This window comes from Rissa tridactyla, chromosome 8, assembly GCF_028500815.1.
Source record: "Rissa tridactyla isolate bRisTri1 chromosome 8, bRisTri1.patW.cur.20221130, whole genome shotgun sequence".
In the NCBI taxonomy this organism is placed as follows: domain Eukaryota; kingdom Metazoa; phylum Chordata; class Aves; order Charadriiformes; family Laridae; genus Rissa; species Rissa tridactyla.
This window is the reverse complement of record NC_071473.1, coordinates 31,256,996-31,377,938: the sequence shown is the minus strand read 5'-3', so window position 1 is coordinate 31,377,938 and position 120,943 is coordinate 31,256,996. Positions and strand designations below refer to the sequence as shown.

At 41.1% G+C, this 120,943-nt stretch overlaps 1 protein-coding gene across 4 annotated transcripts; it reads right to left on the bottom strand.

Moving 5' to 3' along the window:
- Positions 1-22,552: 22,552 nt before the first annotated feature.
- On the bottom strand, positions 22,553-120,478 carry NR5A2 (nuclear receptor subfamily 5 group A member 2). 4 transcript variants are annotated; one of them, XM_054211426.1, is made up of 8 exons: positions 120,176-120,478; positions 109,499-109,636; positions 106,893-107,011; positions 105,481-105,622; positions 102,089-102,735; positions 65,961-66,080; positions 52,727-52,874; positions 22,553-25,846 (listed from the first exon to the last, which is right to left on the bottom strand). In XM_054211426.1, exons 1-8 carry the CDS (start codon positions 120,237-120,239, stop codon positions 25,599-25,601), a joined length of 1,626 nt encoding a protein of 541 aa, XP_054067401.1. In that variant the 5' UTR covers positions 120,240-120,478; the 3' UTR covers positions 22,553-25,598. The 4 variants fall into 4 exon arrangements, with proteins under 4 accessions (XP_054067401.1, XP_054067404.1, XP_054067402.1 ...); XM_054211429.1 differs by lacking the exon at positions 120,176-120,478 and adding an exon at positions 110,329-110,644; XM_054211427.1 differs by lacking the exon at positions 109,499-109,636.
- Positions 120,479-120,943: the final 465 nt, after the last annotated feature.

Sequence of the window (120,943 nt, the reverse complement as noted above, 5' to 3'; positions counted from 1 at the left end):
CAAAACAAGCTATGTTCACAGCTTTGTTTTAAAATATCGTAGGCATGCTTTTTATTAAGGACCTGACTTTACTAGCCTGTTTTTTGTAATTCTCATGTGCTTTGATTATTTGATAAAGGCTAATTTTGTCAGGTTGCTTTGCCTTTGTTTAGTTTCTTTCTTTTTCTTTTCTTTTTTTTTTTTTTCCAGAATTCTTAACCTTTCCATACTTTCAGTGTATTTTTAAATTATTGCAAAAATTCCCCTTCCTTCTCCTGTGGCTAGCAGGAAGCCAGCAGGATACCAATACTGCTTACTCACGGAAATTAAAAACAAAACAAAAGGTAAGAAAAATAAAGAAATAGAACAAACAAGAGACACTGTCTTTTCTGTTAAAGCTTGATGTGTTGTGCATTGGTTATTCGATATACTGGAGCTTAAAGTATTGAAACTTCCCTGGGAGAGTTTCTGCTGAAGTTGCCTTCTAGTTATTTCAGTGTCTGCAATTGAAATAGGGTGTTGAACTAGTAGTCCTGTTTGAGTGCTCATAAAATGGATAAAAAAGCAGTAAGCCAGCAACAGTAAGTTTGCAGCCTAGAGTCCATATTCAAGGTGCGATAGTTTATAGACAGGCAGTCTACTTATTAATTTATTTCTCTCGTACCCCGGCAGGCGCCGGTGTTATGGGACTCGCCAGGCAGGTGCAGGTGATGTCAGGTTGTCTGGACGTGTGTTCATCAATACCCTCAACATGTGAGGTCTCTCTCGCTCTCCTGTCAAGTCTTTCCTGAGATTCTTGGACTGTCCTGCACTCCCGCTCCCAAGCAGAGCTGCAGTGCACGCCAGGGGAGCACTTTCCTTTGAGTGGACCAGCCCAGACAAGGGCACCAACAACTCCTTGTTACTCTGCTGGTGCTGTTAAAAATGACCCTGGTAAAAAAGAAATGGGGAAAGTATGCTTCCATCTTCTTTTCTCTTTCTCCTGGCGATGCTGGTGATACAATGTGTGATGAAATTGCCTATTTCCCCTTGAATCAAAATATAGTTCCTTAGGGTGTCTACTTGAAACATTTTTGATGCAATTACTTTATTTGCATTTATGGAACTTGTAACCCATCCTCCCTTCAAAAAAACATTGATTCCAAGTTCTTAGTGTCATATTTTCCTTTTACATATCGTTTATTTTCTTAAATCTTAGAATATGGTAAGTTCATCGGCACCATGGACATATGATCGGAGACTCCAATTCAACATCTTCACTCTAGACTCTCGGATAAATAGACTTCTCCATTTGCCACTGACACGTGTGTGAAGAACAGCTCATAACATGATTGAACTCCATTGATTTTTCATAAAAGTTTAATAAGATGATACAGGTCAAAAGCTTTGCAAAATTTGCAATAAATTCCTGTGGTGATCTGAACGAGACTTAGTGGGGAGAGCTGACACCAGAGGAATTTAAATACACGTTGAATTATATGGTGGGTAACGAGGACTTGAAACTTTTTCGTTAATCATTTTGAACCTTGGATTTCAGGTGATGAGATTTATAACATTGCATGGCTCTCCTTCTTTATGTTTTGTTTTTCCTTGTGTGCCTAATTTTCAGGTGACTTGCACATAACAACTCCTTTAGCAGACAGCAGATTTCAGAAAAATACTCGAATCACTCCCTCCGAAAAGAAAGCCTCAGATTTACACGCAAGTAAATTGTTTCCTTTTTTTGCCCATTTTCCCCTGAAATAGTTGACGGACGTTGCACGAATGCATTCAAATCAGGTGAGACTCCAGCTGTGCTGCAGTTTTTAACCAAGTCCAGGGCACAACTGTCTAATAAATTCCCTGACCCAGTTACAGTACAAGTTAGATGGCATGTAAAAATTGGCTGGGCAAACTGCAGAATCAGTGGTGAATCAGTGGTAAATCAATTACAGATGTCCTCTGGAACTTACAATACAGAAAACACCTCTGCAGATAGCCTTGGCAGCTCCTCCAAGAGCTGGGAGGTTTTCCCCAGGCCTTGTCCCCTCCTCTATGCTAGTCTGGGAGCCCTGGTCACTGGTGAGAGAAGCCTCGTGGGGAACATTGCTGCTGCCGTGCTTATGGCTGCAGGCTGGGGTCGCGGGCTGAAGGCTGGTCAGGTTGGTCTGAGGAGCCGTCCCTCAGGACATGAATTTTTCATGAGCAGCAAAACCTTTTTATGGCTTTACTTTGTTCCCTGAGATTGCGGGCTGCAGAGGAACAGGATATTTATTATATACACGGCCACCATTCCCACTGAAGAGGGGCTGCCTCTAGGGTGGGCACAGCTCCCTTCTGGGGGCTGCACAACCGAACCTTGCAACAGCGTCGTGTAGGTGCAGGTCCTGAGGACATCCAGCGACAATGGGAGCTGTGCCTGGGAAGTCTTTGCCTGGCTGTCCCTTTACAACAGCAGGAGGCATGTTCTTCTTGCCTCCCGTGCTTAGTACTTGGCTCTTCCCAGTGCTGGCAGGTGCGTCGCCTGCTGTTGCTCTCCACACTGAACTCCGGAACGTGGTGCAGCTCTGCTCAGGTGGAGGGAGCAGCACAAGGATTCAAAACCTGGTTTGGTCCCTGACCCTGCCACTGAAGTGCCCCAGGACCGCTGCATTACCTCCCACCTTTAAAGACTTACACAGCCTTGGGTGGGCTTTGGGCTAGGAGTGCCATCAGCTAACATGAGGATTTCATTAAATTGCAGTCTTGCCTGTAGTGTGACAGTGGTTCCATACAGCTTTTCAGGAAAAAAGCACTAGGGATAGAATTTAATGCAAGTAAAGTGCCATGTTTGATCTAATCCTTAGCATTGTCAAATGATGTTTTAGATATTGGATATGGTAAAATTCATCTTATCATTACCTGGTGTTTTTTTGTCACGTGTACTATATAGATAACTTCACAAAAAGGTGTAGAATTTTCTTTTGAATTCAAAATCACAAAATATAGTTTATGGGGAACACTAATGAGTTTTGGGCACAGGTTTTGTGGCCTGGGGCAGTATCATATTAAAGATAGCTGAGAAGGCCAACTTTCATACGGATCTAACACTGAAAAATTAGCTTTATGCTCCCTTGCTAGCTGGGCTGTTTGAGAGAGGAGAATTCAGTGCATAAATCTAAAACCCCCTGGAAAACATTCTTTATAGCTCCAATAAAGTCCTCTAGCTAGTTCAGTGCTTGCTGTTGACACCAAAGACACCTGAATATTCCTTAATGTACTGAAATGTCGCAGAGGGTCACCAGTAAGAATTGCGCATTTTCTGGTATGGCACACAGTTTTCAAAGGTTCCTCTCTATTATCATCTTCAGTGCTGTCCTGTGGATGGAAAAACAGGCAATTCTCTATTTGCTTTATGTGCTGCCTCGGTGCAACAGCTATGTCCCAGAGTGATGCACTAGAAGAGTCAAGTACAAACCCCAGACTGGCAAGAGGATTCTGCGGGAGCTATAAGTACGCTCTTCTCCAGAGGTTATTTCTGCTCTCACTCTTGGTGTGCAGAACTTATTTCTGTGCTTGGGTTAATGCTTAGGTTTTCTTTGTATGTCATCTTTTATTCTAAAAACTAAATTGAAATCCTTCTGTTCACCTATGAAATTTGTGGGTCTTTATACTGTACAATATTTTATAATGGGGGGGCAATTATTTTTGAATTGTAGTTATTCAGGTGAAATGGTTATTTTCTCTGTAACCTTTCATGTCAGTACGTTCAGAAAGAAGGTCCAGCGGTGGTTTTCGTGCTGGTATTTTATAGTTAGTGTCTTATAATGAAAATAAATTTTCATAAAATTCTAATTTATCCAGAATGTTGTGTCAGACTCTAGATCTTTGCACAATATCTGTTGCTACTAAGGCATTGTAATTTGTTACTACTTCAGCATCTGATCTGTTCTACATTTCCTTCACGCAGATGTATCTTGATGATGTTTCCATTAGTATTTATTCTGCTAGCAAGTATTTGTGTAAGGGTTAGGACCTGAAGCGGGTTTCAGAAGTCATTGCCCTGGAGAGGCAATGCCATACTTTTGCCATGTTAGCAAGCCAAGGTTGCATCTTCTGAGCTGGGTGTGGACCTAGGAAAGGGTTATGGCAACTCTGTTGCCCACTGGTGAGTGGACAGCAGGGGCCTCCTGCCTTCGTTCCAGATCTGCTCTCAGGTGCAGCTGGAAGGGCAGGGTCCTATGGATCACCTAGCTCTACAATGCGTGTTGAATGCTGAGGATGAAGCTACTGGACAAGGTAGGAGATGAAAATAGTTTATTTTCCATTTCTGTTCTGCACTCCCAAAATTACCCTGTAGCCTTCCCCAAAGTCGCCCAGGTTGGATAGGTTTTGTTCCCCCCCTTCCCCATATCTATAAAGTAAGGATTCACTTAGGTGAAATATTCCTGGGACCTACAGGGGAAAGGGACTGTATATATGCAAAGAACTGCTGCTTTTTTTTTTCCCCAGGTATGTGATACGGCAGTTGATTTTATACATGAGCAAAGTTATTCTTATGAGGTCTTTCCCACCCGTTTTAAACTTGAGCACCCTGGTTTGTTTTCTTGGCTACATTTTCTCATGAATCTTTTGCTCTGCTAATGTGTGTTATTTTTTTCCTTCTCTGCAAAAATTTGTGATTTTCAAATGTGTATGAGTAGCATTTATCCCCCCCCCAGTAATGTTATGACTACTTATGTTTTATGCTTCTGAAGGATTCAGCACTGTGGGAAAAGATAGAATGCTATGTACCAAAGAAATAGAAGAATATTAATGTATTCAAATGAAGGGAAATAAAAATTGAATCCAGACTCGCCTGTAAATTATTAGAATGTGTACAAGTGTAATTTAATAGAGAGTAACTTAACTGTAGCTTAGTAATGATGTACTTTATCCTGCATGCGAACAATAAGAAATGTGGTTTTTCTTCAGAAATAGAGTTGATGTGTTAGGCAGGGAAAACAGTGTCTCTTACAGGTTACATTAGACCACTGGAAAATATTAATGTAGGGAATCTTAGAGATAAGATCAGAAAAAACAAGTCGGCATTCATAAAATTGGCTTATTTATGTATAAATGGATTTCTTTATAGGGGTTGAGTGTTTTTGTCTTCAGCCAGGCTCGTCCAAGGGATGAGCTCTGAGATGGGGACGCAGTTAACTCCAAACACTCAGGAAACTGTAAGCACTGATTTCTGTCAGAGGCCTCTGCATTATCTGCTTGTTTCCGCTTTGTCTTCTCTGCCCTCCCTGCATTGTCCCTCTTGCTTTCCCTCTCCTTTCTTGGCAGTTCTTGCTCCCCTTGTGTTATCTCAGGTCTGCCCACCTGCCCATGGAGGTGGACCCTAATGCCAGCACGTTGGCACTGATTTCCACAAGACTGTCTGAAGGTAGAGGCACTTCAGAAGCCACCGAGTTGAGGACTGCCAACACCAGCAACACTGGGCTCTTACCATTTTCACAGCATTGTTGTGACCCAACTTAACTTCCACTGCCCTGAGCAGGGACAAAGGACACCCAGAGAGGCTGCAAGAGATCCCATCACCAGCAGCACCTACCACACAGGTAGTGGGAAGGACCAGAGAGAGCGGTGGAGCGGCAGTGGCCTGTGTGCTGAACCCAGCCACGTCTCAACAGCGGAGGCTACAGGAGCATGGAGAAGGAGGGCGAAACGAGCCTAGAGTTTATGGGGAGCAGTACATATGTAGAAATAGGCCATGTCTTCTCTGGTGGGAGAAACGTGCTGCCTTGGACGTGCCACAGTGTTGAGCGGGTGGGAGGAAGGTCCCTGAGGAGGTGCCTTGGCTCAGGCCTGGGGATGCTCGTGGGAACTTCAGCCAAGTGCTTTAAAATGAAACGTGTCCTTGTTTCCTGCCTTGGAAGAGCTGTGCCCTTAGGAAACGGGCAACTTGTGTCTGAGCTAGCTTCTCTGGTGCCAGAAAAGGAGGAGCCCGGTGAGTGTGGGACTGAGGAAAGGGAATGCAGCTGAAGGCTTTGCATGTGTTACTATTGTTTTCTGCAATAATTAAAGCACCTGCATAATTGTGTTTGAAGTGCTTTAAGTGAAATTGATGAATAATTTATGAATAAATAATAGGAGGAAAGATTTACATTTTGGCCATAAAAATAATTTTGGATTAAGCTTTTAAACGTTCACCTTTGTATATTAGGCTCTGTAGTCTCAAAGAACAACCAAGCAGCTTTCGTTATTTTTTATTTCCCGTTTACCATGTAATTTGCATGGTCAGTTTTTTGTCAGGGTCTGGGACACTAGCCTGGGGAGCAACGGGCACCTTTCCCTGTTCAGCCCCTCTGCTTCCCTTCTGCCACCAGTTGTGGAGCCTGGGAGACCTGTGCTCCTGGGCTTCTGCTGCACTGCCCCCCGTGGCAGCCCTGATGCCTCCCATGGTCCATTAGGAGAGAGGGAGGAAAAAAGGATTTGTTGGTGCCTCAAAACAGAGGCAAACAAATACCAAAATACCTGAAAGCTCATAAGACCTTACCTGAAAGAAGGAGCTTCAGATACAACGTTCACCATTACTGATGCTTCTAAGAACTCCCCGTCCATGCTCTGGTTTCTGCTTTCACTTATGGTAGAGGAGTAACAGCAGTGGAGAATCACGGGTCTGAAATTTTCCATTGGCGATGTTGCTTGGGTTTAGTTTTTCTGAAAGATTTTTGAGGATTTTTTTTTTCTTATCGCTCTGTGTTACGGGTTCCCCCCCCCTTTTTTTTTTTCTTTTCTGTTTGTTTCCAGATGATAATTTTGTTTTCTCCTTTCTGTCTTTATTTTGCTGCAGGTACTTTGTTTTAACTTTTGTACTTTCTCTTCTATAATGCTCCAGGGTGTATTCTGGGTTTGACCTTTGAACTTTTGCAAAATATCCTGTCCCAAAACACGCTTGCAGGACTAACCTGATTTAATTTGTAGACATACAGACTCATTGGTCAGACTGTTTTTGGCCTGGTTTTGGCAATCATGCAAGAAAACATCTAAAGGAGACCTACATATTCTGTGTGAACAGTGGAATGCAACTCTTTTATATCACAGGAATTAAAGAGTGATTTATTTGTACAGACATTGCCTGTATTGCCAGGTGATTGGTATCATTGTCTGCACTGGCTAAATTGTATCATAACATCGTGGAAAGGTGTGTGATGCAAATGATCAGTTAAAGCTTTTCTTAAAAGGAATTGAAACCAGGTGGAAGACCTCTCTTTTTAAGGCAGTTTTTTTCCCTGTCTTTCTGCAGATAACCTCTATTAGTAATTTAACATATAGCTCACCAGTATGGTCTATGTTCTATGTTGCGGTCATGAAACAAGTAACTAAAAGATTAAATTTTCATTTCTTTAAGGTTCTCCATAGATTGCCAGAAGAGGAGAGAGACCAGTGGATAGTGTGTGGTGCATGAATAACATGATGGGTATGCTTCTCGCTCTTTTGGTGTGTTTTTTCATACGTCACTGCAAATGTGAGCAGACTGTTTAAAAGTAGGGAATTTTTTGACATAAATTCCATCTCTTCTCCAACAACCCCTTGTGAGGAAGGCTGTCTTTAAGAAACGCTTCCTTTTACTGAGCCTTTTCTGGCTGTTTTAAGGAGGGGCTGGTTGTGTGCGGCATTCTGGTGTGACTGCAGCGTGGCTGATCAGTTCTCCTCCCCCTGGCGCCCTGCTCAGGGGCTCAGGGCAGAACGCAGGTGCACACCAGCACTCCCCTCCTCCCCGACCATGTCTTCCCCGGCACAATAACCCATGCTGTGGATTAGGCTGTATTAGGTGGTGGACTGTGAAATAGCTTCTTGGGAATATTGATATTTATGAGTGGATAACTACAGTCTTCTCTCCCTAGTGAACACTGTTATTTCTGAGAAATTAAAAAAAAAACCAACAACAACAACCCAAACTCATATAATGTAAATAAGTTGAAAAAACCCACAAAACTTATATTGAGAGCCTTCTGGCTGTTGCTATGTTTTGGAGTAATACATTGTCCAAGATACGGCACTGCTATGATGTATTAAACTAATATATCATAAGAGTGTCATAGCTTTGATGATGTATTAATGTAATACATCGTTAAGGTGCCATTGCTCTTATGATGCATTACTCAAAACATTACCAACTGGTTGGTTTAACACACAAGCATCTGTGTGTATGAGGTAGTATTTCTATACCTAGAAGTACAGTGAAACTTAAAAAGATCTTGCGTGTGCAAGAACAAGTTAGGAAGATCTGAAAACCAAGGGCTTCTGAAGAGGGAGCTGAGCTGGCTGGGACCAGAACTGAGGTTGCAGCCGCATACTTGCAAAATCTCTGTCTGAAAGATGGACAGAAAACACGGGGAGGGGAGGAGAAACTGCCTTCATTGGAACAAACAGCAAGTTTTCATTCCCTTTCAAAAAGTAACCTGATATGTGCTATAATACATGAACGAGTTCAGCGTTTTTCCAAAATATCTTGACATGATTTGTTTTCCAGGTTACTTTTTGCAATTTGCTTTACACCTTGCAATTTGCTATTGTATTTTCTGGGAAAATTAGACTGAACAGGTTTTATGCAGACGTTTATGCAGCCTTGGCTTTTATTTGTTAATTTTTTGGTGCGTATGTAAGCCATACATTTCTGGTTTAAGAAAGGAAAGTAGTGTAGGTTCTGGTAAGCAGTGACCATCTTTCAACAAGGTTTGTTTTTACCACTTTTCCAGACATATCCAGTTTTAGACAAGCTTCGGAGAAGTATTCTGAAGCAAACTGAACCCCTACCCCCTTACTCTGAACTGGATATCAAACTTGAAAAAAAGATATTACAAAACATGTTAAATACTGATAAAGATGATGTTAAATGCTCATCTTGTTTTCTAACAAAAAGACTTTTGGTGTTATATGTGCATTTGTCCTTATGAACTTTGTATTTCTTGCTTCTTTAAATGCACTGTAATGCAGTAGATGTTATGGATGTTATTGACTGCATGTATGTCCTTGTCTATGGGTGTTTAATCTAATTAATCTCTTTTTTGCCATTCACAGAGCTGGGTGCAAGGCTTGCCCATTATTGATATGGTTTTTCCTCTACCATGTTTAGAAATAGAAGGATACATAGAATCATAGAATTGCTGAGGTTGGAAGGGACCTTTAAGATCATCAAGTCCAACCATTAACCTACTCTGACAAAAACCACTTCTAAACCATGTCCCTAAGTACCACACCTACCCGTTTTTTAAACACCTCCAGGGATGGTGAATCCACCACCTCCCTGGGCAGCCTATACCAATGTTTAATAACCCTTTCAGTGAAAAAATGTTTCCTAATATCCAATCTAAACCTCCCCTGACATAACTTGAACCCGTTTCCCCTCGTCCTATCACTTGTCACCAGGGAGAAGAGGTCAGCCCCCATCTCTCTCCAACCTCCTTTCAGGTAGTTGTAGAGGGTGATAAGGTCTCCCCTCAGCCTCCTCTTCTCCAGGCTAAACAACCCCAGCTCCCTCAGTCGTTCTTCATAAGGTTTGTCCTCCAGACCCCTCACCAGCTTTGTAGCCCTTCTCTGGACACGCTCCAACACCTCAATGTCCTTCTTGTAGCGAGGGGCCCAAAACTGAACGCAGTACTCGAGGTGGGGCCTCACCAGTGCTGAGTACAGGGGGATGATCACTTCCCTAGTCTGGCTCACCACACTGTTCCTGATACAGGCCAGGATGCTGTTGGCCTTCTTGGCCACCTGGGCACATTGCTGGCTCATATTCGGCTGGCTGTCAACCAACACCCCCAGGTCCTTTTCTGCCGGGCAGCTTTTGAGCCACTCCGCCCCAATCCTGTAGCGCTGCATGGGGTTGTTGTGACCCAAGTGCAGGACCCGGCACTTGGCCTTGTCGAACCTCATACCATTGGTCTCAGCCCATCGGTCCAGCCTGTCCAGGTCCCTCTGCAGAGCTAACCTACCCTCAAGCAGATCAACACACCCGCCTAGTTCAGTGTCATCTGCGAACTTACTGAGGGTGCATTCGATCCCTTCATCCAGATCATTGATAAAGATATTAAAGAGAACCGGCCCCAGCACCGAGCCCTGGGGGACACCACTAGTGACTGGACACCAACTGGATTTAACTCCATTTACCACCACTCTCTGGGCATGGCCATCCAGACAGTTTTTTACCCAGTGAAGAGTACACCTGTCCAGGCCATGAGCAGCCAGTTTCTCCAGGAGAATGCTGTGGGAAACAGTGTCAAAAGCTTTGCAAAAATCCAGGTAGACAACATCCACAGCCTTTCCCTCATCCACTAAGTGGGTCACCTTATCATAGAAGGATATTAGGTTTGATAGGCATGACCTGCCCTTCACAAACCCATGCTGACTGGGCCTGATCACCCTGTTCTGCTGCATGTGCCGTGTAATGGCACTGAGGAGGATCTGTTCCATGACCTTTCCAGGCACCGAGGTCAGACTGACTGGCCTGTAGTTCCCTGGATCCTCCTTCCGGCCCTTCTTGTGGATGGGTGTCACATTTGCCAACCTCCAGTCAGCTGGGACCTCCCCGGTTGTCCAGGACTGCTCGTAAATGATGCAAAGTGGCCTGGCGAGCACTTCCACCAGCTCCTTCAGTACCCTTGGGTGGATCCCATCCGGCCCCATAGATTTGTGCACCTCCAGGTGCTGAAGCAGGTCCCTCACCATTTCCCTTTGGATTACAGGGGCTTCATTCTGCTCCCCATCCCTGTCTTCTAGCTCAGGGGTCTGGGTACTCAGAGGCAGATGAAAATGCAGAGGCAGATGAAAGTACCATTCTTTGCTGAACCCATTGAGAGGGAAGTTCGGGAATGTTTCCAGGTACTGAAAAACAACTTTTCCAGTATAAATTGCTCTTTTGTTCTTTATGATGAGAGGCATAAAGTATCCAGTAGAAAAAGCTGCTCTTCTCAGGCTTCACCCCTAACAGTATTTGCGTAACTTTACTCACTTTTTACATCACAGTATCTTGCCCACTAGATGGCATTGACATTTTTAGTGTAAGAGGGGAGGAGACAGAGGATGCTCAAACCTCCTCCCTTCAATGGCCTCTATCTTCCTTCCTGCCATTCAAAAAGCCCAACCAGATGAGAAAATCCTTCAGTACCCAGAGTTAAGACCATACCAAGTGCTGAATTTTCAGGAGGTCTTCACCGATTACCACACAGTCACTGCAGAAATGTTGACCCAGCCTACATGGCAGATTGCTGTTACTGGACAGTTTTCAATTGACTGTGCACAGTCCGACAGCTGAGATTGCACCTGCAGCCACCCCAGACATAACCCGTGGAAGGCACTGATGCATGGACTTGCCAGCTAATGCGTTATAATGCATTCGCGGTGCTTAGCAGACTACTTTTTGCCTTGGGTTTTTTTGGTATTCTGATAATCTCTGTAATAGTTATTGCCATGGTTAAGTTCTCCTGATCCTGTCACCGCTCTTGCTTATAATTACTAGAAATTAAAGAGAGTTGGGGTTGTTGAGACTGGAGAAGAGAAGGCTCCAAGGAGACCTTATAGAGGCCTCCCAGTACCTGAAGGGGGCCTACAGGAAAGGTGGGGAGGGACTCTTTATCAGGGAGTGTAGTGAAAGGACGCGAGGGGTAACGGTTTTAAACTGGAATAGAGTAGGTTTAGACTGGATATTAGGAAGAAATTCTTTACTGTGGGGGTGGTGAGACACTGGAACAGGTTGCCCAGAGAATTTATAGATGCCCCATCCCTGGAAGTGTTCAAGGCCAGGCTGGATGGGGCTTTGAGAAGCCTGGTCTAGTGGGAGGTGTCCCTGCCCATGACAGGGGGGTTGGAACTAGATGATCTTTAAGATCCCTTCCAACTCTAACCATTCTATGAAATTACGATGTTAGTGGGTATTCCAGGCATCTCTCGTAATAAGAAGCAGTTATAGTTGGCATTACCAGCCAGGGATGTTAAAACAGGTCTACGTATATAGGTTTACATCCTTTTCAGGCCAACAGAACAGTGTTTTTCAGCATGAAAGCTGATATTAGAATGTCATGTTGCTGTCCTTTAACAGTGCTGGTATGACTTCTCTTCGCATAACATTTTTGTTATTTATTTATGACAGCCTAGATAAAGAGCTTGAAGAAAATCTTGGGAAGCTGGTTGTGAGAAGTAATATCTCTGGAAAAAAATATGATGAGGAAAGTTATATTTAAGATATACTTCTAATTTTTTTTCATCCGTCACTCTTTTGATATTTTTGAAATTGGGATTCCAGTGGTGTGCTGCAGCCTCAGGACTAGGACTGTGCACTGGCCAGTATATGGGCCTCACACCCTCCTCCCTGAAGCAGAAAGGGAATTTATATTTAGGCTGCATAGTAGCAGAAACACAGTCTTGTTTGTATTTAGTTTGGGGAAAAATAGGCATTTTCTGCTAACCTGTGCAATACTGGAGGAGCATTTTGTTGGGTGAAAGTCCTAGGAGAGGCTTTTGCTGTTGGGTTTCTCACAGTTACTGATACAGAAGTGAGAGAAAAACCACACACAAGCAAACCTCAAATGTTTTCCAATGTTTTTTTCAGTCATGGTGGCTTCTGTGTGTCGTCTTGTCTCTGATGGCAACTCAAGTAGTGCAGCAGCGGTAGCTGTGATAGATCACAGGCAATTCCACTGTTTGGCATATTGAGTGAGAAGAAGCAGTTCCTAGACCTAGCGGATGTTGCCTTGCTAGTTTCTGCGTGCCTGGGAGGGTCTGCTGCTGTGCCTGTTGTTTCTGTTTCAGAACTTGATGTCGACTGATATCAAGTGACTGCCTCTGGGGCCGAGATGGCAGCCTGCATGATGTGGGAACTCATCATATCCTCACTGATGCCCTAGACCTTCTTTAAAGGCCCCTTCTACGATAATAAAAGTTTGCTTCCACTGACTGATCCTGTTTCTTTTGGGATGTCTGTATAAAAAAGGGCTGTGAAAGCCATTTGTACTTGGTGATACAGCAGGATGAGATCGGTAGTAGAAACTCAATCCCCTTCTTCCAGAAAGGTGCTGATTAAAATGTCCTTGGTGGGTTCCCCCCCTTATATTTGCATTATTTATAGAATTTACATATCATAAGTAGCAAATGAATTGTTTAAGAGACAATGCTTGTGTTCCTCCAATATGGCAGTGTATATTTTATACAAGTAGCTGTAGTCTTTAAGTGGGGAGTCATTTATAACCTGCTATTAGAGGCAATTATTTTAATGACAGTTTAGTGACATGACACCGGAGTTGGAGCATGGGTAAGTAGATTCTCAGAAAACCGTGTTTTTTTGTTTTGTGTTTATCTAGTTTTCACTGATTAAAATTAAGGCAGGAGGAAGCATAAGAATGAACGTAGCAGAGCCTGAAAAACAGAGAAGGCAACAAAGCAACTGAACTGTTTCATGTGGGTAATAGTAGAGAAGTATGAGAGCAGTGCCATCTCTTGTTTGCTATTCCTTTATTAAGCATTAAACTTTTTCAAATGCATGTTGTGGGAGTAGCTAGGTACTCAGTCAGGTCAGGGCTTCATCATGCAGGTGGTAAACATACTGCTTCCTGCACAATGGATGAAATTTGATAGTTTTATTTGTTTGTTTGCTGTTTGATTTTGTTTTTTTTTTTAATAATAGAAATAATATGAGTGATATTATTGGAGAGCGGTACCTCCGAGTTGTAGATATGCTGTATTTCAACCTCTCTGAACACAAAACCATTCAATATTAAGGCAAGGTGATAGAAAAACTCATAGAAATGGTTTGACATCATTGCATGTTGCTTCTTCACTCTTAATGTACTTACGTTATATGCTGCATCAGCCAGAGCTGGCGTAGGAACACGCCGATCTCAATGTTTGATATTCACTATTTTGAAGAAGAAAAAAAAATATAAATTGAGCTGTAAGAGCTATGCTCTGTTGCTTTACCCTTTACTAAATTATGTGCTACCGGTCACAGGTCGATCCAGTCCATATGGGTATATTTGAAATGTCAAGTGTCCCTCTGAAACTGAGATTCCTACCCGAGGGAGCCACGAACATGAAGCACATGGGGACCTTCCCTGGGAGTTCTGCTCTTTGCTCTGTCACCCACAGCTTAGTTCATCAGGAAACCATTGGTAGTGTCGAAGAAGAAAGGAGAGTTGTTCTTACCTGCAGTTGAACGAGGAGGTCCAAAGCAGAATTTTCTTAGGGATATATTTCCAGATTAGTCTCCTTTCTCCAAGGAAAACTGCAAGTTGTGTTCCAGGACCCTGTCTCTTCTACTACAGCTGGATTTAATTACTACATTGTCAACACATTTGCTTTAATATTGTAAAACAGTCCGTTACCTTTCACTCTGGTTTCACAGGCTTAATGTTTCTGAAACGTTTGCTGTGTGGTGACTTCCTTCCCACCCAGGGCTCTCGGCTGCAGCTGGGCACGGTCACACTGCGCTCGCTGTCCCGACCAGTGCTGGAGAGGGACGGCCAGGTGGTCTCCTGAGGGGACGTTCAAGAGCAGAGGAGGTGAGGCAGGGGGAAGAGGCTGGTGGCCTCTGTGACTACTTACTTGGAGATATACGTGTAGTGATGAAGTAGCTAGTCAGCAACTGCCCTGGGGCTTGCACATTGGGCAGCTAATACCAAATTTTCTAGTGCTAGCCATGGTCCATTTAAAGCACGAAAATCAAACGAAAGTGATGTTGTTGGCCACTGAGTTAGGCCTGGGGTAGGCTTGAGGGTCTGGGGAATGAATGGGACGAAAGTTGGAGGAAGAGCGAGAAGCACAAACTTCTGGTAACTTTATAGGGGATATTGTCTCACTTTTGGAAAGAGATTGTGTAACTGGTATGTATCAATGGATTCATCTGGCTCCACTGCAAAGTTGCAGTGGATTTGAAGAGTGAATTCTTAAAAATCAGTGAAACTCTCAGCACTTCTATTGATGCAATGAATGATGCAAGGTCCCGGCAAGTTTTGTAACATAAATTTATTGATGTCAATGCTGGTTGTATGTGCAAATGACCTAAGTATTGTTGCAGCTTTGACAGTGGCAGCGTGTGGTCTTCCTGAAAATGTCTTATTATGTGTATTACTAGAAACTGCAGTGTATCCCTCTTTAAAAAGAGAGGCTGGTCTTGGAAATCAAAAGAGCTCATTTTTTTATCTATTAGCTTCACAAGGAGTTCCTTGTAACTATAACCACTGACCCAATGAGCCAAGTACTTCCATCAAATGTTTCACTTAATGATGTCTTTTATTACAGTTCAGCGACCCAATAGACTGAGTATCCGCATGGTGAGCTAAATGCCTCCGAAAGCTCAGCAGTAAAACTTTCTGCGCATCGAATGCTGTGAAAATGTTCTCCCGTGACTCAAGCAGGCTTTTTTTTTTAGTGTAGCTTAGAAGAAATTACACAGTGGCAAAACAAATTGGGAGAATCAGTGGCCACAAAGCTACACGTAATAATTAAAAGATCAGCGTGCTCAAGAGAGATCTTTCATAGTGTGTCGATATCACCAATCACATCTGTGCTCAGAACTTCAACAGCAAATGCAGAATGAGACCCATTCTTAAAGTAACTGCTAAGTTTTATATTTGGAGGTCATTGTTCTTTCAAATACTGTTCCACCAGGGCTGTTTTCTTTTTTTCTTTCTCACTTTTTTTTTTTGTTTGTTTGACTCCATGCAATCTTTCTCCCTCCGAGCTCTTGCAGAAAAAACAGACTCTTGGATTGATTAGCAGGTGTAGTTTACATTTTGCAGTGCATTACACTGACCAGAAACCAAATAAACTGCGTTATGTAAACTTATATAAGATCATAAACTTTTGTGCGATAACGTGAATTGACTACTCTGAGCCATTTTCAGCTTGCTTTGCTCTAATTGGAATGAATTACTTTGCATTTCTGTTGTGGCCTTGCATGGCTTCTCGTAAAGCCTTGCCTTTTAATTTTTCCATTCTAACTTATCTGTGGAACAGGTCTGCTCTTAACAGCTCAGCCTGTAAAAGGAGGAAGATTTCCATCAGCAAAGTCTCGTTGGTTGTACCTATCATACATGTGCCATGTAAGTGCTGCTCATAAACCAACCTGGGCTGGGTCACAGGGATCCTTTTGTGGTTTCCGAGGGTGCCCATGGGAAAAAGGCATGGCAAAGGTCTAAACCTCAAGATTTTATTTCTGGGGAAGTTCAGATCTTTAAGATCAGTTTTCTAATGCGAGCTCAGTTTCTTGGAAAAGGCGCCTCTTAGTTTTACGTTAATAAAAGATGTGTATTTGGCTTAATGTCAGAAATAGGAATTCAGAGAGTTTGAAAATCCTTTGAAGACCATTACAGCTGTAATTGGTGTGTTCTGTCTTGGGTGGAGAATTTGAAAGGTTTATTTCAAGAATACACACTCTTAAGGGCAGGAACTGTTACTCATCTGTGTTTGGAAAGCAGCACCAGCACAATCTGGATAACAATAATACTACAGAAGGCTGAAAGAACAATTAAAGAGTGGAAATAATGACCTAAGGGAGGAACACTTAGCACGCCGATGACTGCACATCATGCATTTGGGGAAGTCAGAGGGGAGAGAGAGACCAAGAGAGTTTTTAGAGAGGCTAACATTCTCAGAAGAAAAGTGTTGAAATCTCTGCTTACGTTTGATTGAAATGATATCAAATAACTTGAAGAAAAATCCTTTGAAAAGGAAAGAGGGAATTTGTCCTCATTTGTGTTTCCTCCCGGGAGAGCTTGCCTTGTTCTTTGGTTCTTTCTCTTTCTTTCCTCAGTACCTCGGGACAGGGGGAGTCTGTGAGTAAAACACCACCCCTAAAGTCCGGCTCCATTTGTGAACGCCAGGAGATGTGCACAAAAGCAGCCTTCTGCCTGGTAAATCCAGCCTCCCAAGGCTGCCCCTCCGGAGCAGCCGGGTGCTCCCCAGGCAGCCAGGCTCCCTCCGGAGCGGATACGCCAGCAGCGCCTCACGTCCTGATGGCACTTACCAACTATTTCTCGTGCTTCGTACAGGTTTTGAATGTTATTGTGACAAATGACCATGTTTCTGGGACAGCGTAGGATGTAGGTCGGCCTTGGCTGTGTGTTACAGGTGAGAAGATTGAGGCAGCGCATCCTGGGGATTTTCCAGGATTACAGGAGTTTGTTACTGGAGAGAATTAGAGATTCCCAGATTGTCTGCTCTGGATCTCCAGGAGTCATCTCTCATACAAGCTGTACTACAGAACTGAGCCTCAGCTCGTAACTAACAGATCTATCAGAGTACAACAGATTTTTTTTCTTTTCTCTTTTTTAAAAAAAGAAGAAACTGGGGTGAGACTTTTTGCTCTTTTATCTATCTTCTGGAACACGTCACGTATGTCTGTACGTACATTTTTTTTTTTTCTAAAATAATCTTTTAAATGACAAACAAATTATAATTTTCTTCCTGGCTACATTAGTTTGTATTGTATTACATATGGCTTTCATGAGAAGGCATTAAAACAAAGCAGAACAACTACAAAGTAACTACCAGGAAGAAAACAGGGTTTTTCTAGTGTCCTTGGCCTCAATTTTATCACCCTAAAGTGATCACTTCCTTTCTGGAGCTTTTTTTTCTTGTTTTGTATATATTATTTCTGTGTGTAGTTTTTCACATGAAATCAACGTCCAAACAGTGCCAAAATGTAAATTTAATGAATTAGGTGAGAGGTAAGTCGGGGTGAAGCTTTATAGCATCAGCACAGTGATCCTTTAACAAACCAATTACAGTCTAAATATTTGAAAATATCTGTTATTAAAATCCTGCTATTTTCTTCGTAACTCCCACACTCTACAAATGGTCAATGATTCTGGATTATTAATTACTTCCAAGTATATAAATGGGGGACCATAGTCCTAGAGCAGCAGGTAATGTCACTGAATCTACCTCCTCTGCCTCTTCCCAGGCTGGCAGCCCCCGGCAGCGATGCGCTGTACCGTCACCCAGGGAGCAGTGGGGCTGCGCAGTGCTCCATGGCAGCCAGTGCCCCTCTTGCCTCCTTGGAGTTGTTGCTCCATCCTGAACAAAACATTACCCAGACGCTGCTGGTGCTGCTCCGCCAGACTTCCCCAGGACCCTGGCACGCCAGGTGAGGCACTGGCAACTTTTTCTGACGCTAAGGAAAGGTGTCTCAAATCTGTCACCTTAGAAAGTACAGGGGGGTTTTTTTAGTTTTCTTTTTTCCCTACAGGATGCCCATGGGGTTGTGTCAAAGTTTTATACGTAAAAAAAAAAAAAAGCAAAGGAGAAAGAGAAGAAAAAAAAAAAAAAAAGAAAAATTTTGTTCCCTTTACTCTTTTTGGCCAAGGCGGTTTTCTTAGTTATGTTGAATATTGCTAAGCGTGTTGTTGGAGCAAAAAGTCTGCCTTAAAATAATTTAATCCTAGCCCTCATGCCGCTCACTGTTTAGATTCTGCTATTAATATTTATGTGCCGTTCTTGAACTGAAATTCTTGGATGTTTCCTATTTTCCCTCCGAAAACAATGTTTGGTAAGAACTGTTGATTATTTAGGTCTGTAGAGCTGGTCGTTGTAAGCCAGGACATCGCAGGCTGCCTGGTGACCTTGTCTTGCTTTTGGCTGGGGTTTCTCCAGCCTGGCCTGAGCAGGTCCCGCAGTCGCTTTCCTGTTTTGACATCGGTGGTCACTTTGCTGCTTTGAAACATGCAGACAATATTGTGTCCTTGACCTTTTCCCCCTCCCCAACATATAGGTAACTCTCCTGAAAATCTTGACGCACTGGGTAAAGTTGACTTGTGAGTTTTCTTTGTGATACAAAGAGAAGGAAAATTAAAGCAGAAACGCGTAGCATGGATTGTGGTGTGGCAATCCGAGTGGTACGGAAGGAGTGGAAAGGCAGCAAGAGGCTCATGTGAAGAACGAGGGCTGTCGCTGGGGGGAGGTTGGGGAGGATCAGCTGAGTTTTCAGCAATGTAGGTGGGCAGAGAAGGGAGACTAATATAAAGAAAGAAACAAAAACCATGAGATGCCCCCCTGGCCCACCTTCTCAGGGTCAGCCTCCCTCAGCTTCAGCGTCAGGTTCTGTATCCAAAGGCATGCAGGACGTGGGGGGAGGCTGCAACTGCAAATCCAAGTGTGGGACTCACAGGAAGGTCGTCGTAGGAAGAGCAGGACATTGCTGTAGAATATTTCGACTGAATCTGCTAAGTGAAAAAACCATTTGACATAGTTTGTGAGGCAGCTATACTGTTTGATTTTTAAATAAAAACATACTCCAATAATAAGCTTCCGTTTTCACAGCATGAGTTGAATGAATTGATTAAACATATTCAATCAATTATTCCATGCCATGCTTTTTATCTGAAATTTATATACATTGTAAAATAAAACTATGCTTATTAAATTAAAATTAAAAATAATATTACTTACTGTGGCAGGTCCCTAAAATACATAAATGATAATTTATTCAGGCTTTGTTAATACTTCAAAGCAATGGTAATAATACAGCATATTTTATTTAGGTTTTTTTCCTTTAGATTAAAAGTGAATCAAGATAAAATATTTATGAAATATAAATATCCTCGTGTCTCCTCCATGTCCATGTGCTTCCTTTTTATTTTATTTTCTTTTGGAGCTCTTCCTCCCCCGTTATCTCTTTTGCTTTCTACAGTATTTTATGGACTGATCATAATAGATGTTTACAATACTCCATATTTCTTGCTGCGGAATTCAAACGCAGGCAGTCCTGCAGACCTTCTCTTAACACGCAGCTGTAACGTGCTGCTTTGCTATAGGAAGCAAAACGCTTTGAAGAACTTCCCTTCCTTGGTACATGTAGGTTGAGATGAAGTTGTGAAGAGCAGGACAGACCCAGTGATGTAGTGTGGGGTATAAAAGCCATGGTATCAATTAGAAAGGCCTGCCTCGCTTTTCTGTTGCTCTGCACCAACACGCTTCTGCTTACGTAAGTGGAAGGTCACCGCTGCGAAACAGGGCTTGAGCCGCGCGGATGACCGAAGCTCGGTGTGCCCTGGGGAGCGGTGACCGTGAAATAGTTCATACAGGAACAGAAGCAATGGGTGTTTGAATGGGCCTGAGGAATTCCCACAGGTGGCATGTGGCGTGTGTGCACGCCTCTGTAGGCACCCAGCAGCTACTGAGTGGCCACCAGCAGTTTCTGTTGTACAGACAGTGACTCGTTTGGGATCCTGCCCACAAACACACTTTATTCCCTCTGATGCAGAGTCCCTGCTGTACTATATAATTGCAACTGACAGCCTGGATTGGTAGTATCCAGCAAACGTCCGGCAGTGTCGGTCGCAGGGTGACTGGGGTGAATGCCGCGCAGGGAGGCTCTTGCTCTGTGGAGGTTTTGGTTTGCAGTAGCACGATAAACAATTGGTGTTACTGGAAGCGTCCTAACATCCGGCACCTCAAACCCAGAGTCATTTCCCCCCGTTACAGGGAATTCACCGATGCTGAAGCGTAGGAAGAGCAAGATGTGAGTGGACAAAATTGTGACTCCAGCACTAGGTTTTTCTGCTGTTTGTTTCACCCTGTGTTTTATTACCAGCTAATGTTAAAACCTATGGTCCTTACCGAGGCAGGGCACCAGTGGTCTGAGCAGGACACTGCAGATGCATCAGGAGACGGCATCAGGAGTCTGCATTCCACCACCACCTCTCTTTACCTTGCATCTGAATTATCCACTTGGGTGTGCACAGGGCATACATGGCAGAAACTGCCATAAGACTGATTAGTTAATTGAGGACTAAAGGAAATTACTGTGGGTAGGAAATAAGGGTCAGGGCCTTCTTGGGGCAATGGTGAAAACTCACCTGGTATTGCAAGTCCAAGCTTGCGATCCCAGACTTCAGGACTGTCAATAAATTGGAGAGGGTTTTGTTCTGCAGAGGAGCAAAAATAAGGGGTTTGGAAAGTTATATTTGCTGAAGGGAAGTTTTATCTTGTCCCACTGATGTGTGTTGGACCAGACTTTACCTATCAAGTAGCTTCTAGTGTTGCTCTCTTTAGCTCAGGTCCACTAACATCAGGGCAGGCATGTCTGCGCCCCACCTGAGCGTCGGGCCCTCTTCTGCCTTTATAATTTTAGCAAAGGTTTTTCATATTGTTGGCAAATAGCCTTAGAAAATGAATTGTTTCTCTACAGGCTTACATGCAACGGAAATTGCTGGACTGGCACAGAAGTATTTGGGCTCATGCCAGCATCACAGGGTTATATAGCTCTAGGATCTGATGCCCCTAAAAATTTATCTGTAATTTTCTAAGCTTCCCAATAATTTAATGCTCTTGTCTGCCATTCCAAATTCCAGATTCCAGAGTGCAGCAGATGCACCTATATAGAATTTCCCTGGAAAACAGTAGCAACTATATTGGAGAAGGTAGAAATATTATTGGAACTTTTGTGATGTATCTAGACCATGGCCTTCAAATTAGGGGTTAATGAAAAGTGTTATTCAGTATTCCAGGAAATTGTCAAGATCACTAAGTATTGTACTGACTTGACCTATGTTACATTGAACTCACTCTTTCCATGTTTCTAATAAAAACATACAGCAGATTGTTCCAGAAACAGTGTCAAACTCAGGTAAAAATAAATCCCCTCATAATTGAAACGCGTGGTGTATATACTAAATATATCGCCCAGAAATATATAACTTGTAAGGAAAACTATCTAAAATGTATCAACCCTGAAGTCTCCCCTGGGTCTTATGCAAAATCATAGCTTTCAGTTAGGATTCCTAAAAGTTATAATAATCCTTGCCCACTTGTAAGCCACCTAATCCTATCTGGTTTACTCTGTTTTTATCGCAACGCTGAACCGGCTTTGTTTCACTGAAGCGCTGGATTTGTAAATAACTAATTATAGCCCTGTTTTTTCCCCTTGAAGCATTAAGATTTGGCACCTGAGAGAACAGCCCCTTTCCAACTACCAGCCAGGGCAGGGGAGGCGGTGGACTCGGCCTCAGAACAGTAGGGTACTGCAGACACGCTCTCTTGGACCACTTCCCCTCCTGCTCCCGAAATGGCAATCAGATGAGCCAGAGGGCAACTTTAGGAAAATATTTTTCTCTAGTAGCAGTAACATCTGCCTCCTTGGCAGCCTCCGCTGGCAGTTGTGTTGGAAGCTGTGGGTTTGCCCCTGGCCCTGCTGCGTATTTACATTGCTGAGAGGTTATCCTGAGCCCTGCTGGATCCTGTTACCTGATTTTCTTTTGTTCTGTCATTTTCCCCCTCTGATGCTTTGGCTGCTTAACTCTTTGTGGGTGACATGCAAAGCGAAAATTGTGTGCAGTACGAGATGAAATGTAATAATTTGTAAGCACTAATTGGTAAATTCCTTTTTGATTAGAGACTCAGAGTATCTGATCTGTTTAGCTGTATTTCTTTTGTTTCAGCCTAGGCAACTTCACCATCGCTGCCTGAGCTTTTGAAGGTGCCACTCTCCCCATCTGCGTCTTCCGCTCTGCATCAAATTCTCTCTGGCGCTCTCATTCCTCTTGCGTTTTACCCTCCTCTTCCGAGTAATGGATTTTTGCCTGGTGCTTCATTTCAGTGGAATGATGTTACCATAAAGACAATTATAAAGTAATCATCATGGGCATATCAATATTTATTGAAATACTGAAAAAAAAAAATAATAATTCCATTGGCGATGAGAAACTCCGGGCAAGAACTGACATGACAATATGTATTTCACCGATACAGTAAGAGAACTTCAACTTCAACAAGTAACTCACTGCACATTCTAAGAGTTGCATGGATTTAAATCCAAGGCAGCTGCAGAACATCTGTTATACAAATAGTCAGACTTTACAGATTGTCTGTTTACAAACACAGAACAACTATAATAAACCAGCCAAAGCCAAACCCTTTGAATTTTAGTCTGCTTTTACTAATATGTCCTGTAATCAATAAGGCAGTCAGAAGTAAATGTCTGGTTACAAAGTAGTTAACAATTAACATGAGGGCGAGGTTGGTGATTTTTTTTTATTTTATTTATTTGTTCATGTACTTTGGGCAATCTGGTAGGATTCTTGGAACCACAGATGTGGGCAAATATATGTTAGTTTATCTGAAATTGTTTCCATTATACTATATGAAAAATTCTTCTTTTCTCCTACAACCTTATTTTAATTCTTTTGTCCTGTATATAGATGCAGTTAGCAACATTTTTTTTAAGCTTTTTTCTTTATTATTCAGTGAGATTCACTGAAGCTTTTCAACAGGCAAAAAAAAAAAAAAAAGAGAAAACACAGAATGCAAACACTTGAACTATGCTTTGTTTTTCTTTTAAGGAAGGAAGGAATGACCATACTTATCTTGTACACATAGGTGTACGTACTTCACGGCCACCGGCAATTGCCACCTGCATCCTACTTTCTGTTAATTTAGTTTGCTTGAGGGAGAATGCTCTTATTTAAATGACGCTTGCGCGTCTGCTGTGTGGGCTGACTGAGGGAGCTGTGCTTTGTTTGCTTTTGGTCCGTACGACAGTACGCGTGTTCTGTGATAGAAGACAGGCATCTAGGAGTCGCAGACACCAGGCTTTGCTGTGTTTGTACCCTATGCATGGACAGAATGTTAGAGCTGATTAATACAGGCGATTAAAATAGTGTGCTTTGTACTAATGCAGATGTAATAACTGATGTCTTTGGTATACAATGCATGAATGGTTGGAAAAAAATACGAGAAATGCATCTTTTCAAGTTCACATGAAACAGAAAAAGCTATAACTCACATAATTTACAATAGATTTAAATAAACTGCATTTAGGATTATGAAGATTTACAGACATTTAATCAAGTGAATGATTTTAATTTGTAAAGACCCTTGTGTGTCCCTGAACTATGTTCCACTAACTTGAAGACATGCTACGGTAAACACATATATTTGGCTTCTTCATTCTGGCTATGTCTTATATAAAGATGAAACCAAAGAACAATAAATTAGCATCATAATTGTCTACAGTGAAAACTATCATATACAATATAAATAAACTATTCAAAAGCCAGCAATCTTCATGAAAAAAATTAAAAGATTAGGATTTTATACAGTTTCTACAAGTGATTGTGCAGCCGATAATCTCAAAAATTAAAGTCAAAATGAAATACCCCTATTGATTTTAGTGTCTCACGACATACAGTAATTAAGTACTGGTAAAATAATTACCAATTTAAAAGAAATAATAAGGAAATCACTGCTCTGCAATTTTATCACAGTTTTTTCCCCACAGGACCTAAAGAATGTAAACACTATGTTTTCGTTAATGTTAGAGATTAATACTTTATTTTAAACGTATGTTGATCCACACCTGCACAGTTACCTTTAAGGATAATGAAATAAGGCAAGACTTATAACTGTGGCACTACATGTTAATACTGATATCTTCATTTGGAAAGAGAGAATTGTTTGTTCTTCTCTAATATTTGTTCTGCAGCAGACTTTGGCCTACATAGACACAGCAGTATCACTCTTCTTTCTTTGCGTAAAAGACATGCATTACCTAACTTTAAAAAGTTTCATTAGATATTGGATGTTTGAGTTGAAATTTAGTTTCTTAATTACTGGTATTTTTAAAGATCATTTCTTAATAAGCTCCATGGCATCATCAGCTCATATGATTCATTTGTCTCTTCTTGCATCCCTAAATGCATATTTTTTTTTTTAAAGTTTTTTAGTTTTTTCACATCAGTATTTGGTGTTGTAGAAAATATTTTTTTTTTATGTGTGTCAAAGAAGCTATCGTTTGTGATGGCTAAAATATCTCCATTTCCTTTATTTGGCAATGGCCGTGAATACATAGCAGAACCACATTTTAGCCACCGCAGTAGTTAAGTATATAGTTGAACTGGCTAATTTGTTTTGGAATATTTATCTTAGCTATTTAATAGCTACCCCATAACAGTAGTAGAAGAGGGATACTGCCTGACAGAGCAACATGAACACGTGACAAAACAAACTTCAGAACGTAGTAAGGATGCCAAGCTAACTGGATCACAGACTTCGTGTTGGCGATTTGCAGGCCTGAGAGACGGACAGTCACAGGCAGCCTCCCAGGATCTGGTGGCGATACTACATAGCACGTGGCCTACGCCAGCTCTCTCTCACAGATTGTTGAATGGATGCCACATCATTTATCACAGAAGAAGTAAGTGTTGGGTCCTTGGAAGAATGACAGAAGATGCTATAGATGCAGTTTTGCATCTATTATAACTGTTTTAGAAGTCCTGCTGTAAAGTGAAGGAATTTAGTGCACTCAAATTCCCCACTATCTTAGCTCAATCACACGGATCAGTTTGGTTTTTTTTTTTTTCCTCCTAAGTTTCTTCATATTGGCAATCAGCAGAGTTAAATATACAAGAATCATTCTGTCCTTTTCATGTTGACATTGGTGACAGTATCCACTTGGTAAGTTGACTTCAATCCAGTATAAAGTCCTATATAGATTCCTTTGGGGATGTGTAGCATATGATTCACAGTTTGCAATACAAATACCCTGATACATCACTTATTTACTATTAGTATTTGATTATTATACCATTTTGCAAAGTCTTAAAACCACATTTTAATTAGTGTTGCTTGGAGCAGTTCAGAATATTTTTTTTTTCCTTGAAAGCAGAAGCTCTAATGGGTATAATTTATGCTCTCTTTGCATGCAGCATTTCAATGAGAAGGTTATTACACGGCACATCCCCGTTCAGGTGTTTGTAGTAGAGGTATTCTTCGGCCTGCATACTGATGGCCCGGATTTCTGGTAGTCGCAGGAGAAGCTGCCCAAATTTGTCTGTTTGCTGTGGGTAATTACACATTGTGTAGTCCAGCAGAGCAGCATTCACTTGTTCCTGAACACCTTCCACAAGCTGGAAGTTCTCAAGATTTTTGACATCTGAATGATAATAAAAAAAAAAAAATAACAATTCAGTTGCATTTTAATTCCTGTTTACGAAGGCAGTGTTTCACTAAATGGATGTATTTTTTTTCCTCCTGACAAAAGCATACTTTACAAGCTGCTGAATATTCAGTGAACCCTTTTGCCAACTTTCCTGGGAAAATGATCACAAAAGAGCTTTAGTGGAGTGTCTTGTTGAAATTCTGCATATACCTCAAATCAATTAGACACCAATGGAGTCTGAGCAAGGTCAGCTCTTTTCATAGCTTACAAAAAGAAAGGTTGAGGATTCCTAAAGTAGAAGACCATAATATATTGCTAGCAAATGAGTCCCAAGAGGAAGCCCTATCTTTAACCTAGTATGTTACACAATTCATATAATTCTGTATTAATTTTTCTGACCCAAGGTGAAATCTGTGTCCAGGGTATGATGTAGTTAATTCTAATAAAAAGTGACAGGGTTCTTGTTTCTGTTTGACATTTTCTAAATGATTCTGAAAGCCTTTGACTTGTCTAGCCTATGTTAATGAACCATCTGGTACACTCCAGTGACTGCCAAAATAATCTTCCCTACTAGAAACTCTCTAAAATATATATTTCACTGGCTAATGATCTTTATAAAATGAAATCATTGTCCTTTGGGTGGAATACCAGATAAGAATGGTGCCCTTTAACCTGAATATGGTTTCTGAAATCCAACACCGATTTTTTTTTTTTTTTTTGGTATTGGACAACAGGGGCATTTACATCAGTAAGGCAGGTACAGTTTGTTCACTCTGCCTCTGTTTGACTACCTTCTGTTCCTATACCGCAAGTTCGAGCTCTGCAAATGCTGGTCAGAGATAAATGCCAGTATATTAACTCCTCATTATTTGCTTCCCTGTGTAAAAGTTACTCTGATGGTGTCTTCTTTCGACGTGTCTGGAGAATGCAGAAGTTATTCTAAAGCTTGCAAATTAGGGTGCTGCTATAGTGCAGAAAGAGTGAAGTGATCAAAGTGCTCTTGCTGGGAGAACTTGTTTTGGTTGGTGTTTGATCACTTATACCATCAGTAGAGTTCTGTCACACAGTTTCTTGTACTGCTGAAGCACGCCGTTACTGAGCATAACTATGCTGCTAATTCACTTTCAACAAATGCTCTTCTATGGGTGTTCTTGGAGCACAGGAGATGGGGAATTTGGCGGAATTTGGCAGATTTTGGTTCATTGTAAATGCCAGCCTTTGATGGGAGGGGAAATGAGTGTTTTCCTTTGCAAAACAGGAACACACGTTGGTCCCCCAATCCATCAGCAGCCTGGGAGGCTGTGTAAATTGGGTCTCACTGTACTTTTTCCTAGAACTACTTTCAATAGAGCAAATGTTAGTTCCTGCACATAACTGTGTGCTGGAATATGAAAGAAACGGTTGGGGGAGGCAAATATTTTCTTCAGGACAAGAGGATAGGAGGGATGCCAAGGACCTCAATGGCAGGCCAGGGCAGCGCATTGCCTCCAGGGCCTGAGTCCCTGGCTTTGAGCAGGAGCCTCTGGAGCGTGCTGGCTGTCACCCGCGCTTCAGCTCTGCTCTGGCGTGAGCTGGGGTGTTGCCTGCTGCGGTCGTCACTGCCTGCCTCCTTCCTCTCCCAGTTTCACTGTGAAAATGAAGCAAGTGACTCCCGGATTTGTGCTGCTTGTTTGGGAACTCGGGACACGACCTCCATCTGAATTTTGCTAGCTGGCTTAAGGAACGCGTTAGCAATGCTTAAATTGTGACAGCTGTCCAATAAGAATTGTCTGAACTTTGCCTTAGCCAGAGTGAGGAGAACTGGAAACTTCAAAGGTGCTATGCCTGGTCCCTTAGCTATTCAAACTCAAAGTCTTTTTGTCAGTGTCTCTGGAGATCTTTGGATAATCATGTTTTCATGTATTACACTGGACGCTTTCTCACACAAAATATAACTGTTTATTATTTTACATACCTGCATAAAACTCCTGAGGTATTTTGTAGCTAGTGTAACCTGGTTTAAAAATTGGGTGTTCTAAGCATATTTTTATAAAGTTAAGAAAGGAACAGTATCACCTACCATGTTTATTCTAAATAGGTCGCTTTCAGATGCAAAACACAATCAAGAATGAATTGTTAGAACATAAGAAATTCACACAGAAAACAGGGACCATGCTGGAGATTAAACTGTGTTAAACAGCAAGATAAAATGTATAATGATTTCAGAAGCAGTACTTTGAACTTCTTTTCCCTGTTAAGAATAACTTTAAACATCAGGAAGTTTTAGAAACTGTTAGCTGATTCAACCCCCTTTGAATTCAAAGGGCATCTTTCTCTTGCTCTCTGTCTGTTTTGAATCATACCGTGAGATTACATTGTGCTGACTTCTTGGAAAAACAGGTTCATTCTCATTTTTGTTCTCTGTCTAAGTGTTACTGCAGGTAATATATATTTATTGGCAGCATCACAAAATCAATTTTTGCAAAGATCAGGAAGAAACAAAATCTGAGAATTGCAACTTTTTTGTGTTTTCCTGCAGAAGTGGAGAATTCAGTATATGTTTCATAGAGATGCATTCTGTCCTCTGATCTGATGTATTGATCTCATACTGCAAGCCAAAAGGAGGCATCATGTTTTATCTACATTATGCCCGTGTACAGGATCGGTGGCTTCTGGCAGTGGGTGTCCCTGTGTGTTGTACAGGTGTCCCTGCACGCTCGTCAGCTACGTGGCCTGCCTGAATTGCATGGAAGTTGCAGAACTACAGGGGAAGAAGGTCTGTGTGGTGGGTTTTTTTCTCATCTCAGTGGACAGTTCTTTAAATACTCCTGTGTGGCAACATAAGCACTGAAGTCAGATGTAAAAACAACTCCAGTTAACACTAACAGTAAACAAAAAGTAGTTCTCGGGCTTCTATACCACATCCAGCCTGAGGAAATGCTTTTAATATATTTCCTCTGCACAAATTCTTGACATTTGTGGTGAGACTCAGTGCTTGTAAACAACATGTTATTAGTTAACCAGTGAAAATTTGTAGAATTTTCCTGACTGTTTCTATACTGAATCAGGTACTTGTAGTCCAAATGATTACAGTTTAGGGCATCACTACACAATTAATCTGTGTGTAGATCTCTCTATGACTGCAGTCATAATAGTGGGGATGTAGAGGCAACCTGATGACCAGGTATGTATTTTGGTGTGAGTCTTCATGAAGCAACCAAGATTTTTGGATATGATTTTTGGATACATTAACAATAAGTGCTGCAGTGAAGCAAATGAAACAAACTGAAGAGAGAGAGAAAGTAAATCAAATGGTATGTGCTGAGAGCGCTGTGTAAAGCTCTATTGTCACTTCTCAAGCTCTTCTATGATATTTTGTAGATTGCTAAAAAAGAAGTTTGCCAAACACATAGTTGCAATGTAAATTACGTAGTTATTTTTGAGAGAGAATCACAAACTCTAGCTCTAATAAAGATGAATAACAACAAAGGAAAGCATGTGAATATTAAGCTATTTCCAGTAGCTCCAAGTTCTGCAGGTAGAACAAGAAATGCTACGTATTTTTTACTTCTGGTACTTAGCATTTAGCTGATAGTGATACAAATGTTATTAAATAGTAACTTTGGTTTGTAAGTAGATGGTTTTCCTGTGCTTTGTGTTTGGTTTTGTTCCTGGTATTTACTATATAACTCTGGCTAAAGGTACGTGATTTAGTATTCCAAGTATTTCCTTTTTGATAAAAATCCTTTGAATGCTAATGAGTTAACTTGGAGAAACATCAGGCAATGCTGGTGTAGGTCTGCTGAAGGCAGTGGTGTGAAATGAGTGTGAAATCTGCTGTGATGGGTACCGCACAGCACTCTTCTACGCTTTCATGTAATTCTTCATTCCTGTCTGCTTTTTAGAATTGGAGTGTCTCCTATCAATCTTTACATCAGTTAGTAACAATTTAAAGTACACATGTTTAAGCTTAATGCAAGAAATCATTTTCCAAGGTTTAGACGCTTGTAAATTAAATGAGTAGGAGTAGGGCCCCCCCTCCCACCCACACACCCTTTAAATCCTAGCAGCTAGAAAAAGTGTTTTGTGTTGCTACAGTAAGTATCAGTCTCTTATCTCTTCTACTTTATTCACTCAGGGACTAATTACCAACTTTTTACATGAAACAGCCTTACTGTGAGCTCACAGTGGGGCGCACATCTTTTTCTATCCTTATTGGAAAGTAAACCCTTAGGTCTTCTGGAATATATTATATGTTTTACAAGAAATAGCAATTGCTTTTCTGTCAAACAAAGAATTTTTGTTCTCTATAGCTTACTTTTGACGATTAAGACAAAAACAGTATTATAGCGTGTCAGGATCTGCTCTGCAGTCCCAGTAAAGATCTGCCAGTATTCCCAGAAATCCCCCCCATTTTGATTATTTTCTGTATCTGCTATAAAGCTGTGCATTAAGCTGAAACTGCATACAACATTCAGCCTGAGGAGAACACTTTTGCATATTTTCCCCAAAAATGGGTCTGGTCTTTAGAGGGGGAAAATATTTAGGTTTCAGAGAGATTTTCTCCCTCTCATATTCCAGACATGAAATACTGAAGATTTGGTGGTCTACTAATCTGTAGAGAGCTTCCCTTGGTCTGGGAATTTTGAAAAGAAAAATGAAAGAGAATGAGAGATTTAAATTTGAAAAATAGTAACTCCTTAGGAACAGCGTAAATATTGCCCAAAGAAAGACGGTTGAATTTGACTGCTCATGTCTTTTATCAGATGCTCTTTCTACATGAAGCGACGAAGAGAGGTGGGCACAGACAGCTCGGCTGCCTCTCTGTATTTTGCACCGTTGCAAGTCCTGGTGCTGTGAGGACGAAATAAGGTTGTGTTTAGGCTTCTCCGTGGGGGGAAACTTCTCACTTTCACAAGTCTGGAAACAGTCTTGCAGATACCCCAGGCAATAGGACTCAATACCAGCCCAGGTATAAAGTCCCTTAAGGGCTTTATTGAAACCCAACTGGCCCCAAAGCTTAGCAGCTCTTTGGAATGGCTTTCAAATATGTAGGTAAAATATGACGTCTTCCAACCTCTAGTGATGGTATTTTGGCCAAGATGGCCTTCAGGCTCACCCTCCAGGAGGTTTGTCTGTTCTTTCCAGCCAGCCCGCTTGGCCTAACAAGCAGCATTGCCTCTGCTTAGAAACACGCTGTTTTATCAGGGAAAGATACAACGAGGCTCCTCAGCCCAAAGTCGAGGTTCCTGTCAGGGGCTTTGCTGTGAGGCCAATTCCCATTTGACCTTGATGATGGGATATGTTAATTCTGGTGGAGGTTTTTCCGCCAGAGTAGTTCAAAGAAGGGGGATTACCCAGGATGGAGGTGACGTTACCAAACCTTCCTCTCTTTAAACACAGCTTTTTCCTAATTTTTTTTGCCCGCTCTCTGCTAGCCCTGCAAACCCTGCGGGTTACAGGACTTAAAACACAGGTAGATTTTTGACATGTGATAAAAAATTTTTCAAGGGCAAGAGTAGTAATGGTTGATAAAGTGCCAATCTCTGAAAATTACCCACAATTCTCCTCCATTGAAACTAATGGCAACAGCAGTGGTTCCATATAACACATCTGTCATGAAGGCAGATGTATGCCCTTCCTATAGCTAAGCCGTCTTGACAGACAAAATGCTATAATGAAGGAAGATTTATGCTAAAGATAAGTTCCTTACTGCAAAATTCCTCTCAATTTTATTACAGAAGGGTTGTGCTGAATATTATTTACTTAGACGTCATGGGAAACAATTTTTGATAGGTGTATTTGTTAATCAGCGGTAAGGCACTCTATTTAGCACTTTCCAAACCCAGGAAAACCTTTACATTATAACGAGAAAAACCACTTCTCTTTTCTTAAGACTCCCTGGTCCAAACTGGATGTGTAGAAAACTTTTCCTGTCTTTAGAAGCACTTTTTTTGGCAGTGGTTAAGCTATTTATAACAGTGCAATGATCGATCTCTGACTGTTTATTAGGGTCATAAAGTAATTTTCATTTTCAGTTGAATATTACATCAGATAATGGGCACATTGTTTTGGAAATCTTGATTAAATTCTTCTATAGCAATGTAGTTCATTCACACCTAAGTATTGGGCAAAATGATATATGTTTTTAAAGTGAGAATAAGATGCTGATGAGAGAACAAGCTGTAATTCTTAATCTGAATACTATTTCATCTCCTCGGTATTCAATCTTGATGGACCTTTCGTTTGTTTCAGAACAACTCATACGCAACTAAAACATATTTTGCTGTTGTTTTAGAGTGGTAGACTTTCTACTGTTATTTAAAATATTCTATTCCAAAAAGACTGCAAAATGATAGATTCTTACTGACAATATCAGCTCCTGATATCTATTAACAACTGTGCTTATTGACTTCGGTGAAGAATTTTATAATTGTTTTTGCTGCTGTTAACTCTGCAGTGGAAAGGGAGACATGGGGAAGTAAGCTGGATCCCCCTCCTTGCGTGACTGTGAAATTATATTACTAAATTTCAGTTGTTTCCCAGTAAAGACAAAGGGCAAAGCCTAATTTGATTTCCTGAACGTTTATGACTGGTGTAATTACTGAGTCATCACTCGGGAGCATAAAACAGCTTGACTTTCAACAGCTCAGGCTGAATTTACTGACTCGAAAGTTAAACAAACAAACAAAATCTCCACCCGCTTCTCGTCCTGGCACCCCAGGATCCAACATCCTTATTACTTTTCAATGAGGCATACATGATATGGTCGTCACTGAAACACAATAAAACAAGATCCTGCCAGGCCTCCTTTGGAGTAAGAGCTGCTCACAAGTCTGGTCCCAAAGTCCACAGCCAGCTGCACCCTTAAATACAAAGTCCAGCCTTTCTCACTGTGACTCATGAGGGAAAAGCATGGCCAGGTGTGCTCCAGTCTTTGGGTTGTAAAATTCAGATGTGCTCCAGTCTTTGGGTTGAAGCTCTGCTGCTGCACCAAAAAAAAATAACTCTAGGTGATTTAAGCCCAAATTTATAGCCTGCCTTTTCTAGGCTGGTGGTGAGGGAAGCTGCCTGGGCTGATGTGGGTTCCTGATTCCTGTTTCCAGGTTTGTTTGTCTATTTGACCTAGTGACCGCTTGAGGTAAATGACAGCTCAATCCTAGAAAAAATGTCTCCATCTAGGTCTCTTTTCCAAGGAAAAATTATATAACCACTATCCCGTGGAGCCATGGTCATATCTGTATGCTAGCACGTGTTGATACACTGGGGCAGAAGTGATTAGTGAAGGTCCCACAGATAAACCGAGAAAGAGCATGAGTCAAAACTAATTTTTCCTAACCCCTCACCGAATTCCAGGTTCATATTATGCTGGGCTAGAAATGTTTGTTTTATGAATATTCAGTTGGAATAAGAATGGATAAGAAAACTGGCATGTTAATTATCATGCTATCAGAAGGGATATACATATATATATATGTATATATGTTTAAATGCAGACAAATCTACAACCGTAGCACTAGTTTATATCACACTTACAGTTACCAGGAAAAAAGGTATCACATTTGATAGAAGCAGAAACAAGGCTTCTGATAAGAGTTAAAAAAATTAGAATAAATAGTAAATTTATTGAACCAAATGGTTTCCCCAGTTAATTTCTGAAACATCATTTTAATCTTCAATAGCATATGAACAATACAGGATTGTTGGTGTTTTAAAGGAACTGGCTGTCAATGTCTACAATTTGTACGGTGTGAATAGTTTAAGATGTCATAAATATTTATGAAGTTCCTGGGAATGGTGATGGGGACATCATACAAAATCCTTGAAGTTATGAACTGAGGCAGAAAGGGTGCTGTATGCAACTTGCAATAATAGACAGTACAGTATAATGTAGAGAGGAGCAAGAAAGAATCTATTATTTATCGGAGAAGAAGCTGAATGTTTAGGAAAAAAGGAATGAAAATTTTAGAATGATCTGGTTTTATTTAGAAAATACTTGCTCTGCTTTTTCTTAGACATTTGCAACTTTTCTGAATGATTGGATTTATTGCACTCATGAGAAGCTTGCACATTATCTATCCTTTCCCTTTCTAGTCCTCTCCTACTACTCAAGTACTGTTTAAAATAGGGATAATAGAGCAGATTGATCTCAGACATATTTCTACTGCCGCCGCTGGAACTACACCAAGGGGTGATATAGTCCTAAAAGAAGAAATATAAATATTTTCTGGAAAAATATCGAATATAAATTTCTACTGAGGTTAAAACACAGAAGTGCAGCTGCCACTGAAACCCTTTTGAGTAGCAGGCTGTATCCTTTTATAAAGCCCATCTGTCTCTGCAGAGTATAAAAAATGCATGATCATAAAAAGCAGTACTCCTTAGGGGAAAAATCTCTCTGTACTAATCTTGTAGTCACTTTACAAAACAGTTTTTAATCCCAAATTTGCATTTGATATTCAGTCAGGAACTTTTGTGGTTTTTGCAAAGTTTTCTTTTTCCATTAGAATAAGATATGAGGTACAGTTTGTTCAGGTGGCAAGTCCAGACTATGAATAAACCAACGTTATCATATGAAAGAGAATTAAACAGGCAGATCCAAGTGGGGATATATTAAGCCAAATTTAAGCTCCAGTAGTTGAATTTAGCCTGTACTAGATGTCTGGTTTGCCTCAGGATATATTCAGCTTTCCAGCTAATCGACTGAGGAAAACTGCCTCAGGTATGATAAAATTTACAAGAGAGCTCAGTCGAATAGCTCTTGTTATAAATACTAGCTTAAAGGCATTCTTCTGGTCTTTGGGATCAGGACTGTATTTGCATTTCATTATTATATTTCAAACTTTTTTGAACTTGGTTAAAAATATTGGACCAGCCAATTATATCATTATAGTGGTTTCCAGACTAGAGTAAAACTTCGTACCACTTTTTTACTACTTAGTGAATTTTGTTTGGCTTTATCCTTTTGTTTAGATCGAAAGTCCCACAGGAGCAAAAATTATTACAATATGTTCTCTTTAAAAGAAGGAAATGTAGTTAAGCAAAAGCGTTTTAATGATACGCTGATCTAAGAAGTACAAGACTCTACTATGACTTTCTGTCAACATAATTAACAAATAATTTAGAGTTTTAAGTCTTTTGCACTATTTTGAGACAAGGCTTAGTGTAAGACAACCAACCAATCATCTTTTTTTCAGACATATTGATTTCAAAAAACTATTTCTCTTCTTTTCTGAGACTTTTAAAGACATGATGTTACTAATTTTATGTGCCGATGTTTGCACCAACAGGTATTTTCCACTGAATTAGGTTGTATCAGTGGAAGCTGATTCTAGTTTAGAAAGAACATGAAAAAGATAATCACCTCTGCCTCTGTAAGATGTGGGAAGTGGAAATCAGCAAAAGAACTATTTTCTTATATACTTATATTGAAATAACATAAAGCAAAATGCATTCATTCAATTGCTCAGTGCTGAAAGCACTGCAGTAGAGCTACAGTAGAAAGTAATATGCAACTCTTATTAGGCAAACATTTGAATTTTACTATTATTATTTATAAAAGCTAGACTCTACTTTGGGCATTTACAATTATTTACTGTGCAAACATAACTGCGAACAGCTCACAAAACCAATGACAGTACATTGAAGCCGTTGTCTCTTAAGATGCCCTTTCAATTCCCTATCAAATTAGCGTTGGCAAAAAATTTGCTGGCTTAGATGAAGAGCGCTGACGAGAGTGGTCCCATCATATCCGTGTGTCTATCAGTCATCAGATCATTACCACGCCTGACCGCGACCAGCCCATGCGTTTGCTTAAATGCAGCACACCGTGTGCTGGTGCTCCTCACTGAGCGACAGCAGAGCCACTGGCCCTGAGACAGGGTCCTCGTGCTGGCCCCCCGGCCCCCCTGCCAGCCCAGGCCCCTTTGCCTCCTGCTAGGTGGAAAAGAACCCCACTTCATTCTCCTGTGCTCTCGGTCTAGCTTGCATGGACAGTAAACACAACTAAGGTAAGTAATTTTCTGCTGTGGAATTTCAAAGCGTATTGTTCCTGACACTGCCTATTCATCTGAGCGGAAGTAGCAAATTTCATTTTTTGCTGTGACACGTGTCCGTGCTTAGCTGTGGAAGTGTCTTGGCAAACAGGAGTGACAGAAGCCTGAATGGGCACTCTGCATGTGTCACTGCTGGCACACAGGAAACACTGGATGCATATCAGCTTTGGACTCTTTTCCCAAAGACTCTGGCGGGTTCTTCATCTGCACTGCTTATACTTTTAAACATAAAAATATGACAGCTAAAGAAAAGTTCACCTGAAAGTCCCTCTGGGAACATGGTTACTCATCAGTTAAACTGATAGGGTAGACAAGGGTGGGATAGAGGAAATACTCTTACACCTACATTTCAAATATGAGGCTCAGCTATCTGCTATTTCTTGAGAAGAAAGGACTGGATTTTAATATTTTAATATTCCAATTGCTTATTAAGGAATAGCAGAAATAAGTCAGGTAAACTCCACTTGTGCTCACTGCTCAGCTCAGACTCGAATGTTTGGTCAGATATAGATGAGAAATTTCCACGGACAACATAGTCACAGGTTTAACATGGGGAGCACAAAGTCTCCCACTATTCTCTGGCTGGAACTCCCCCTAACCTGGTGCCAAAAAATTCATGTTCTCAGCAGAAGGGCAGAGGTATTTTTTGGCTCCTAATGCCACATGTCAGGTGAAGGAAGCGAGCGCGCCTCTGGCACTGTGCAGTGTCTGCTGTGATGGTCTGCAGAGGAGGTCAGGAACATGAGGGAGCTTGGCCTCCTGCAAACTGAGGTTTGCCCTTTTCCTGCCCTGGCCAGGCTCACCCCACCAGTGACACACATGCCCTCAGGATCCCGGTGATGCTCTGCCAAGTCCCTTGATGCTTTATTGAATTAGACTCTGGATTTCGCCTTTATTGGTTAGGATCTAGAAGGATTTTTAATTCTAGATCCACCTCCACCTAAATCAACACTCATTGGATTACGGTCAGTTCTAGATAGATCTCACTGTACTCTTCAAAGCAGGGGTATTTACAGGCAGGCCTGTGGATTGCTGTTTGGAATGAAATTACTGTTCTGGTTTTCATTTTAAGGGAAAAGTTATATGAGTTAGTAATACGAAAATTGTAAAAGCAATTTGGATTTCTTTAAAGGTTAATTTTCCTGAAAGTTATGCCCAGGCCAAGAAGCAGTGCTTTCCTGTAACCGTGCGGCCGCAGCAGACAGCGGGATATGCATTTGGCAGGACATGACTCGTGTAAGTACACATGTGCATTCTCCTGCTTTAGTTTCATGGGAATGCACAGGCTTTCAAATAGAAGGTATTCTGCAACAAACAGTGCATTTATAGCTGTAAATCACCATAGTCTCAAAATGCCAAAGTAAGTACTAATTCCTGCGGCAGAACTGCCCGCCCGCCCTGCAGGGACCCTTACCCAACTGCTGGAGAAATGGCCCGAAAAGCCAAATGCCCTGGGCATGTCCAAGGTGACACACTCACATGTTTGCTGTTGTTCTTGCCATTCTTCGTTTATATTCGCTAATTGGAAGTTAACGTGTTCCCAGAGACAAATAAATATATTCAAAATTTACACTATTTTTTCCAAACTGTGGGTTGAAAAGCAACTCAGTCCTTTTCCTAGTGCACAGTCCGAGGAGCACTTTTCAGCCTGCAGTGACACTGTGGTACCTCTTTCGTCTCTGTGTTTAACACAGGGATTATTGGTCTGTTCACCTTAATCAAAGTCAGCTTACTTCACTTAGTAAGATATAAACTATTTCCACAAAGATTAACACAATTCTTACCACTTCCGCCCAACCAAACCTAATGAGCTTACAGTTAAGCAGAGCCCAGCAATACTTTATTTTGATATTAATTTCCTGTGTCAGCTTCAGGTTAAAAAAAATACACAGATCCCAGCACAAAAAAAGACAAATCAAGCCTGACACCTGGAAAAAAAAATCACATACTGGAAAGACTTGACATAGAATGCAGTGGTGTCAAAAATCCTAGATATTTGATGTTTCAAATTCAGACATTCTTCATTTAGACCAAAATAACAGACATTTATAGTGCACCTTACTGCTGGTGACTATTTAACAACGAGGTGCTCTCGCAGCATGGTACTCTTTATGTGCACAGTAATGAAAGTTCGCTATTGATTTTTCTGTAGCTGCTTGTAACTATTATAGTTGATACATCAATAGAAAAGGAAAGCACAATGTTTCACAGGAGGCAGAAAATCAGAGAATACACGATGCTGTGACAGTAAATCATGGCATAATCTCAAGAATTGATAGATGGTTACTGCTAACTTGAAACCCATGGCTTTCTCTGAAAAGACTAGCCTATAATCGCCCAATATGTTCTAACAGACTGACTGCCTGTAATAGTGGTAAAGGACACAACACAATGTTTCATCTTCAAAATAATGGTTTCCACGAGCCAGGTTGTTTTGTGGTGGAACTTGTTTTGTGTGTTACTGCAGAAGGAGAGAGAGAAGAGTGGTTTGAATGCCATTTAGACTAATACTTAAAGGTTGTAGGAAAAAGATTATTTTTTTTTTCAGAAAAGAGCACAGAAGGTTTTTGTTAAAAAAAAAAAAGAGGAAGAGAAGTTGTCATTAATTTTTAACTTGCAAAAGTCTGCAGTCAGTTGAAAAGGAAACACAAAAGAGCTGATTATTCTTGAGATCAAAATATTGGAGCTGTTTTGTCAAGAAAGGCAAATGCAGAGAAAATACCTTTACCGTGGCTGTTTCCAGTTCCACAGCATCCTGAAAGGGAGCCAAAGGCACGTAAGTAATTGAAAGCTCTTTTAAGTGTGTGCTTCTTTCTGCCGTGTTTTTGAGGGGCACAACGATCTCTGAATTTTACAGTACGCCTAGTGAATTTTTAGCAGGAATGTTCTTAATTGCTTTGTTCCCTTTTTACTCCCTGGCTCATCTCTGGTAGTTTTATCTGTGCTTTTAATTAATTGTGAGGGTCTTTTTTCCCTGTCTCAAAAACGAAAGGGAAGAAGAAACACAGGTAAGAGCTGGCCAGCTGGAACACTGTCTGCAGTTTAGATGACACTGCTCCCGCAATAAACTCCTAGCAATGTTCTTCTCTGACAGAATCTTTTCAGTGTGCAATGGTGCTTTCCAGCACTTCTTTAGGGGATGTGGGTCTGGTACCTGCCCTTTTCAACCTCACTGGTGACTCCATTCTCTAAAGCCAAATGCCTCCTACAAGAGATGGGCTTAGGCAAGAGGAGAGGACTTTCTCAAGACACCACCCATCCAGCCTGTCTCAGACTGGGCTTGAAGAACAGTCTGTATCATTTATTCTGCTTACGCTATGGGTTTTCCCCCAGTGAAAGACTGGATAGCATCGTCTATCTTGTCCTGAGCAGTTCACCGATCTCTATTACAATTTTTGATGCTGGGAGACAGATGCTATTGTAGTGTCATTCCCCATTCTGATGTTGAAATCTTTCTCTTCTCTTTTTTGAGGTGAGACATTCCTTCACCTGGCAAGCAGAGGTGTTGTGCAGCATGTTTATAATACACATCAAACCCTCTCAGTACTGGAGATGCTGTTAAATGTAGGCTTTTCCTTATTAATCTTTGAATAATGTTATAAAGAAGAACTCTTAAAATATCCTTAGGAGGATGGCCATGTGCAGATTAAACTTTTGCAAGCCAGATGGACTGCTTTGGGGCTTACTCTTTCAGTTTGCCCCATGCTCAATGGCTCTGTACAGGACCAGAACAATACAGGGAACCCCTGTTCTGAGAGGTTCACCCAATCTCAGCAGCAGCTTTGCCAGAGCCTAAGGAGCTGCAATTTTCACCCCCCTCCTCTTTCCTGCCAGCAGAAGTCATTGGGACACATTCCAAGCCACAAGCTTGGGAAAGAGTGTTTCTGCACAGCCCCCTTCTGCCTCCCAATTCATGATCACAGCTGTGTTCAAGGCTGGGCCATAAAGTTTGTTTCTGAATTTTCCTTCATTGTTTCTTTCCTGTTTGCTTCTATTTCCTCCCTCTCCTTCTCCACCTCTGGCTTGGCTTTGATCACAGTCCCATGGTTTCTCTTTCCTTCCTGACCTTTTCCCCCTGTTTTCTTGACTACTTTCCTATCTCAAGCCCTCCAATCTCTCTCTGTTCCTCTGATCCACATCACTGCTGTCCCTCGTTTTCTTCAAACGCTCCTGGCTCCTGCTCTGCGCAGCTATCCTCTTCTCCGCCACTCTTCTCCGCCAATCACTCTTGCAGATCCTTTCTTTCCCCCTGGCCTCCTGTTGGATTCTCTTGCTACTTCTTTCCATTGTTTCTTTACAGTATTTCACTTGTCTATTTTAACTCCCTCAGAGACAGACATTGCTTTCGTTTCTCTTCCAGTGCCCAATCTTGCACAAGCAGCAAGGGGATAAGAGAAAGAGGGGAATTTGGCATAGTCTACAGTGTGTCTCCAATAAATGGCCGACAGTCACCCATATATAAACTTTCATGTAGGAGCCTCTGCAATGTGTGTTTTTAACTAGAAATAAATGAAAAGCAGTTTTTAGTCTATACATTCTGGTATAAAAAGTATTTAATAAGTTGTCTGAAAATTGAATTTAGCCATTATATTCCTTTAGCATGTTCCTCATTCAGTTCAAATTAAAACTATAGGGCGGTGTTACTGGCTCCAAGATTAAGGATATTCATTCATTTATCTACACCTTAATATATACCCATTTATTCCCATGTTATTCTGGAAAAATTGGCTAACAAAAGCAGCCACTCATGTTAAATACTTCTGCCAATTACAGCTAAAAAAATTGTATATAATCCCGTACTTCCTCTGTTACATATATAATACGTTCAAACTTGCACCTTAAGCATCTAGGTGGTATATTAAAAATGGGACAAAAATTGTTGAAGTATTCCAAAAGTAGACACACATGTAAATGTGTGTTTTGTGCAGGTAATTTTTCCCCTTACAAGAGTAGTTTAAAAGCCATACTTACTAGTATTCTATAAACATATTAGAGAGGGAAAAAGTGCAGAGCACACTGATTGGGTTATTCTGAAATCCCCACTGTCTCCACACAAAGGCAGCAGTACAGAATACAAATATTGCTTGATACCCATGTTTCTAATTACTTGCGAGATTTGTATCTAACAAATATATGACCTAATTTTCTCTCAAGCATCTAATCCTATTGTTATTTCAAAACCTTCTAAAATATGCATTTTTGAAAAAAAAAAAAACCCAACATGAAAAGAAAAAGTACTTGCTGAAGATGGTTAATCTTTTTTTCCATGGCTTGCAGCTGTGAGACAAGCAGACAACGTAAACCAGTAACGATCAGACTGGATCAAATTCATGCCTCAAATAATGCCATTGTACTCAACAGTTACACAAGAGATGAATTTGCAACATTCATTGCATTTTATGAAATAAAATCAGGACAAATCAACAGTGGTTATTAAATTTCCTCTGTAAGTTAGTGTAGTTTATTCAAAAAACTCAATCAGCCATGAAACAGAAGGCTATCTCTGGAATTCCTGCAAGTAGTTTATAAATCATGACTCCTACACCCAGGGCTGAGATGAATGACTAAAGATTTTTTTATTAAAAACACTGGTTTAATTCTTAACTATACCTTGTAACCTCAGCATTTGAATTTTATTCCTTTTATAGTACGTGGTTTGTTTTTTTTTTTTTTTCACAAAAATAATCGATCGGAGATGTCATTAAGATAGACACCTGTAAGACAAGTGCTGTCCTAGTTTCTTTCATGCTGCCTGCACCATGTGAGGAACCTGCATAGGAAGCTGGACTAAAACCTGTCAGCCCACTGAAAAAGCGTTCTCAGGAGCAAATGGTTGTTTATCAGAGTCGTCACTCCATACCTCATCATTTAGCATCTCTAAGAAGTTTAAGGACTGATTTTTAATTGTTTGTCTTTGCTACTGGTTTTGACAGATAAAGTGAAGGCAATATGTCTTTGCTTTTCTTTCTCTATAAAGAAATCAGAAAAAGCAGAAAAAGAAAAGAACAGGGCAAAAGAAAATCCACTTTGCCCTGCATGCGCTAAAATGTTAAAATTCACTCCTCTCAAAAGAAGAATTTTCAAATTGCAAAGTTTTAGACACTAATATGAAAATACAGCAAGGAACTACTTTATGTTGAGTAATTCATAAAGGAAAGGATAAAATTTTCTCAAAATCCATTCAAGATATTTTAAATTGGATTCCCTTTAACAGTGGTCTTTGTAACGGTATCTGTAGATATTTCAAACAGCGTTGTTTCAATTTGATTGTACCTTACATAATATCTTTGATATTCTGGATTTCACCACTATTTACAAAGAAAGGTAACTATTGTTTTCATTTACCAGCTAGGGTACTTGAGATATCATTTAAGAGACTTCAAAGCTCCATAGTCAGTAACAGGGTCAGAAGGAGAATTAGAGACAAGGGTTGATTTCTCTGTTGGGCAATGCTAGCTCCATGAAAGGAGAACATCCCTCATGAGATGATTCTGAAATGAGATTTTGTCCATATTCATTTGCTTCACTTTCCCAGAGGATTAAAGCAGAGAAGCAGAATAGCTCTTCTAGTGGTGGAGTGGAGTAGCCTGGCTGCCTTGCTTGAGACCCAGAGAAAAGTTAAATGTTCCAGGAACAGCCTGGCTATTTAGCTGTTCTCCCAGCCCTCATCAGTTCTAATACGAGATTTATCCCTAGTTTCCAAGGCAGTGTGGGACATGCATCAGTGAGGGACTATGTAAGGTTGCTGACAACTGCTCACATTAGAAGTTATCAAATTTGAAATGCAGAAAATTTTGTAAAAGCTGCTAAATTAGGAGACTCATAAATTCAAACTTCTTGCCTATGAAATTTACTTTCACTGATTTAGGGACAAGAAAGGACTCATATAATCATCATCACTACCTCCTTCAGCCTTCTGCTCAATGCAAGCCATAGATCTCCATCCAGCAGTTGGACATCAAGTCTGTAACTTTTGATTGAGCTCTATCATAATAATTTAGAGAAGCGGTCGTCTTGATTTCAGATTTCAAGAAACAGAGCCTCCATTATACCCAGAGATGAGGTCTTCCAAAAGACAGTGATCTTCACCTTTAAATTTATCTAATATAATTAATCCCAAACTAATATTACATAGCTAATCCTGCAAACGTGTTCTCATTGACTTCCATGGGATGTGCACAGGAGCCATTGTTTACTGGATTAAACTTTAACAAATACCTTGTTGCCTCATCATATTACATCTCAATTACCACAGCATTTCTTCCTTTGGCCTTGGCAAATAGTGCTGCCAACATACTCTTCCGAGCTCACTGCTTCCCTATCTTTTTGCATGTTTCCTTTTCCCTGCTACATCAGACATAAATTGTGTTCACTTTCAAGGTCTTGTAGCTGTTCTTTCCTTACCTGTCATCAGTCATTCAGTACCATGAGGCCACCTCCTGCCTCTGACTTGCCTGCAGTGCCGTCTCCATTTCCCACTCACCACCTTTCCAGACCAAGTACTTTTCTGCTCTCTCCACTCTGACTCTCATGCTTAACATGCCAGATCTCTTTATCCACCTTCTTCTTATTCCCTCTCAGAACTTTTTGCTGTGACGTGTGAGATAAGCCTGGGCTGTAGGTGTGCCAGAATTGTGCCTGTCATCCTTGCATTGTCTCCCAGTCAACACCTGTTCATCACCACACATGTAGACTGTATACTTTAAACATTCTAAAATATCCCATGCCACTTAGGATTCCTAATCATAAAATTAGGAAATGTTACTATTAATAAGTTTGTCACAGTGAAAGTATCATCCTAGCTAGATGTCTCATTCTACCTTCTCTGGTTTCATTCCCGGCCTATCTGCAAATGAGACATTAGTTTCAAGAAGTCTCTTTGAAATACTGTTAGTACAGTAAAAAATAATGAAGAATCAAAGCAGGCAAATATTTTGTCAGAAATTAGTATGTGTAAAAATGTACTTAAATAAATCTTGTTTTTATCTATTAGTCAGCTGTCAGCCAATAATAAATTATATCCAGTCCCCCCCTTGTTATAAATACATATTGATTAGTTTTAAACTCTGAACTTCAGAATGAGTTATATCTGGTCATTGCTAAACTGCTCTCTTCAGTAAGAAAAAAAAATCCCCAACACCTATTATACTGCATTTAATTAAGACAAGCATCAGCTTTATGTACCATTATTTGCTTCTGCCAAGTCTCTATGGTATAAATATTGAGCAGTCACATCTCCTGAATACTAATCGATCCTCCCTGAATTCCAAATGATTACATAAAATTTAGGAAATGTTTCTTTGCCAGTATTATTCTCCAGTGCTTACTGTAGTTAGACGTTAGGGTTGAGATATGACCCTGCATTTGACAAGTGTGCAGTTAGTATTTTTCTAAATTCGAATGTAATGTGGGGAAGCCTGAAAGCCCTGTCTGAATGCTAATCGTACAGAACCCCTCGACTGCTCGCTTACTGGTGTTCACCAGGTGCAATCTTAGAAGTACACTTGGGTAACAGAGTGGATGAATATAAGAAAACTGCCAATGGATTTCATAAAAGCACCTCATAATAACAGCCCAGTTATAAATGTGTATTATAAATAACATACATATAAAAAAACAGGTGTGAAAGTAGTTGTATATTTACAAACTACCAAAAGTACAAATGGCTAGAGTGACCATTTTGAAAGTGACTGCATTAAACCCTAAGTACGGTTTGTCACTGCGAGTAAGAAGTGAAGACATTTGTGATGACAAGTCAGTCCCCGGATAAGTGCTCCATCACCGGCTTACATTGGCTTCCCAAGGAAGACTGTCATGAGACCCTTCTTGTTTCAAATTCGCAGCACCTATTTCAGATCCTGAGGCTGACAGTGCTATGTGAAGACGAAGCAGTGTTTTCTGTGAGCTTCTCGGTGTGCTGCCAAAGAATTACCAGGCCCATTTTACAGGAAGGAGAACAGAGTCCCTGAAAACTACAAATGGCTCACATCCACCTGATGAGAGCATGAGAATGGCCGTGCTGGCACGCTGTATCATCTAGACTCATTTTTGACAGTGACCAGGAGCAGGTGCCCTAGGGAACAGAGTAAGAAGAAGAAAAGCATGGAGGGATACCACCTGGGAGCAGTCGCTCAGGCTCCAGCAGCTGGAGGGTAGCAACAGCCAGAAGTGGCGATCTTTGAATTTCATGGCTTTGAATGGATTTTCCTTCCATTAATTTATCCAGGTGACTTTGGTAACCACAAAAACTTTCAGTATCCTCTACATCTTGGAGTAAGGAGTGCCAGAGCTGGATAATATGCTAAGTTGAAGAAAGAACTCTTGCATTTTGAGCCAGTCACCTCCTAGTTTCATTAGTTTCATTCTGATATTAAAATATCAGAATGATGGGCGGAAGAAGATTTTTGGCTAATTCTTCTTAAGTTCCCAGGTTTCGTGGACTGTGCTTTGAAGAACTAGTGCAGTCTTTTTCAACAGAGAATGTAAAAGGCAGATCCATGTTTGTTGAAAGTATAATGTGGTTATTAGGAAGGCTGCAATAAATACCTACATGCCAAAATTTGCTAGGTTAGGCCTTTATGTCTGTTTTACACTTAGGTGTCTGTAATACTGCATAAATTGGTTCTTGTCTAATTTTCCAGTTTTGTTACCTGTTTTTCTTTTGGTCTGATAAAACCTCTTGCTTCACTAATTCTTTCATTCCATTCTCCTATTCTTTTTGATTGTGTGCCCTTAAGCACATAATCATAAATACTACCAAAATTTAATTGATATTCCTTTCTATATTACTTCCAGTTGATGCTTATACACTCATTTTCCTATCTGCGTACATGGTACCCCAAATTAAACCCTCAGCAAAAACTGTGGAAGTGAAAATATGTACAGCCCCGTGTTTCATCATTGTTTGCTCCTGCATTTTTTCTTATCTTCTGTGTGTATTTAGATTGCAAGCTCACTGAGGCAGAGATTCTGGCTAGCCTGTAAATTTAATAGACCAATGATGTTACATAAAGTATAATAAAAAGTGCAACAGCTAATTTGAAATGTGGGGGTTTTTTTCAGCTCCAGAATGTTGCATAACTGCATTGATGTGAGTTACTGGAACCAGGTGAAACCGAGCACAGGCAGGTTTTGTGCTGCTTCCCCTTGGGTGCGTGTTTGCAGGAAACGCCTTCTACTCCTGTGAGTGGCCAGGGTAGAGTCTGCCTCGAAAATGCTTCCTTTCAGCCTGTTTGATCTGCATGAAGATCTTAACAGGTAAGTTTCTCTTCCAAAAGTGAAAATGTTGGAGCCCAGTACCTCCTCCCATCTCAGCTCTGACATTTTAGGGAGGCTAAAAGCAAGGAAAGATTAATTTGCTAATATCCTTCTTATTTAACAGAAATGGGAATGCAATGTTGTAGATCCAGATGGATCCCTTAACCCTTAAGCAAGTCGTGGTTTGTTTGAAAATGGAGTTCTTTTTTTTTTGTCATTTGTTTTTTTTTCTTTTTTTGTTTAAGCAAGAGCCCATTGTTTGTCATCCACAGCGATTAAATGTTTACCATTTCCACAGGACCCTCTTGTCTCATGTTAAGTGAGATGTGAGATCAATAGTGGCTCTGCAATTATTTGTCCATTGATAAAGCCTTCATTTCTTAAATGAAGTACATTTATCTGTGTCCTGACAATGATAAGGCAGCAGTACCAGTCAGCTGCTGCCTAGCCTAGCATTTAGCTCCACAGGCAGACGAGTGCCTGGACATGGGTCAAATGATGTCTAACTTTCTTCCTATTGGCATTTCACTTTACAAACTGCTCTGATGGGAGGTTTGACAAATCATCCTTGCTGAGCTCAGATAATAAAAACTAGCAGGACAAATAGGAAGTTTTGGTAAAGAGAAAACAATGGCTGATTTAAGGTTAAGTGACCACTCTGTAAAGCTACCAGATGGTAAAATGAAGACATCTTCAGAAGATGATAGAAAAAAGAAGATGATAGAAAGTATCCCATCTAAGGCATTCACTTGGTTCTTCAAACATCATTTAAATTTAGTCATTTAGCAAATTCAATTGCTGAAAAATTGATCTGAACTTTATTCTGTGATAGGAAGCAAATCAAAGAAACGGTGAGACAAATTTTTGCTCCAGTAAAAACAATGTGAAATTCTCCTTGGCTTTAGTGAGACCAAAATTTCATATGCCAATCTATTTCAGCCCCAGAATTAGAGAATTCAATAGCACATGTGGGGTGGGTTTTTTTTGTGGTTTTTTTTTTGATTGTTTGTTTAATTCCTAATTCTGATTTATGACAAAGAAAGAAGGGAGTTTCCAAACTAATGTCAAATCTGGTAATGAAAATTCAAAGAAGCTGATAAACCGACACATTTATTTTTTCTATTTGTAGCGTATCTTGATTCAACCTGGCAATTATTAAAGACAAAGAAACCATTTGTATTTATTTTTAGACCTACTTTTTGATAAAGTGTACAGTGGGCTATACTGGTTATATGCTATTGAAAAATTGGATGTATTATTACTCTGGGATTAGGGTAAAGAAAATTGCATTATCCTCAATTTGGCTAGCTTTGGGAAAACAGGTATGTTTATTCTCATTTAGTGGTAAATTTGATAAACAGTTATGCAACTATGTGATCAGCATCTTTCTCAGATGTGCTTTTTCCATGTTTTGGACGTGAGTTCATAAAGATTAAACCTGCAGAAGTAGTGTTAAAAGGAGGTTTAACGCTCAGGTCTGTCAAAGATTTCTTTCTTCTTTCCCAGTTTTGCAACATGTGCCTGGTCACTAGCTTCCCGTCAATTGTGTGGTTACAATTGCTGAATTGTCATGGCTTTGTCTTGGTTCTTTTTGCTTGAAAGAAACCTGTCAAATGCAACTAAGTAGTCAAGAAACTCCAAGTTTGCATATCTCTTGAGCTACTGACTTTTTTAACTGCATATCTTCAGATCATGGAGAAAAATATTGACTGATGCACCTGAGTTAAATCATGGCTTGGTGTGTTGATTACCTTCACTCTTTTTGTTGGGATTAAGGGGAGAATACTTCTATAAGTGAAAATACAGAATGATGCCCCCACAAAACAGGCATGTTTTGGGGGTTGCAAATATGATGTAAACCTCAGTGAAAGAAAGGTTGGTAAGGATAATTGCTATCAGAACTGGTGTCCGGATTTACTTCAAAGCAAGGTAATAGCCAAGATAATTGAAATGGAGATTGATAACAGAAATTGCTATTTCTAGGCCACCTAAACAAAAGGCTTCTTTCAAATAAATCATGCTGGTAGATAGATTGCTCCTTTGCAATAAAATGCTTTGGCTTCAGAAGTCCAGCTCATCTTCAAATAAAACATTCAGTCAGCATCTAGTGCATCATTTGCAGCAAAGACAGATGTTGGCACAGAATTCAAACATGTTTGTCAGAGATCAAGTAGGGGAAGAAGTGACTAGAAGATGGCTTAGCTGCTATACCAGGCTACACAACCAAAACTGTGAAGGGCGATTTTGATCACAAGACCTGTTTCTATTTGCTTTACTGTGTTCACAGTTGTCACTTAGACTGGTTGATTTGTGTAATGATGTTCTGGTATGCAGTAATAGAGGAAAGCAGCATACATTTGTTTATGTGTGGAGGAGGTATGCAGCAAGGGCATTGCCACAGAGGACTGACTCAGGGAAAGATTAAGATTCTTTAAGGGAACCCTGATGGACAATGTGGTAGATCTGTAGATCATGTAAGTGGATCAGAGTAATGTGATGGAATGTAAGTTTAGTCCAAGCTTTCTATGTATTGACAGAGTAATTGACTGACCACTGATGGTGCAGGGAAGCTGTGAAGGTTGGGGTCTCTGCTGGTGGTTTAATGTCCTTATAAGTCAAGGTTCTTGTTAATCTAAAATACAGCTGAGTCTGAACCATGCACAAGATGGTAGTCTCCAGTGTGATCGTGATGGTTGTAAGGACTGATTTGTTCTCTGTCTTTTTAATCTGTGGGAGCACAAGACCTGAAGGACTGATTCAGCTGAACTGGTTATCTGCTGAGAACAATAGTCCAGGTATGATGGACTTGCTCCTCTCCAGAGATTGGCAGTGATTGGACTGAAGGATGGCATGAGGAACCACTGAGGGTAGAAAGACAGACAATTGCTGAAATGTGAAGATCCGTGGAGAAGAAAGAGACTTTTATGTACAGAGAGGTAAGGACTACCTAGCTGTAAAGACACTTTTTATAACTGATGGAGGGAATTTAAAAGTTACCTAACTCTACATATATATTCATACCATATAGAACTAAACTAGAGAGATGTCGCACTGAAGAAACTAATTACCGAACTAGGCTGGCATATTGAATAACAGCTGAGTCAGTCTATCATTATGTACACGGCAGCGTTGGTCAGATGGGCACAGACAGACGAGACGGCCCATTGGAGAAAGGGACTGAGTTCTTGTGCCTGGGTGTATCACTCACTGGAGTGGGTATATGCCGTTTGACCACTGGAAGAGTTATGCACTCCTAGCCGCAAAGGCTACGATAAATATGCATCTGTCAAAACTTCAACAGCATCTTCTTTAATGCTACCATCAATCAAAAGCATTTTCCTGTATAAACCCTTTGGAATCTTTGATGAGAAGATAACGAGCAATTACCTTTCTCATTTAAAATCTAGCAAGCAATACTGATATGATTTAATTGTGTTTTGAGAAATTATTGTAAGTGCTTTGGGTTTTGAACATTATTTTACTGTTAGTTTATTAAGATAATCACTTCTGAAATGTTAAGAAAAAAGGCAGAGACAAAGTTCTTTGCCCTGAAGGAGATTGCCATCATGTGAAGAGACAGACAATACAGTACAGCCATGAATAACAAACAGCTTTACAAGACAGCATCATATCTGTGTGGTTATAAAAAGCAAACAGCTTCTTCTCAATAAATTAATTCTGTGGATTATTGACTTTGTGTTGCCTTTGAGAGGCTTTATATTAGACATATATTTTTCACCCAAGCACTATGCTAAAGAATAATAGCATAAGGTTTTATTGCTTTGGTTAACACTGTGGTGTGTATGAACATCCTTAGAAATGTAAAAAGGATGGTATGTCTTGAACCACTTTTTATTCCATTAAACATTACAGGACCAGGCTTTCAACAAGAGCCAGCTGAGGTTTCTGAAATATTTTTTTGATTAAGGGCTATATTTTCGGCTTTAAGACCAGCTTTCTGTTGAGATGCCTAAGAGATGTAGATATGTGTCAAATGCACCTAGGTACTTAAGTACAATGATTGCTCCTGGTTATTTACGTAGACTTTGATGCTTACCTAGTTTTGACAGCCCTGCTGAATACCTACCAGTGTTGTTAGGCACTTCAGTGTCTTCAAAAACCTGATTCACTTTTAGGATGTGGAGTGTCTTACTAACTTCAGCCAGATTATTCATTCATACTTTTGGATACAACTTATGTACTTAGCTGGAAAAGGTATTTATGTTTTTCATTTTACAGAATCACAGAATGGTAGGGTTGGAAGGGACCTCTGGAGATCATCTAGTCCAACCCCCTGCCAGAGCAGGGTCACCTAGAGCAGGTTGCACAGGAAAGCGTCCAGGCGGGTTGTGAATGTCTCCAGAGACGGAGACTCCACCACCTCTCTGGGCAGCCTGTGCCAGTGGTCTGCCACCCTCAAGGTAAAGAAGTTCCTCCTCATGTTGAGATGGAATTTCCTGTGTTCAAGTTTGTGCACATTACCCCTTGTCCTGAGTTTCAGTTTTGTCATAATTCTCATTAAATATTTGCCCCAGTCCTGTGAGTCAAGTGGTAACATCTTTCCATTTTACTCTTTGCAGAATGACATCTAGCTTTGACTATTAGCAAATTGAATTATGCAGTATGCTAAGTAATGAACTAATCGTTTTCAAAGGTGTTGAACCTTCTTTGGCTACGTCACTTTTATATGCAAGTGATGCGACTACAAGGCTCCTATTAGCAGCAGAATTAGCTCTTTTTACAGTAGCATAAATGACAGAAAAACTGGATAACTTGGCTCAGTACAAGCTTGCAAGGTATTTCTGCCCATCTGCTTCAGAAGTTGAGCACGCTACCTGGCGGAATTGGAAGTGCTCAAGATGTAAGAATGATTCCTAAATCAGTGCAAAGTACTTGAAGAGCTGATGAAAGTGATCAAACACAAAGGCCACCTAAATGTGAGAATTTTCCAAATGCACTTCGCTTATTCAACTAATTTAAAATATCACTGAACTGACATGAATTCTCTAAATATTTAATCAGAGGAAAGCTACAGGCTCTTTAGACGTTTCTGTGCCACTGTCTAATGACTGGAAAACCTACTTATTAGGAATTAGGAAATCTGAATTCTTTTTATTCATTAGATTAATTCATAAAACATAATTTCTGCAACAGATGGCTTGCTTTCCCTTCTCTGAATCTAAGACATGGAAAGCAATGAAGCCCTGAATAGAAAATGTTAATAGTTACCAGGTAAATACATCATCTCTTCCTAGGATTCAGAATGTACAAACTTCATAACACTTGATTCTGTTAGCATCATGCTAATTTTTAAAACAATTCTTTTTTTTTTCCTACAGATGCTGTGTCTTATACCTCTGAAGTATTGATCTTTTATAGTCCCTGTATTTAGAGAGCTTAATCTAAAATTTTCCAAAGCAGGTTCAAATTCTATAAACACCACATGGAAGGACATATTTAAGACAGTAATTATCGCTTTACGGTCTAACTAAAACTGTTCCTTTTAGTCTAATTGCAATTGTATTGCAGAATTTTATTCCTTTGCACAATTTTTTTTAAAACTGAAAATCAAAGAAAAATATTACTAAATGCCACCTCTGCTGATACTTCTTTCATTGTTGTGCTTGGCTTGACTGTTCGCTCTCTTTGTAGACAAAATATCTTTTGAGTAAACTGGGAGTTTTGGCTATGGAGGTATGGCTGGATCTGACCTTATTTATGTGTTTAAGTCTCTCCTTTCCACTCTCTGCTGGTAAATAAAAATTCACTTGGCCAAAGTTTATTTAGACCAGCTTTATTAAGTCAACAAAGTGCAAACCTGAAAAATCTGTTCCTGTGAAGTGAATAGAAATCCATCTCCCTAAGCCTTTTCTTATTCCTGGCACTGGTGATTTTTCTTGACTGATTCATTGTAGGGCACTGGTTTAACTAATTTGTCTTGCATAGGTATCTTTCCCATTCCATGTCCTCTCCACTAGTACAAAACAATCTTCCCTTTAAAGGTTATTTCCTAGCCAGATCTGTCATAAAGCTATCATCATTAATTTGCACTTTAAGAGTTCCTTTCACTTTTTAAAAACTATGAGATACATTCCTGATTTATGGATTACGATGTGACAGCCATCATATGCAAAGAAGATTGTTTATACTTACCACAGATGCCTTTGAAAAAGAGGGATATTTCAACCATATCCCCACTCCATCTGCTTTACATAACTATATTCAATATAGTAGAAAAACATGGCAATCTGTATTTTCCACTGGTCTCTGGAATTTCCAAAATAATTTTATCCTTGGTCTGGAATATTCAGAACCCACATACAGAAATACAGAAAGCTTGTAATACTCTATGAAATTCCATAGATTTTAGGAGTAATTTCCATAGAAACCCACTTTTAATCCTTATGCATAATTTTCCTGCAAGTGATAATTGGAAAACTGTCCTCAGATTACTGCAAATCTCATTAAATATATTTCAAAATCATGTTTTTCAGGAAAACATTAAGAAAAGCAAAATATTTTCAATGTTTTTAGAAAAAAACAACAACACTTAAGTAAGGTATGAAAAGTAGAGTGTACCTACCTAAACTAAACAGCACCAGGAATTTGAGACATACAAACTCTCGTAGATCAAACTGCAGGGAACGAAGCTTTGCTACTAGTTCTTGTGCATGGCTCATAAGATTGTTGAGGGTGGCTCCAGCTTGGGATGCTATTATGGAATAATCCACCTGTAAAAGAGAATTGTATTTCTGTCTGGTTGTCATGCCCACAGAACCACGTTAGAATGTTTCAAGCAATCACATACAACTGGGATACTGCTGGATAAAAGAATCGCTCTCAATTTAATGATGTCATCAAGTCAAGACGATTTTATTTATACACCTAGTTTAGGACAATTGTATATATTGAAAATATTATTAAACTATATATCTTAATATCACATTAATGTGAATGCTGGTTTGTCTGTATTACAATTTTTTTAGAAGCTTTATATATGACAACTGCTTATGATGCTGGTAGCTGTCCCCATATCAGTTTGTGTTATTCAGTTTGTGTCTCTTGTTCTCATTGTATTTGTAAGATCCTGTGAAGAAAGACTAATGCAGCAAGCTTTGCACCTATGCTGGGTGTATTAGCCCAGAGGGACATAACGGTATTCATGGGAAATGGTCCAGTGTCCATAACTTAGCCAGAAACGCCTATTCAAGCCCAGAAATGTCGGTGTATTCCCACAGGAAACAGAGGTATTGTGTGGGTGGTTTCTATTCTCCTTAGCTACACAAAATCCTGGTATTTGTTGGATTTGGTTCCAACAGACTTGTTCTGGCCATTCCTCCCCTGCCAGCGAAGGAGGAGCAGGCAGGTGTGTGACACAGGCCAGCTGCACTCGCATTGTCCCCAGCAACTGCAGGGCATGAAACTATTTTTTCTGGGGCACAGAAAAAAGCAGGACTGTTCTGGGGGTCTGCTGCCCTTGTCATGCTGCCCGTTCTTTCTCAGGGGAGGCTGACCCACCTATGAACTTTCCGAAGTGACACTTGTATGTAGAGATCCAACAGAAAGCTGGAATTAATATACCACATTAAAAAAAAGGTAATATTCACAAGCAAAGTATACTTAAAGCCTTTCATAGCTGACACACCCCTGGGCAATCCTTGGCTCTCGGGCAGCCTCCCCACTGCTTGCACACTGAAACTTTTTCCTGGCTAATGGCAGCCCCATTAAGGGAACGCTTCCATGTAGATGGCCGTACACTGTTACTCAGAAGATGTGCATGGTTAACTTTTGCGTGCTTTGTCACGGGAAGGTGAGCCATGAAAAAGTGCTCGGGTACGGCAGCCCACGGGAACGCCATGGTGCCAAGGTGAAGAGCAGAGGCTAGGGGTGGGTGGGAGGCTGTGAGACCGCAGCGTGGAGCAGGGTGCAACTGCTTCAGCTTGAAATGCCTTCAACTCAGCCCCGTTCTCATCAGACTGTGTTACAGATCCCCTACAAATGCCACTGTCCCGTGAAAATGGCCCGGTGTGTTGCTTGCTCCTGTGTTCGAACATCTCCTGGCCGACTGGCTGAGACCTAAACGGGCTATTGACACACTTTAAAAAAAAAAAAAATGTTTTCTAGCCTGGCTGCTCTAATATTACTAACACCTTTCTCTTTTAGGAGCCGCCGTAACAACAGGGAAATTGCTAGCCGTATTTCATGTAAGCACATGTAAGTGAAGTCTGGCTCTAAACTAAGACTAAGCCCAATGGTAAGTGCACACTTTGGGTTAATGGTTTATTTAAAGGTATCGGTGCTCTAATCCCATCTTTAAGGTCTCCCATAATAGAGTAGTTAATAAAGAACGGCCAGATATCACCAGAGGAAATGGAGCAATACTGCAAAATTTTGTTTTTCCAGGCACTGACCCCTTAAAATCTTTTTTTTTAAAAACTGTTAAGAAACATGTATTTTGAAATATGGTTTTTGATTTTAAAACTATTGAATTGATTTTGCTCAAGTATAAACAGCAGTAAAGCAAGAAAAAATCTTGAAGGCTTTAAACCTGACAAAATTTCAGCCACGAAAGACAGAGAGATGACTGAAAGGAACTAAAAATATCTTCTCCTAGTGATGACCTTAATATAATCTATAGGTTACCGACTTTTAATATGACATTTTATTTATATGCACTCTTAGTGCTCCCAAGGCATTGATTGAAGGCAACTGTAAAAGAAAAATGAAGTTACACTTTTTGTATGGATGTTAAGAATAACACTGCTCCAACTCTGCAAAGCATTTAAAGTTGTGCTCATGTTTCAATTAAGTCAATGGATTATGCTTAAGTATCCTGTGAGGTAGGTTTTATTGCTCCTTTTATACCTCAGAAAACTGAAGTAGTGACATGAAATCACTTACTCAGGGCCAAAGAAATCTGTGACAAAACTAGGATCTGGTCTAGATCGTCTGTTATTTCTCTGTCTTTCTATGTATACACTTATACATATTTCTTTATATATAAGTATATATACTTATATAAATAACAGGAAACAATAACATACCTCAAATACTTTGTACTCGAAGAGCAGTTTAATACAGCAAAACGGTTCAACTACTTCATATTGAGAAACTGGTCACACATAAATAGCAACTTTCACAACTTAATTTCCCTTTTGTAATAGTTAAGGGGGAAAAAAGCTCAAAATCCCTCACTGAGGTTCCAGTTTGTGGGGGAAATATGCTATTCATTTCATAATAAGAAGTTAAGATGTCTGGATGTCAAGAATATCAGTGGCCTTAGTGCAGCGATTATGCCATAATGGAAAAACCCAGTAGATGCCTGGATCTCCCACCATCCCTCTACTGGAGAGCTTTCAGGCAACCTGCTACTCTTTCAGGTGCATTTAATATTTGCAGCACCAGCAAATTTGTCTGGGAGGCAAGTCCTCATCTGCCACTCACCAAGAGCAGGCTGTATTAAATTTTTATATTTATTGACATTTCATTACCATAATTGACTGCAGTTGGTTCTCTAGTAGAAGGCACAGGGCTGCCTCCTAAGCAGGAGAATTGGTCCCTTGAGTAGTATTTGCAATTAAAAACAACGCAGAATGGATTTTTTTTTTATTGTGTAAATATGATGAGTTGAATTTTCAGCTTTAACTAGAGAATACTGGGTGTGCAGAAGGCTTTTTTCAAGAGTGAGCAAAATTATGAGTCAGTGGAAAGACGACCCCCAAAGGTGTCAATCAGTTTATACAAAATCAACTGTGCATGAAAAAGCCTCTGTTAATGTCTATTCTGAAAAAGTGGTCACATTAAAGAGTATCTGTCCTGCTTGCTTGGTCCTGTATGCAGAAATTGATACTAAGAGGTGTATTAACTCTTTTACCTTCCAATTTATTATTAAAAATGCTTTTAAAAGACAAAGACCGAACCTTGAGCAAAATGCTTAACTACATACAGAAATCTTAGCTTTTACTTTGTATTCTACCATTACTTTCATTTGGTAAAATCAAATCCACAACTGAAATAAATTATTCTTGCTTCCCAATTAACAGTATTGCATTTCACAGATGATTTTGACGTTGAAGATGGTATGTTGACTGGCATTTTTGAGAACGGAAACTTTGGTGAAGCTTCCGCAATACCTAATTCAGAAGTACAACGCTGGGGATAAAGTTACAGCTGCACAGACAAATGGAGGTGTGAATTCCTCCAGTACCAGTACACAGTGCTATCTTACATGATGAATATAGTAATGATGAAGAAGCAATGATAGAGGCTTAATTGGGTTAGCTTGGTACCCAAGCAGTGCAGACAGAACAACACTGAATAATTTACACTGCTGCCTGTTCTTGTCATTCTGGTGCTTAAACCGGCATGGTTAAGGTTGGTATGGACATCGCTATGTATGTTGTACTGCAAGATGTGCTGTAGTATAGCATTTGCTAACTCAAGTTCATAAATCTAAACTTAGATACTTAAAACCTCTGCTCTGCTGACACCTCACTTTGTGCTTAAAGTCCTCACAGCTTCAGCTTTCACCAGCCCTTTGGGTGCCAAAGTACCTCTAGGCATGTCCTGGTCAACCCGAGTCATGACAGTGGTAAGTGACTGTGTATCCAGCTCATGCTACAGTTGTTTTTAGATTTATGGGCTATGTGGCTTTCATCTACCTAAGGCAGCAAGAATACCAAAGGTGGGATTTGGTAGTGGCTGGAGCAACCAAGATATGGAAAATCTGTGGTCAGATCTCCAGTGAAGTAAATATGGCTATAGCCTGGCAATTGGGGTATATTTCTGAAAGTGAGAAACATCAAGTTTCTTCAGGTAAATCTGGCACATCTTGTGGATATCTTCTGATCGTGAACATTGGGGAGAAAGAGGGGAACCTTTGGCTGGGTTTGGAGAGGAAGGATTTGTTTGGTGCGTAACTCTAGGAGGCAACTTCCAGCTGGGAATCACGAGTACAAAAATGTGCCTAAGGACAGGCAGCATTCTTGTCATACCTCTCTTCTCAGCATTTCTCAAGGCTACCTCTTACAGTTACCACCTAGTTTGCTGCTGGCCTTCCTTGCGAGGCAGAGGGAAGGGCTGGGCAGATGAAGCTGCAGGCTCTGCGAGAGGGCAGGGTAGTACAAAGGCACTAGGAGCAAAGGAAGAGAAATAAAAAAGCTGGTAGTATTAGCAAGAAGGCCATAACTTAAAGGGGACTGCAGAAAGACATGGCAATACTACGTATTTTTTCTAAATTCTTCTCTTCATACAGTTGAGAGTGACTTAAACGTCCAAATCCCTTTAATGTCAGTGACAGCAAGTTAGGTCAGTGCTGAATGTTTATGAACATTAAAGCAATATATCATGGTAAAGTACGTGGATTTCAGCAGCATTTAGATATTCCGCTATTGCATAATTTCTCAACTGATAAACAGAAAGGTAAGAGAGATGGAAGTGACTAATTCTGCAGATTTTTTTCTCACATGAAGGTCTCATTTAACACAGTGAGATATTGTTTGAGGCAGAACAAAAGACAAACCTTTTTTACAACACGAAACGATACCCTGAGCTAAATAAATGCTGAGGCTGAAGGCCAGAAATGCAGGGAGCCCTTGTGCTTTTTTGTTTTGCAAATGATTTATCATGGTAATGAATGATTCTTGAAGCCAGTTCCCTGGTTTCACTGAGCTCAGACAGAAACTTTCTGGTGGAGTCAGGTGGTGGCCTCTGATATCAACTCCTCTTTATGCCCACAAAACAGAGCCTAACATTTAATGGTGGAATCAGATTCTTTACTTTTTCTAAAATTAAATTGTGTTTGGTTTCTAGGATATGATAGTGGGGTCATATGGCGTATGGAAATGTTGTGTGGAACTGTACCATCCCTTTCCAATGCTTCAGCAAGCTTGAAACAGTCTCCAGAATATGGGATTAGAGTGATTTTACTTGTTGATGGCTGTTACCGGGTACTGAATATCACGGAATGCCATTCCTTTCAGCCAGAATAGGAATTGTTCAAGTAAGGAATAAAGCCCCTGTATAATGTATAATTGTATACCTGTATAACAAACAAATGTTCTAGCAGACTAAGGCAATTCAAATCAGTGAAGGATTGATTTCATATTTAATTTAGTAAATGAGATCACTGTGTGTTTGGGGCACGAAGGCAAAGGAGGCAGTGGGTGTCTGGGTGCAGCAGAGGGACCCTGCTCTGCTCCGAGCGACCCTGGCCAGCAGAGCTGCTGCTGCTGGGGGGCTGCTCCCCCCAGCTCCCCCTGGGTTAGGAACTGCACTGAAAGCCTGGCGAGCGGCCCGCAGGGCTCTGCCCTGGGATTTGAAGTCCTGACCCTGCTGAGAAGCCTGTGCGTTGGCTCTACTACACGTCTGTGTGGATGGATGAGACTTTCTCTCAGAAGACTGCATTCAGCACAGTATATAGCAAGGACGTTAATTTACTATCACAACCATAATTACTCTTCCACTGTTTCCTGAAACATATATTTCAGTGGCAGCTAAAGTGGATATTAAACTCATTTTGGGCTTTTCATATAATTAATACTTCCATTAAAAACATTTAAAGCAGTATTTGTGTTACGTTTCTAAGCAAATGAACATGGAACAACACTTTGAAGAGGCACCTACATACAAAAATTGAGGAGGACTCAGCACGGACAAAACCAGCAGATATGCTTATATCAGGTTTGGATATATTAATTAAAATTATGATGACTTACACATCGTAAGATGCTTGTCATTTTAACATGATACACAATAATAGAAGATAATGAATTAAGTTGCCAGAGGACCTTTCCCCTAGGATGATGTTATTGTGCTTGCTAATTAGCTATAATATGCAAATAGTAGCACTCCAAAGTACTGCATTTACTTTGTCTAACTTAGTTTCAGAAAAACTAGTACATCGAGACTGGAAAAACTCTATGCCCTGCAGTTGATCATATATTCATTTATAGTAGATATATTTATGTTACAAAACACATAATAATAAAAGCATTATTAAGTTTCATGCAGATAGCTATTTTAACCAGTACCATTAAATTTTCCACTCTAGTAATGGTGACTATTGGCTTCTTCAAATTATTAGTTTGAAGATGTTAAAGTAATGTGCAGAACATAGCTAACCTAGAGTACAATAGAATCCGTTTCTTTACCAAAGTGTTGCAATGCACTTTGTGCTTTTTGTATAAAGGTGTGATAATATGGAATCATTGCTGAGTTTGAATGTCCATAAACTTCATCAGAAGACAGACCAACACTGGAATTTTTTTGTGAATGTTTAGGTAACATCACAAGGGCTGTGCTAACTCAGACTCTTTCTCAGGAGCTTTTAACCATGTAAGTTCATTTCCCCTTATTACCCTCTAATTTTATGCAAATTTCTGCTGTACTATTTTAAATCCTTTCCCATCAATGGAATACTGGATGTGCTCACTTTGAATTCCATCAGTATCACTACTCCAACTGGCGGTTGGGACAGACTGATGTCATGCCTTCTTCTTTGAGCTGGGTCTCTGAACAACTTGTCTCTCGTGCTGGGCAAGCTTAAAATCAAATATGGGATTTTACATGAATTTGTATGGAGATTATTTCACTACTATGGGACTTGTATGGAAGACTAGTAGCCTTGAAGAAATGCTGCCAGACTCCAGGCAAATAGCTTTTGTTCTCTTTAGGGGAGCAATGTGTAGAAAACACAAAAGAAATGTGTTTCCTACGAACACAACAGAATTAGCATGTGGGAAATGGAACAGTTCTGGCATGCAAGGATTCACGTTGGGTGCCCTCTCTCTGACTTTTTACTGGAACTGGAATTTTAGACTTAAAACCATAGTGCTATGATGGTTTCATGGCAACATAGCAAAGCAAATGTAAATTGGGATCAGTTTGTTCACAGGTGTGTCCATAACTACTTGGAAGGCTCAAAATGTTTAATGGTTATTTGGACAAACCTGAATCGGGCACTTTCATGATTATAACTGAATTTTTATGTGTTTTACCTAGTTTAACTGAGAACATCTAGTTCAGCCCCAAAAAGCAGCTAGCATAATATCTTCATAAAGCATGAAGCACTTTTAACAACTAGCACAACCTTGTTTTCTTTAGCTTTAGGCAGAAACCACTAGAGTGAGGAACTGTGCAAGCCTGGATACAAGAGAACAAATACTACACTGAACAGCAAAATAAAGATTGCTTGACCTCGTTTATATCCACCTTGAATCAAATTCTGTGTGTGTTTGCCTATGTAAGGATTTCTAGATTTGGCCCCTAAATGCCAATACCTCTTTTCTGCCAGCTGCAACTATGAAGTCTCACTGACTGCAATCACAAATCTAATGGAAAAAAAAAATTAAAAATATATACATAAAATAAAAAATAACTCATTTCCAAGAACATAAGAAGTAATAGCTTTCAATTAGATATCCTTTATCTTTCTATACCCTATGACTAGTGTACGTATTTTCAGTCGTTTCTTAGGATGTACAAAAAGCCTGTTTCCTTATCTGCTTTTTTTGCCAGCTCCTTTCTCTTGTCCTTCAGAGACACTCCTTCCTCTAACACTCTTGTATGCAGGATGATCTTTTTTGTGATCCAGTCATTTGTAGCCCACAGTTTGAAAGTTCTCTCTTGAGAACCTTTTCAGTGGCAAGGTGATCTTTCCTTGAACTTGCAAGTCTGTTCCCTAGACAGAATCTCCAAAGGCCTCAGCAAATACAGCTACACTGGGATAGGAGAAGCCTTCTTTGCAAGTGGGTAAGTCTAACAGAGATTACATTGCCACAGAAAATTCCCCAGGCCGCATATCGGCACCTTTCAGTAAGGTACAGCTGAAAGATCCACAGAATATCCCATCTAGGGAGAGGTTCATGCCACAAAATCGTGGTCTAAATTGAAGTTAAATTTTGAGTTGCTTCAAAACACAACGCTGTCAAGATCTTAGGTGTATCTCGTGTTCTTCTCTGGAGCTATGCTTTAGAGTACAAATGAAAGTGGAAAGATGTATTTGTGTGATGACTTTAACTAAATCAGTAGTTTCAACAATCTCAAAAAAATCTGAGATTTAGACACATTTTGGGATGGCCTTTTTAGTCTGAAAGGCTTTGGCCAAATTCAGCAGAGGGAATATTTGGCAACAATGAGTAGAGTGTAGGTATGAACAAAATGAGCAGCTTGCGTCTGGGTAGCCGAGGCTACGATTCACGTGTTGTGTGTTGACTGCTGCATGAAAATGCATAAACATGAAATATTCCATACAGAATTTAGTCTCTACTCTGTGCGTGATGGATCTTGGAAAATGGCAGTGTATTGCTGGTGTAGAAGATACAAAAGGAAAGTGCTCAAGTTGGAGGAATTAAAGTTCTATAATTAGAAATGGTCTGTTAAAATTACATGCTACGTGGCGAGCCCACAAAACTCGGCGCGTGGAGAGCATATTGGCAATGATTTACAATTAACCACCACATTGCAAATCACTCCTTAGCTGTTTTCTATTATGAAATTTGGAGAGTTGTAAAATGCATTTGTGCTACTTTGTTTCCTTTTGAAATGGTAATTGCTACTGCTGAGGGGCAGTACTTAGTGCAGAAAATGAAGTGTGCAGCATAGGGAGGAACTTGTTTCTGAGGAACTGCTGAGGAATTGTAATGATATGAAAAAAGTGCTTTCTTGAAACACGTACACACAAAAGAGCTTCGTTTATGAAACTCCAACCAAATAAATAACAAAATAAAACAAAATACAGTCTCTTTTTTTGTGCAAGGGCCAATGCTTACTACTTTGCTGCTGACTGCACTTTTTCCCCATCAAAGTGGGAACAGTGGATTGACACTGGGTAAAACTCATAAGCCAATGGCTTGAGGGAAATGCAGATGTATGGAAATGTGATAGGAATGCCCTAAGGTAATGGGGTTTGAGCCAATGCATTTGAAAATTATCAAGTGTTCTTCTAACCACTAGCCCATTTTTGATACCTAGTATAGAACTGACAGTGGTATGGCCCTGGGGAGCTGGATGAAGTTTGACTTTTGCGTCTGAAGAACAGGGACGGTGCAGCCTAAGTGAAGAAAGCAGGTATGTTCTAATTAAGTGGTGATAAGTTCCCCCCCTTACAGCTTCCCCCTTGATTGTGATTGTAAAAAGGACTGTGTTTATGAGTGGCTTTTATGGAGGGATATATTAAGGAAAGCAAGGAGTGAGGCTTCTGAGGTCTTAAATTTGCTAACTTGTGACAATAATCATGATCTCTCAGGTAATAAAGTAGGCTATCTAGCTCAGGTCCTCAGTTTAAAGTTAATATCTTTGAAAGCCAGATGATTGACTGTAATTTTGCTCATAGTACTTTGCTGGTAGCAGTAAATAAAAAACACCTACAGCACTTTTCATCAGAAGTGTCAGAGTGCTTTCCACACCTTAATCAATTAATTTTTATGAGATGGTGGCCATGGTTATTTTCCTTTCTCTACTCGAGGAAACGAAAGGATCAGGGCAGCAACCAGAAAGTATGCAGCATTCAGTGCAATCACAAAGACTTATAATGCCTGGGTCTAGAAGTGTGGCTCTCCAGAATTGTTTTAAAGTTAATACAGAGGAGACAGAGTCATAATTGTCCTTTCATAAATACATTTGAACTGGCGTTTTGTCTTAGAATGACAACAGACTGAGTTGGTGCTGCCAAGATAGTCCATCTTGACACTTAGGGAAAGAAGCAGTTGTATGGGATCACCTTGGCCAAACAAGTAACTCGCAACTGACCTACGGTGCAAAAAGGCAGTGTGCAGCAGCTGAAGCCAGGAACGGCTCAGAATAAGTAATTTAGAAGCACTGTCCAGGCATGTAGGGATGATGTTAAAAAAGACAGTGTTCAGCTAGAGTTGAGACTTGCAAAGGTTATCAAATTGCTAGTTAGCGGATGAACAAGGAAAATGTGGGACTGCTGCTGGATTCAGCTGGTGATTCAGTGGCAGCAAACACCGACCAGGCTGAGGTAGTCAGTGCTTGCCTTTGCCTCAGTCTTTACTAACAAGGTCTTCCAGGCTCTGTGCTTTGCAGCAGGGCTCAAGGAGGAAGAGAGCGACCAGCATTGGTTGTAAGTTGAAAAAACAAAGAAATTTAGACGAGAACTAAGGAAAAACTTTCTCCCCATGAAGATGGTCAGGCAGTGGTGCTGCCTGTGCAGGGAGGTTGTGCAGTTGCCATCCTTGAGGATTCTCAAAGCCCAGCTGGATAAAGCTCTGGGAAACCTGGTTCGAGCAGGGGGTTGGACTAGAGACCTCTTAAAATCCCTTCCAGTCTGGATTATTCTGTGATTTTAAGATTTGTGACTCTGGCAATTCTAGATATTTTAAACCTTCTGCTTAACTCACCCAGCTTTGTCCATATAAATAAAAGAGGTTCTTCAATGAATGATTTTCACCCATGAAAATTATTTAAATAGGTGATGTTTTAAAGTAAATGTTTTTGAATGACAAATTGCATACAACTTGCGTGCTGGCATAGAAGTACCTCTGCAGTACCTCTGTATTGGTCTTTCTGTGAACACACATGCCATGCACAGCCCAGCCAGAGCAGGCGCAGTCAGTGCAGCCCACTCTGCAATCTGGCTTTTCATCTAGGGTGACGGTGACCAGAGCTGAATGACATCAGGACAGCACAGTGGCATTACGAGTAGATTTCAGACTCATTCCAGTTTCAAAACCAGCACACACAGACTGCATATTTGCTTTCAGGTCTGGTGTCTCCCTATTTCTCAAGGAGAATCTGTGGTGCATATATGGGAGTATGTTCTTCAGCCATTAGCAAGTGTGAAATGGGAAGGAGTCCATCCATAAGGAAAGGGACTGACTGCATTGTTCTTGTTTGCTGTTCTTGTAATATGGCCCCTTGCTCTCCAAGGAGCCTAAGTGTGAAGAGGAATGTACAGAAGATGAGGGGAGACTCTGGGGGTGCTTGCAATGACTTCAAAATGACAAACTTTGGCAAAGAAAAGCAAAATTGGGTTGAAAGGAGGATTTACTACACTTATTTGACAAACCTGGGGCAAAAATGGCTGAGATCAGTCCAATTTAGCCAGGTTTTAACTTAGTTGTATATTTCCAGGCAGAATTATAGTCTCCAACTTCCAAAACCAGCTGATGATTTGCAGCAGTACATTTAATAAGCATCCTGCTACCTGTTGTCCAATGGTGATAAAATGCTCTGCTTTGCCTTGAGATCATGTACAGCTGGGGTTCTTTGCAAGAAAAGATAAAAGTGGCTAATGAGGTAAGAATTATTACTGTAGAAAAATGGGGACAATGGCTAGAATCTAAGGGTATTTAGGTGTCTCTAATGATTTCAGTGGGACTTAGGTACTCAGTACCTTTAAAAACTAGCTAATCACATAGCAAATGAAACACTAATTTAGCACTTCTCTCAGGAATAGAAAACTGTCAATATACTTATAGCTTTATAAACAGACGAATAAGCAAGGACCCTTTGTGGTAAATAAAATAATTGCTGGTACAATTGTCCATATTTTACAGATGATGAAACGGAAAGGGGATCAGTCATTTTCCTCAATAGCACCAATATAAATGAAGAGTAATGCAACGTATTTTATCTCATATAATTGGGGGCTACAACTTTGACTCAGATAGGTTAGTGACTTTCCACAAAGGAGCAGGAGTAAGTTCCATGGCTAGAATTTGAATTTTCCCGCTTTTCTTGGACAAGTTGATAATTTCTCCTTTCTACTGTACCCCTGTTAATCATAACTGCAAACAGTTATTTCTCCTGATTCTTATAACACTTGTTCTTAGTGTTAAGAAATGGCTACAGTTTTAAAATCATAACTGAAGCTGTAAGCAGATTCCACAACATGCGGACACACATGATGTATCTTAGAAAAAGGAGCTCTTTCCCATTTGTGTATAAACTGAGGCAATTCTGTTTGCAGGTACTTAAATACCAATGGGCCATTGTTTTCACTTTGAATCAGGGACATAACATACAGGCGCACTTTGCTTCTCTTCGATACTCTGATTTTTTTTTCTGTTAAAGCCAGAATAAGAATTTTAGGAATAAAGTTCTTATTTTACTGTCAAGTTCTTTGTGCTTTGGAAAGTATGAGGGAGACAAAACTTTCTATTTCCTTTGGGTTTTCTCACAGTTTTCCTAATATTTGCCACATTATTGCTCTTGCATTTTGGGAGAGCTATGCATCTGACACCTGAAGAAAATTACCCCTTGGAAAGCTGTGCAGAAACTGCAGGGTGAATAACCTAAGACAGTGCTCCTGAGACAATATCTGCATTTATAGCCTATGGACTGAATAATTTTCCTGGGATTAGGTGTCTCAGCTGCCCCGTTTCTCACACATGTGCATACTTCTCTAAAAGCAAGATATTTCTGAGGTAGTAGCTGCAGGTTCTCTAGGTTTCTGACCTAGCTAGTGATTCTTTTGAGTAAACCACAATTTTGAAGGGAAAATAAGCTAGAATTGCTTAGACCTAAAGCATCAGGGTTTGGAGTGGTGTTGTTGCTGTCAGAAACCATTTTAGCCCCCAGGAAATACAACTTCTTGAGAAACACTTCTCATCTGCTATTTTTCAATCACTGAAGTATACAAGTATATTTGAAAAGCAAAGTGCTTATAGTTATATCTGCTTTTATAAGTTTAACTGTAATCAGCAGACTAGGAACAGAGTGCACAAGTCATTTTATCTACATTATTTGTGGAGAATCTCTGAGAACACAGGAGTGCTTCTGACCAAGTTAAACTCCTGCTATTTTGAAAATTATTATTAAAAAGCCATCAATACTTTTCTGACCCACATACTCACTTGTTGCCCGGTAACCAGAAGGATGGAGCCTTCTTTCCCATGTACCACTTGCCGATATATGTGATCTAGAATTAAGAGTTCACTCCAGCAGTTCTGAAGCAACTTCATTTGGTCATCAACCTGTAAAGCAAACAAGAATGTTGGTGGCATCACTCTGGGAGTAAGTCTTACATCATATTACAGAGGCAGTCCTTCAAGCAGCTGGTTAACAGAAATGCTATCAAAAATTATTCATCCAAAAAATTGCTATTCTCAGCTGAATAAACAGGGCACTGCTGAAACCCTTACCCGTAAAATGTATAGAATATTTACTACTGATTACATTCCAGGAAAGCAGGACTAGGACATTGTTATGCAAAGAAATAATAATAGTATATTTATGAAATGCTCATGGAAATGGGATATTATTTTTACCCCAAACAAGAATAGCAGAAATAACGCTAATGTGAACTTTCCTGTACTCTTCATCCTTAAACCTCCGCTTATGGAAATAGTAAAGAATCAGCAGATTCAAGTACATTATTGCTGCAACAAGCCCAAGTCAGAGATTGGTTCCTTGCAAAGGAAAAAGTGAAGAGCGAGGTAAACACTCTAAGAATGGTTGTGATACTATGAAAAAAAAAAAGAAAACTTCTTCATAAACAGAAGCTGAGCGGCTTCAAGTGCCACTGTTAGGTAAAGGAAGAGCTGTGCACAAGGCAATAGCGAGCAGTGAGACATTTCACTGACTGTGTTTGGTAACAGAGGGAACATATTGGGCACTCAGCACAAGCAACCTACATTAACTTTTTGTGCAATGTTATTTGGGATGTGCATATTACAGGACAACAAAGGATATCACTAAACTGGCTCCCGTTGCAACTGGATTGCATTCAGTTTTATTCACTTTGAAGACTGAAAAATAATTAAGATTTCCACGGAAATGGGAGAAAAAAATTCACAAATTAGTGGAAGGCAGGCTATGAATTTAAGTCATGGTAAGCATCCATATCCTATGGACCTGTTCTTACTGAGCTTACTGATTTCTTCCTAAAATCAGAGTCTTTGATTTCAGACATGTGTCCTGAAAGAGTTAAGAGATGCATACAATAGCCTTGCTACAATTAAGTCTCTGGTGCAGATATGGTAATAGCATGTATATAGTTAAAAGGAATCTAAGAACCTGCACAGATAGTAATTGAACAGATTAAAAATGCTATAAATTAGGAGAAGTAAAAAAGAAATTAGCAGAGAATATTTAAAGTGGAGAAATGCCTAGAATTTCTGAGACATGGAACTATTCATATTGCTTTCCAGGGGTTCTAATTTCAATTGATTTAGAACTACTTTTCATAATGCACATGAAAACTCATTGTGAGGAGCAATCTTGCATGAGCTGAATTAGATAATGAAATAGATGTTTTCAAATTTTATCAGCTACGACCTGATGAATTTTTGAACTTTATTCTTTCAAGCTTGTTTTCTGCTTGTGTGGTAGAGGAGGAAGGCATATTTGTTACTAATAGCTTTTTGTAGTGTCACCTGTGAATGTTACCTAGTATTGTCTCCCTCTTTCCAGTCACTTCTCATGCAGCTCAGACTTTAACATCAAAGTCTCTGTTTGCTTCCTTCATTCATCCTAACTTCACTTCTCCCTGCTCACAGTCTTCTCCCAACTGTTCTTGTCCCAGTTTCTCCCCCTTAGGTACTTGTCTTAAATTATTCCCGCTTGCTGGACTGTGCAAGCAAATGAAATCAGGGAAGAAAGGGAGCAGAAAACTTTTAGCGTATCTGTGCCAAAATAATATCTTAAGGTTGCAAAATCAAGCACTGCAGAATTAGTTAATGCTTGCATTAAGATGGTCTGTCCTATTCTTATCTTCAATCTGCATTTGTGTTATAATAGATTTTAATGCATAGATACAAAAGGGCTGAATTATGCAAATGCTCTCAGTTCTGATATTTCAAATATGTGGCATACTTTGGCTTTCCAGTGTTAGGAATAATCTTTTATCACAGCTGCTCTTCTGCCTACAGTCACAGTTAATACATGTATGTTCAGATAACTCCTACAAGATAGATATCCACTGGCGATAGAGACTGAGGAAAGAAAGAGGTGTGGACTCTGTAGAAGGATATATTACTAAGTCAAAGTAAAGCTAGTGCTACCAAAAACTCAGCCTGTGCTGTCTGTGCCCATGGTAATTCATTTCTGTTCAGATCACAGAGCAAGGCTGATTCTGTATTAAAGATCTCTTCCTCTGCCCACAACTTGTAATTGACTACAAAACCATTTCAGCCAAGTGACTTGTTAGCTCAAGAGAGGACAGTAAATTGCCACATTGATACACTTCCTACCAAAACTCAGGCCACATTTACAATAAGGCATTATTTGAAGAAAATGTTTGAAATTTACAAGAGCATTCTAGTGCTCTTGCTTTTTACGTGAAACTGTTTTGTGATCATTTTCTCGTCTGTGCAACAAGGTGTTACAAAAATCAAATAAGTCCTGCTAACATGATAATTTCATTCAAAATTAGCATTTCACACAAAGCTATCACAGCTTACATCTGAACGAAACAAACTGTGAGACAGTTTAAACATTCAGCATCCATGTCATAACAACTAATACCTGAATAAGAGGTCAAGTATTTGATTATATTATAAATGACATATTTCCAGCTAACCCATCTGTCTCAGCCACAGGCTTTTGAAAACAAACTGCACTTTACAGGTCTGGCTTTCTGAAGGCCCCAACAGCAGCTAGTCTGCAATCAAAGCTTACCTCCCAAGCTTTATCATATCATTATCGAGCCAGTGCTGTGAGAACAGTATGAGATGGCAAAATCACAAAAAAAAAAATGTTTTGCACGTAGTCTGTTCCTGCTGTTCTACAAGACTCATAAAACTAGCAACAGCGAACATCTGCTAGTGGTTCACAAAAATCTGCTCCTCTGTATTCACTGTAATTTAACCAGTGAAAGCCTATAAAATGGATAGCATAAAAAGGACAATACACATCCGAAACACAGTGTTGCCTTCAGAAGACTATTAGATCCAGCTGCTTTTGCCATTTTAAGAAAGGTGGTGGGGCAGCAGAATGCTTCCCAGTTTGCACTAGGAAGAAACAGACATGGCTTTAAGGAGGGTCATGGATTACTGAAATGTAGGGCAAATGATCAATTCCAGCCTATTTCTTAAAAGCATGTAGATGAGGAAAACCATATACTTTATCTCTGCTAATGCATACGAAATGAAAAATAGAAAACAACACAGATCACATTGAACAAAAACAGTGACACACCACTCCTTATGTTAGAATGAGCTGGTAAACTTTATGAGGTGTGTAACTTTAGCCAGAACACAAACACCTTTCTGTTTCCGTGGCACATCAATAAATGAGTTGCAGAAGTGTATTATCTGGCAAAACAAAAAAAATAATCAGTCTTCACTCAAACATGCATGTGCCTTAAACTGATCCTGAAGGCAAAGAGGCTTAAGTTTTGTGGCCAAAGTGGAGAGTGAGTTCTGAAGAGGAGGGTCCTCTGCAGAAAAAGCACCTTGTGGACTTCAGTCTTCTGACTCCAAAACCAAAGCATGCTAGTCTGCCATTAACAGGGTAAGCAGGAGAAAAGATAAGATTCTGTCACCAAGATAACTTAGCTCCAGCCTGGGACTTCCCTATAATCAACATAATTTTCAGTCATCATATACCTTGAATTAGAAACAAGCTCATAAACTTGCACTATTGGCTAAACTTTGAGATTTTTCAGTTTGTGGAGATCTTTAAGAGTATTATCAATGTTTTAACAACAAGAAAAAAGTAGCCTTTGTCCCAACTACTGGGAATGCTTATAAATAAAAATCAAACATCATATTGCCAACAACCAACTGCTGCAAGAGCACTCCCCAAATTTGCAGCTGCTCCCTGCCATAACAGAACATTGACACGAGGATATAGTAACCTATGTCTTACCCAAGCAAGTTGTCAAATGAGATACCCACTTGACAGCTATCTAGCCTCAAGCAAAAGCATGAGCGAATACTGTGCCCAGATGGTTAAATTTAGGTCCTCTCTGGACAGTGGAATTCAGATGAAGACACACCAGTGGGGACAGCATAACTGGAAATTGTTGCTGAAGAAATGGCTTTTAAAGAAAGATATGGGGGAAGCTAAGGGAGGGTGTGTGACTCAAAAGAAAGAGGAGATCATTTCCAGCATGCAGGGTGGCATGAGAGAGTAATAATGTTATGAGCATGAAAGGAGTAAAACATCACACTTGTAAAACTGCTGCTAAGTGACAAGGGAAGCAAAGAGAGTCCTTAGGAGGAGGCTTTAAAGGAGGGGTATGGGGAGGCAGAGCTGTGAGAGAAGACATAAGGGAAGTTGGATGTCAGGTAAAACCTTGAAGGTGAGGATGATGAGATTAGATGAGATGCAGACGTAAAGGTTTTGTGTGACAGTAAGTGATGCTGCTGGGGCAGAGAAGGATCAAGTACTTTGTGTTAGAGAAGCAGAGGATGGCGGTTGTCACCAGCACAGACAGGAGAAGTCCCAGAGGTGAAAGTGGGCATGTGCTTGCCTAGTCTCTCAAACAGTAGAGATACTAAGGTCGAGCAAGGCAATAGGTAAATCTTGTTTCCTATACCAAAATCCTGTTTACCGATGCTTACAGTGAGGACAAGGAAACATGTCGGAATTTGGAGTCATCCATAACCTTGTATCTCATGCTGTTTGGACTACTTGTAGTAGATTCCCCAAGTCATAAGCTGGAAGACAAATGGTCATTGCCACAGTCCCGCAGTGCCATCCCTACCAAGCTAGCCAGAATAAACTAACTCATTATGCAAAAGGGGTCTCCCAGCATCTGGAATGCTGATAAGTAACCAGGTCAACATGGTGAATGACACCGTGCAGTCAGTTTGCCTGTGCAATATCCACTGACAGGTGTTTCATGTACAGGTGGATGGCAGGATGCGATGCACTATATTCTAATAAAGTCTTAAGATTTTGTCCTTCCCATGTTGACCTGGAAGCACATTTTCAGTGACCTCATCGTAGAAATGTGCATAGTATCAGTATTAATTAACAATATTTCGGTATTGTGACCTCTGTGATAGAAACCTTTGGTGTACTCTCTCTCTCTCTTTCCCCCCTGCCCCAGGATGGAATCATTACTTGCACAGCCTATTTGCCGCAACACTCGGGAAGGGCTGGCTGCAGCCTGCATGTTCCCTTTGTTTTCCCAGCCATTGGCCATCCCAGCTCTTCTCAGTAAAACACCAGACTAGAAATGCTGTATGGCTAGGTCAGCAGGAGTTCATCTGTCTTGGGACAGGAATGGATGAAGGTGGGTCATAGTGCAGTAGGACAGTCTATGCCCCAAGACAGAGCCCAAGGTCACTGTGCTCCATACATTAGCTTACTCTTCAATTTCACAACAAAAACAGTGTTCCCCATTTAAAATGTTTTAAAAAATCAGATTCGCGAAAAGAGAGACAAAGAGATGTGCCTCCTCCACTAGGTCCATTGACCTTTTTTCCCAGGGGTTTAATAGAACCAGGGAGCCTGGTGGAACTGTGACATTTCTTTGTGTCCACTGTGAAAGATTCACATGGTATTGCTCATCTGCACAGTAAACTTCATACTGATAAATATCTGAATACAGGTTTGAACACAGAATTCCCTGGTGGCATGCCCAAGTTCCTCCACTGCCAGGTGGAATTATATGGTGACTTTATATCACTTTTCTGAGTTCTCTGCTAACAAGGATTAGAAAACAGGCATGCATGCGAATACATTTAGATGCAGCTATTAGTTTGCATAATTTATCTTACCAGTGTAGTGCAAACAATGTAGGATGTTTCCAGGAGTGGAGAAAATAGACTCTCAATTTGAAGTGTAAAGTTCTAATCCTGAGCACTGTGGTGGCACACTATTTCTTGGTGGGACAAAGATGGTCTGGGGTTGGGGATGGGAGTGTCACATTTGACTGCTAAACCGCAGACTCCCACTCAGCTGGGCCCTGAGCTTTTGCTACAGGACTCAGTGGAAGTTTGTCAGGCTCGTTGAGGCCTCTGTTGACACTGCAATACACAATCACGCATTATCAATTGTAGCTAAAGGAAGGACTTATCTCAGAAATGCTGGTTACTCATCTGAAAAACTATTTGTGCTGATGTTATAGATGAGGAAGGCTAGTGTGACACAAGAGTAGTATTGTTGCAGAGTGTATGCTTCCCACAGCACAGAATGTTAATCATTATAAACTTTTGTTTTCTCTGAAGAAGAACATTGAAATCACCAAAGAGTAAAATGAAGAATAATGTGTATGCTTTGCTGAAATGCACCTTAATCTTATCAAAACCACACTGTGCCTTTCTTTTAGGAAAGTGTTTCACAATATTTAGCATACTGTAACCAACAACTGCAGATTTATTACAATTTTTCTTCTGAAGAGGTTATTTTCAGGCTGCCACTTGATGAATTACCTGTTAAAACTTTCGGGGTCATGTTTTTTTTGTGTTGCTCTAAGTTAAATATTTTCTTTATAATTATTCCTGCAGATTCAGTTAAACAATGCACTCACCTTTTACCCAGTCTACATACACCTCCCTTTCTGAGAAGCTGGAGGATCCTTTTTCATCTCTTTTCATTTGTATCAACTTGCACTATAGCTTTGGGCTTTTGTGTTACTAAAAATTTAAAAGGGTATCTAATGGTATAAAAAAAAATACAATGATTGAAACTTATGTGATAAAACCATGTTGGATTCAGCTGAATTGTTTTTACTTCTAAAAAGGGAATGCCAATATAGAAATAACATGAAGCATTCATCCCATAGTGCCCCTTTTAAATTCTACGGCCATTGAATAGCCATTTCCTAGTGAATATGAAGTGATTAAACATCTGGCTGAATTGTTCAGCCTGAAGCATACAGTTCAAGGGATGGTTGAACTTTCTTTCAAATGTAGTTAGGAGATCACTCACAAGTCATTGCAGACATATAGCTTGAGTTGTTACTCCATTTTCTTATGCTATAGTGAAGCAAATCACTCCAAATCAAAGTTTTATAAGACAAGTGCACTCCAGAGACTAATTTTTACTCCTGAATGCATGCATGGTTTCCAAATCGTTACGTAGGTAGAGAAGGATTTGGACTCTTCAGATGGGTTGCTGCTAACAGTGGGAAACCTCCTGTGCAAGGTTGCTGACAAAAGGCAGAACGTAACAGCCAATGAGGTTTTGAAAGTAGAAGCACATAACTTTCAGAATCAGTGAATGCCCCAATAAAATGTGATTACTACCTATAACCTCAGCAATAAAATGCTACAAAGTTCAAGAAAAAATGATTTAATATTAACTTTGATTGTTCCAGCTCTTTACTAGAAACCTGTGTGTTATATAAAATGTTTAGGTTAAGGCAGGGAGTGATCTTTACAAGCCCATGTTTGGTTAGACGACTGTCCTGTTTCCTTCTAGCTCTAGTGTGAACCGAGTATAAAAATCTGTCCAAGTTTGGTAGCATTTTACATTTTTTTCATAATTTAAAAATGAAAGGAAATACAAAAATACTTCAGTGTGTGCCTTTTCCTGCTCCTTTATGGCATGTAAGAGGCTGTTATAAAGGTGCAATTATACTTGATGTGTACATGCGTGTGTGCGCGTATAGCTCTTCCTTCAATAACTTCTAAATCCATCAGTCAGTGTCAGCTTATTTCAACAGAGAGTTTGTCTATTCAAGAGATCATGTTCCTATATGCCTTGTGTGAATCAGTATCCCGATAGAGGAAAGTAACTGTTGGGTACTGCACTGAAAGAAAGGCAAATATGCTCACCCTTTATTCAACAGCAGAGAACCAGGAGAGAGAAAAAGAGGACTAAAATGCTTCATTACCTCTCTGCTCATGGAACCATTAGTATTTGGAATATCAATCCACTTTTCATTTTTTTAAAGGACATCGATAGGGAATTTATAGCACAAAGCAACATTATACCTTTGAAAATCCCCACACTTTTACCCTTTCAAGATGTGAGGCGGTGAATACATGGTGCCCATGCTCTGAATGGTGTGCGGTATTTCTTGCTTAGCAAATGCACCGGGGAGAGCGATGGCTTTGCAACAGCTTGTCCCCTCACATGCCCCTGGACAGCTATGTGTAAGATCACTGTGAAAGGGGGGATCAAACCAGCAGTGATCAGCTGTTTCCCAGTTTCAGTGCTAATCTTCCGTTGTGTCAAAATACTTTAATAAAAAGCAGCCTTGAGCATCGGTTCACACTCATGCTGTTTTCTTGCAGGAATATAACACGAGGTGCGCGAATTTAGGGGCCTCAGATTGCTGAAGGGAGTATGGGCAAGCAGCAGATGATCATCCTATGAAAGAATAAGACCTCTCCTTTTATGCATCGTTGGACTCCATTTAGAAAGTATTTCCCCTTTATTAAGCAAAAGGTAAATGGCAAATCTTAGTTCTTCAAACATCGGATGAAAGGGCTGTTACAATAAAATTTGTGTGCCTGTATGTATATATAATATAACGCGTCAAATGCAACATATAACACACCTATTTTTTCTCCTTTTCCTCACATTTACCTCCATGCAAACGGCATGAAAATGACTTAGTATTTCACAGTCAGCAATATTTATGATGAATTATAAATGTGTTTTTCTTAGGTTCTTTTTTGGGTGGGTTTTTTTAAACTGAAAATGAGAAAAAGGTTTCTTTTTAGTCACAACTGAAAATTTTGCTTACAACGCAGTGTTTCTTCCCTGTCAAAGTGAATGCAAAGATAAGGAAAGAGGAAAATTAATTCTTCTCAGAATCTGTTTCACAGGGTGAAGAAGGAGGTGCCTGCTTCAGGATTGGACCCATAGAACTGACCTTCAAAATCCTGTTCCTGTGAGTATCTCTACTGATATTAGTACAGCGTAAGTTTATGCATCGTTGGGTCTCGAATTTTGAAAAAATCAGATAATGCTATGTAGTTTGTGTAGCAATTTTGGTACTAAAGCTGTTTTGTTCCCTTGAATTACTATAGAAGGATATCTGTTTTTTCTGATGTCAACAAACTAACTGCAAAAGCGTGCTGTGCCAGATTCTTAACTCTTAACTTGCATGAACTTACATCCTTTGACTTCTGTATAAAAAAAATCAGAATTAGGCCCATTCGATTCATCGTTAGCCTTGTGGGTCTGATCTGCTTTTTAGGATGCACAATGTTGTACTCTGGGGAATCAGAACACAAGACCGAGTCTAGTAAATTTTATGGTACTGCTGGTGAATTTATTCTCAATATATTGAATCAGCAGTTTCATGCTATTGTACAGCAGCCTTGGATTAAAGTCTCTGTGGTCTTCTTCAAGTCACACATATTTTAGTATTATCTGAAAGGATTTCTAATATGTAATGTTCCTTTCCTGTTTGGTGATTTATTGGATTAGATTTTTCTTACAGCTACCCCGTTTTTCTAGCTGACATTTATTCTAAGAGTTTATAGGTAAACTTTACCTCCTACATCCTTCATTTGTAAAATTTCTTAGAAAACAGCAACATCAAATTTCAACAGAGATCAATACCACACACAGAGGTGGATTGTAAATAGTGTAAAATATTAAAGACAAAGTCCTAGTAAGAACTAAATTTATTTTCCACAAAATAAATATTCCATTAAAACTCAATCAACTAAGTAAAATATGGAAAATATTTTTAACTTGTGACACAAGAGACATGCTAATTTCAGAAAGCCCCTTTAATATGGTAACAGGCAGGCAGAATAATCTCTCAACACACTTAGGGTTCTGTTCTTTCAAGTGCTGTATGCCCCAGAACACTGTTTTTTGCATGCATTAACACAGGAGTTACTTAAATTGGCTCTTGTTTAATTACACTATGTGGTTACTCTTCTGTTTAATAGCGGTTGCGTTTATTTCCAGTACAGCTATTCAAGGGGATGGGCAGGCCGTAAGAGAAGTGTAAACTTCCTCTTTTGTCAGATGACACCTACAAAAGTTGGTTTGTGTACACAGCATGGGACCATATTCACAGTTATACTGATGGGAATATGCAAATAATCTTCTGATGTCAGGCCTAAAAAGGAGTTACTTTAACATTACAGCGCTGTAAATGAGAGAAGAATAATTTTCCAGGTAAGTATTAGTGATAACCAGGGTTGGACACTGATGAACCACACAAAGAATGTAATACATTGGATGTTCCATACCATTTCTAGTTACCATCAAACCAGCAGTTTTATATTTTAAAAATTCTTTATCTTTTGATTGCACAACATCGCAATCTTTTTCAGCAATTAAAATATGTTGATTTGTATTTTACTTTTCATAGTCCTCTTAATACTTTTGACAAACACCCAATTATGTAAGGCCAAATATTTCCCTCTGCACATACTAGGGTCACTGAAACAATATAGTGTGCTAAACAGGACAGAAAGTCACCTGTAATAAACCTTTGGCAATAGAGGCTGGTGTTATTGTAAAACACTGCACTTGCCATACAAATGTATTCCACTGTGTTTTCCTCTGTTTTGTAATAGACCAACCAAAAAAACCCACAGCAAAAGCAGTAAGAAATGATGAGAAACAGCATCTTCAGTCAAGATGTGAAAGGAGACGGTACAGTGATAAAGAAAAAATATAGAAAGGTTGTGTTACATCCCAAGGGCTGCAGCAGTAAGTCACTTGGGCAGAGATTAAATGAGAAAGAAGACCCAATGATAGGGGACAAAGTGAAAGAAAATTCAGCATTATGAATGGGCGTTGTCATGTATTAAACCAGTATCCATCTGACTTGATAGAAAAAGTTGTTTTAAAACACCACCAAAGGAAGCTGCAGTCATCCAAGAAGGTTGTGGAGAAGTAGTGAGAACGTGTGATGCATGATCCAATGAGCAATGTACACGGGAATGATCCAAAAGACTTAGTACTTCTCTTTACATCTTAAAAGCACTGCAAGAGGCTCTCGGCAGGTAGCCACTACCTTCTAGCTAAATCCTTTCAACTAATAACATCGTCCTCAAGAAAATGAGCTCCTTTCCCAACAAAGTCAAGTGTAAAAGAGCAGACAGAGCCATGCTATTAAAAATCACAGGAAGTGTTGATTGAATGAATGTTTAAGGAATAGGCAAGTGTGTATTTAAATGTTTTTTCCATTTATCCTTTCATTTGGCTTTGTTTCATTTATTCCCACTTCCTGTTTCCTGTATTCTAATTTGGAAATCTCTGAAGTGTCATTAAAATATAAATAAGGTTGTCACAACTCTGCCCAGGTCCCATACAGACATGATTAGCTCTGCAGTTAGGATTAATATTAATGTTTAAAAATATCCTTGAAGAAATTTTTTATTTGGGCTTCTTGTTATGTTGATGAGAGAACTTTTGCAGTACCAAACACAGAATGAGCAGGAACCTTGCAAGTAAAAATGACTGCGGACTGTGACACAGCTCAGCCAGCCTCTGACTTTCTTTGCTGTCACAGCTGGACGCAGGTATCAACATTTTGAGTCTCTAAATTGGGTTCCTAGATGTCTGTATGCAACAGAAGATTAGATGTGAGCTTAGGAAAAAGGGAGAGAGCCTGTACATCTAATTTCTTAGGTTTTTCTTAGCTTATTTCTGAATGACAGCAGGAGCAATGAATAATAAAATCAGGTTGCTCTGATTACTTCCCATTAACCCACGAGTGCACCATATACCACAACTCTGGGAGCTAATTTTTAATCAGATTAGCAGAAAGTCAGTCAATGGGCAAGAGCTTGTAATAAAATGGCAACGTTTTCTTAAAAAAAATCATTTTTTGCACGTCTTGTGTTCAAGTGTTTTGCAACCTACTACTAATCTAGGTCTGAGTACCATTTACTTTGGTTTGTAATTAAGTTTAATATGAGTTTTATTTTTGAAGATTTACCATGACCAAAATATTACTTTGATACCCAAATGTAAGACTATTTATTGATTAAACCCAGATTTATCAAAGGAAAGCACCCTGTGACTCTGCCTCTAATAAGTTTTTCTGAGGCGTATTAGAACTTTTTGAAATATGGCTACATAAGTCTATACCAGGGCAATTTTCCTGGTACATAAAATAGCCTGAATGATTTAGCAGTATAAATGAATGTGAGATTATACAAATATTCAGCATCATTTCACTGACGGGTAATGGATTGAATTCTCTTTTTGGCTCTCTTCTTTTTTTAAACTAATCTGCCTGAGGGTCTGTTTCTTTTAGAATATAAGATCTTTAGGGGAGGGACTGCCTATTACTATGTTTTTATGCAGTACCTGTTTATGTTACCATAAATCTTATAGTAGAAAAAGACTGCCTGACTGCATGGAGAATCCATGGACACTTCTCTGTAAATAAAATTATCTACCTTTCAATTTAAACTGCCAGCCCCCAAATTAAACCCAGAAAGTCCAGTTAAATAACACAGTAAGATATTATCAGTGAAGCGTACTGTCTCCTTACATAAATATAAGCATCAGCTTAACAACACCATGAGGATATTTTGCTCAATATTTTTTGTACTGGGGCATAACCATATAACCTGACATCCAATGTAACACCATCCTAGGTATGGTATTATACAGTATCCTGCACTTGGATAGTTTGTAAGAAATTATTTCATTATAAAGGTCTTTGAGAGTGATTCTACAATTCATATGCAGACAGAAACACAAAAATGCCTGGGCTTCAACAGAAGACTTCAAGGAGCCAGCACTTAGTTTTATTGCTTTATATCTGTGAAGGCTCTGATAATGCACACATTTTTTAAGTACAACATAACATAAGCCAACTTCTAAATTCAGCTTCTGGCGACAGCTCCTTTTATATTTCCTCTTGCATGAGCACACACAGCACCAAAATCCAATCTACTGTGTCAAATATATGCATTTTGCAAATATATGACTATTTGATAAATGGAGTTGAATCTGGGTTTTTTTAGGTTACTTTTAACAACAGAGAAATGTTCATAGTTTATTTTTTAGCTCACATGTTGCATGCAAATTGCCTCTTTCTACCGTGCAGTGTGAATACTGAGTTCCCTGAGATGTCTGAACTAGATTCACTGTGAGTACTTATCCAGAATATGCAATTAAAAAGTAACTCATTTCTAGATATCATCAATATTCTGTCATTGCATAAGGGGAATGGACTAGATGACCCATGAAGTCTATTCCTACCCTCATATCTATTATGATTACCTTATATTAGTAAAATTGCTTTTTAAGGTCACTTATATGTGGTGGTTCCCTTTACGCAAATATTTGGTACATTTGGCCATTCACATGTATTTCTTCATGCTCTGTTTAGAATGGATTCAGTACAGGTAGAGCATCAAATGAAGCAAAACCCTGATATTTTCTTGTAAATAATTCATAAAACAATGTTATGACCCTTATTCCCTATGAGGCATCCACATAATGAGCCACCCAAATGAAGCAGCAAAAACATCCACTTCCCCTGCCATGGGTGTGCCCCTGACAAAGTCCTCAGGGTCAGAAACCCATCAATCTCTTTTCACACATGAGCTAATCAATTCAAAGAGGGAAGTGCCAATGAGCTATTAGATCAATATGGTGAAGTATGGAGATTGATCTTATCCCATAGTGACTACATTAACAGACTCGTCAGCGTGACCTCTGCCCTGCGGCGCGCATTATACAGGATTGCAAGTCTGATATCTGAATGAAGACCTCAGGTCATTGCTTTTAATAATCTGCTTTGCTGAAAGAATTAAAAGTAAATCTGTAAAGGGATAACTAATGAAAATATAAAGTCCTTTCTTCTCCTCTCATCTTGGAACGCTTGCAGAAATCACGCCAGCTTTTCACAGCAACCAGCAACATTGACTGTCTTGCATAGAAACCTGCTCAGCCGTGCCTGGCTATTGGCTTTTGAGGTAACACGTCTAAAACAACCCATGATATTTTGCTCTCCTGCCACAAAAATTAATAAAAGAAACCAAATGCAAAATGATAAAAAGTACTAGCGGTGTAAAAATCAATTAAAGGCTTGGATTAATTACTCCAATTGGTTTACGAGAACTGCCAGATTGAGAGCTATACGGGAGTCCTGGTGGTCAGAATTACTGAGCTGGTGTAAGTGGGATCACAGTAGCTGCCACTGCTGTGAAAGGTGCTCACAGCGCTGCCACGTACTGAGCGTGGACTTTGCCCGCCAAGCAAAATCTTCCCAGTACTTGCATCAACTCAAGGTCCGGCCCTGGGAGTCTCAGTTTGTTTTCATTTAGGCCAAAGACCAGCGATTTCGGGGGGAATTGATCTCATCAGTGGAGCCTGGCTTCCCAATATTGAGGAGGAATACGTGTACACATCCTATAACACCTTCCTGTCCCCTGATCAACCTATGTTGGTAGGTGTCACCAACTTTACAGGAAGGCTGTACATGAAGTGACCACAACTAATACTATAAGCAACCATTTCAGGCCTCTCATTTTAAAGACTAATCTTTTTGATATATAGTTTCAGAGATGCTGAAAAAATGTACACTTTGTTCTCTCAGAGCATGATATTAATATTGGTAATATTTTTAAAACCCTGAATAATATCATTGCAATGAAATATTTATGTATATAACACATTTTAATACTGTATTTTTATTATACCAAACATTTTTATTGTTCATTGTATAATTGAATCAATGAATTAGAAGAGGTTACTAAAAAAGGATTAATGCATTTTTAATGAAACTGAATGATATAGCTTCTGTTAGTCGCTAAGAATAATGGCAGATCTATCAGGTTTATACAGATAAGAGCTTTGTAAGTTTATCTGAAAGCCCACATAATGGGTCTCATTTAACTGTAACCTAGAAAAACAGACTTAGTGATCCTATTCAGGGTTTTAATTCATTGTTTATGTGTATGATCTCTCTTCCGCCTTGTGATCAGATCACCTGTCTAATCATGAAAATATGAATCTGTTTAGCAGATACATCTATTTCCAGTTGTAAAACACTTTTTGAAAACAATGCTCTTTCGAAGTCTAAATGGAAGAACCAAACAAGCCATACAATTCCACTGGGAAATATTTCTGAACTCTTAGGTTAATAGACAGGGGAACTGGTGAGAACTTTGTACGTTAATAGTGAGAATGTGGACGTTTCAATGCTCGCACAGCTTGAATCCTTAATTAGCCCACCAGCCTAAATTATAAATACTTTCCAGGTAGAAACTGCTATGCTTAAAAATATCCCAATAAAGAACCCTTATATTAGTATAACACTGATTGAAGTTTTAACATTGCACCAAATGTTATATAGAAAATTAAAACAGCAGTTGCAAAGTTGGCTCTGGATCCTACGCAGATATTGCGTTCTTTGCAATGCAGCATTTAATTTTCTATTGTTTTGCAATGGATATAAAAATAGATACTGACATTTTATATTAGTACAAGATATACATATTGTATATGTATACAATGAGGGGGGACTTTATAAAGACACCCTTAGAAATGTATCTGCATTTTCCAATGGGAGGTATGTTATTAAACTTCCTTTAAAGAGGAGGACTCTAATATTTTTTCTATCTCTAAGTAGAAACTGAGAGAGAGTATATACATAATACATACATGTGTATGGTACACAAGATGCTGTCATATTGCTCAAGGACTTGTGTGAATTTTGGGAGACCACATAATTCATAGTGGTAAACCACAATTAAATAAATCACACCACCAAAGTGGGCATACATTTTCTTCTACCACTATGATGTGGCTTTTACATCATGTTCTTTCCAAACAAACTAAAAAGCTATTCTATAATAGAGGTGGTTTAGATTTAAAAGGGTTTTAGAATTCTGTTATTATATTTGTATCTTTCCATTTATAAAGCTAGGAACTTAATACACATCCAACAGTACAGGCCTCAGCAGGACTGTGATTCAGGAAAGCACTTTACATGTTTATTGAAGCATTTGCCCTGATCTCACTGATGGGAAGCAGACACTTATATATTTTCACTAAAACAAAGGTGATTCTACTGAGCAGGGGCAAGGGAAAGTAAACTTACAGCATATACAGAACTAAAATATCTTTTCCATCAATAATAATAATATCTTTTGTAAATTCAGTGTCTCACATTCAACAAGTGCTAGAAGTAAATGCTGCCTCCCAATGGAAATGTGAAGTTTGTTTCCCAATAAAATAAACCACAAAATTTCTAGTCCCATTGTTTTATCAGATGTTCGGTCTTTAACTTACTTCTAGTAAGAACTGAACAATTTTCATTCTGGATTTCACAATCAAATGTTTTGTTTTAAGAACTTCATATCATGGGCTCAAAATGCAGAGTTTCTGGAGTACGGAGTTTGTATTTTCCCTGTAGCAACAACTACTTGAAAACTGCTCAAGAATACGAGGAAGCAAAAATGGATTAGTAATAGAGTTCAAATGAGGTAATGAAGTTCACGATAAATACAATTTATCTTATAATTCTTCAATTTAGCGTGTAACTCCACAGCTCATAACTGCAATATCACTGTCACATATGTGCTATTAACAGATGCATCTGTCTGGTCACAGAATCTATGGCTGCATTAGGGATATCTGCTCCTGGCATCTGTTTAGATGGTTGTTAGGTATCTGAGTACAAATAAGTGATATGCATTATTTTATAATCAATGAAACATGTCACTAGCTTTTGTGTAACACAGGAATGGCTGAATAGATTTTAAAAAAAAAACAACCCTCTATCCAATTTCTACTGTAAGCAAGCACTTACAGTCAGAGAATGTTCATGAAAACTTTCAGAACAAAAAGATAATCTTCTGGGAAAGTTACAATAGATTGAAAATACGTGTCTAGAATCGAAATGCTTCCTCAGCCTCGACAGAATAAATAATAAATGCTTTCTAGGTAACTACTGCAGGTCTTTTGATAACATATATATTAATAAATTAAAAATGTCTGTAGATTGACAAGTGGTTTGTGGGCTTATACTGGAAAGCCGACAGCTAATTATGAAAGCCTGACTTGACTAATCAATTATTCAGATGAACATTAGGTGCCTATTATATGCGTAAACATGGGATTTATATTTCCCCTAAGTAACTTTCTAAAATAACAAACCCCAAACATGCAAATTTGTAATAGAAAGAAATGGCACTATTATGCACTTATTGCACATGCAGAACTCCCACTGAATTACTCAGGGAACACTGAATCGGGGGCCTCGGTCTTCTGATTCTGAGCAACAGAGCAATAGCAGCACATGCCATGTTGTATTTGTTATGCATGTAATATTGATTTAGCTTGTTCTTGCTGGTCATGTCTCAAATTCATTTCGTGTTTAGGAGGTGAGGGAAAGAAGAAGTATCCCTGGATTGATATTTGCAATATATTTTTACGCCTGTTGAACAAAAGATTATCTGATAAATTAATAAGACCATGGCTTTTGAGTGCAGGAAGAATAAGCCTTTGAAAAGGAGCACAAGTGAAAAGGTTTATGTTTGCTTCATTCCCCACCTCCTGTATGTAAAGATTGGGAGAGTGCTGGCATTACAGAATGGATTCACTGGTGTTTCATTTAATTTGCGAGGCACAAGACACAGTAAGGTAATGCATGATCGTCCTTTGCATTTAGAAAAGACCATGCTCTTAAACAGAATACAGCAACAGGGAAACCAGAAATAGATGTGACCAGACACCTGCTGACAAACAGTGACAAATCCCACTGACACTGCAATGACCCCCAGTTAGTCAAGATTTAATTAAGGAATATAATTAAGTCAGTGGAACAGAACACTAATGAGTGGTGTTTTTTTATATGGGTAATTACACATAAGAATACAAAGCAAGCTAGGCCCCTAAATATATCATTAAAATGAAGAGTATATAATGACAATCAGAGCTTTAAGTACTTTTTTTTTTCTTTCTCTGCAATAATGCAGGTTGAAACAACACAGCTCGTCAAGCATCTGTATAAATGCTAACGAATGCTATTGGCCCAATCCTGTGTGTGTCCGAGCATGTTGGTAACATGACCTTGGTGGCACAATGCACACCAGGAAGGCTGGCGTGCATGGGTTTGCTGGGCTCTGTCTGTCCTTGTGTTTGCATGTGTTTGTACCACGCAGGGGTCACTTCGGCTTGTTTTCGAACAAATGACATTCTGTTGCTATTCTCTTACAAGTAACACATCCTCCAGATTTCATTTATCAAGTGTGTTGATTACAAGGAAGGCATACATTACAAATTGTTCCTATGATTATCTGCACGTTGGGTGCAATATACCTTTACAATCAAACACAGATTTCTTGCGGCAGTGCTATTTTATGCCTGATCCAGTTCTCTGGAATTTATTTTGGGAATCTTTACGCAGTTGAATGAAATAGCTGAAATATCTTTGTCTACGTGATACTTGCTTATATTGCAAACAGAAAAGTATTGTAAAGTTGATTTACTAGACCAACATGTTAAACAGGGGTGGAAAACATCGTGAATAATGACGATGACGGTAAGGGAAAAACAACTTTCCTACGGTCTCAAAGATTTAAAAGAATGCCTGTGTAGTTTGGGGCCAGCCCTCTGCCGGGATTACTCTATCTGCTCCCAGCTGGTAGCCTGCAGTTCATGACAGCCTTTTATCCGTTATCAAAGCAACAAGTGGAAAAGCAGATCCTCCTGCCGGCTAACACTCTGTTCAGTTCTCTCTGTAGAATTTCTGCTTCTAAATCTTTCCTTTTAACAAGTCCTCAGATTTCCTTCCTACTGCTGTAGGAGACACTAAATATGTCTCTCAAGTCTTTATCCCACTTGTCTAGCTTGAACTCTGCAGGATGTTAAAGGAAGAGAGAATAATTGCATTACAACAGGACATTTTCTACAGGAACTGACTGAAACGCAGAGCCTGATCCTACTCACACTAGTGCTGAGAGTTCAGCAATCGAGTTCAGTGACAGCAAAAGCAGATCCTAATTACTCAAAAACCACACTACCGATATCACACTTCAATTACAATTTCAGACTGAGACATGAGTTGGGCTTAAACTTAATCTACTAACCTATTAATCTACTTATTTATATAAGAACAAGTTTTACTGTAACAAAAGCAAAGCAAACAAATGACATTGAAACTTATGACATATATACTGTGCTTACTTTGCTCTTTTAGTGGTACAGGAAAAATAAAAAAAGGTAGAATTGGGTGATATTTAAGTATAATTAATGTGAATTCTTTCAAGCAAAATCCACTGAAACTGAACAGTTATTTGTTATTAAAACAAATTTAAATTAATATACTTTATATAGTAAAAATATACATCCTGCTTTCCTTAAATCATGCTGTCACAGAGTAAGCGGTCTTACCAATGCAATCAATCCTATAACAGTTACTACAAGTATATTTTGAAAATCAAGAGAACAACTTAACAAGCTGTTATGTAGGCTACGTTAAGCCATAATATATGTTAAGGGGGTTTAATTGTTTTTTTAAACTCTTCGTTTTTTAAACAGGCTTTCCCACGGTTTGCTGCAGTTATGCAATGACAGAAGATGCCATGGGAATGCCAGTGTGGCAGTGAATCCCTCTCTGCAGCGAGGCCTTTGCCACCAGGCTCCTCTGTGCACACCTCGGTGCCTCTTCCAGCCGGGCACAAGAGATGGAGCAGGGGCCAGGTCCTGCCACCGCTCTGCCCTGCCCGCAGAGCAGTCCTATGGCACTCAGCAGAATTAGACCTCGGTATCTAACCCTACTCATTTAAGCCCGTTAGAGAGTTTTAAAGCATGCAAAAGAACGATTTGGCTCTGAGTCCTCTGGCATGGGGCTAAGATGTGGGCAGCAGTGTCTCATTTTTACGAGGCGCCTGAGGTAACTGTTCTGGGTAGGGCCCCAATGAATGTAATCTTAAGATATGGAGTCACTATTTTTGATTTTTCCCACAAGTTGAAGCACATGCGAAAACCCTAACAAAGCTGAAATACAATAAGAGGCATGGGATGGTAAAAATTACGCAAATGATTTCCCCGTTTTTATCTATCTGCGGGCACATGCCAGTATAAAATACGGGATCAGCCGGAGCGACTTCTGCTGGAGCTGCAGACACACGTATGCATAATGGATCCCTGACATCTTCTTCTCCCCCATTTTCATCCCCGCGAGGCCGCCCCTGCCCAGCCATGTATGAATGAACAGAAGCGCCTTTCATCCCCCACTTGCCTGGCGCTTCAAAAGGAACTACGAAAATAGCAGCAACAAAAATCCAGCCGCCTGCCAAAAGGCCCGCACACGTCCCATTCTCACAGGCATGCGAAAGGTTGGAGAGCTCAGCAAAATTTTTATGTACGGGAGCAGGCCCAAGGAAAACTCACACGCCATAACCAATTGTGGGCAGAGGATCATCTATCAGCAGACAAATGCAGGAACTCCAGAATGTCTCTCCTCAAATGAAATAATATATCTTTGAAAGCCAATGCCCGTTTTAGGCCTGAGGCCCATATATCAAGCCTGAGAGGCTTGTGGATACGCTCCAGGGCCATTAACCTTCCACCTGTTTCCCCTTGTCCTTCAGGATGAGACCCTGCCCTTGATTTTACTCCCTTCCCCTGTTCATCTTCCGACAGAGTGTAAATGTAAAGCAGAGGGCCTGCGAAATAATTCAAAGGCAATGGACCAGGGACATGGTTACAAATCTCTGCCACTGGCACTGTGACTTATGCAGGCAGTTTGTCACACATGAGCCAGGTGACCTCTGTGACATAACAGAGAAAAATATCGCCCGAGATCAAAAGATGAGATTCAGAGCACTCTAACTAACTCTGGTGTACACAGCCACGCTACGCGGTGGCCAAGGGCTTCCTCTCCTCCGAATACGGCTCACTCCACTCGCTAGCGGACAGGCCGGGATCCTGCTAATTTCAGTAATCTCTTTTTCTCTCGTCTCTTCAGCTCTCTTCAGCAATCTGTCCTGTAACCCGAACCTCAAAATTTGCCTCCTCCTAAAGCCTCTCTTTTTCAAAAAAAGATAATTAAATTGACAAGGAGAGACAGCAAAATGCCACTCAGCAGGTGAAAATTAACATGTAAAAAGCGGTACCATTGAAAATGGTGGAATAGTCACTTTTGCAAATGGGTCTGTTTTAATCCAGTAATTTTGGAAACACTAAGTAACGCTAAAACTTTGTATGAGCACGTGCTGTCTCTGGTATTACAATAAGAAGTCTTTGAAGTCCAAAACATTTATTGGGATTCAGCTGTCATGACAGTTAAAATGAGAGTAGAGTTAGTATTAAAAGTGATGTAATGCACCTAGATAATACACATCTGTACTGATTCGTATTCTACAAAGAGATATACTACAGAACCAGAAAAAGTAATTTGAAATAAAGCCTAATCAGACTGATTTTTTTAAAATCTTGAATTCATTTTTCAAGCTGTGTGCTACATAGAAAGTTTCCCAGCTGTTTTGTACATTCAGGACTTCTCTGCTGGGTGCAGACAAAAGAATAAGGCCTAATGCAGTGTTTCTCTTTCACTCCCCGTAACCTAACGGTATGTCTGGTATGGACATTTAATTTTGTCTATTCATAAATTAAAAAAACCCCACAACTGTCACAGTATCCCTGGCATGATGATGAAATGAGAAATACAACTGTAGCTAGATCAGCCTAAATCCCATTCTAATCCTAAATCACTTTGGCACTTGCCAACACCTAGTTGATGAAAAACTCAGTTTAACCCATGAACGTATATAAAAATACACATACACAGACACACACACACACACACAAATTCAGCACGTTGCTTACAAGTGTGATAAACTTTATCTCATCAGCTATTTCTTGCTGTCTTATCACATGCTGCATTTGAAAATTTTGCACAGAGTTCAAGCTCTTACCCAAAATCATCTGAAGGGGTAGCGTCCCACTATGGAAATATATCTAAATTCACTAAATCTAAAAGCATAAGAAAAGTTGAACTATGGACAGGACTCGATGCTAAATCATGCAGTAGTTATGAAAAAATGCACAGCTGAAAATCATTTCATCTGTCCCATTGACTAAAGCCTGACGTAGAGCATTAAACGACTAAACACAGTAAATGCAAAATTAATATTACAAAAAGATTACTGTGAAGTTTTGCCATATGCATTTGTAAAAATAAGACACTTGTTTAATTTTACAAGTGCTAAAATCTTTTGGTCTTTTTCGGGCCCTGTGATTACACACACTTTTTCCTCTTTTTCATATCTCTAAAGAAAGCCTGCCAGAGATACAACAGTCAACAACTCAGCAACTACAAGCGAGTTTTGTCACTGTTTTCGGTGAACTCCAGATCCCAGGTGTCTTCATTTTTGAAAATACTTAGAGTGTTACTTTTTCACGTAAAATATAGGTGATATATGCAAGACTTCTGGCAGTCACAACTTTAGCTCTCTTTGACACTGCTACTGAATATATTAATTTGTATCTAGGCCTGATTTCACTGAGGCTTTCTGCATCCTTTTTTTTTTTTTAATATATTTCACGTATCCCTGAAAAATTAATATTTAATTTGAAGAGCACCTAGCCCAATCCATTGCCTTTTACAGTAAGTATGATCTAGTGCATCTGCTTTTGTAATATTCGTGAAATTTGGAAATCAAGGCTAGACATCATATGCTGCTCTAATAGAGGATTTTGCTCATTTGAGTCTTTGATCAGTTTTGAATGCCCAAATGGAGTATTAGAAGTTCCAAGACATAAAGAAACTACTTTAAAATTTTCTTGTTTGTATAAAAATACTATTATATGAATATAATAAATTGTAATGTTTATAAATACACACTCAGATACACATGAAATTATTTGTCCCATTTACCTCTCACCATGTGCTTTTTGTGTAAATAATGACTGAGCATCAAGTATTCTGTAAGATTATAGGTTACAGCACCCTGATTCTAAAGAAGAGAATTTGGCTCTTGTTGGTTTTAGTATAACATGGTGTTTTGTCTTGAGGAAAAAGCCTTAAATTAATTGGATGACATACTGCACAGACGCTACAAGTCCAGTTAATTGTATTTTTGAGTGCTTATGCCTCCCTGATTCAGTCATTTAAAACAAAAGAAAACAAGGACTATTTAACATTTAAAAAGAATAATAATAATTTGGGGCATGAATCATTCCTTACATTCTTTTCCAGCTACAGACAATTTCTGTTGGGAAAAGTGCCATATAGTATCGACAATGACAACAAATTGTATTGTCCAGTGAACATCTGTTTCCGACTCCCACACTGATATTGCAGGTTGGGTACTTCTGATTTAGTCTTCACAGGCTGTCCGACCACAGAGGAACTGGAAATTACTGGTATGTTCAACTTTTATTATTGGAACACAGGAAAACTTTATCATCATGCTGGGAAGTTCTGTGTCTTTTGAAATATTGGAAAGAGAGTTATGTTAGCACAGAAAGCCACACGCGATAGTTCTTACGAAGAACGAGAAAAGTGGCTCCTGTTCATTGTGTCTTTCAGTACTTGTGGGTATGCAAGTCTGACATGAGAATCTCAAAATGGAACAGTATTTCTGTTTTCAAGATGCAAGTTTTGATGGCAAGGGGATGTGTGTGGTGTTGTTTATTTTTAATAAAACCAGCGGCACTGCAAAATAGGACCAGATTGTCCCAGTCTTGCTCAATACACATTATTGTGTCCCTATATAAAATATCTCTGAAATCTAAAGCATACTCTAAAGGACAGAGTAGGCTGAGGTTTAGTATGGGTTTCAGGATCTAGTCCTAGTCTCAAAGAAGGAACTGATCTTTTCTAACTCATATTTATTGCACCAAGTTATTGTGATAACAACTTATAGAGAAAGGCTGTGTTAACTAGCTAAAATTATTACTGTAAAAAAAAAAACCCAAAACAATACTAAGCCATCTTTTAAAAACTGAGGGGAGTTTATTAGAATGATCAGTGTCATTTTATCTCACAGTTATGCCAGTATTTGTTATTCAGCCTAGAGAAAAAGGTAAAGTTCTGCTTTGGCAGGGAGAAAGAAAAAATTAAGACACATTCTTGATAGAATGATAAAGCCCCAACTCCTGATCTGTAAATACACCAGCCACTGCTGGGATAAACTACTGAAAACTATCCTCTTTTACAGAGAATGCGGAAGAGAGAGAAACTCCACTGAAACTCCTATTAACACTAATTAGAGTTGCCAGCATGCAGGGGAATCAAAGGCAAAACATGTGGAGCTCCCACTGAAGTCAAGAGGAGAAGGATATGCCTTAAAGGAAAAGCATGCAAATTAAAAATATATGCTGTCCAACACTACCAAATGAGCTAGCCATGTAAACACTGACTTTGAGGTGTAACCCTTCCTACTGGGAACACTTTCCCTGAAAGTTCATTCCTAGTCAGGAGAGGGCATCGTCCTTGACCACGCTTGCAGAATCTTGTGAACGACAGGTCTAAAATAAAGTAAAGTAATTGCCATGTGTTTATTTCTACTCAGAGTTGTTATTGTTGCTGTTGTTAATATTCTTGTTGTTTATTCACTGTATTATAAACAAGGACCATTGTTTTCCAAGTCCTGTGTTAGAAAGACCTTTTTTTGATGCTACTTCTTACAGTGATTTTGGATTTCTCAGAGACTAGAAAGTCCGGGTAGAATCTTAGCAATATGGGCAATATTCAAAATACTGTTGGGAGATTCTAGGTCTCAGCCTCAAATGCTTTTGATGAGTGTAATATGTACTTATATATGTACCAACCCAAGCAGTTCTCCAATAGTATTTTTTTGTGAGTAGCTTGCTTTCTCTCTTCTCTGCATATGTTCATAGGCAGAACATCAATGATTATGGACTCGTTACAGAAGAAGCTGAAACTATTTTATACCGTGGTGACCAGGGTATGAGCTACACATTAGTCTTGGCTTCCACTTGCACCACCACCTAATTTAGTCTCATGTTTCCCAGCAGCCTACTACATCCCTACTATCTCCCACAATTCTTGCTAATGTCAGGGTGTTTATGCCCTAAAACTACTGCATAGACAAATGGGAGTAGAACCAGAGACTTTGGGCAATTGTTGCCGGTTATTCTCCCTACATGTTTTTGCTGTTACCTGAAGGAAAGTTAATAGTTTGGATTAACTGCTTTTGTGGTTTTAGTGTGATTTTTACTGAGCTCCAGGAGTAGCAAGATGGAAAGGTCCAACCCACCCACTCTGAACCTTTTTCTCAAAGATTTCCACCTTTTCCCAAAAGGGTGCACAAGGGATTGGTGCTGAAACAGACCGACTGTTGTTGAAGATCTCTTTTGTATAGGTTAGTGGAGCCCAGAGCCACAAATAACTGTAGTTACTGCCTCCTATATAGTAGCTGTGATACTAACACTATTCCCAAGAAAGAGAAAGGAAAAGAAGAGGAAATAAATAACAAAAAGGGCATTTAGAAATAACACATAGCAAATGAAACATAAAAACTTGACACAGGCAGCTTTACAGAAGAAAACAGGAAACTGGCAGATACTGTGAGTGAAACTAGAAATACGATATTCAAGATCTTAACTTGCACTTCTTACTTGGACAAAATTCTCATTGGCTTCAGTAAAGTCTTCTTCAGATAAGCAGTACAAGACTAGACCCATAAACACAACCTGACTTACACTGAAAATTACTATATGCAAGCCTGATTTGTTCAGCTCTCTATTTAGGAGAGTAAGCAGTTGTAGGAATGTATTTATTCCCTTTTACAGGGAATTCTGGCCATGGCATGGAGAGGAGGATGGTTCCCAGCACACTGTTATTCTTTTCTCCCCATACCTTGAAGAGGGATGAAGTAGATTAGGGGATGACTAGACGGCCCTGTCTCTACCTCCCCTGAAGTGCTGGATTAGCCCTCAGACTAAATAAGCAGCTGGTGCGCAAGGGCTGCAGCAAGCTGCTTCTCGAGTGGTGAGGGATTATGACTCAGCACCAGCAGTCACTGTGTTTGCTCATTACTCAGGACGAATTGCGAGACTGCAGTAAGTATTCCCCAATAAATACCAAAAGGTATCCAGATGAAACAAACAGACGGCGCTGACTGTAACACCAGAATAAAGATACAATTCTTCGTCACATCCAGTGTCACTTAGTCAGGGTGATGTTTCCTGTATTCAGCAAACATGCCAGTAAAAGAATTTCCTTGGCATACAGACAACATGGAAATGTCCTTTCAAAAATCAGTTAATACCAACAGAACTCATGAGCTAGCTGGAACCATTTCCTATGCTATGGAAAGAACACTTGAATAAGGTTAACCAAGACATTTCACCCTCCCAACCTCCCCCCTCCCCATCTATTTCTGGATGTCTTCTTTTGTTCACCCCTTGCTAATTATAGTGGCCTTGCTTAGGTGATATTTATAGTCTTAAAAGAGTTGCCTGACTTGTAGAACACTTTATTCATGTATATTTCCTGTGTTTATTGTTGCCTTAACTAATTTTTTAAATTAAATTTACTTGATCCAAGATTTTATTTAGCAACAAATATCAAAGTAACTTTTCTTTCAACAAATGCAAGAGCTGTATTTAGATGTAAAAAGCATTTTTCTATTTCTGAAAACAGATTTTAGTTTCTTTCCCTCTCCAAGTGATGGGTATGACAGACAATTCCAGAATTAAAAAAAATGTAATTTCTTTTTTCACTGCAATAGGATTATTTTGTATCTTATTTTACTAGTTTATCATATCTTTATTTTGGTCTGTAATGGTTGCTTTAATGACTTGGGTGTTTCCACGACAGAGTGTTAAATATTTGTTTGCCCAGACTGCCCTGATGTTTACCTAACCACCTATAACTGAACTTCTACCAGTTACAGAAGTGGAAAAAAGACATTGAGGGTGTCCACATAAAATTACCGGCACCTTATTTTATCTCTTTCTTAGTTTTCCTTAATTCCTTCTTAAATCTGCCCTTTGATTTCTTCTGTGCTTGCTCTACAAACGTGCCTGCAGCGAGGCCAATAGAAACAACTTTCAGTCCCTATTTCAAAACACCAAATAAAGAACATCTTAGGGAAAAAATCTGGTGCTCGTCTTTCAACTCTACTGAAAGCAGTTGGATTTGGGGAAATGTTAAAGCAAAGCGTGAGACTAACGGGCGGTTCACCTTTCAGCAGAAACGCTGTCTCCTTCCCTGGTAGCTGCTGTCTGCTCAGACATGCATGGGGTGAAGAAAGGGCACTGCAGCACTGCGGAGGACAAACCCAGGCAGCTTTGTCCCATTCAGGGTGCTGGTGCTGGCACTCTGGTGCCCGTATCCCCGTTTTACACCCAAGCAGTGTTGCCTAGCGGGAGCGGTGAAGGGCAGAGCAGCCCCTTGCAGCCCACTCCTAATGGTGACGTGGGGAAGGGGTTGGCCCGTTCCCGGGGCAGGGAGGGAAGCTAGAGCCCCTCAGCCCCGCTGCCGCCCAGGTCATGCATGTCTTGAGGCCAGGGTTGGGTGCTGACCCTGATGTGCTGCCACGCAGCAGGGTTTGAGTGCTGTGCGGCTGCAGAGACACGGGCAGCAGAGTGGCTGGCTAGGGAATGGCATCCAGCCCCATGGGGCACCACAGGCTGCCAGTCTGTACTCCTTTTACACAGCACCTTGGGACAGGGAGAAGGAACACGTGAGAGAGGCAGAGCCACAGCCCTTGAGTTAGCTGCTTTTTTTAGGGTTTGCTCCCAGAGTTAATTGCTGATGGCCCATGCTGGGCACAGCTGCTTTTCCTCACACAAGACCTGAGGCACCTACAGACCCCACCGGGCCCCAGCCCACGGCGCCATTTAAGCTCCAGCCAAGGCCCCGGCCCTCCCCAGTTTGCCTCACAGGTAAAGCTCCCTCAGTACCTCTGCATGCCCTTCCCTCGTCCCTTCAATTCAGACCTTGTCCTCGAGGTTCCTGAGGCCTCATGTGAGGGTGGTGGGATGAGGGAATCCTGCTGGCAGCCCTGGGGCCTGCCCTGGTTTGGGGACAGGGGCTGCAGGCCTGTGCCCCTAGGCCTGGCTGAGGTGGTGGGGGCTGCAGCACCTGTCGGTTTCTCTGGCACGTGGAGAGCAAATGATTCAAATCAATGTGGTAAGAAAGTGTGCTGTGATTTAGCAACCTTAATTGAAGGCCTAAAGGCTGTCCTAAAGATAGTGGTTACATTTCAGCTTGCTTTTGACTGCTCTTTCCAGCCACGTGTGGGGAAAAATGGGAGGGATTAAATAGCTACTTTATATGTCACTTTACTAGGAGATCTGTACTGCACTCATTTAATAGACTACTAGCCTTTGGACATTGCCACTTCCTTCACGTCGGCTGTAATGGAGTTCAGACCAAATGTTTATCATTCGTTTGGCTATTTCTTGAACTTCACTTAGGTTTAAACTAATTTTTGAAATAGGATTTCCTCTTGTACTAAAACTCAACCTTTCTTGAGGTTGCTATTTTTGCATCTTGGCTTATAGAAGGTGGGGGAATAAGAAACTGAATTTTATTTCCGGGACATGAAGTTATGCTTTGCTTCCTTTTATAAGTAGTCTTGTAACTTGAGGCTCTGAAATAGAGCAAACCATGATAGCTTTGACGCATGACAAAAAAAATAAATAAATCTATGGCTAAGTTTTTGGATAGCATAAAATTACATGCTTCCTTGGCAAGAGGTGGATTATTTTAGTTTAGAAGTCTGAAAATCTACTTGTTAATGCATATAGGCCAAAGTTTGGAAGCAGAGAGATACCAGATAGATGTTTAAGTGCAGTCTGCCTCTTGGTTTTACTGTCCCTATTTGAAATTCCATTTTATAACAATTTTAAAATTGCAAATGGAAAAGACAAATCCTTTAGTATGTTCCTGTGCCTATACAGCTCTATAGTGCTTCCAACCTGTTCTGAGTGATCTTACAATTTACAGCAGAATTTGAAAGCTCTCAGTTTTAGGCCTATTCTCCAATAATGAGTCTGATGACTGAATGTTGTGGAAACCATATTGTTGGTGCTACTACAGGTAGAAACAGTTCCTCACTCTCCAAGGTCTTTGTTTTGTTCAGACTTTGTGCTTCTACATGGCTGCCATATGGTTGTATTTGTTGCTTCATCAAGCTATGAATATTCAGATTTCTTAATCGTTCTTCATCGATCACACTTTCCTCTGATTTTCTTGTCATTTGTCAGCATTTTTCAGCCTATTGCTGAGTGGATTATGTGAGCTATTGACTCCACAGTGCTGTACGTGCAAAGATGATCATCCCTTGATTTGGAGCAGCCTACCTCTACATATGAAAGTATAGAAGAACATCCATTTATATTATAGGGCTTCAGTATTGCTGATAGGAAGTCTTTAAGTGACTTCAGTATGACTAGGATTTCATCCTTGCTGTAGGTGATCCTAAAGGCTACAGGTTAACAGAATAACATCCTTAAATCTGAATAGCCTTGATAAATGTATGGCAGCAAACTTTCACTGCAACTGGGAACCATCCCATACAACAGAAGTATCATACAGGTATTGTACACAAGTGCTGGATCTGAATGATACAGGTATTGTAGAAAAACTCCGGATCTGAATGAAACAAGTTCTCTTCCCATAGTAAGATTTACTGCCTGGTTGTAAGAAATTTCATAATTTGCAGGGGGTAAAAATGGCACTTTTTTGTGGCAGAAACTTGCAAAATATCGTTTTTTGCAAGTGAAGATCTGTCATTCTACCAATAAAACTGTGACTTTCTTAAGCAAACCCAGGAAATATATCTATGATTTTCCAAGGGACTGGAATTGTTTAACTTTTAATGTGCAAAGTGCTCACCATCATTTGGCAAAAGGGTCAAATCCTCATAGCAGAAAATCACAGTTACAATACTGTTCTGGAAACAAAATAGATTATGATAACATAGCTGAGCATTCACTGTTCAGTTTCTTAGCCAGTACAGGAGTCATGCAGTCATTATTAGAATTCACTTTAATATCACTTAGGACTAGCCACAGCATGCAAGAACTAAAGAGCACTATTTTTTCATATTGCCCTACAGCAATATGATATATGTCTGGTAACACACCCAAGTAATCTTTCTGCTGTCATTGCTGACAATTGTCAAACTTCAATTGGAAACTTAGACTTTGAAGGAAAAAATTAAACTGTAACATTAAGCTTCTGTTTTGTGTAACAAATGCCTCCAACTCACAGATGAGAATGTAGCTCTCATCAAGGCTGCAGTGTCTGCCTCAGGCCATCTGGCAGGAGTGGATGTAGCTATGTAATTCCACATGTTCACTCTACAACCTGTTATATCTCTGCTTGTCACTAGCATTAGGATGGGCTGGACAGCTTTTGGAATTGTTACTTGGTCAAATTTTCTCTTGTAATAAGTAACAAAACATTGTTATTGCATCATGGCTATTTATGGGAAACTGTGTAAGTTTGCTACAATAAACTGCTGACTGCAGATCCATTCAGGTGTAGAAGTGGCAGCCTTTCAAAAAACATTGACAAGGGGCATGGTTCTTAGTCTCAGCATGATGCTTAACATTGGGTATTAGATGGAAAAATGACTAAATCCAGAGTGACTGAACTCGGTCTCCTGCTATCAGAGGTAATAACATCAGATAGCAGAGCGAAACTTAAGTATTCAGCTCCGACATGAATGGGCATAGGAGGACGTCATCTTTCTTCTTACCCGTAGAAAAAGCGCCAAAGGCTTAGCACTGAACAAACTGTTTAGAAAGGCTGCAAAATGACATGCCTGCATGCTGAAATACAGCGTTTAGTCACATCCTCTGTTCAGAGGAGAGACAGAAGAAAATAATGAAGTTAACTTCTAAGAGTATTCCCCTAAAAATTTCAGACAGGTGGCAAGTATAATCGCATGCTTCATTAAGCCCTGGCTTCTCTGCTGAGGCTTCTGTTTATAGCAATTATTTGTGAAACTATTTTAATGATTCTAAAGCAAATAATTACTTGGCTGTGTAAGAGAAACACTTTTCCCTTTCCCCAACATTTTTTAAATGTTTGAGAAATATTTTTTTTCAGATCCAGGTACTCATAAGCCAGACTAAAAATCAACAGCTACACATGACAACATCTTAACTAATTTGATTACTAATATTAAGGGGAGTCCTGGATCTCAGTTTCTGTCAGCTTCCCTGATTGATAAAACACTTCGGAAGTTTTATTTCATCAGATATGTTAGTTACATTTCCTGTCCTGATAAACGCGTACTACAAAGTCCAAAAGCACTTCAAGTTATCAAATTGCCTTTGATAACGTAAGTCTAAATAATATATCAACCTTTCATGACCCCAAAGAAGAACTTTTAAGGTATTCCACTGCTGATGTTTTTTCCCAAAAAAACCCCAAACCCCACAACAAAAAAACCACCAAAAATCCTATTTTTTTTCTGTTCTGTGTTAATTCAATTTAATAATTGTATTCCTGTACTGTAATTCCTTATTTTCTATGCATTTCTTGATATTTAATTACTTTAAGACTGAAATTTGAAATTAAAGCTGCTATATTGAGCATTATGTTTCTATATCTATCTAAATCCATTTTACAGAAAAAATTAAGAGACTCCAGAAGTTCTGCTAATCCTATTCACACTAAGTTTGCACTTCTTTAAGAAATAATTTGAAACTCTGCTAATATAGTTGCGCTTATGAGGAATATGTAATATAAAACCAGTCCCCTGTTCGCTCATTAGCTGCCAAAACATCTGTGTTAGCATGTACAGTAGAAGTTCTATAGATAGGGTCCTTTTGAGATATGTGCTTAAACCATTGGTTATTTGAAGGCCACATTTGCAGCTAATGTGAGCATGGACAAATTTATACTTATAGCAAGAAATCTGTCCCAGAACTGATACTGTCTGACATCAATGAATGGCCTAAATTTGCAAACTCAGTGAATAGTTCTAGGATGAGCTGCTTTAACAAGAAGTACACCGACTCTTCCTGCAATCATTCACTAAATGGGTTTGTGCTCACATAGAACTTTGACCTATGACATCCTCACTAAAATAGCCAAATAAATCAAGGTAATACTTTTTGTGAGTCACAAGTCCTTCAGTGCTTTTTTTGTAACTATCAACATTTAGTTAATTTTCTGATCCTCAGCCAGGAGAAAGTATCCTGAGGACTGTTCTGCAGTGTAGGTCTTGTTTTCTTCCTGCCTCAAGCAGAGGCTTCTTTCTTTTATGGGTTCAGGAGTACTTAGCTTTGGAAGTAGTTGTTGAATTTTCCCTGATGCAGGCTGATGGGGAAAGACCAGTCCAGTGGAACTGTCTGCATCCTTTCTTGGGGCCAGGTAACCTTTGGACTCTAGAAACTCTTGCAATATTTTCTTTTTAGCTTTGTACAAAGACCTTTCACCTGACTAAGACAGCTGGCTACAAATCTAGCATCCCCAGGGCATTCCTGAGTTTTCTTAGCTGAGGATAGGATGGATATATCTTACTTTTATATTTACTGAGCTTTCAACAACTCCAAAAAAGCAAACAAAGGCCTTCATTACTATTAGTATCATCATGAGTCTACTAGGAGGTTATCTGCGTATTCTTATTTCATCTGTGTATAAAAAACTATACAGAAACATTTCTCATTGTGAATAAGCGAATAATATGTGACGTCAAAACCACAGAACTTATGATGTAATTACTAATTACAAAGTATTCTGACTTCACAAAACAGATAGGTATGTTTGAGATTTTAGCAGGTGTTAAATTCAAAGTGGATTGCCACTGGCTGCTTTGGATCTTACTTTGACATTATTACTAATCCTAACCAGTTTGCTTCATTAATATTTCCATTGATTTCTGACATCCAACATGAAGATGAGAGGATCTGCTCCTTAGTAAATATGAGCATTGGCCTTAAATTCATACACAAGTAAAATTCTGTAAAATGCAGTGCATGCTGTAGGTAGTTCTGCCCAGTCAATATTTTTACCTTTTACATGCTTACATGTATAACACATTCCAAAAGAGGTGTTGACAATTCAGAGTGACAGATGAGAAGATTATGATAAGCATAAGCTGATAAATGCTTCATGAAGTAATGTTTTAAAACATGTTTGTTGTCACTTGAGCTCTCTTAAAAAAAAATTAAATTTTCAGCCAAATGGAAAGAGAAAGGGTCAACTTTAAAAATGTAGTTCACTGGTGGGTTTTTGTTATTATATCTAGGGTAAATGTGGCCTAAACCACTGATGGGCTGGGACAGCATTTTTTTATTATGTCCTCCTCCTTTTCAGTCCCTCCTGAACTCCGTTAGCAACAAATCTCTAGGAGTAACAGAAAGGAAAATGTTTGCCCTTTTGTATGAATTGAAGAGACAAACATGTAAGACTAAATTTAGAATGAAGTGAAAGGATGCAGTAAAGAATTGCAAACATGCTGTTTGGTAACTCACAAATTGAGCAAGGCATCACTTATCATGGCAAAATCATGATGAATTTAATACAAATCACATTTGTACTTTTTTACTATTTAATTAGTTGAGTAATTTAAAATTTTAGTCACAGAAATCTGCTAATGCACCTGTCTTATCTGAAAGACATCTCAAGATTTAGATAAGTTTAGACAAGTAGGAATAATAGGAAAATATCTTCTCAAGCAAATACATACTTCTCAGCTGTGTATAGGTAGGGAACACAGTTAGCTGTTCTGAAAATCTAGTTGCATCTTTATTACAATTGCTTTTTCCCCTCCTTCTGAATTTAAAATCTCTCTGTCATATTCTTAGGTGTCTTTTTTCCCCTCACCTACAGGTGTTTATGTTCTGTGCAGCAATCTGAAAGAGCTGCTTTTGCTACCTTGGTCAGAAGGAGCTGAAACCATGGACGGATAGAAGAGAGCTGTGTTCAGGAAAGGTTTGGAAACCTCTTGTTTAATTCTGACCCTCTCCTCTCAGCTGTAAAAAGAGATGGTGTTACCTGGTGCAGTTAACAAAGTAGAGTCTGATCTAAGCGTGTTTTGGGCATCTCACTTTTTTGAAGTTGAGAAGCTTTAAGTTCTTGGCATTTTCTGTAATCTGATCCCTAAATATTGGATGAGGATGGATTTCTAAGTGTGTTGTTATTGTTCTGGAATGCTGTGCAGTTTAGTTGATTTTATCCAATTAAAAAAAAAAAAGATGTGGATATGCCAGAAGGTATGAAACTGACTGCGTTTCTAAGATGTAAAGAGTACAAATACTAAGATGAAACCAATGCCTTCTAAAAATGTGAGAGTCTATATATATTTCTAGAATATATGTATTTCCAGAAGTATGTATGTACATGGTAGTGTATATATACATCCAGAGACAGAGAAGTTGGTCAGCATTTTCATGAAACAAATTTCTGCATCTTTTGTGTCCGTACTAGTAAATATATGTTGGTTGAAGAATATCATCCAAGCTGAGGTTGGAGGTGAAGACAATCCCTGAAACTATTCCCATTGTGTTGAATGCTTATAAAATCTGCCTATAGATTAAGCTATGGAACCATAAAAAGTAAATGTTAAATGTTGCTTGAATATCTTTTCATATTCTCACTTTAATCATAAATGGAATTTTAAGGCAGATCATAACTTAAAAATTCTTACACTGAAGAGTATCTTGTTCTGCAAGTCTCAGTGATTTTTAACGTGGTTACTCTAGACTAAAGTGCTCACAAGTATACGGGTAGAAAGATCTGGTTCCTGATGTTTAGAACATAGTCTACTGGAAATGTAACGTTTGCTATTTTCATTTTTAAATTATTTAAAATGGGTAGCATGGCTTACAGCTTACTATAAAATCGCAAACAACCTAGATAGCAAAGATGTGACAGTCTTTGTCTCTAATCCGTTTTCTTCCTCCCCTCTGCGTAAACTTCCTCCCTTCTTTCTCTTTATATAGACTGAGTTTTTAATGGTTCCTGCAACCATTCTCATGAAAAATTGGAGAGAAGCTGGAGTTGTATGTGCAACATATACAGCTTGCTTTTCTTGTAATCTGGCTTTATTTCATGTGTCCGCATCATTATGGTTATGACAGAAATATTGTTGTGGCAAGCGTCCTGACTGCAGCTTTTTAATGGGATCTCCCTTCTGTGTTCTTGATCATATAGATTCAATTCTCAGTGAACTTCTACAGTAATTGTTGTATTTGGATATTGTATTATTTTCCCTCAGCTTGACAGTAGTCAGCAAGAAATTATGAGTGGTCACAAAAAAACAGATTTCAGCAGCAAATAGTTGTGGCAAAAACATCCCTGTGTAGCAGACAGAGATTCAGTAACTAGCAATACAATAGAGAAATTCAGAATTATTTGAGTTCATCATCTTGAGGATTTTTTTGAGACGGAAAACCTTTTATTTCTTCCAGAGCTAATTTCTGTATCAAGAGAGTGGTTAAAAACTGTAGCTTATCTCTATTGTCTGATCCCAAATTTCTAGCTTAAAATTTCAGACCTGATCACAACAGACCTCAAAATTGCCTTAACAAAAAGTCTGAGAAACACAAATGGGGGAATTTCTGGCCACCAGAGCACTGTGCGTGAGCATTTTTTGGGTGCTCCAACAAAATTAAGAGACTAAAGGTCATTGTAGCCAGCCTAGATTAAAGGAATCCCGCATATATCAGTGGTGATGAGAACCAAAAGGAGTCCTTAAGGTATCTTCTTCCTCCTGGCTTTCTGTTCTGTGTGTACCCTGCTTAGGATTCAGCAGAATCAAAACAGTATTGTACTAAGAAAGTGAATATTCCAAATATGAGCTTATGTAAGGACATATTGGACAAAAATGGCATTACCCCATATGTTAAATGAGGTAATGAAATAATTACATAAATGAATGCAAAATGATGTAACAGCTGTGCTTACAACTCTGAATACAAGCCAGACAGTGAGCAATACTGACAAAGAAGGAGTAAAACTCATGTGAGGCCCTATGGAGGTTAGTAACAGTTGTGATAAATAGTAAAGTACAAAAGAGCTGAACTGAAACTTGAATCTCTTTGCTACAGCTAATTACAGGCTCAGGTGGAGACAACTACAAGTTTCTCCTTGTAATACTCTGCCTACTTCAAGCTACATACATTAAGAATGAGATGTCTGGGAGAAAAAAAAAAGAGATAAACCATACTTTCTTGCTTGAAGTACAACATTGTAACAAATGGTATTTTTTTCTTGACTGAATGATAATTATAATGTAAGATTGTTACCTACCTTAAGTTCTCTAAAAAAGATGCTACTCCTAGCCCACTCAACAATGGAGAAGAGGGTTTGGTCAGCCATTTTACACATAAGCCCAAATGTGTTGAGCTTCTCGTGTTTGCTTCTGTTGGCTTGCTCTTGCTGCAGATATGCCATGATCTTAGCTTGGACTTGTGGCTCATCTGGCTCACATTTCAGGAGTTCCAATATCAGATGCGGAATACTTGCTGGTGAGCTTGTTTGATAACTATCCATGTATGAGTAGCCCATTATTGACTCTGGTGAACTAGTGTAAGGGTCAGGGTACTCGGACTTGATAGCACGGCTTGGAAAATGGCCATAGGTTTGGTAACCTTGCAAACTGCCATGGGGTGGCATTGTCATACTAATCGGAGAGGTTACAAAGGGACTTCTGTCATAGTCTGTAGGAGGCAAGGCAGTATGGTTCAGAGGTAGGCCTTTGGAGGCAGAATGGATGTTCTGGATTGCAGAGGATATTGTCAGGTCAGTTGGCATTGCTTGGATCACCTGAGTCATGGCTTCCAGTTTAAGTCCATTTGCTCGGATAAGAGCTTTCTTCTGCTGCTTCAATGCCCTGTCTCTCTTGTACATTGGTCCAAACTTGTTTCGACCGCCACGCATTCGGTCAGCTCGCACAGCTGTTGAGGAAGAGGAGGAGGTAAATCATAATTAAAACTTGGAATCAACAGTCTTTAATGAAACTTACATTAGGACATAGAAAAATGTAAAAGTATAACTCCTTTTTTTTTCATATTTAAAGTAGCACTTCTATTCCTAAAGAAAAAGATTTATTTTGACTTAACAAATGTCACTTTTTTTTTTCTGGTAATTTAAATATCACATGCATATATTACTAACATAGAAGGACTTCTCTTTACATTGATTAGGACACAGGGACAAACACAATGGTTGGCTACAGGAATTTCACACCTGCTATGGGATCATGTGGAGATCTCAATGTGTGTTTGGTTTTATGTCAAGCTACTATGTCATTAAGAAACAAGGGCTGATGTCCAGAATTTGTCTGAGACGTATCCAGCGGACCACATTGTCTCATTATAATCATTCCATTACTGCCTTCCACCGCAGCAAAACATCTGAAACGTAAATTGCGAAATGTTCAGTAGTCATAAAGGGGAATACGTTTTTCTTGGCAAAAAGGAAATATTTCCTTTTGATGATTCTGTTCAGATTGGTGTAAAACATTAAGAGATTTCTAGTTAGCTGAACAGCTCTACAGAAATGTTTAGCTGCAGTTGGAATGTACAGAGAGAAAGCTGTCAGCTTGCTGCCTTCCACATAGAAGGTGGAAGTGAAACAGAAACTATTGACACTGTTCTGGCTTGTAATATCTCTGGAATTAGAAATAATTAAAACAAATCCACCTCAACAGCTGCCCTGGGAGTCATACTGGTGGTCTCTGTCACAGCAGTGTCTGTCACCATGGTATATATGTAAGGGACTAGCGAGGAGCTCTCACCAAGCCCACCTTGCCCAATGGCAATTAGATTGAAAGAGGAACCTTTGACAGCCTGGTGACATGTTGAGACTGCTGAGACTGCTGGAGGTTAAGTTCTTGAGCTTTTTATCTTAGGGATTAGTAGAACATTAAAAATTTATTATGAATGCTAGATACGCATAATACTGTACATTATCATAAGGACTTTAACGTTTAATGATTTTTTTGGTCCATGGCAATTTATGAACTAGACTTTAAGGCTATATATATTGCTATCAGGGAAATACACATATAAATGTCACAAGTATTTACAATTATGGAAGCACGTGTTCTTCCGATTTTCTAAACAAAGGAAAAGAAGTTGTATGGATGTGTGGATAAGGAACCTAAAGTACATTTTCTAGAGTATCTTTAAAACTACAGGCACTTTGCTTAAATTTGCAGTAAAAATCCTGCTGCTGCTATTGCCGTTGAATGTTGATTTTGAGCAAAATGCAGGAAATTAAAGTAATTAAATCACCATGCTGCTAAATGTAATTAACTTTAAATCTGTATACATAGTACCCTCCCAGGTATTCTACAATTAAAAATTATCAGCCAAATTGGATTAGCAAATGCTTTTGTATAACTCCTATAGAAATTAAGATGAACTGCATGTAATCGCAGGAGAAGACAAAATTTGGTCCTGTACCATTGTCAACAATTGAGGGGAGTTAAAGGTAGGAGTAGATAAATATATTTTATCCTTTTTCCTAATGTCAGCAATGAGAAAAGGATTCCAAATGTCTTGTTGTTGTACTATTTGAATTTGGAAGAACATGCAGTGATTCAGGATGTTTAGTGCAGTGTGTCTGTGCTAGCTCTGTCTTGTGGGCAAACAGAATAGTATTGAATCCACCAAACTGCAGGAGGCTGATTTTTCTGTTTATCTTCAGTTACATCAGTAGTTTTCCTGTGCCAGACTCAGGTGACTGGGTCTTAGCCTTTATGGTTCCCTTAATGGTTTATGGTTGCCCTCCTTGGCCTGATTTTTCCCGGTTAACCGTCTAGGATGAATGCCATTTCAGTACAATTGTAAGAATAAGGAATTTAGGAGCTTGTCCTCAGTCAAGCAGAAATGTCATTTGCTGTGAAATCTGAATTTTAATATTTTATGTATCAAAGTTAGAATGAACTGTGTATGATTCTCAAATTCAAGTTGATGATAATTTTGCATTCAGTTGTCTCAAAGGGTACTGTACGCTTTTCATTGTTCTCTGTACATGAGAAAGTGAAATGAAGTCAAAAAGTATACTTCAAAATCCCTTATTCTCTTTCATTTGTAATAGCATCTCAGGTGTAGGATCACAAAATATAGGACACAATTTTAGAAATTATTTGATTCCTTAATCCCAAAGGCAAGTCAGTGTGAGGAAAAAAACCCCTTATTTTATCTGTTTCTCTATTTTCTGCCTTATTGTCAGAAGAATATATTTAAAAAAAAAACAACCCTAGATAAAATATAAATAAAAGCAGATCACTCTGCATAGCAATGGCGCTTTTTTTTCCCCCTAATCTGGGCACTTCTTACATATTTTATGTTTAATCTAAATTAGGTCTTTTAAAAAGCTGCAAAACTATTTTATCTAGATCCATTCCTTCACAAACTCTAAAATACTGAAATATCAAGTTTTATACATATATGAAAAAATGGATTATGGTTTTGACTAGCTGTTAGTGATTTACCATTTACTCATTAGATTTTTTTTTTATAAAGCAACAATTTCATTGAGCACACAAATCACCTTTTACTGTAATTTCAAAACTATGATAAATATGTAGCATTTTAAAAAATAAAATAGCATGTAATAACACATGTAATGCTATAATTTTCAAAATTAATCTATAGTATAGTTGACAGTATCAGCAAGACTATACTTCTTACCTTCCAATTTCATTCCAACACTTAGACATTTTTGAAATCGACAGTAAGGGCATCGTTTTCTCTGTGTTTTGTCAATCTGGCAATTCTGATTTTCTATACATGTGTACCTTTTGTTATTCTGGACTGTTCGTTTAAAGAATCCCTGTATGACAGATACAAAAGTTAGCCTGTTTTTCTTGAATAGCGTATTTCAGCATTTTATTTTATGGAAATCATTGTAATATATTTTTCTGACACCACTCATGCACTTATGAAGTTACGTAGTTTATTTTAAATTACAGTGAGATGTACCCAGGAGAAAACCACCAGACTCCAGAAAAGGTTTTCTTGTGTTAGTGCTGTTTTATAGATTTATGTCAAAGCTTGGTAAGACTGGCTGTAGTCTCCTGTGCCCCAGTAATAGTGAAGCTGACTAATTCCTTTTGTATTCTTTAATCATTGCAAAATTATTAAACTTTTCCTTTTAAAGAACTTTTACATGAAATAAGTAGGGACACTATTGCAAAGATAACAGAAATACAGAGTACCTCTGGCTACTGTACATCCCAGAGGTGCATGCTAGAGGCATAATAAGTGCTTGTTCATTTCTCATTGATTATTTTTTAATGAAAATATAATGTGCTAAGTTAATTTTCCCATGCAACTAAATATTTTAAATTGCATTGTTCTGCCAAAGGAGTTTCATTTACAGTGCATTACTTAGACAACAATAAAGAACTTAAAAAAAATTTACATGAAATAAATTCCTAAGTATTTAAACCCTTTAGTATAATACAACCATGCAGATACATTCATCTTCCAATATGATAAGTTGCATTTATAAATATTTTATTCCCCAAATTAATGAATGATCTAAAACAAGTAATACATTAGTTACTTGACTTTTTGTGTCAGGCGAGCTCTGAAAGTTATAGTTTGTATGAAAAAAGTGCATGGTCATTATAGTCACAGAAATTTAGGCTGTAATATTGAAGGATGAAAAAGTCTTAAGAAAGCTGCATTAGATTTTGTAAAGCTGATCTGTATTGAGGATACCTTTCCTACTTTATCCTCGAGGGACAGAATACTCTGAATGTATATAAATCAACTAAAATCGATATTTAGGACATTTAGGAATGAAAGTTGTTCTAGAACTACATCACTTCACAACAGCAAAATACTTAAAAGCAACGACAAAAGTACAATGCAAAACAGTCCAGGTTGTTTCCATTTGTGCAGATGAGATCTCTCCAAGAGACTTCAAAATCCTAAAGCTTTTTGATGGTTAATTTCTTATGTGAAAGTAACAAGAAACATATCAGAATTAAGCTAAATTATTACACATCTGTTTTCTTTAATTATCATTTTTTCTGCTTATATTTGAAACTTTTTTTTGGTGTACTTGTGTTTGTATGAAGTAATTAGAACAGAACCTTGCAGCTTTCACAGGTGAGAAGTCCATAATGGTACCCAGACACTTTATCTCCACAGACTGGACACAGTTCCTCAAGGTCTTCATCATAAGAGTAATTCACCATTTTAAACTGAGACACTGGGGAAAGGAGAAATAGCACATTCAATTAGAATTTACATTAATGACTCAAATTTTCTGCAATTGTTCTCATCTAGAGAGAAAGCTCACTTAAACACACCACTGCAAATTAAAGGGAAAAAAAGTTTTCTTTTTAAAAACACAGCTTGCATTGAGACATGCAACTTTTCATCAACAGCAAATCTGCATGATACTTAGCAAGTGGAACAAAAACCATCAGCTGCTCAGTTTTATGTTCTAGATATTTATATTTACAGAGTGCCCTTAACCTAGTCCTTAGGTTTTGGAATCACAAAGCAAATGAATTCATTTAAATCCAAAAATGATCAGGGACAAGCTTTAAAAAATCAGAACGAAAAGATTAAGTGTCACTTGTGTATTTAAAGTAACTCAGTTCGTTTCCTTTAAAGTTTTCTTTCAACTTCATCCCGCAAATATTTACTTAGCCTAAACTTGTATCCTACAGACCCAGCACTTTTTGCGTCGCGTTAAATGCAAGTTACTTACTTGCAAAACCAGCTTAAAACAACGTCCTCCGCGCCCCTCGAACTCGTTGTCTCAGGGTGGCCGCCGCCCCTCCGAGCCAGCTCGCTTCCCCCGCCTGCCCCGGCCGGTGGGGCGAGCGCTGCATGCCCGAGTCCCCGCCTTTCGCAGACAGCGGTCCCCGCAGCGACCGGGGAGACGCTTTAAGTCCCCGTCGGCGCGGCTCCCCGCGGGTCGGCTGAGGGACAGCAGGCCGGGACCCTCGTCCTCGGGGGATGCGGTCGGGGTCTGCCCAGCCGGCGCCCTCCGGTACCGGCGGGAAACCTGCGCGCCGGGGCCACTTGAAGTTTCTGCCGCTCGGGGAACAGGCGGGGAGGAGCCGGCCGTCAGGAGAGGACGAGGTGGGGGTAAAACAAGCTGAATGAAGTCGCAGAGCGCGGTCACTCGAGCCGGGCTCCCCCCACAAAGAGCCCAGTCAGCCGCTCTGGTTATTCCCAAAAAGAAACCTCGCCGCTCACCGCGGGGCCGGTTTCCTTCCCCTTCCCTGCTGCTAAACCTCCGATCTGCTCGGCAAGCGCGGCGGCAGCGGAGGGCTCCTGAGCGAGGCGAGAGGCGCAGGGCATCGCAGCGGCACCGCTCAGGATGTCGCCTCTTCGCGGCTGCCACAGTTCGAGGACACGGGGACGGTCAGGGTCCGCCCAAAGCCCCCGGACCGGGTGTCCGGCTTGGGGCGCGGGACCTGCGCGCACCTCGGCCAGGGCAAGGGGGCTGCGCCCGGCGCTCGGGGGAGCTTGCCAGGGAGCGCGGGGGGCATTAACCCGCCAGCCCACGGCCGGGAAAACGTTTCCAAAGCGACCCCGGCACGGCCGGGAATCGCCGCCTGCCAGCGGCGTTGGGCGGACGCGGGGCGGCCGCGGGCGGAGGAGGAGGAGGGCCCGGCCCTCCCCTCTGCTCCCGCGGCCGCGGCTCCAGGGCCCGGCGCTGGCACGAAGTTCCCCCTCCTCGCAGGAAAAACCAAGTGGGAAAGCAGGGGTTTTCCGAGAGCTGTGACCTGGCACGGAGCCTCCTCCGCGGGCGAGGAAAGGGGCAGGCGGGCCGCCCCCAGCACCTCCGAGGCCCCCGGCCCACCCCGCCCCCGGTCCCCAGCAGGCTCCCGACAGGAGACGGGAATAATTTCGAAAGAGCAGACGGGACGGGAGAGGCGCGCAGGGCTGGGCGGGGCGGGCAGTGCCCGCGTACCCGGCTGCCGACTCCGATGCAGGGAGCCGATCCCCCCGCGGCGGCCCTCGGACGGGGTCTCCGCCGCCTGCCTCCGCGCAGCGCTCGGGCCCCGTGCAGGGTACCGGCAACAGCACCATCCCGTCCCACAGAGGCACTTCCAGAGCCGTGGCAGCTCGGGCATCCCGCTGCCTTCCCGGGTACCCCGCAAGGGCGCAAATCCGCCGCGGCGTCGGGGCTCTCTGCTGCGAAGTTTCGCACCACCACCGCTGCCACCTGCGCTGTGCCTGCGGGCGCCGCACCCGCGGGACAGAGCCCTCGGGGCCCCGTTTCGGGACGGTGTGTGGCACACAGGGTGCTCGGCAGGACTTCCCCGCGTAACTCCCCCTGCCCTAAACTTCGAGTCAGTTTTGCGCGGACCGGGGACGAGACCGGATCCCCCGGATCTGCAGCGGGGACGGTGTCCCCGAGCAGTGACCGGCGGGGCGTCTGCACCCGGGGGAAGGCTCCCGCCGGCCAGTTGCTTGACGGTTTCCCGGCCGCGGTTGCACTTCCTGGCCGGGGTCTTGCCGTCCCCTCGGCGCTGGTGGCCCGGTCCCCGGTGCCCGCCCGAGCCACGCTAGAAGTTGGCCCGCGAAGGCAAAGGCGCGACAAGGCGCGGAGCGGGCGGCGGAGGGGGATCTCGCAGTCGGCAGCCGTAAACTTTTTTGGCAGGACGAAAGGGCTGTTTGCCGAGGGGGGCCCGAGCGTGCGCGGTGGGGGAGCGCCGTGCCTTTCCCCCCTTACCTTGCATGTTTTCCGGCATCTGCCCCTGTTCCCCATTCGACCGGGCGAGTCCCAGGGCCTCCGTCTCCACTTTGGGCAGCATGACAGGGCGGCTGCGGGCCGGGGTGGGGGCTCCGTGTCCGTCCGCGACACCAGCACCTGGACACGGCAGCACAGATTTAGCTGGAGCAAGAGGCGCTCGGCGGCCGCTGCCTGTTCCTCCTCCTCCTCCTCTTCCCTCCCTTTGCTCCGCGCCAGCCCTTGCCCTGCTGCAGCGGGAGCAACGAGCGGCCCCGGCCGCCGGGAAGCGCCGCCGGGTGCCCGCGGCTGGGGGAGCCGCGGAGCGGTAGTCGGGCTGCAAGCAGCGGGGGCGGAGAGGAAAGGAGGAGGAGGAAGACTGGGGGGTGCCGGGGAGGAAGGAGGAACCCCGGGAGCCCGCAGCAGCTCCGCCCGGGGCTCAGCGCGGCGGCAGCCCGGCGCCCCGATCCATGCGGAGCGGCACAGCGCACAGGAGCGCTCTGCCGCCGCTGATGCTGCTGGACAGGGTTCCCACCCCCGTCCCCCTCCTCCCTTCCTCCCTTCCTCCCTCCTCCTCCTCCTCCTCCTCCCCCTTTTCCCCCCGCCACAAGTGCGGAGGTGCCGAGTCGGGACCTCTAGCCCCGGGCCCGCGGGGAGGCGCTCCTCGAGCCCAGGGGCTGCAGGGCGCGGGGGGCTCCGGCGAAGGGGGGCCTCGACACCACCCTTGCAGCCAATAAGGCAGAGGCGGGACGAGCAACACCCGCCGCGCACACACACACACACGCACCGCACACACACGCACAGGAGCATACACGTTTGCCCAGCGCGCTCACCCCCTGCCCAGTTGTTAAACAGGGCTGCGGGGTGGGGGGGCCTGGGATGCAGCCACCCCTCCCGGCCCCAGCGGAGCCTGACGGGCCGCCAGCTCCGCCGAACCGGGCTGCGCCTGCCCTCCCTCCAGCTGTGTGCCTCCTTGCTGGCGGGCAACGCCACTCCAGTTCCCCTGGGGCCGGCGGGGCAATTCCCCCGCCCGGACAGCGGCGACTGCGGTGACCCCGGCCCTCGCCTTCCCTCCGGTCGGGCGGGGGTAGGCAGCGGAAACCCTTGCGCTTGGAGAACCCTAGCCCTTGCGGCCACGTTGCCGCCGCGCAGCCCTAGAGCCTGAGTAAAGCGGGAGGGAGCCGCGCTTGAGCTCGCTGAACCTATTCTGGCTTTTTAGGTCTCCCTCCCCTAAACTTCTTGCGAAATATGTCGGTGCCAGTTGCACCGTTTGCACAAAATCCAATGCCCTGACAGAGCCACCGCTTGAGCAAGAGACTCCCTTCCCCGGCTCACGGTGCAGCAAGAGGCACTCGTTTCCAAGTTGTCCCAAAGAACTCGTTTCTCTCAAGCGGGTGTCTCAGCGGCGAGAGCCGGGTGGCCCCGCGGCGTGGCGGGACGGGGACTCCGGGTGCGGCGGGGTGCCGAGCCGCCCGGCAAGCCGGGCCGGGGGTCTGCCCGCCTCCGCTGCCCTTCCCGCCTCTCCCACGCCGGGAGCGCCCGGGGCGCTCCGCGCAGCTCCCACTGCAGCGCATAGATAGGTTTAGCGGTGCGGGATGGGCGATATTTGCACCTTTGAAAGCATCCGAGCCCCCCGCCCGAGCGCTCGGCTGCCCGTACTCCTCTGACACTTTAATCTCCATTGTGTATACTAAGAGATGAAAATATTTGGCAGTGAAAATTGCTTCCGATTGAAAGTGAGGCGCGGAACCGTCTCCGGCGCAGGGTATAGCATTTCCCATCGGTTGGGAGAGAGTTTGTGAAAACTGACCCTTGTTGTAACTTATTAAATATTTGTGACGATCGCAAGGTGACCAGCGGTGGGACAAGCCCTCCACGTGCAGAGTGCGGACTCAGCTGTGCTCTTGCCTAGACAGTTTAAACTTTTCGCATCCAGTAACTGGAAAAAGAGAGCTTTGCTTAATTCAGCGCAGATCCCGAGCCAACCCAACACCAGCACCACTGGAGTAGAAAACGTCTCTTGCTTTCCTTCTCTGTGCAGGGATTAACATTTTTGGGGATGGACTCAACGCGCAGAGAGGCTCGGACCTCTCGGGCTCTTACCATTCTCACCCCATTCCCCTTCGGGCGGGAGGGCAAGCAGGCGAGCTTTTGATCTGTATCAACACGTTATTTCTCAAGTTATAATTTCAGAGTTCAACAGTTCGCCTGCGAATAAGTTTTAGGACGGAAACAATGGCGAGCGCTGGGAGCGGGGTGGCTCCCAGCGATGATTTGGCGATGGCTAAGGCGGGGTGGCCGAAAACCATCCCGAGGGAAAGCCCTCGTCTTTAGGCAGAAGTAGCTCGGGCTGAGACCGCGTCTTGGCCCTTGGAAAGTTGTTATCAGATACACTAATTACCAACAACACCTCTGGCAGGCGCCTCGCTGTAGCATCGCCCTGCGCTGAGCCCCGACCGGCTCTGCACTGGCGGCGTCCGCAGCGCAGCGGCGGCTCCGCTCCGCTCCCCCGGGCGCCCTCCGGAAGGGTGTCGGGGCTGCGGGCCGGGGGTCTCCGCGGCGCGGCGGGGCCGCGGCCCTCCGGCCTTGCGAACCTGCAGCCGGGCCGCTTCAGCCTGCTGCGGGCCCGACGGGTGGCCAGAGGACCCCGGGGGCGGCTCGCAGAGGAGCTTCGCCTCCTCGTAGCCCTTCCCCGCAGGAGAAGCGTTGTCAGAGCACAGCTCGGCTGCACTTACGGCAGACCGTGGGAAGTTTAGCACACATCGGCAGGGCACCGCCGGACCCGCGCTCTGCAGCTCGCTGGGCTCCGTCGGGGAAAGTGACGGTCCGTTCCCTCCCGCTCGCCGCCGGGTGGGTCACGCCGCTTAGCGACGCCCCGCCGGGGCGCTCCGTGCCTCCGCTCTCGTTATTGCTGCTCCGGGAAAGGCACCCGCGTTTTGGGCGAAAGCCGGGGAAGGAAACCTCGCGTCCGGAGGCGAAACCGGCCCGAGCGCTGCGGGGGCCAGGCGGGCTGCGGCCCCCGCGGGCATCCCGGTCGCCTGTCCCCGCCGGCGGCTGGCCCGGACCGGGCCGGCTCTCCCCGGCCAATACTCCCTCTTGGACACGGCCCTAGTACCAGTCCCCGGGCTCTTCGCTCCTACTCGTGGGCTTAATGTCATTCCGCCGGGGAAGCGTTTGGAGCGAGTTCAAATTGTACATCGCAAAGCCACTCCGCGAACTATCGCTACGGATGAAAATACTTTGGAGTGGTTATTACACATCCACATTTCTCTGAAGTAACAGTTTAGGGCAGTATATATTATAAATGATACCTGGTCCCTTGTGGCTACATTTAATTTAACATGGAGTTCTAGCTCTCACGATTGCCTTGAGCAACCTTAATTACCCTTTCTTCTAATCTCTTCTCCATTCCTTACTAAGTTCCCCAAACTTTTTTTTAATGTGATTTCTCTCCTGAGTTTGCCTGCCTTGTTCTGACTTTGCCTGAAGGTCTTGATTGACGCGTGTAATTATAATTATAAAAGATGATGGCTCGGGGAGCCTCCAGCAGCCTTGATTAGTACAAGCGGCAAGACCTGGAATATTTTATACTTCCCTATTTAAATGTATGTACATTTACATTAGAAAAAAACACGGTCTAATTTTAAATAATCTGAAGCTTCTTCCACCTCTTTGTTTTCAAGGTAGAGGGTTCTGTGTGATGATATTTCAAGGCAAGCTCCACTTTCTTACAGCTTCAAAGAGGCCACGGAACCTGGGCAAATTTCAAAGCCTTTTCCCCTAAGCAGGGACATTTCCAACTTCGAGGGTCTGCTCGATGATCAACAAATAGCACGCTCCCTTCTACCTTTGGGTCGGGAAAGTGTGCCGGAAAATGTTTATCTTCCCAGCAAACTAGCGAAAGAGAACTTTTTGGGGGAATATTCAAGACAAACTTCGCAGAAGCAAATGAAATAAATAAATAAATGGAGGACTGAAACTTTTCTGCTGGGAAGTCTAAATTCAAAGCCGATCAAAAAGACTTAGAGGGAAGCATGTCAGAAGGAGAGAAATCCGCATCCTGTCCCTCTTCCTCTCCCGCTGAGCATTCCCGTTTGCCGCCAGCCCAGAGTTGCTCTGAGCAATCACTCACTGAAACGGGTGGCTTCAGCCAGGCGCGGGGCGAGAGTCACCGCCACGCAGCCTGTCCCCGGCGCGGTGACAGAGCTCCGGGCACAGGCTGGCACGGCCCCGGGCACGGAACGGCGCCGCCTCGGGCACAGGCGGGTGCGGCCCCGGGAAATGCCCCGGAGAAGGCAGCGTGTGGCAGAGAGGCAGGCGCAGGACCCTTCTGCGGCTGGGAAAGTTTATAACGCGAGTTTGCGGCTTCACCTCACACAACTCTCACGCCCAGCTTTACGGGACTGTTTACACCAGGAAAAGTGTATCCAATACAGGCTCTGCTCTACTTTCCCGGCCCCCCCCCCGTCCCCGCTTCGCTCTTCTCTTCTCTTCTCTTCTCTTCTCTTCTCTTCTCTTCTCTTCTCTTCTCTTCTCTTCTCTTCTCTTCTCTTCTCTTCTCTTCTCTTCTCTTCTCTTCTCTTCTCTTCTCTTCTCTTCTCTTCTCTTCTCTTCTCTTCTCTTCTCTTCTCTTCTCTTCCTTTCACCTTAAATCTCCCCCCCTCCACTCCTTGTCATAACCACATCACCCCTACAGTACAAAGGGGAGAGTACCTCGAAACCTTCCAAATCCCGTAGCCAATGCATTCCTCTCACCACTTTGTCGAGGAAATATTGCTTTTAATTCCTAGGGATTCTTTTGAGCGGAGGCTGTTAGTGCCTCCAACTTAGGCTTTAGGAAGTAAATTATCCTCTCTAGAGAACTGAAAAAAAAACAACTCCAAAAAACCCCAAACACAAAAATATACTTTCCCCCCTGTATCTATTTTTGATCCACTGTCAGCGAAACAGAGTGGGTGCTTCAGGCTGAAATATTTTGTGTAGTAAAACGCACACCACAGAGGATCACTTTCCAAAGCCTATTGCCTTTTTTTTTTTTTTTCTGCTGCGAATCATTCACTGTTGCCTTACGGAGATGTCGAGCCTCTCTGGTCCGACATAGAGAACCATTTCCAAACAGTCAATTATTGACCGAGAAGCTATTTTTAAAACCCGGCCAAGCTTACTGCTGCACGCTGGAATGCACTGCTGCCTTATAAACACCTGGCAGCAGCGCGATGCAAAGCTACAGGAGACTCCGGAGTGAGGAGTGCGCCGGGCCAAGTGGGTGGTAAAGCACCTCTGTGATTGCCTTTCTTTTATTGCTAAGTGAGTCATCAGCGAGGTGTCGTAACACTTCACCTCCTCCTGCCGCTGTCTGCTCCGCCCGGCCCGGCTCGGGGCGCAGGGCATCGCCGAGCCTCCCGGCCCATCGCCCCGCCTCGGGGCTCCCCCCCGCGGGGCCGCCCGCCAGAAAGGCAGCACACGTATGGGTACGGACGGTTAGTGATTTCTTGTTGCAAGGCAGCTTTCTGACGGACATTTTGCTGAACAAACTGGAAGGCGTGGAAGGGCTGAAGCCCCGGGGGTGTGCGAAAGCTGAGGCGCCCCCGGGAGCCGTTCGTAAGGCGGCGAACCCTGCCCAGAACTGGCGGGAGGGGTTCCCTGGATCAGTATCAGCAGCGAGCCACAGCCTTTTCCACGCTGCCGCGTGGAAACCTTTATTCATTAGGACACTTAAAGATCCAGTTTTGCAAGTAGGAATTCTGCTAGATTTTTTTTTTCCTTCCATAAATTACGTTACTTCCATAGGGAAAACGCCTTCTAGTTCCGCACTGCGTGGACCTGTTGCCGCTAACCGTGCGACGAGGAAAGCGTGGTCGCTCTGATCGCTCCTGCCCGCTGCGGGGGTGGCTGCTTCCCCTCCCTAACGGGAGCCGAGGAGGTGAATCCTAACGCAGGGGCTCCTCTCCTCGCCGCTCCCGCCCGCCCAGAAGAGGAGCCGCTGCCCGGCGCGGTGCTCGGCGGTGCGGGGCTGGGGGCAGCCGCCGCGGGGCCAGGCCGAAGGGACGCCGAGGACAGTCCCGGCGCTCCCCCTCCGCCGCCGCGAACCCACCGCCCCTGCCCGACACTGATAATTAGTTACTTTTCTGATGAGGCTCTTTTGTTTCTGCCTGTGCTGCCCTTTTGGAGCCGAGCGTGGAACATCTAGTTAAAAAAGCTAGAGCTTGGTCTGGAAACAGATCTGCAAATGTATTTGTATATAAAGCAAGGCTCCTGTCAGGGCTGCGTGCTGTTCTCTGTATCATAAGAGATAATTGATTTCTATCCTGCACAGACAGGCTTAAAAATGAAATTTCTTTTGCTGAGGCAACTGACCTTGATCTGTTGGTGGAAAAAAAAGAGATGTTTTAGGTCTGCCTCCCCTTCCCCCACCTCCTCCCCCCAGTTATGTTTTGAAACTTGGAAAACTTTATTCAAAAATAATTTAATATATGATCTTTATAATGAAAAAATTTTAAGCTCATATATATATCTCTCATACAAGATTTCTCCACACATAAGCACGGAATCATAAAACAAACCATGCGAAGATAAACTAGGCATAGTTTATACTGAGAACTCTTGATAAGGATTGTGTACATGTGCATGTCCATTGTATTAAGAATGTATTAATATAGATTAATGTATAAGCTTGCATATCTATGTAATACATATAATATACTCATGCAATATGTGAGTAAACTCTAGATAGTAATAATAATCTGGCATGAGAAGTTGTAACAGGTTTCCTCGCAACGCAGCCGAACACAACGCCTGCTGCGGATAATTCTTCCCTTTCACCCTATATAAAGACAAATTTGAGAGCTGACCTTTAAATTACCCACACGGACCAGTGGCTGGAGGCGTTTTGTCAGCACTAGAGGTCTTCCTCTGGAGACCACAGACATCATCATTGTTACTTTGTCTCATGTATTTGTGTATTTAAAATCAGACTAACTGGAAAAAATCGTGTGTAAATGTAAATACTGCCCCTTTTGTAGGCAGCTCCTTTGCAGTATAACAAAGGGAAAAGTATTTAATGGGAGGATAATTGATAAAAGTAAAGAATAACAGCAAAAGTTCACTGTTATGAAAAAATCACCTATGGCTCATATCTTGCAGTCCTCACACAGCCCCAAACTGTTCACTGCTGTGGAAGCTTTGCCTGCATCATTGCTGGCCAAAATCCTAATCCAAACTTTTAAAGATCATATTTGCTGTCTTCATTAACCATATGAAATTTAATTACATATGCATTCTAATAAAAATAATAATACAGAAAACCAAACCTTGCCAACCTCAAGAGCACTAATTATAATACGATAACCTGCCTGAGGACGTACATTAAAATTAAGATGGCAGTGAGTATTAGACAAGCTGAAGTATTTCACACTAAGGAGCCACAAATGATTATTTTTCCTTACATAACAATTTTTTAAAGATAATGAAACAGTTATTTCTCTTAAATAATAATAAATAATGCTTATAAAAATTGCATGGTGTCCCTAATGACATTAAGACAAGAGGCTGATTAGAGGAAAAATAAAATTAGTCAAGTAGCTTTGTATTGCCCTGGAACCTGGTAGACGAAAAAAAGTCACGTTACTTCTATAAAAATTTTTCTAAGTCCATATGATGTTCTTCATCTGGAAGACAGGATGTACTATTAAGATTTTGAGAATTCCATCTGCCTTTTTGACTAAATGACTGTAAACCTAAAAGCAGGTGCCAACAATGGGTAGCGCCCACTCACAGTCTTGCTGCAGGCTGGTTGTGTTTGCTCTCCAAGGGTCGGATCCACTGCCACTTAAATCGGTGGAGTCTGATTTGCACTCATGGGAGATGGATGAGGCCCTCCTTGCTGGGAGAAAGCTAGGTCATTCTTGCTGTGACATGTCACCGATTTATATCAAAAACTAACTTATTCCTACATGGGTGAATGCACTGGGGGAATCTGCAAAGCAGGTGCTCCCTGACAAGGGCACCTCGTAGCCACTGGGGTGGGAAGCAGCAAGTGCCCTTGGCCTGAGGGGCTGGCAGGGTGGAGGGCTGCAGAGGCCATGGCAGGGACGCCCTCACAAGTCCGCCTGCTCTGCCTCTGATTAGAGAGGAAAATATGAAGGAGATGCTGGCAAGAACAGGATGAAAGCCCAGGGATGGGATTTATTCTTAAGAGCACTTGGCCCTGCTGCTGATTGTACTTGTACCCTGGGAGGACAGCTTTTTCTTCTGAAGAAATACTCTCCAAGTGCAAATAAGAACAGAATCCATCTCCTTCCGATCTGGTTCCCCCACCTCCAAGCAGAGGCCTGCAGGGGGGTGCTGGTTACATTTAACCCTTACAGGTGCGTGGTGATCAGTTTACAATGCTGAGTTAGATGAGCTTTTCAGGGATGCCACGATGGCCTTTGACTGCAGTGTTACGCAAGGGCAGAATCCTCCCCCTGACCCAGAGCACGCAGGATTTCGAAGAGTTTAACAGGATTTAGACCTGCTTTTTCTGGCCCATGCTTTGCTATTCTGTCCTGGTATATCTGTCATACAGCACATGTATGAGTGCATTTTGGAGGTATGGTGACAAGAGTGCTCTGCTTACTTATGTCTCCCACCACTCTGTTTCTCATATCTACAGAATTTAGGGAACTCAGACCTGCCAGTCTTTTGGAAAGCATGACAATGGCACTTAGTTTGTCCAAATATGACAGATAAGAATGTCTTATTTTCCCTTCCGCTTGGGTTGTATCCTTTCGCCCCAAGAAACTTTATTTGAGTGACCACTCTTCAGACACATAAGATGTATTATTATTTTACTATCCCATGATGAAGGCTGAGGAGAAAGGAACAAAGGCTCCTCCAACACCTTTCCCTCCCTGGCAGCCAGAAAGAGCAAAAGTTAGAGCGAGATCCAAGATAGCAAGGACCAGCTGGGAAGCTGGACTTGCCCCCCTTTTCCATGTGTTTCTGGGGGCAGAACTATACGGAAGAGCACCAGAGAGTCTCTGGCTTTAAATTTTCTGTGGCTTTGCTGGGATCAGCCCTCCTGGCCCAGGTATGGCCTGACCCTGGTCACAGCCATGTCCAACAGGCCATGAGTGCCTTGTGCCCTCCATCTGTTGTGGATGGGATACCCCGACAACACTGCCACAGGGACCACATGGCTCCCTCTGAGGAGAAGCACCAGGAGCCCATCCTGGAGTGGGGCTGGCACCAGGCACAGCTGGCCAGGAGGCAGGCGGTCGTGGACCTGTTGGTGTGATCCATGGGACATTAATCCTCCAGCCATCCATTTGCAGCCCAGCATTTGCAGCCCAGCAAACCTCACTACGGTGTTGGGCACGTTCTTGTGCGCAAGATGTATAGCAGGTGAAGCGGGTGAGAAGAGACCCCCTGGGGGCCATCTGCCTGTGACACAGCCAGGTCGGAGATGGGAGCCCTTCCCTTGGGCACCTGCCCCTTCCCTGTGAGAGAAGCAACAGCTCCACCCAGGAGATCAAGATCAGGTTTCAGCTATGTTTGCAGCTATTTCCTGCAGCTGTTGCTGCACCCTCCATCCCCACAGTCCCGAGCCTCCCTTGGTGGCAAGGTGCCTATATGACACCCAGCATCAGGCTGAGCCCCTCGCCTGCCATGTGACGACGCACTTTGGGGGCAAGAGGAGGAGAGCGAGCCCTGGTTCCAACACAAAGGCTGAAGCTCCCTTTTTTCATCCTTGCCATAAACTGCTGTGTTGAGGCACCAGCCTTGCACAGCCTTGCAAAACCCTGGGCTGTGGAACCTGGAGAGCTGCTGGGCCAGCTTGTGAGGAGCTTTCTGCTCCGCGAAGGAGAGGTTTCCCTTGGCAAGCCTTCTCCAGCCCTCCTTGGTCCCGGCAGAGGCTGATGGGGCAGGGCATGCTATCATGCTGCCAAAGCACAAGCACCTTGCGACCGGCGTCTGGTGAGAGGCAGAACGACCCAAGATAGGACGTGCGAGGTGGCGAGCAGAGAGGTGGCAGGGAGGGGCACCTGCTGGGGCTCGTCCATAGCCACCACAGCCCTGGCAGCCCGGGGCAGCAGCCTGTGCAACTCCCCTCGCGCCTGCAAGCCAGAGCAACCGGCCCCTGCCGGCTTTCTGATGGGGGGCGGGTGCTGATTCCATATGCTACTGAAAGTATTCACTTTGCTGCTCTGAAGCCTTAACTGACTTTTATTATTCAGCCCACCCCCACTGAATGACACTATATCTGCATTTTTAGCTATGAAAAAAGAATCTGCGTTTGACATGTGTGTTACAGAAAAGACCTGAGAACATTCCTGAGGTTTTCTTCAACAAGAATAGTCAGGCGAGAAGCAATTTTAATCTAATTTTTGCAAATGTTTATACATGCACACACACACGCAATTTCACAGTTATTAGCAATTGTTGTAGATAAAGATATCATTAATTATCTGATTATATATTTGATAATCACTTTATCTCTGGAGAAAAGTGTTGTTCACTGAATCGTCAGTTTTCTTACATTTTTACGTTGTATTGTAAAGTTGGTTTTTTTTGCCTAACACGTGCAAATTAATCAATTTTGTTGGCTTGTCCAATTGTAATTATTTTTTCAGTTTGGACAGCCCCAAGTCTAATATATTTATGCAGCGTCTTCAAAACAGTTAAAAAGCTGTTACTTACCAACTGATGTAAGTCCATGTTTTATAGATTCCTGTATGATGGCTGTGTGGGAACCAGAAGACATTATTAGGTGTAAATATACGGTACCCTTGGGTGCAAGGTGTACAGCATTGAGCACAGAAGAGGTGCAGCCTGTAAACTTTTCTGGCCTTGAGACCCAGGCTATAATAACCTTCAGTGAAAGTCGGTGTGATGAACAACAACAACAAAAAGTTATCCAAGATTTCAGAAAGTAACAAGCATGTCTTTGAGTGGACTCTGTACTTTTTCCAGCATTAGTGACCTGCTGTAAACCATGTATCCCATTTCATGATAGTCTCTAATCAGAAGAATTGGAACCTGTGATAGGTTTGGCACTGTCACGTGGTTTTGTACAGCTTGATAAGAGGACCCTGTTATAAAGTGACAGCAAAAGAGATAAGAACTCTTGGCAGATAATGGCAGAGAAATGATTAACCTAGAGTGGAGAGGTGCTATGAAGCCCAGAGAGTGGAAGGTTGTAAAGTTGTAGGGTCATAAGATCGTACTGAGTGGATGAAAAGCCATACCAACGTAAGTGTAATGACTATAAACTCAGACTTGTGACCTGTCTTCTTGATGTCATCACCTCTTTGCACAGTGGACAGCAAGCATGGTTGTTTTGGCCTCTGTAAACATTCTTTGGATGGCAAAACAAGCAAGCATTAATTCCTTAAAGGACGCTTCTGAATGTGCTTGGGATTCTACACTCTGAGTAAGAGCACCAGCAAATCTCTGGTGGTGGCTTGT

Bases quoted from the DNA above. Each gene is read 5' to 3' on its own strand.
- NR5A2 (XM_054211426.1), bottom strand. From the start codon at position 120,239: ATGTCTTCTGGTTCCCACACAGCCATCATACAGGAATCTATAAAACAT. The intron at 66,081-102,088 runs GTAGGTAACAAT...TTTGCTTTACAG, and splicing joins TCTTTTTTAGAGAACTTAAG to GTTGATGACCAAATGAAGTT. The intron at 25,847-52,726 runs GTAGGTACACTC...ATTATCATTCAG, and splicing joins CCTGGTGCTGTTTAGTTTAG to ATGTCAAAAATCTTGAGAAC.